General features: G+C 42.6%; 7 protein-coding genes across 8 annotated transcripts; 3 read left to right on the forward strand and 4 right to left on the reverse strand.

Annotated features, from left to right (window-relative positions):
• Positions 1–5,026: 5,026 nt before the first annotated feature.
• LOC138958853 (acyl-coenzyme A synthetase ACSM3, mitochondrial-like) lies at positions 5,027–30,980 on the reverse strand. The gene is made up of 17 exons (XM_070330156.1): positions 30,858–30,980; positions 30,106–30,392; positions 29,551–29,651; positions 28,086–28,198; positions 25,848–25,966; positions 25,533–25,594; positions 25,362–25,416; positions 24,071–24,192; positions 23,222–23,378; positions 16,582–16,710; positions 13,355–13,429; positions 12,466–12,546; positions 11,695–11,796; positions 10,271–10,398; positions 9,796–9,895; positions 8,794–8,913; positions 5,027–8,265 (listed from the first exon to the last, which is right to left on the reverse strand). Exons 2-17 carry the CDS (start codon positions 30,388–30,390, stop codon positions 8,179–8,181), a joined length of 1,836 nt encoding a protein of 611 aa, XP_070186257.1. The 5' UTR covers positions 30,391–30,392; positions 30,858–30,980; the 3' UTR covers positions 5,027–8,178.
• A 3,535-nt stretch (positions 30,981–34,515) lies between these two features.
• On the forward strand, positions 34,516–65,899 carry LOC138958845 (RING finger protein unkempt homolog). The gene is made up of 15 exons (XM_070330146.1): positions 34,516–34,649; positions 34,756–34,965; positions 36,936–37,243; positions 46,156–46,291; positions 48,621–48,738; positions 50,213–50,297; positions 51,392–51,525; positions 52,606–52,680; positions 53,120–53,254; positions 53,987–54,239; positions 55,975–56,261; positions 56,931–57,170; positions 57,636–57,731; positions 58,326–58,478; positions 59,097–65,899. Exons 1-15 carry the CDS (start codon positions 34,594–34,596, stop codon positions 59,136–59,138), a joined length of 2,328 nt encoding a protein of 775 aa, XP_070186247.1. The 5' UTR covers positions 34,516–34,593; the 3' UTR covers positions 59,139–65,899.
• A 4,004-nt stretch (positions 65,900–69,903) lies between these two features.
• Positions 69,904–72,373, reverse strand: LOC138958402 (angiopoietin-related protein 1-like). Its single transcript, XM_070329542.1, has 4 exons — positions 72,338–72,373; positions 71,746–71,842; positions 70,794–71,058; positions 69,904–70,294 (listed from the first exon to the last, which is right to left on the reverse strand). The coding sequence occupies exons 1-4, from the start codon at positions 72,371–72,373 to the stop codon at positions 69,904–69,906; spliced, it is 789 nt and encodes a 262-aa protein (XP_070185643.1).
• Positions 72,374–82,150: 9,777 nt separating this feature from the next.
• LOC138958846 (angiopoietin-1-like) lies at positions 82,151–98,381 on the reverse strand. The gene is made up of 6 exons (XM_070330147.1): positions 97,846–98,381; positions 95,155–95,341; positions 93,970–94,066; positions 93,515–93,594; positions 92,166–92,344; positions 82,151–83,991 (listed from the first exon to the last, which is right to left on the reverse strand). The coding sequence occupies exons 1-6, from the start codon at positions 97,992–97,994 to the stop codon at positions 83,589–83,591; spliced, it is 1,095 nt and encodes a 364-aa protein (XP_070186248.1). The 5' UTR covers positions 97,995–98,381; the 3' UTR covers positions 82,151–83,588.
• An 8,199-nt stretch (positions 98,382–106,580) lies between these two features.
• LOC138958847 (angiopoietin-related protein 4-like) lies at positions 106,581–114,035 on the forward strand. Of its 2 annotated transcripts, XM_070330149.1 has the most exons (4): positions 106,581–107,775; positions 108,366–108,454; positions 112,057–112,308; positions 112,656–114,035. In XM_070330149.1, the coding sequence occupies exons 3-4, from the start codon at positions 112,069–112,071 to the stop codon at positions 112,959–112,961; spliced, it is 546 nt and encodes a 181-aa protein (XP_070186250.1). In that variant the 5' UTR covers positions 106,581–107,775; positions 108,366–108,454; positions 112,057–112,068; the 3' UTR covers positions 112,962–114,035. The 2 variants fall into 2 exon arrangements, with proteins under 2 accessions (XP_070186250.1, XP_070186249.1); XM_070330148.1 differs by lacking the exons at positions 106,581–107,775; positions 108,366–108,454 and adding an exon at positions 111,726–111,800.
• Positions 114,036–116,909: 2,874 nt separating this feature from the next.
• On the reverse strand, positions 116,910–131,756 carry LOC138958486 (uncharacterized). The gene is made up of 4 exons (XM_070329658.1): positions 130,928–131,756; positions 129,957–130,096; positions 121,135–121,188; positions 116,910–120,318 (listed from the first exon to the last, which is right to left on the reverse strand). The coding sequence occupies exons 1-4, from the start codon at positions 131,754–131,756 to the stop codon at positions 119,935–119,937; spliced, it is 1,407 nt and encodes a 468-aa protein (XP_070185759.1). The 3' UTR covers positions 116,910–119,934.
• A 190-nt stretch (positions 131,757–131,946) lies between these two features.
• Positions 131,947–138,139, forward strand: LOC138958851 (coiled-coil domain-containing protein 166-like). Its single transcript, XM_070330153.1, has 7 exons — positions 131,947–132,157; positions 132,985–133,038; positions 135,299–135,353; positions 135,720–135,864; positions 136,217–136,296; positions 136,774–136,950; positions 137,378–138,139. Exons 1-7 carry the CDS (start codon positions 132,048–132,050, stop codon positions 137,654–137,656), a joined length of 900 nt encoding a protein of 299 aa, XP_070186254.1. The 5' UTR covers positions 131,947–132,047; the 3' UTR covers positions 137,657–138,139.
• The last annotated feature ends 5,522 nt before the right edge of the window (positions 138,140–143,661 follow it).

Below are 143,661 nucleotides of genomic sequence, written 5' to 3' on the forward strand. Positions count from 1 at the left end.
TGCCACGGGCGGTGGAGTGACGATGCTACGAGTATACGGTCTTGCTGCGTTGCGTTGCGTTCAGTTTCATTCTGTGAGTTCGACAGCTACTTGACTAAATATTGTATTTTCGCCTTACGCGACTTGTTTTGTTTGAGCCTCCCTACTACCTTGCATTATTTGCTTTTCTTACTGTTAGATATGATTCTATTTGTTTGTGTTCTTTACATATAAGTGCCTGTTTGTTTGTTTGTTTGTTTGTTCGTTTCCTTCTTTCTTTCCACTACACTATTCTTTCGGACCTTACTGTGGTGCCATCAGTGGAAGATAGATAGAGCAAATCCCCTGGGTTTTTTATGAGTAATTTGTTTTGGGCAGGTGGGGGGGGGGGGGGGGGGGATCGGACCCTTATTTGTCATTCTTTTTTTGTTTTTGTGTGTGCTTCTTATCTTTCTCTTCTCTTCTTATGCTTTCTTTTCTTCTCATTCTATTTATGGACACTTTTATCATTTTATCAAAATCTTCAAAATTAGTATCCAAACCTTTAGGACAATATTTACACCATTGCAACAGACAAACCGATTCTAACCAGTGCGTGTGTGTGTGTGTGTGTGTGTCAGTGTCAGTGTGTGCCAGCGTGCCTGTCTGCGTACGTCCGCTGCTCAAGCACGCATGTGCGTGTATGTTCATGTATGTATTCGCGTGTGTGCTTGTCAGTGTGTGCGTGCGTGTTTGTGTTGAACCAAAACTACTACATTATGAGGACCTTCGTACGTCAGTAGCAGGTAAAAGACATCCGCAAAGACCGATAAATATACACAAATCATAACTCAACGTCACATTATCGCAAACAAAAGAAACGACGTCGGCTCCAGTTAAAAGGCTATTGAATCTGTTAGACGGTCAACATGCTGATCAAGCAGATTTGCTTTTCGCAAGTCTGCATATATACGTGAAAATGGACGTCGTCGTGCTGGATATAATTGTAGCCTACCTATTTGCCCCCTAAGTTTAAAGCATAATGGCAGCGATCGTGGATTGCTATTTTTGCATCACCGAGTCATGTATTTAGTCTTTTGTTTCCTTGGTACAACTACAAGTAACAACCACGCCCCTCTGCCTTCCCCAGACATGCACTCAAACACCACTACCCCCTGCATACACCCACCTCCATTACTGTTTGCCCACCACCATCATCTACGTATTTTTCAAGCCAAACTCATCCCCTCTGCAAATTACTATTCAATCACCCCCCCCCCCCTGCAGACACACACACACCACACACATTAAAACACACCACACACACACACACAAACACCACACACACACACACAAACACCACACACACACACCAAACACACACCACAGCCGCTTCCTCTCTTCTGCAAATTAGGGACTACTTACAAACTACCAGCCAATCACCACCCTTCACTCCTCAATTCAACCACCACCACCCCCAAAGTACATCGACCGAAATCAATCTCCGTCCTTTTAATTTTTTTGTTTTTTAGAAAATAATCGTTTTAAAGTCGCAGCTGTACAGTACGTTATGCGCATTCAGCTCGGATAATTGTTATGGAGTACAAATTGAACAGCGTATTTGTTCAACGGAACCTGACAGGGGTAGCCTATTGTACGATGTTTTTTGTTTTGCAATTGATTTGTGAGTTTCTTTTAGCATTTCTGTTGAAAAGACAACGTTGGTAGTAATTGTCTCAGTGATAATATGTCTGTATGCATGCAAAGTCATAAGTTTTTGGATGCAAGTCCACAAACCAATGACGGGTTTCAGAACTCTTTAAGGAAAATTGCATAACATTTGATTAAATATCTCAAAGTGTAGCCTATAGATCCGACATTTTACCCGAAGTACGTCTCGTATGTAGACACGGCATGAGATCATGAAAGCTTCATAACAATCCACCTGGCCATTGCTGAAAGACAGCGCTATTTGTCAGGTTTCTCATCAAAATTGACGCAAAATCCTCTCGTTTCCGACCGCTTATGCGTGGCAAGACCCGCACTAGAACGAGGAATGACATAACACACGAAATACGCAAGATAGCTCAACAAAACAACCTGTTCTGGGTAGATACATTATGTGACTTTCTCTTCGTATGTAAAAGTTGCCAAGTTGTGCCAGCTATTCTGAATTCTCGTCGATTTTTTAATTGGTACTTTACGTATTTTTCACGGTCGATACCCTTATTTGAGCGGGGGTCACGTGACCCATGTGAAAGAAATCTTTGACCCGAAACGTGTGCCACAAAGCCAAATTGAATGTCTTTTAAATGACATAAAAAGTTTGAATAATACGAAAATATTAACGTTTATTTAGAGCAGTATGACATGTACGCATTTATGATATAGTTGTTGCTGTATATATACAAGGCAAATTAATCATATACCACTGTTACATGTTAAATCCCGTATTTTGGGCTTCTTAGATGGTAACCCCGGTTAGAATCATTTTGAGTATATTCCAAGTCTCTTTTTTCGTCGATTGGTTTTTTTCTTTTCTCAGATTGAACACGCTGGTTTTATGGGCTAAAAAAACAATGTTTAATTACCTTGGGAATATATTTATAGCTCAGGAATGATTTTATTCCTCAACTTTACCGTCATCTCTCTATCTCTTTTTCCTCTTTTGTTTTAATGTTGTTACTTGTAGTTTTTGGTGTGTTGTTTCGTGTTGGTTCTGTTTTTAGATCATCATTCCCCCTTTTTTTATTTGCTTAGTTCAGCCGAGGGAACTTAACTATTACATATTGCATTTAGAGCGCTGTTTCACAGATATTGCACAATGTCTTTATAAAACGTCAGCTTCTCAGTTAAACGGGAAGCGCAGTGCACTAGGTGGGCTAATTTTCATGGATCTTTGCAAGACGGTTTGTAATAATCTTGAAAATGTGTTAAAAGTTTTATGACACAGTCCTGAAATATTCAAATTACCAGCTGTAAAACTTAACCATGCAGTGGTTGCCGTATCTAAATCATTTCAAAATTAAACCTAAAAATTAACATCTTACAAATGACTGTAATTCCAGAAGAACAATTAATTTTGATTCACCTTATTCTGAAGATGTTACAAAGGCATACTGTGTCGTTCGATTTTCCGAATTTCCCTGCGTGTTTTTTGTGGTGAAAAAAAAGGTGGTGCAGTATTGGTAAAGCCCATTTTTGGGTCTTTGTACTTAAAATATTTTGCTTTCAACAAACGTGAGTGTAAGCCACTTACTTGAAATATGTTGCACAAAAGTAGTTTATTGTCTATGTTCCTCGTAAACACTTCAGTAAAAATGTAAAACAAATAGATAGATAAATATAAACGTTAACAAATGCATCCGATTGTTTTGTGTTGTCCTGTGTCGCCATTAAAATGTTTTTGAATATGGCACTACTTTGTACAGGTTAACTTGTCTCGTATTGGAGGATTAATCAGAAATAAATGTTGATTTGAATACATTTTTCCTTACCACAGAATTAGACGTTTGTTTAGACGGGTGGAGTGGCCTGGTGGATAAGAATTCGGCCTCCTAATCAGAAGGTTGTGAGTTCAAATCCCAGCCGCGGCCGCCTGGTGGGTTAAGGGTGGAGATTTTTCCAATCTCACAGGTCAACTTTTGTGCAGACCTGTTAGTGCCTTATCTCCCTTCGTGTGTACTGTACACGCAAGCACAAGACCAAGTGTGCATGGAAAAGATCCTGTAATCCATGTCAGAGTTCGGTGAGTTATAGAAACACAAAAATACCCTGCATGCCTCCCCCGAAAGCGGCGTATGGCTGCCTGAATGGCAGGGTAAAAACGGTCATTCACGTAAAAAGTCACTCGCGAAAAATCATGAGTGAACATGGGAGTTTCAGCCCATGAACGAAGGACAGGAGGAGTAGGAGACGTTTGTTTTTTGAGGGAGTCCATCTTGTTTGTTAAGAACAGGACAAAGAGAAAAATAAGTCATATCCTTGCATTTCTCTTTCGTTACTTTTTGCAAGCTCTCTACGTTTGTGATTTGGCAACTACTTAAAAAAAAAGTCAATCAGGTTTGTGTTGCAATTAATGTTTCAAATTGACTTAGTTACTGTTAATGTTCAAGTACTTTTTATTTTAAATATCAGGTTAAAAAAAACAGGGTTATCAAGAAGTTACATTCACAGATATCTTCACTGACTTGTTCTCCCTATATTTTGATTATAAGGCAAGACCTTTTAACAAGGAGTCACCTGTTGATAGAGGACAGCTTCTGATGTCTTTCTTTGTGTAATACATTTTGCCAACGCATCCCTGTTATAATTAAAGGGACACCTTCTATGAAATGACTGTTTTATCGGTTCCTTAGGGGATGTTCTGTCAAGACAGATACCACTATGTATTTAATGCCCATAATGTAATCTTATGCCCCCCATGTTTATATGTCTGTAATTGTATACACTGTGTATAAAGTGAATAAAATGATGTTGTGTTAAACCGTGTTAAAGATTTTTTTCATAATCTCTTCCCCCCTCCTCTCTCTCTCTCTCACCCTCTCTCTCTCTAACATACACATGTACTAGTTCTTCTTTCTTCTTCAGCGTTCCAGAATTGTTCTGGTTACGTGTGAGCTCGTTTGCCCATTTGGGTTCCCCACATAATGCTCCGAGAGCATAGTCAGCTCACTCCGCTTTCGTTGAGTAGGCATGCTGGGTATGTTCGTGTTTCCATAACCCACCGAATTCCGACATGGATTACAGGATCTTTTCCGTGCGCACTTGATCTTGTGCTTGCGTGTACACACGAAGGGGGTTAAGTCACTAAGCAGGTCTGCACATAAGTTGACCTGGAAGATCGGAAAAATCTCCACTCTTAACCCACCAGCGACCGGGATTCGAACTCACGACCTCCCGATTAGGAGGCCGACGTCTTACCACCACGCCACTGCGCCCGTCATACACATGTACACACATGGACAAATGACCTCAACTCTGGAATTTAGTGCAATACAATCGTTTTTCTACATTCAATACCTGAACATTTTACATGTACTTCATCCTCAGGAGTCCAAAATGTGCATAAAGTTTTACAATGCTGCTAGAGCAATACAGTTTATTGGCAAATACATGAAAAAAGCAGAACATATTGCAAAGAAATGGAGTAAAGATTAACAATATATCCGAGTACATCAGAATATTTGCGACATCCTTGAGAGCATTCAAAAGAGTAAATTAGAATTACTCTGGAATATCACAGAGTTTAGGAGCATATAAACTTGAAGGTAGGGGGCAGGCGGGGAATGGGGGTGGAGGATGAAAAGACTAAAAGTGTCTTATTTCTGTTGAACATTGGTCGTTGACCACTCTCTCTCTCTCTCTTCCTCTCTTTATATCTCTCTCCCTCTCTCTCTCACACACACACACAGAGAGACACACACAGACACACATGTAATCAACATGTGCATGTCAACATTCAATTCTTAAAAGAAAACACTTTGACAACACAATCAAGCAAAACCAAGAATAGCACGGGGTGGGGTTGGGTTGGCTAAACATTAATGCTGTCCTCTAAGATTGCCAGGTAAATTACCTCCAGGGAGGACCTGTCAATCATTAGAAGCCACTCCCTTGAATTAGTTGCGATCATGCCAGCATGGCTCTAAAAGCAGTCACTGACACTGTGCACTAACAGAGTTGGGTAAATGAGCTTAAGGCTGTAAGTACTCAAAGACGTCAATTTTGATAAGTGGGTGAGCAATTAATATATGGGAATCATGAAAAAGTAATTAAGCAAAGAAGTTAAAACCCTTTGGGTTTCTTCGTTGCTGTCACAGCTGCCATTAACGGCAATTAGTCTAAACACATTTTCTTTTGTGAGCAATTAACATATGGGAATCATGAAAAAGTAATTATAAGCAAAAGTTAAAACCCTTTGGGTTTCTTCGTTGCTGTCACAGCTGCCATTAACGGCAATTAGTGTAAACACATTTTCTTTTTTTTTTTTTACGAATATAATAATAAAAGCCATGATGTTTAGTCTGGCATAACTTTTGGCCTTTTGAAATAAATGCACTTAAAAAAATAAGTCACTCTAACTAATGAGAATTGTGCGCAATATATCTTCTTCTGTTGTTCGTAGAATGTCAAATTGACATTGCGATTTGCATGACAAACTGTGCTTTAATCTCAGTTGAGGTCTCACCCGAAAAGTCTTTCTTGCAGTGGGGTCTCCGTGCCCCAGAAAGTCTGATTGAGAGTCTAAAAAATGGGACACGACTGGAGAAGGAGCTCTGCTGTCTGGCTGTCACAGCCACAGGGGTTGAAATGGAATGGGGAGGGAGAGGGTGGGAGGGAGGGGGTGGGAGAGAGAGGGGGGGAGGCGGGGTATGAACCATATGACAGTCACATTTATGAGGGGAATAGGAGGAGGTGATGGGTTTGGTTACAAATACACAGATGAGGAAAATATACATAATTTGTTTGGTAAACATTCTGACACTCGGAGAACCCCTCAAGCTATGTCTTGACACAAACACACACACACAATGGCAAGAACAACACATGTGCAATAGTCTCCTGTCCGCCCAGCCGACCTTCCCCTTGACCCTGCTTGTGACCTCGATGTTTGATGCCCCCGCAAGGGGCACGGTACTCTCTAAGCACCCAAAACCTCAAAGAGAAATCGTATGGGTTCCCAGGTCTGTATAGGTATGTATGTCAATGACCTTGTGTCTTCCCTACAAGACTGCATTTCTGATATTAAAGACTCATGGATGAATAAACACAAACTTAAACTTAACGAAGAAAAAACTTAAGCAGTTCTGTTTGCCTCTTCAACCTCTTCTTCTCGTCACAGTCTTCCATCTGCCATTCAGTTAGGCTCAGCATCTGTCAAATTCTCAGGGAAGGCCAGAGATCTTGGGTTCTACATTGACTCTGACCTTTCTATGAAACATCATGTCACAAAAACATGTCAGGCAGCCTACCTTGAAATTAGGCGCATCAGCTCCATCCGCCACTTTCTCACTGAAGAAGCCACAAAAATCTTTGTCACTTCCTGCATATTGTCTCGTTTAGACTATTGTAATGCCCTGTTGATTGGATGTCCTTCGTTAGTTATCCAACCTCTCCAAACTGTTCAAAATGCTGCAGCCCGCATCATCTTTAGGTCAAAGAAAACACAGCATGTCACTCCCCTGCTATACACACTCCACTGGCTACCGGTGGAACAGCGTATCAAGTACAAAGTCGCTTGTCTGTGTTTCAAGGTCTTCTCAGGAAGTGCCCCTCAGTACCTTTCTGAACTCCTGCACATATACACCCCATCACGCACACTCAGTTCATCTGCTGACACCAGGCTACTAAAAGTTGAGCGCTTCAACAGGAAGCAGCACGGAGCAAGAACCTTCTGTTGTGCTGCACCACCACTCTGGAAGTCTCTTCCCTTCTCTGTCAGACACTGTACCTCTCTCAGCTCTTTCAAACAACAGTTGAAAACTTTCTTTTTCACACAATATTACACCAACCTGGCCTAATGTCTTTTCTATTCCGTTTCTACATGTACTCCTGTCCCTTAAAGTTGGTATGATTGTTGAAAGTGTTGTATAGCATATATGAATATTGTGTGAACAGTACATGTGGTGATTTTGTGTCCGTATGATTATTGTTTTATGTAGGTTGTACATGTACTTTTAATTGTTCTATTTTGTAAATGTTCTTTTGTAAAGGGCCTAGAGCCATAGGTTAGGCACTTAAAAATGTCCAGTTATTATTATATTATTATTATGTTTGCATATGCATCTGTTTAAAACAAAAATACAGGTTACTGCTTTAACATACAAATAGTCATGATGTTCCTTAATCTAAACAAACAAGAACATTTTCCCAACAATTGATGCTAACACAAGTGGTACTGCAACATTTTCTGATCCACCAAAGACGAGTTAGTCATCCAGTGTATGTGTACTGGGAAGATCCTGACTTAATTAATTGGTACAGATCCGAGAAACAAAGGGATGTAAGCGCTCTAAATGCATACAAAATGTGCAACAAGAGTAAGTGAGAGTTATGCGAAACCAATCTCCTGGCACCTGAGAGAATAACAAGCATTGAGATGAAGAAGCCACTTTCATCCTCTAATTCATAAGAATTAGTTGGTAAAGGTCTTCCTCAGGCTTACAAATTCAAATTTCCACTTGAGCAATCAAACAAATCTTTGAAGTTCTAGTACTTCTACTTTTTGTTCCATTCCCTCTCTCGGAGCTCCACACGCCGGATCTTGCCGCTGATGGTCTTGGGCAGTTCTTTCGTAAATTCAATCTGAAACCAAACAAGTTTTATGTTACACGCATTGTTTCTTTATTAATTGTTGTGTCTTGTCTCGAGAATCGAGGGAGGGGGAGGGGGGGGGGGGAGGATCATGCGAGACCAATTCAGCATTTATCTTATTCTGGGTTTGTTCTCAGCTTACTCTTTAAAATACACACACATGAAAGGTAGTAAAATAAACTGTAAAATATATGTACCTATTTGTTGTACTGGTTTTAGCGGCAATAAACTGAAGATCTCTTTCAGTAAATAATTTTTCGGATACAAGTCATGTACTTTCATCCACAAAACACAATATTTTTCTTTGAATGCATTTGTTTTGAGTCTCCACATCCACATCAAATTCAAAGTACAATTTTTCCCCAATGAGTGAGATGAAGTTGGTATTACAATGACAAACAAAAGTCCTCTTCTGTCACGAGAGAAAATGACCTTCTAATATCAGGTTAGGAGGCAGCTCCTCCTATTATTTCTTCAGCTTACTTCTTTAACGCTAAGAGAGAGAAACAAATTACAAACCTTTCGAGGATATTTGTATGGTGCTGTAACCTTCTTCACATGTTCTTGAAGCTCCATGATCAGTTTCTCAGCATCGCTATTCTCATATGCTGGGGTCAAGATGATGAAGGCCTTGACAACCTGGTAAAAGTAAATGAGCACTTGTTTGAGTAACTCGATCACTGTCACTTTAACGCTGACACCAGCCTGTACACTTGCACATACAGTTGAACCTGCCCTGACAACCAACTCTCGATCACCTGCCCACAAGAAGAGAGAAAATGTAAGTTTTACGCCCTCATGGCCAAGCCATTAGGGGCATTTACATGGGAAAACCCTGCTTTGTATGAAAATAAAAAAGCAGGGGGGGGGGGGGGATGTAGACAGCTGGCTGCCGGCTGCCAGAGGAGACCTGAAATGGGCTAGGGACCGGGTTGGGTGGCCTTGGGTCACTGCTGAAATGGTTACTTTATTGGCTGTTGGCCGAACGGACATTTTTGCATGCATGTATTCGTGTTTCCAAGGCCTGAGCCTTTCGCTGGGATCTTTATCGTGCGCATGCGTGCACACAGGGGTGTTCGGACAGCGAGGAGAGTCTGCACAAAGTTGACTCTGGGACACACATCCCGCGCCGAACTTGGGGGTTGAACCCACGCTGATAGTAACAACCGGTTTTAAAGCCAGCGCCTCTACCGACTGGGCAAACTCCCCACCCAATATGTTGGGGTCAAGAAGTTCCATGGAGGGCGGGGGTATGGAGTAACACATAGTGTTTTGCTCTAATAAACTTAGCCAAAATATGATTGCGACAAATTTTGCACCCAAATTAAAGCATTAATTCCCGTGTTATTTCATTCCAACTTTCTATGCCAGTTAACGCCGTTAACTTGACTATCTGAATCCCCTATCGGATTAAAGATTTCTTTGACAGGTATCACATGACCGCCGCTCAAATAAGGGTACCCTCAAAATCGACCGGACAAAAACTAAAGAGACCCATGTAACAAAGAAAGAATAACTTACCTCTCCCCTCTCAGGATCAGGACTGCTGACCACGGCTGATTCCAAGACAGCGGGGTGCTCTATTAAAGCACTCTCCACTTCAAATGGACCTATCCGGTAGCTGTGGGAATCAGACATACCATATACTGAAAGTCTTCAAAATTATGCCACATTTTCAATCAATATTTGGAAAACATGTGCACATGGTCGTGCACATTTTTAAGGGAAATATAAAAATGCCAAAGGACACTTACTGGAGAATAAACAAGAACAATGCGCATGAATATAAATATGCAGTACTTTCATCGCGCTTAAAAAGGTTCTGCTAGAATCAGCAAACCTAGGGTACAAGTGCTGTGCTACAGAAATGTCAAGTAGGGTGACAAATATGAAACAATATTCACATTTCTAAATGCCCGGCTGCACAATGCAAAAAAAAGAAAAAAAAGATCCCACAGGCATAATTAAGGTCATATTGTCAGTGTCCTCAACTTACCCGGAAGAACTGATAACATCATCATCACGGCCTACAAAGAAGATGTACCCATCCTTGTCCATATGTGCTCTGTCCCCTGTGAGGTAGAAATCACCTCGAAACACAGACTCTGTCCTCTCTGGATCACCCTGCACAGTTTTAGGCAATGGAGCATAAATGTCCTGTTCATGATCCGCGTTTTCAACAGAATGTTCCTTTGATCATAAGCATAAGTTTGAACTGAACTTAAAAACAAGTCGCGTAAGGCGAAATTACTACATTTAGTCAAGCTGTGGAACTCACAGAATGAAACTGAACGCACTGCATTTTTTTCACAATGACCGTAGTCCGCCGCTCGTACAAAAGGCAGTGAAATTGATGAGCCTGTTTAGCGCGGTAGTGGTTGAGCTGTGCTGCATAGCACGCTTTTCTGTACCTCTCTTCGCTTTAACATTTTGAGCGTGTTTTTAATCCAAACATATCATATCTATATGTTTTTGGAATCAGGGACCGCCAAGGAATAAGATGAAATTGTTTTTAAATCGATTTTGGAAATTTAATTATAATAATAATGTTTTAATTTTTAATTTTCAGAGCTTGTTTTTAATCCGAATATAACATATTTATATGTTTTTGGAATCAGAAAATGATGAAGAATAAGATGAACGTAATTTTGGATCGTTTTATAAAAAAAAATTTTAATTACAATTTTTGAATTTTTAATGACCAAAGTCATTAATTAATTTTTAAGCCTCCAAGCTGAAATGCAATACCAAAGTCCGGCCTTCGTCGAAGCTTGCTTGGCCAAAATTTCAATCAATTTTATTGAAAAATGAGGGTGTGACAGTGCCGCCTCAACTTTTACAAAAAGCCGGATATGACGTCATCAAAGACGTTTATCCAAAAAATGAAAAAAACGTCTGGGGATATCATACCCAGGAACTCTCATGTAAAATTTCATAAAGATCGGTCCAGTAGATTACTCTGAATCGCTCCACACACACACACACACATACACACACACACACACACACACACACACACACACACACACACACAGACACACACACACACACACACACAGACACCACGACCCTCGTCTCGATTCCCCCTCTATGTTAAAACATTTAGTCAAAACTTGACTAAATGTAAAAAGGGTAGCAGCCCGAATTTCCATGAGGGTTACCTCACAGGACTATATGAAATCTTATCCTTATCCAACTGAAAAGAACACCAATTTGTCGTCTACATGAGCCATGCACCTTCTAACCCACGGAGAACACTTTTAGACTGATAACCATGTGGGTGCTTGTCATTCTAATGAAGGGACTTAATATAACTACTAGCACTTGCACTGGATATCAGTACCCAACATTTCACGATCATAAAATATGATGAAAAGACAGATTTCTGAGCTGTGACAAAGCTATGACCACAATACCAACCAGATAGCGGGCGAAGAGTCCAATAGGTCTGTGTGGGCGATAGCGGACTCCCAGCATTCCTTCTGTCCCTGGTTCCACCGGCACACCATCTTCGTTCACCACCTGTATAAAACATCCTATACTGCTGATGAGAGCAATAAATCAGCATGATGTAAGATACATAATGTTTGCGCTCATACATTTTTATTACAGCAATCCCTCTCATAAACGGACACCCTTGGGACATTGCAAGCCTGTCCTCACATTGAACGTGTCTGGTCATGGGAGAGATGCGCCCCACCCCTATCACACACTGAGTGAGTCTATGATATCCATACTTGAACTAAAATAAATGAACACAATGAACATGCTACTACAAAATCAGAAACAGAACAGACCTTTTCTGGAAAAAGCTCTGACAGAGTTTTTGTTGCTACAAAAGATTTGCGCCCCTTAAATAAAAACAATCAGGCAGAACAATATCACTGATTACTTTGGCCAAGCAATTATAGGCGTACCATTGAAAAAATGTAGACCTGATGTGCTTGATACAATACCCTTTTCATTAAAAAAAAAAAGGTGCATGAATTATTGGAGCTCACGGTTTACCTTTGCCATGATTGCTTCTATGCAGCATGTTTGTTTTGCCAGCTGAGCTATGTAAAGACAATTTGAGAGGAATGAAAGGGTAAGGAACAGAGAAGGAGGATTCATGACATGCATGTTGACATATATTCACACAGAGTGCACTTTTTTTTTAAAACCCAAGACATCTGTTTCTGCACACAGTACCTGAAGATCTATACCCGGAGAAGCTTTGCCCATGGATCCCGGCCGATACTCTATGCAGGGATAGCGAGCACACAGCAGAGTCTGCAACAGCAGAAAAGATATATACATCAGCAGTTTGTCTACAATCTGTTGTGAAGCAAATAACACGCTTCCAGGGTGGTGTCACATTAATGCACAAGTGGCAATTGCAATGCTCTCCCATCATAGAAATATTTCTTTTGTCATATGTGTTTTTTACACTCATCTTCTTACATCTAGGTGATCTGCTATGACTTGCAATTATTTTGCACAAAATGTTACAGATAACCTAACGTGGATGCTACACTATCTATAGGGGGCCTGGTAGCTCAGTTGGTAGAGCACTGGACTTGTGATCCGTGGGTCACGGGTTCGAATCCAGGCTTGGCCGGACACGGGTCAACTTTATGTGCACCCTCAGAGAGGGTATCCCCGTTCCAACCTCATGTCACCACAGTGGCACGTAAAAGACTTCGGTCATCCTGCCATAAGTGCAGGTGACTGATTACACCTGAACACGCATCCACCTGGGTAGTGCGACTCTGTTGCTGCTAGCTTTCCAATGGGAGGAAGTGACCCGAATTTTCCAGCGATGGGACAATAAAGTAATGAAAAGGAAAAGGAAAAATTTAGGTATTTTTCCACAAACAATTATTTTCTGCAATTATCCAACAATTTATCAAATCAACTCCAGAAGTATCAATGAGCACATACATAGATCAACTAATCAACCAACCACATGTGACTGGATGAATGATCAAAAGAACCAAGTCTATGAATAAATGAGTAAGTTAATGAATAAATGTAATCCGTCTCTACCTTGGTCTCTACCTTCCTTTACATAAAAACAAGCACACACAAAAGCTCTTACTGTCTCGGTTTGTCCATAACCCTCATATATCTCCAGGCCTGTACCAGCCTTCCAGGCATCCATCAGCTCCGGGTTCTGCAACACATACAGACAGTGATAAAGCACATAAAGATATTGCTAAAACACATACACATGAACAGACATTGCTAAAACACAGGCATTGAGAAGACTCAAAAAGACAATGATAAAACACCTAGTCATTAATAAAACACATATATACAGACATTGACAAAACATATACAGATGCATGTATTGATAAAATACAAAAAAACATTGATAACACACATTCAGACATTGATAAAACACAGGCATTGATAAAACTCATACAAACATTGATAAAACACATACAGAGATCAACATTGATACAACACATACAGACATTGATAAAACACAACAGACATTGATAAAACACTTACAGACAGTGATAAAACACATACAGAAATTGATAAAACTCATACAGACATTGATAAAACTCATACAGACATTGATAAAACACATACAGACAGTGATAAAACACATACAGAAATTGATAAAACTCATACAGACATTGATAAAACTCATACAGACATTGATAAAACACATACAGACAGTGATAAAACACATACAGACATTGATAAAACTCATACAGACATTGATAAAACTCATACAGACATTGATAAAACTCATACAGACATTGATAAAACACATACAGAGATCAACATTGATAAAACACATACAGACATTAATAAAACACACACAGACATTGATAAAAACACATACAGACAGTGATAAAACACATACAGACAGTGATAAAACACATACAGACATTGATAAAGTGTCAGTTTAGAGGAATGATAAATTGTTTTTAAACTGAAGGTGATGCGATGGTATTTAGGACTGGACAAGGATGGAGAGGAAGGGGGAAGGAATGGAGATAGCGGATGTGGGCGGGACCTAGAAGTAAGGAGGGAGGGGGGAGGGTGTTGTAGTGGAGGTTTTGGCGCCAAACGTTCTGGCAAGTGAGTGCCAGAGGATACACGCTCTTGCATTAGCGGCAAAGCAGCAGCAGCAGCAGCAGCATTGAAGTGCGCGCGTCAGCAAGTGAACATTATTTGTGATCATGTCCGAAATAGAACAATGGTGTAAGGAGTCAAACCTTCCTTCAGCGGTGATCAGCGTCCTCGTCAAAGAGGGGTTTGATTTGTTGGCGGCCCTCAAATGTGTCGAGCCGGAGGATTTGGAATCTCTGAGTGCCAACATAAAAAGGGGGCATCTTGCCCTGCTTCGGGCAGGGATTACAACTCTGCAAGCAAAAGATGGGGGAGGCCCCATGAGCAACGACACCGCCAGAGGTGCCAGTGGTTTGGCGGAATTGCTGGGGCGACTCAACATGGACGGTTCGCCAGTGACGCCGGCAAGACCAAAAGGTGAGGGATTAAAGATCATCGACTTCGTTTCATCCTCGTTGGCTGTGGAGGAGGAGGTGTCTCTTAGCAGAGGGGTGACAATCAAATTACCCAATACAAAGCCGAAGTTAGATCGGGTGTCACCCTCCGCCTGGATTGTGGCAAATGCCAGAATCATGGCCACACTCCTGTCCCAGAGATGGTGGGGGAGTTAGGCTGCCGTTTCACTTGGCAGTCTGTGCTCATCTTCGATGACGAATATCGACAGCGTCAGGCGGCCAACAAATTGTCCTGGGGGACCGAAGTACCACACCTGGCGACAGTTGTGCTTCGGGAGCGGGCTACGCCAGCCACCAAGAAGTCTGTCGGCAACGGCGGAGCCAGTGGCGCGCACCGACAGCGACCGACAGGACCGGGGGGGCAAAGAGGTGTGCCTGCAGTACAACAAGGGGTCATGCGCCTATGGTCCACGTTGTATCTACGAGCACACGTGCAGCAGCTGCGGCAAGGACCATCCCACAACCCAGCAAACTCTGGCAGCCACCCCCTGATATAGGATCCAGCACAGCAAATTGCCTCTACGGCCAAGGTAGGCCCCAACCACTCTAGTCCTTATGCAGCACAGAACCCTGACAATCGTAACTTTCTCTGTGGTAGTTCTTGCATTAGCGCAAAACTTCATATTTGGCAAAATGAGCTTGTAGATGATAGCGATAAGACCTTTTTGTGGGATGGCATAGAACACGGTTTTTGCATTATTGAAAGAGGCAGTGTAGTAACACCAGTAGAACATAAGAACCCCAGATCAGCGATACAGCATAAAGTAGCAGTAGAGCAGGAACTCATAGATCAGATAAACAAAGGAAACTACGTTATTGCTTCAAAGAAGCCTACCATAGTTAGTGCCTTGGCAGCTATACCAAAAAACGATAAAGAAATTAGACTCATTCACAATGGCAGCAGACCTTATGGACAAGTAATGAACGATTACTCAATACCGGAAAGTGTTAAATTTCAAACATTAGGAGATGCCTGTAAATTGGCAAAGAGCGGATATTGGTGTGCTAAAGTTGATCTTCAAGCAGCATACAGATCTGTGTGTATCCACCCATTTGGAATGTGGCGAACAGCACCCATATAGAGACTCTTGGTATGTCAAAACCACCTTGAAGGGAATTGACAAATGCATGGGGTGTCCACCTACGAGAAAGACGCCGATTACTCCTGAAGTGCTACTATCTATTCGCAAAGAACTAAACTTTTTGTATGTTGAAGACTGTGTGTTTTGGGCGGCTTGTTTGGTTCTTTTCTTTGGACTGTTGAGAAAGTCAAACCTCTTTCAAGACGATGGCACTTTTGACCCGACAAAACAGCTGACTAGAGACAGCTTCCTTATGACCGAACATGACTGTGTTACAATTGTGGTGACTTGGAGTAAAACAATCCAACGCAAAGAAAAAACACTAGCTATCAGATTACCTGTGTTATTGGATCATCCTCTGTGCCCCGTTACTGCGGTAACTGCAATGTTTCGGATCTTGGGCGCGGCACCCTTGAAGTCCCAAGCCTTTCCACTCAAAGGTTCCAAATTTAATAAACGCTTGCGTCTTGTTACTGCAGCTGCTGCGGGGAATTTTAGTAGTCACAGTTTTAGAAGGGGCAGCGCACCATGGGCTATGTCCGGGGGAAATTGTTAAACTCATGGGAGACTGGGCAAGCACCTGTTACTTAAGGTACTTAGACCAAATACCAAATAATATTATAGACAAGTAAGACCTACAGTACAGAACAACACCAACGCATCAACCAAGACCAGAACAACTCTGTTGACACTTAACTTACCACTGGCTCACCAGCACAAAGGGTGCGACGCAGATGTGGAAACTTGAATTCAGACAGTCGTTCCTTCACTAGCAGCCTCGTTGCTGTGGGCGGTGTACAAAGATGGCTAATGGGGTACTTGCTCAGTACCTGTGTAGAATTAATGCAGGGGATTCTGATATCAAGTAACTCTTCTTATTACATGGTAAATGATGGTAAATATAAAATTTCAAAAGTAAATTTTCATTTAATTAATATACTTACCAACTCACATAGATAGCAATAACTTCGTTTGGTTGCTAAGACATTGAAGCACTCTTACATGGTAACATGGGGAGATAACTCTAAAACAAAAACCACCTGCCATATAAGGCATGATCCGTGGTAGTTATCTCCCCTACCGGTGCCCGCGCATGCGCAGGCCGTATACCGGTAATACTCATTCCGTTCTGAAACCCATATCCCTTTATACAAATTGCGGGGATGGCTGGGAGGGAATTCGATATGTGAGTTGGTAAGTATATTAATTAAATGAAAATTTACTTTTGAAATTTTATATTAAATTACATATTCTTACGCAACTCACATAGATAGCAGATTGCTAATCTAGGTGGTGGGTAAATTTACTCACAATTAACATCTTGCCAGTATCTGGCCTGCCGCTAAAATAGCTAGCAGACCGAAAGTTCTGTACTTCCAGGAACCAGATACGTCCCGTAGGAAAACATAAACAAAGGCATCTTCTGATGTCTAGCAGATGTGTACTAAAATAGCGGGTACTTAAAATATCCCGCAGATAGAAACTCATGACTACGTTCTTGCACGTTCAATGAGCTGCATTCAAGACTTATGTAAGTCTCTAAGCCTTGAGAACAGGTAAAGAAGAGGCTCACACTCTGACTAGAGTCCGAGCTGCCTGAAGAGGGAGGACTGACTGCCCCCCCCCCCCCTTTTCTTGCCACCACTGTAGGCATGCCTAATCAATGTGGCAGATCATCTAACTAAGGTTGACTTCACTAAGTCATTGCCTCTACAAGAGTTGATGGAAATAAACAAAAGCCTTTGTTCTGATGAACTCAACCGATCAGTGCGAGTTAGAAATATATTTAAAACTCGAAATGTTCAATAGGCTAATAAGGCTCTAACAGTGCCAAACTATTGTACGTGGATTGAATTGTATTATCAGAGCTGGTTCCTCAGGTTTCTGATTATTTGCCAGAAATTTGAATCAAACCTAAGCGCTATAGATCAGTCTTTCTCCAAAGAGATGACTATAGCAAAACCAGATAGAAAATGCACCTATACTCCCGCTTCTCTCAGAAGCTACTAGAGTAAGTATGACCGCTTCTCGTGTTTAGATTAATAAGGCTAATTTTGTCAAGGATTAAACAATCCGATCTCAAAATCTCGAAAACTAGGAGCAAATCCCAAGTCGGGACTGGAGATTTGTTTCCAGCCAACCAAAGGGAAGCTCCTTTAGTCACGATGGCTATAAGTATAACGAGCCCAAGTGAAAAAATGTTTGCGACCTAGCTGTTTCAGTACAACTGATATCGCGTAACGTCTTAAAACAGAGACGTGGGAAAATTCAGAAAGCCAGAATAAGTGGTTCGCCACCTGCAATGAACGGAGAGAAATGGAGTTCTTTCCGTTAATAATACGCCATTTGTTCCAAGCCAGTCAATGTGACATGGAAACTAAGCCGCTGAACCCTTATGGGATCTCTAGACCAAATCCAGAGTTGAGGCAGAAGCCCCTGAGCGTCTCAATGATTCCCGTACGGTAGACACCCGTGTGGATCGAGTGTAAAAAACAGCGCCCTCTTGCCAGCTTTAAGGGCCTTAAGGGTTGGCAACCAATGAAAAATGGGCCCATAATGTGCGACCGACAGGCCGCTCCGAGTAAAATCGAGAGTATATCCGGGAACGGTGAGACGAACATTTAGCAGAAGGAGATAGTACCGAGAGGCAGAAAACTTCTATCAGCGGCTTCTACAAATTCACCAGAAGGAGTAGAAGCGCGTAAAGAGATAGAGCCCAGTCCGTGTGGACATACTTGTTCGACTGACTTAGAGAGTCTGCCAAGACATAAAACCTCTCAGAAAGGTACTTCGCTGCTAATAAGATGTCGTGGTGGAAACACCACATCAAAATCTCGCATGCTCGATGTGGCAGCGATGGGAAGCGAGATGCCCCACCCCCCTTTTGCTTATTAAGATAAAAAGGCCACTGAGGTGTTGCCTGAATGAATTAACACATGTTCTCCCCTAACAAGGGGAAACAATTCCACAAGAAACAGAAGAACTGCTTCGCTGATGGAGAGAGAATCAATGGAAAAGCCTTGCATGAGCAATGGTGTGAGAATCCAATGATTGGTTGTGTCTGAGAACCAGTCGAGAAAAGACACTAACATGAACCAACTCTTTGTTTGATTGCTTAGAATCAACATAAAAAGTAGCCACTTACGATCTATTTTGTGTACCAAAGGAGGGAGTAAACATCGGCACGATCTTTGTAAGTGACCCAAGAAAGAACCTAATCCCCCTCCAGCCGCTGTGGTAGAACACAAAGGCTGAAAGCAGAGTGATGACAAGCACTAAGACTCCAGTTGACAGAACTGTCAATAGTAAGAATAACAACATGCTATTGTTTGCCCACTGAACCCGATGCTAAATTGCGGTGGGTATTTGGCAAAGCGCCATGCCGTGAAGAAGATAAACAAACCCGACCTCTGAATCGCCCCGAGGGGATAAAGTGATGGGTATTTGGCAAAACGCCATGCTGAGACCAGCCAGATAAGTGCTTTTCTAGATAAGAAAAGCCAGGCCTGCCGAGGGCTTTATTTTGCTGTGAGTTTCTCTTTGTTAGAAAAGAGTCTGCGTGCACAGAAGAGGATTCGAAGAGAAACCTCAAGAAAGGAAGAGAATAAAGTCTCACCGACAGAACAATACTGTCGGCCGAGGACCTCTTTCCGGTAAACAGCAAAGTTAAATCCTTTGTAAATGTGTCCCAACAGAACACAAAGGCATCCCGTGAGTACGTAACCGCACAAGGGAAAGAACGAATCGAAGACTAGTTCAAACTCATTTGAAAAAACTTCCACAAGTTCAAATGCCCCCGAGGGAGGATCTAAGAACTTAAAGTTCGAAAATTTCCCGAAATAAGGCTCAAATCAGCTGAATGTGACGCAAGCCACAGCAAACCTGAAGCAGAGGCCTCCCCATATGATGCCGTGAAAGGCAGAAGTGGGGCAAAACATCGTGTGAGAAAACTTTTATAAGTTGAAAAGCCACGAAAGACTCTAAAACTTAAAGTTCACAGATTGTTCCTGAGAAGGAGCAAAATCAGCCAAAGCTGATGGTGAAGTAACGCAGATGACTATGCTACTGCTAACCCCTCAGGGAAACAGTGCATATTAACCTCTGCTGCTAGTGCCAAAACGATGGCAGCTTCCTGTTCAGTAATATCCCAACGAACGTTGAAAGGATGAGAACCGGAAACCAATCCCAGCAAGGCAACATCTGCCGAAACCGGAAAGGTTGGAGAAAACAAATTTCCGGAAGCCAGAACTCCGCAAACGGATGTACCATCCACCTGCCATGTGCCAGCCACAAGGCTGGGAGAGGAAGCGGATGCAGCTCGTGGAAAGGCAGAGGAAGCCGCAAAAGCGGAACCGAAAGCCAAAGACTGATAATTGCCGACTGCCAACACCAAAGTGTTAACGGCGGAAGGCAAAACCATCCTGCTACCGGAAGCGATAGCCGCCGAAGCCATCTTGGCTAATGGCAAGGCAAAGGAAGACAACAAAGGTCTGCCAATGCTAGCTAGACGAAGCTTCCGGTTGGTGGTCACAGAATGATGAGCCGCCCGACCAGGAGCAGCAAGCCAGGACTGAGCCTCCTGCAGGAGCGTCCCCATGAGCCGATAGCAGCGGAAGAGGAACATCGCTCAGACAAACTTTAGCAAGTTGATAAGCCACATCAGGTGACTCTAAAAACTTGAAGTTCTCAGCCCGTTTCTGATAAGAAACGAAATCAGCAAAAGCTGATGGAGGAGGAGCAGCGGAAGTGGTTGCCGCAAACACCCCTTCCGTGAAGCAGTGTGCAGTAACCTCTGCTGCCAAAGCCAACAAATGATGTAGCTTAGCCGGAAGTCGGCGAGAAGCTTCCTCATCTGCATCTGATGCTTCTTCCTCCATATGCTGTTCATCCCCAACAGAAGCATCATAACGATCATCTGAGGGATGTCCAGCGGAACCGGCATCCGGTAAGGCAACTTGAGCCGAAACCGGAAACGGTTGTGGAAAAAATTTCCGGAAACCGGAAATCCGTGGATGTGACCACCATCCAAAGGCTGGGAAAGGAAGCGGATGTAGCCTGAGAAAGGCTAGCGGAAGCCGCAACAGCGGAACCGGAAGCCACAGGCTGATGAATGACTTCCGCCAACAGCGAAGCTGCTAACAGCGGAAGTCAAACCTCTCCTGCCACCGGAAGCCGCCCCGACTTTAACGGAGGGAGCGGAACCAGCAGACACAGGCTGATGAATGACTTCCGCCAACAGCGAAGCTGCTAACGGCGGAAGTCAAACCTCTCCTGCCACCGGAAGCCGCCCCGACGCCAACGGAGGGAGCGGAACCAGCAGAGGACTGAATGACTTTCGCCAACAGCGAAGCTGCTAACAGCGGAAGTCAAACCTCTCCTGCCACCGGAAGCCGCCCCGACGCCAACGGAGGGAGCGGAACCAGCGGAGGACTGTATAGCATGAGCATCGACCAGCCCCAATAAATTGGAACTGGAAGATCCTGTAACCTGTCTGCCAGCAGCCGCCCCGACTGGAATTGCGGGGGCGGAACCAGCAGACACATGCCCTTCACATCCCATGCCCAGGACCGTGAAAACGGAGCCAGGTTGGTTTGTGGAAAAACCCTTACGGTCAGTGTGCAATTCCGCCGAAACGGAAACTGACGTCAAAGGTTTGCGTACTTCGCCAAGAACACCCAAAGGTGCTGATGTCCCAGACTCAGACAAAAACTTGTCTAAAGATGAGTCCGACATATCCAACACCGTCGTTGGATCTGCGACCACGCCAGCGGACGTGACCGTCGCAGTCGGTTCGAAACGAACCCGCACAAGCGAATGAACATTTACAACACCCGAAGGAAGGGGCAGAGCAGCACGCGAGGCTATTTGCCCTTTCCGACGAGATCAAAACATGCACCTCTGTCTAAAAGACGAAAATATCGCCAGCAAATCGGCTTTAGTCAAAGCTAAAACAGCGCTAGGCGCTTGAACTTTCTTGAAAAGAAGCCGCAACAGACGAGGTAGGTTTGTCAAACGAAACCGTAACACAATTCATCATTCGCCAGGTTGAAAACGTAAACAGAAACGTTATCGCTCAGTGAAAATTTTCTGAGTACGAGACGCAGTGGTAGTAGCTACCTTAACTTTATATTGGTCGCATTGCCTGACTGAGAACTGGGAGAGCAAGCCTGACTGGTCGAACTCCGAGTTTTCACTCACTCATCTCTTTATCTTAAGGTTTGTCCGCCATTTTGTATGACAAAACTGAACCAAAATACAAGTTGCAACACGCTCCAAAAGTTAAAACAAACGCGTCTCGGTAATAAAAATGAAAGCTCTCACCCAATACTTGAAGTAGAGATGAAACAACAACAGCGTTACCAAGATTCGATGGTCAGTCACCGCCGTGAAGACCAATAGCTTCAAAACAAAGCCAGAGTACTACAGCACGTCTTGCTCCGTGCGTTGAAGAAAAAGGAATGAGTATTACCGGTATACGGCCTGCGCATGCGCGGGCACCGGTAGGGGAGATAACTACCACGGATCATGCCTTATATGGCAGGTGGTTTTTGTTTTAGAGTTATCTCCCCATGTTACCATGTAAGAGTGCTTCAATGTCTTAGCAACCAAACGAAGTTATTGCTATCTATGTGAGTTGCGTAAGAATATGTAATTTAATCTGTGATATTCACACACCCACTAACGCTGATGGGGTCTATGTCGACCAAAAGAGTGGGATTCCCTGTAGGTGGAGTTCCTGGAGGGGGATTCCCTGTATACAGGGAATCCCACAGGGTGGAGTTTTTCAATAAAACTTGCAAACCATACTCGAATTTCTAAGAAATATCAAAAAAGATTGAAAAACATCAAATTCTACCGATGTCGTCAAGTATCACGTGACTTTCAGCGATATCAGCGACACGCTACAGGAACTAAATCCTGTGGTATTCCCTGTATACAGGGAATCCCTCTCCAGGAACTCCACCTACAGGGAATCCCACTCTTTTCGTCAACATAGACCCCATCAGCCCCACTAACACACAACAAAATTGCCTTAAGGCCTGCCTCACAATTACAAATAGACATCGCGCCAAGCTTTCACAAACACCATCCTTTCACTTGTATACACATACCAAAAATCTACATCTTGACAGCTTTCTGTGCTTTCTATTTTTGATGAATTTGAGAATTGAAAGCACACTAAGAAGTGATTAATCAACCAATCAAAAAACAGTCATGCTGTTGATTGTGGGTATGTGCCCAAGTGGAGGGTGGCCTTACCCCACAGGAAAGCCTAGCCAGATGTAAGATGGGAAGGCAAAGTATCTACACTGGGTGTACTGTGCTTTTCATTTAACAGACCTTCAACATGTCCAGAGGATCGAACTTAGGAGTGTGCTGAACAAAGACACAGGCGCCGTGCATCCAGGGCGCAAACAGGGAGCTCCACGCGCTCTTGGCCCAGCCTGTGTCTGACAAGTTCCACATCACGTCTGTGGGACCAACTTGCAAGAAGTACCTGCAGAAGTCGCATGAGAAAAAAAAGATCAAGGTGTCTAATTTGCAAAAGCAATTTGAGGCCACATTGATTTGTGTTCTGACTGTGTATAAGGACATGGAGAATACAGAGTGCGCTTGAAGGGAAACCTGCACGGTCAGGGATGTTTTTAGAATTTATTGTCATCAGCAGTTCTGCCGATTCTTATTCTAAATGTTCAGGCAATTTTTCAAAGTTTAATTAAGGCATGACAATTAAGGCTTCCGCCCCACCCCCTCCCCATGAAATAAGTTCACAAGGTCAGCCAAAATGGTGACAATGCTTTCAGTGATTTGAAAGAAGTTTGAGCGTTTTGCCAACTGCTGATGCTAAATTTACATCCCTGACTGTTGGTTTAAACAATTTTATTCAGCAAAATTACATACAACAAAGCCGCATACAATCAATTAGTAAATGGAGCACAACAAGCAAAGCTTATAAACGTGCTCTGACTGTTGAGTAGTTGTAAGGTCAGCAGCCTAACTCATAGAGTGCAGTCCATAATACAGCCGTACAAAATATGGCAGTTACACATTATAAAGCAGTGCAATCTGTCTCATTGAAGTAGCGTGAACCAACCAAGAAGCAAGGAGTCTGTAAAGTATGGCTAGCAATGTGGCTCATAAATCGCAACTATCCAAATAACACTAGTGTATGGCAGGCATGCTAATCACCTGGCGGTCATGAGGTGTCCTAAACCGTAACTGGAGTGAGAGTGTTCAGTCATTTTGGGACCTCCTGTGGTCCCGCTGGTGAAAAACAGTGACATGGTTCCTGCCGCTGCTGTCTCTATGGTCTACAACAACAACAAGGCTGACTACATAAAGCAACAACAGTGACAAAACAATAGCACTGAAAAAAGACTAAAAACTACAGCAGCAACACCACTATATCTCAATCAACAGCAGCAGAAGACTACTATACCAATGATAACAATGAGTGCTGTGGATACAAACATAAACTTCAAAAACTATTTGCTTTTGAAAATTCATCATCTGAAAATACATGAATCCAACACTTGGAACATGAACTTGAAACAGCGGTAGCTCTGTTTAACTCATTCGAGGCGCAGCTAAATTTCCCCTGTGTTCCCTGCCAACGCGCGATTTAGAGCCATTTTGAAAAAAATATTAAAAATCAACAACACAAGATAACCTTACATACCTTATGTTTTTGCAAAGTTTGAAACTTACTCTTTTAGAAAATATATGAAACATTTGAAAGTACATACCTTTTGTTGTCTTCATATCCACGCAAAATATCCAATTTGAAGCAAAACAAAAAAACTTTCTACGTCATGGGTTCATCATACACAATGTCATGATCGACACTTGCATTGCCCGAATCATCACCCAAATGATCGTCCATTGGCACAAAATCGTCACCAGAATCTAAAATATCATCTCCACTATCATCATCACTGAGGTCAAGATCAGAACCGTACTGAATAACACGTTCTAGCACTCTTTTCAAGTTACTACGTCTCAGCAGAACGATCCGCCATCTTGGAAAAGTCAAAACACGTGGGTCGCACACCGTCAACAAAATTTTTATTAATCCCAACAATTTAAGGGAAGGAACTGTTTACAGTGAATGGTACCACTGTAGACAGATAGAAGTTCATTGCAGGGGTTGTTTCCCTTGGTCAGCAGGACCGTTTACACCGTTAAAAATTCGTGATATCCGTCGGAACTCAAGTGCCGGCACGCAGCCAACGCTAAACACAGATGTCGGAATTCCAGTTCCGACGCGCCTCGAATGAGTTAAAGACCTTATAAAATTGAATGTAAAGATATTAGCTTCTACATGTACTTTTCTTATTTCTTGCTTTTTTTTTTAATCTACAAAGCAAAACTACCTTTGTGAGTGTCCGTTACTCAGTGCCCTAACCTGAGCCCCCCCCCCCCACCCCTTTCACCTGGTCACATCCTCCTCCCCCCTCATCCCAGCCCAAGGAACACTGACCTGGAATGTATCTGAAGCCTTGATCAGCATGTCATTGAAATTCAGCCATCCCGGTCTGCAATGAAAATAAAAATTGTTAACATCACAAAATGTTGTTTGTTGTTATTAAAAGAAACTTGTTCGCTGTGAATATTTAGAATGTAGGTCAGAGAAATTGAATTCAATATTTACCTGGTATCAGCCGGGTCTCCAACAAATATCCTGCATCTCAGGTCTGGACAGTCTTCATATACCTGCCACAAATGAAAGGGTAATGTTGTCTTCATCGTAATCATCATCAACATATCGTCACCATCATCATCATCATCATCATAACTATAAAACCACACACACACACGCACTCATGCACGCACACACGCACACATGCACACACACACACACACACACACACACACACACACACACACACACACACACACACACACACACACACACACACACACACACACACACACTATCAAGATGAGTCAAGTCTTGCCAATGTACCTCATCAACAAACTCAACAGTACTGCCGTCAGAGATGATGCAGTTTGCACCTGATGCTGTCAAGCGATGCTGGATGTCTTTTGCTCTTAGCAGCGTTGTGCCTGGGCTCATCACAATGCCTTTACAAAAATGAAAAGTAGGAAGGTGAAAAGACAGCGGCAAAGTACACATATTATCAAGTATTGAAATACAATAAATTCAAATGTATTACCATTATTGAATTAAAGGCACAGTATTTCAAATAAAAACCATCTCAGATCTGGCCAGTCTTTTACTTGGATAAGACCACCTGTCCACGGGACACATACACAAAATCAACACTCTGACTGCTTGCATGGTGAATTGAAATTCTTGTATGAATTAATTTTACTCACAAACAAAAATTAACTCATCAAAGAATTTCCACTGTCAGTGTTGTTGCCAGCCAAAGAAGACAATAGGTCATTTGGACCTCCCTAAAAAAACACAATAGGTCCAAATGTCCTGGCTTTAAAAATAAAAAACAGGTCCACATTGTACCGCCATACCTTTGATACATGCAATGCAAAATAACTTACAGTTCGGAGTTAAATCTATTTTTTTACGCAGCGTCCTTTTGGTTGGATCGGGTCGACCTATTTACCGGAAACAGCGAAAATAGCGGAACAATTATTAGATTATATGTGTTTGCAACTTTTTTGCAAGTTTGTTTGCACCTTTGTTGCAATTGCTTTTTTACAACTTTGTTGCAACTTTTAGCAACTTTTTCAAAGTTGTTTGCAAAATGTTCAGGCTATTCCCGTTTGTCTCTATCCTTCTTACTGTGAACCTGTTTCAAGTCCTTTGGCATTGCTTTGATGTCGCTTCCTACTTGTAATTGTTCATAAACTTTGCGAGGAGAAAGAGCCTGACATTCCTGGCCTACCCTTTCCAATACAGTTCCCGGTGTGCGAATGTAGGCAAGGGCGGATCTGGGGGGGGGGGGGGGGTTACACGGGTTACGTAACCCCCCCCACCCCCCCAAAAAAGAAGTAATTTATTGGCTCAGGATGCACCAGATAGCTCTATTTTGCTTCTTTGGATAAAAAAAATTTGCGCCCCCGGACCCCCCTAGAGGCTTAGGCGCCTTTGGCGCCGTCAACTTGTATCTTCGCAGTCAATTTGTAACCCCCCCCTCCAAAGTAAATTGATCCGCCCTTGGTAGGGATCCTGCCTGATCTTCGCATTACATTATATTGATGAACTTTCCGCTGTTTGCGTCGTTTTCGGTAAATAGGTACACCGGCTGGATCAGGTATTTCCGTAAAAGCAGCCTCGAGTGTCAATGACGACAAACACGGACTCGGCACCGAATGCATTTTCACTCGTAGCGAACATGAGCTTTTCGATCGGGGTTTGTTTTAACTCCCATTCCATTCATTGCAGACCTTGTCTGCCTTGTACGAATATGTATCGGTCAGCTGACCACCAAAACGTAAAAACTATCGGTCCATCGACCGGACAAGGCTAGGTCCAACGCGTCAAATCAGAAAGGAATGCGTCAGAGACCGAAGACCGAGGCCTGGCAACAACACTGCACTGTGCATATACACTGTTGATTTTTGGTATGTAAACAAGTTGAGGGATGGTCTTATTCCATTCAAAAGCATGCTAGATCTGAGATAGTGAGCCAAATGGGCAGGAGCATGCCTTTAAGATGTATGAGCATGAAACACTTGAATTAGCTATGCAGGCAAAGCCAGTCAAACAGGAGTAAGTTTGGGCGAAAAATCTGCCATGTGAACTCAAAGGTTCCTAGGAGCATGCCGGGAGACAAAAGCAGTTAGATTTGACCACAAACAACTCTCTAAAAAAAACACAGCCATTGAATGTGTGAACTATAAATAGCTCAGTGCTCAAAGCTCAATGAGGACAAACAAATCTGCAGAGAAGCTAGCTGCTGTGACAAGAGGGACTACTCAACTGCGTGACCCTGACACATGTAGTTTAAAAAAACCACTTTTTGGCAATATCCTAACAACAACAACAACAACAACAACAACAACAACAACAACAACAACAACAACAACAACAACAACAACAACAACAACAACAACAACAACAACAACAACAAGGAAATAAAATGTATGTTTATATCTTTACAGAAAGCCAAGCTGAGCAGCTCCATCATAAATTGTGTCAGAACTTATTCTTATCTTGCTTTGTCAATCTTTTTTTTTAACTAAAAAGTTACAAAATCAATAAAAACAGACAACTGACCTGCACGAATACATGCCAGATTCAACATCCACCACTCTGGGATTCTGGGAAGGATAAGAATCAGTCGATCTCCATGGGTGAGCTGACATGGTCCCGTCAATAGGTTGGCAACCCTTGAGGAGAAGAGTACATGCATTTGACATCAACACCCTTCTTCAATGTCACCCTTCTTCAATGTACTGTACAATCTTACCCACGAATGCCATAAAGTTGTTTTGTTTTGTGTTGGTTTCTTTCATCTTGGGGAGGGGGTGGGTTGGTAGGCGTGTGCATGTGTGCGTACATCTGTGTGTGTGTGTGTGTGTGTGTGTGTGTGTGTGTGTGTGTGTGTGTGTATGTGTGTGTGTGTTTGTGTGTGTGTGTGTGTGTGTGTGTGTTTTCCTCTCTAACCGTTATTTTGTAGCTTGATTCGGTTCATCTGAAAATGACACATAAGAATTCCATTGAGCTTTTCAAATGGCGCATGGAAATTACTTGCCCCTGCGCCACCCTATGCACAGTTTACAACGTTTGGATTTAGACTGAAGAGCCTCTGGACCCCTTAACATACTTGGCCCAACGCGCCTTGGACTATGCCCCATCAGAATTTAGTTGATGAGGTCAAATGACCCATAGTCTTTTTTCTTCCAGGCTGAACCTTGGGATTGCCTTCAACATCCTGCGTATGATAACACCAAAATCTGTTTGCATCAACAACAACAAACAAACAAGTCGTGTAAGGCGAAATTACTACCAAGCTTTCGAAGTCACGGAATGAAACAGAAGACAATACAGCTTCGTCAATCCCCGCGACAAGAAAACCGCTCACTTTTCACGTGCAAAATGAAGTGAAATTGACAAACCGGTAAAGCGCGGTAGCGTCTATTGCGCTAAGCAGGAAAGCACGCTTTTCTGTATTCTTTTTAATTTTCTGAGCTTGTTTTTTTTTATTCAAACATATTATATCTATATGTTTTTGGAATCAGGAAACAATAGAAAATAAGATGAAATCATTTTTGGATCAAAGACCTAAATTTTAATTTCAATTAGCAGTTTGAGATTTTTAATGACCAAACTTTTTAATCAATTTTTAAGCTTCGAAGCTGAAATGCAATCCCATAAGTCAGGGCTTTGTCGAAGATTGCTTGGCTAAAGTTTCAATCGATTTGATCCAAAAATGAGGGTGTGACAGTGCGGCCTCAACTTTTACAAAAAGCCGGATATGACGTCATCAAAGAGATTTATCGAAAAAATGGAAAAAAACGTCTAGGGATATCATACTCAGGAACCCTCATCTAAAGTTTCATGAAGATCGGTCCAGTAGTTTTCTCTGAATCGCTCTACACATACACACAGACACACAGACACACACACACATACACCACGACCCTCGTTTCGATTCCCCATCTATGTTAAAACATTTAGTCAAAACTTGACTAAATGTAAAAAGTACATGCAACATAAAATAAGTGTAGTGAGTGTTTACTTGCATGACAACTCTGAAAGTTGTTGGAAAGAGAACTTGAGCTCTGCCCCTTTGTCGTCAATCCACCATAGAGCAGGAACACTTGTGTCTCTTTTGCCACACTGAAACCAGACAAGTACATAGAGACATGACAATGGCTACAGAGCTTGTGAAGCAAAGCGAAAATAACAATCACACAGATGAGTTACCGGCAAATTAATGTTAATTATCTCTATGCGCCAGTGATGTATGAATGCTATTTATTTTTGTTTTTATCACACAGCAAGCTGCTTTCCTCGTGTATTTTTTATGTTCATTCATGTATTGTACACTTGGCAATAAATTATCTATCTATCTATCTATCGATTAAAATGCACAATTTAACCTGTTTGCTGCCTGTAGGACGTCAGCTGACATTCTGAGTAACTTACTCTCAGAGTCTAATGGGCAACAAACCGTTCAATAAACTACAACAGAAGAAGAAGAAAAACAACAAACATAACACTGTACTTAGACCAACAAGATGAAACGAGGTAAAGATCCTAATTAGTTTGCAAACCTCATCAGTTGCCATACCTGTTCAGCAGAAGCCCAGACGTCGATGACATCTCTTGTGAAGTTATATTGCTGAGGCACTGTCAGGTTAAAAGTGCGTCGTTCCTTTTCGTAGTCTGAAAATGTCGACTGAACATCCAAAATGCTGAAGCTCCTGGCACTTAAACGTGAAGAGAACACCGAACAGAGTTGTTGTGTGTGTTTCCTCAGATGACATGATGATAGAAATGTGACAGAGGCGAGTTTCTTGGCAGCAAATAATGGATACAGCCATTTGTTGAAACGCCCTAGGCGTGGCAAAGCCATGGCTGGAGAGAGAAAAAAAAAAGACATGTCAATTAAGTATGTACATGTACTTTAAAATAATTATGTTAGGAAAAAAATACCTGAGTAACTCTAATGCAGTGGCCTAGAAGTTTAATTATCATCAACTAAAGTTGCAACTTAATTGGTACACATACACACACGACACACTGAGGTAGGTAAGGCCCGGCACTCACCTATGTAATTTCAGCAGGACAGACAGACACACTGCAGATTATCCCAACCTGCTACAGGTTGTTTGAAAAGAAAACAGGCCAAGTACTCGTCATAATCCCCATCGCAGCATCAATAATATCCAGTATTCTGCCCATTAGGTAAACAGTGCGTGTGTGTGTGTGCTTACCCGAGTAGAGATTATTACTTGTGCAGCACACACATCACAATCCACGATGGCATTAAAAGTAAGACAACTGTTTCTGCTAAAAGTGCATAAGATATTCAGGTCAAACCTTGTCTCCAAGATGAAGTGCACCTGCACTGTAACTCAATGTTAAACCCAAAGCTGCATTTCCATAATGCCAGGAACGCGTGTGTGTCCCGTGACGAGCACACTTTCAGCTGACACTTCAAAGCAGTGCACACTCCACCTAGTTTTTGACCCCGAAACGGAACAGTAGGCCTACGAACTGTGTACAATTTTAAACTTTTACGGAGCCTGGGCCACCCACAGACCTTTTTAACCAGCTTTACATAAAAACTCAAAAAGGACCCAGTTCATGATTCGGAAGAAGAAGAAGAGTGCACTGGCACTCTTATGCTGTGTTTACGATACAAGCTAGACTTGGTGCTTCTTCAGACGATTTTCATTTTGTAGCTATTGCATACGAAAGTGAGCACGGTTATAACAGAAAAACAAGGCCATTGGGCTGCAGAGTACAGCCAGAATGCAGTCCAAGGGAGAGAACTCAAACATAGACATTCTCGACAAGTCGACGAAGAGTTGTCTGTCGCTAACAGAATCCATGCAAAATAAGAGAAACTACATGATGTAACAACAGTTTTTAACATAAAACATCTCTTTTGGTCAGTCTGACAGTCATATTCAGCTGACCAGAATAAAAGCTGGTTCTTGTATATGACTGTGTACGTAGGTGTTAGTTGGAGTGCCTTAGAGAATGATGAGCATATGAGCTTGCGGTGATCATCCTTTTTTGAGGATGAAAGTCGCTTATTCATTTCAATGCTTGTTATTCTCTCAGGTGCCAGGAGAAAAGGTTCCGTACAACTCTCGCTTAGTCTATTACACATGTCGTATACATTAAGAGCGATTACTTCCCTTTGGTTATTTGATATCTTTACATCGCTCTGCCTCATTCTGTTTGAGATTCTAATGATACTTTCGAGGCGACCCTATAACAATGTGTGTGTTTGTGTGTTTGTTCTGTTTAAACCAGTCTTGATCTAAGAACTAAGTCCGGTCGAGAATGAAAGCTGATTCTTTTATATGACTGTGTACGTAGGTCAGTGTTAGTTGGAGTGCCTTAGAGAATGATGAGCATATCGTGAGCTTGCGGTGATCATCCTTTTTTGAGAATGAAAGTCGCTTGTTCATTTCAATGCTTGTTATTCCCTCAGGTGCCAGGAGAAAAGGTTCCGTACAACTCTCGCTTACTCTATTACACATGTCGTATGCATTAAGAGCGATTACTTCCCTTTGGTTATTTGATATGATCAGTTACTGCGAACGAAATGAACAAAAGAATTGTGTTGCCTGTGTTGAGCCATCAGTCATCCTTGGCAATCCGTGTTAAAGTTAGGCTACTCCACTGATGGCCGACCTGTCAACTCCAGGTGCACGGACTCAGTCAGTGGAGCCCCTAGGGCTTTCAGTGATACCTCAGGCAGCTATCCGTTTGAAAACAGGGGCGGATCAGTTCATTTTATGGGGGGGGGGGGGGGTTCCAAAAGTATATTGTGAAGATATGGGCCGAGCTGACGGCACAAAGCATGCCCCCCGGAAAATTTTGAAAAAAAGGATGCAAAATGGTGCAATCTGGTGCATTCTGAGGATGATCATTACCAGTTTCAGGCAGCAGATTTTGTCACTGATTAATACCCCAAAAATTGAAACTCAACCCCAAAAAACACACAAAAATATTTTTATTTTTGGGCTGGGGGGGGTGTGTTTCCGGAAACCCCAGAACCCCCCCCCCCCCCCCCTCGTCCGCCCCTGGAAAACATACCAAGTTTCATTGCCTTTCATGCAAGGAGTCAAAAACTGCAAATTTGTTACCGCGATTTAATTTTGGATTGCCTCCTGGCAGAGACATAGATAGAAGTATGTCTCTGCTCCTAGCAGAACTGAAATGAGTCGCCCTCGACTGACCAGGCCGCTCACATCAAGGTCCGCACGTGAACTAATCAAGTACGTCAAAAGCTGGCCTACATGGAAGTCTATTAGTCTTGGCGAAGATGACGTACGTAAGACGGGGTTGAAAATTTTAAAAGATGGTACTATGTGGGTCCATTTTGGCATACCGCACACAGCCTTGAGCCCCAGAACGTCACATGTTCACGGGAAATGTTAATCAGTACATTTTTGCGGGAGACTGATGCAAACTGGAAAACCGCATACAGTTTGGTTTGGCTCGCAACACTAAAGGTATGTGAAGGCATCTGTGAGAAACTTGTGGAAAGCTTTTGATTGTTTATTTCAAAATCTGAATCAAAAAGACAAATCGTTGCTTCAGCAATCCTGTAACCCCTGCACTGTACATTTAAACCACTGAATTAGTCATAGTCCGTCTTGGCCAGTTCTGCGGCTGCGTGTCACGTCCACTCCGGATGCCCGCATATCAGGCTTGGGATGAGGGCACCCCCCAAGCACGGTAACACTGACTGAAGAGTCGTCAGTGCCGCTGATGTGTATTCAGCAACATTATAATGGAAGGGCGCTGGTTCTGTGCGACCCTTTAGTTCTCGAGATCGGCGTGACCACATGACGTCATTTATACTTTTGTCATCAAATATCTTTTGTGTCATTTCCCAGTTCTGTGTTCTCAGAGGTCGTTTTGACTGACTTGACAAGTTGAGAAAAAGAGTGACATTTTATTTTTGCGAAGCAACTGATTATGAAAAGAAAAGAAAGCGTGGAGAAGTATGTTAATTTGGGTCCTGCAAGACTTTATGACCAACGATTTCTCCCTTGGAAGAAAATTAAGATGTCTGCTTTTCGTCCGCAGGGAGAATTTACAGCGCACACGGCAAAATGCAAGTCGTATTGGACAAGAATGTTGATATTCTTCTTTCTTCAAAGTACTGTAGATTTGTTCTTGGACACTGACTGATATTTTCGAGCTGTGCATTGTTATAATATAGGACAAACACGTTTAAACGCAAATTCGCTTCGAAATTTGGATCCTTTGCTCCGGAACTGCAACGTCGATATGGCCACACACACACACAAAATCTGGGTCAATTTGCGGACTGTTAGTGTCACATTTTTATATATATATAAAACGACATATGGGTTTGGAAGAACTGCTCATAATTTACATAGCACTCCGGTCCTGTACAGTCTTTTCGAGTAGTCACGCCCAAAACCGTTATTTCTTTTGAGCGGCTGACGCAGCATTAAAATTATGCAATTCTGGCAGATAATAGTGATCAAAGTCTTAGTTTTAGCACTCTTCACATAAACTCTGCAACCTTCAGTAATCTTTGCCGGTACTGATGCGCCCAAATGAGAATGTTCTATGTAAAAACTTGAACACACAAAAAACACAACTTGACTCATGGCCGGGCAGGTCATAGTGGTGGTGCCGTACATGAACGCTCAAATGTACCGGGTTTTTTCAAGGAGATACCCAAAATACCCCTGTCAAATCGTGCTACATTTTCAACGGGGGGGGGGGGGGGGGGGGGGGGGGGCTTTTTATACCCCGGCCTTGCCGGATTGCCGGTGGGAACTTGATCAGTGATGACGAGTCAGATCAGTCACCCTCCCCCCCCCCCTCTCCCTCACCTCCCCCCCCCCCCCAACATTTTAGAAATTACAAAATCTGCAACTTGTCAAAAAGTAATCTGTGTCAGGGACAATCGGAAATAGTTGCGTTTTGAGCGATGACGTCAACCAAAAGTTTGTTCGGGGAAGCCCCAACCATGTGACCATAGTTGACCAATCAGCGCCGGATATTTCTTCCCTGCGCGGAAAAGGTGCGCAGCTTCCAGTGATTGACAACAAAAATGCCGTCAGAAGCACCGTTACATGGAACACAAACTGAAAAACCGCAGCATTACATGTGAGTTTTGTGAGTCAGCTGTTATCAGTGTATTCTTCACATCATTACCGTTGTTTCAGGCAATGTCTACAATGCTGTCATTTGGGTGTTTTTTGTTTATTTGCAGGTATTTGAAGGAGTTTCGCACACAACAGTGTCCCTTGTTTGTGCAACACAAGTGCACTCAACACCGTCCCTTCACATGCTTTCATTGGCATTTTCTGAATCAACGTCGCCGTCGCCCCGTCAAAAAACGAGAAGGAACATTTAACTACAGCCCGGATATTTACTGTTCCAAGTATGATGAATCAAGTGGTATTTGCCCAGATGGAGACGAGTAAGTGATTTCTTGCCCATGTTGTGTATGTGGGTTCAAATTTTGGTGGGAACTATTCGATTCTAGAAAAACACTGTGTGTTGCACTTATTTTCACCAGAAAGTGTGTAACTATTCGTCTCTATTTGTTTTATATCCAGTCGTTTAGTTTTCGTCGCTTTTCGGCGTTTGAATTGATGCCAAGTCGCCGAAATATGGTGGAGAAACTGGTTGGAACTCGATGTAAACAAAACATGGCCGCCATATTGATTCATTTTCAACAGCAGCGCAGTTCGTCAGTTTCCTCTGTTCGGATTGTTTTCTAGGGTGTGCAAACGAATGTTTTGCTTCGCATCACAAAACTATGCGATAATCTGTTCTCCCCTTGCGATGTCGCTCCTCTGCGAAGCAGGTATGCGACTTAGGAGTGTGTCATCGGCACGTTTTGCCACTGGTTTGTTTTGGTTCCGGCGGATGGTCTTTTCCTTGTGTGAAACCCACAATCATCCGTTTCATTCTTGACCTGACAGATTCTTCCTTTGGTAATCAGTTCTAATTTACAGGATAAAGTGAAATTGTTAATCAATTGGTCTCTACGGGGACTGTTAGTGGCGTGAAGAGCGATAGAATCGTGTGTTTTTACGAGTCAGCTGAATCTCGTCTTTAGTTCACGGCCTTGACCTGGCTTCTAGGTCGCGCACCGTCATTTCCTAGATTAGCGCAGGCACTGTTGTACTTGTCGTGTGGTTGGCTGGCGAACTGACTCGCTCGCTGTTTTTATTAGCCTAGTCTTTTGTTCACAGCAAAGAATGTCATGCTCTTATTGTTATGTAGTTTTAACTTCATCTTTAGTTCTTAGTTTCAGCATCCAGTGCTGTTGAAGTCTCCTGTGAAATTCTGTGATTAAAAATGGGGATGATTTGTTCTTTTTGAGAACTTTGTATTTTAACTTCAGTAGAGTTTTTTTTCTGTTTGTTTCTCTTTCTTTTTTATTTATTTTTTTATTTTTGAGGATGATCCGAGGAGGACTTGATTTTTAGGAAGAATTTTTTCCTGAGGCATTTATTAATCTAGTTGATGGTAAACTTTGAACAGATTTCTTGAAACAGATTTAATATTATTCCAAGGTACATGTCTCACATGATAAGCCTTCAGGTTAGGAATGTAAAATCAGAAAATTACCCATAAGAATTTCCTTCAGCAAGTTAGACTCAAGGCAAAGGGCGTGTCAAGATTATGTTCCAGTGCGCCGCCATATGAAGAGTGATACGACATCAGCGATCACGCACACAATTTAATGCATGTAATATTATACAGTGGTCAAATCAAAGCTCAGATGACATCAGCTTTTTGGACAAAAAGAGGGGGGGGGGGGGGGCACTGGCGCTTCAAGTTCAAAGTTCTATCCTTCAACTATTTCCCATCAGATTTTGGTTGAGGAGGTCATAATTATGTCCCATGGTCTTTTCCACCCACGCTGAGCCTTGAGCCTTCTTTCCTTAAATTGTGTTCCTTTCTGCCAGATCCTCCTCATATCTTATTCTTATTCTGTACAAAAGGAAAGGTTAAAAAATAAAAAAAAGTATAAATGAAGTAGAGCAGAACATGCAGTTTACGCTTCAGTCACGTGTATTTCAGTCTTGAAGTTCGATTATATAAACAAAACAGAAAAAAATTGTCATTATTTTTAATATTTTTTCTTTGATTGAACAATTTTTGTTTTAAATACACAGGGCGTGTGACTTTTTATTTGCTGGAATTCGTGCAAGCTGTGTCCCGTGGATGTCGGAAAGAGAAACTCGGCAAAATTAAATTTTTATTTTTATTAATATTTTGTGTGTGAACAATTCAAAGGTCAGAAACATTCTACTATTTTAGGGTTGGGAGGAAAAAATAGGGTCAGCTTGGGAATCAGAAACATTTTATTTGGGGGGGGCCTTAGCAACTTACTTAAATACCGTGATGGTAAGTTTTTGAGTGCATGCTTTTCAGCTGTCCCTTTTTACATCGCACTGCTGGTGACACAGAGCGCCGCTACCATCTGAGATACTACAAGACAGGGACTTGTGTTTATGAGACTGATTCTCGGGGAAACTGTGTGAAAAATGGACCTCACTGTGCCTTTGCCCATGGGGCTAATGACATTCGCCCCCCTGTGTTTGACAAAAGTGAAGTGCAAGGAATAGAACTGCTTGAGAAAACCCACGACACTTCAATGCTGAGTACAACCCCAACATCAAGTTCAGGTTCCTCTTTGACGGAGAAGGAGAAAATGCCTGCAGAGGATCCTAAGTGGAATGGTATTAGTATGCATTTTTTCAATTTTATTATTCGTATTTTTTATGCAATTTCACTGGTGCCTGCTTCAGTTATTAAATTAAAATGTTCTGGGAAGGGAAGGGGTGAGAGATACGTGTGAGCGTCTGGTGATCTTCACTATAGTTAATGGACATAAACACAGATGGACATCAGGGTTTCATTTACTAGTGCGCCTTGCGCCATTGGCGCATAACATCCCAAAATGTCCCATTGGAATTCCCTTCAGTGCGTCAAAAGGCGCACTGAGATTACGTACCACTGCGCCACCCCATGCACACTTTTCACGAGAGTACAGTATTCAGAATGACCTAAGGCCAAAAAAAAAAAATTGTCTGTTTCTGGTAACATGGCTAAAAAAAATAGGGTTGGTAGGTCGGGATTTTTATTTTTTATTTTTTTTATTTTTTATTTTTACCCCAAATGTAGACCAATAAAACTAACTTTAAAAATCGCGCAAAGAGACTGGATTCACTATACATAGAGACAAGACACTCAACACATTTACAAATCGTCAGCGGACTTTCGTTTTCACACGTTTTTGTTGTTCATTTTCTCACCCTGTCCTTTACCACAACAAAAAATTTTGAGTTTGGAAAAAAAAAGTTTAGGGTCGGCGCCGAAATTTAGGGTCGGTTGGGTGACCAGAAACAGACAATTTTTTTTTTTTTGGCCTAAGCAAAAACGTGCGTCAAGCCAAGCAACTTGCAAGTTTGTGAAACGCGCTGTGATTGGCTTTTAAAATGTAATTCATTAGTATTCAACCAATCCTACGAACTATCTGTGCGGGACTGATCTGTGCTTGTACGTCAACACAAGCGATATCGCTCGAAACACAGACCCACGTAAATAAAAACAATGCCTCCAAAGAAAAAAGTAAAGTTACTTCCCGGTCAAAGAAAGATATCCTTTCAACTGCCTCGCCCATCAACCTCAGGTGATGTTCGCATTGAAACAACAGAAGAAGATGGCGGCGAAAGTGTTGAACAACTTGCTTCTATTTTCTCTCTCTCTCTCTCTCTCTCTCTCTCTCTCTCTCTCTCTCTCTCTCTCTCTCTCTCTCTCTCTCTCTCTCTCTCTCTCTCTCTCTCTCTCTCTCTCTCTCTCTCTCTCTCTCTCTCTCTCTCTCTCTCTCTCACACACACACATAGACACACACACACACTAACCTGATACACTGTCACATTCGCATATCATCATACTAGATGATTACCCACTTCGCCGGGTGGATCGCGAGACGGAGTATGCAGCGTGGCGCTTTGCCGGGTTAGAGCATGTGTTGATGTGATTGACGCCACACGAAGGAAGGGAGATAAACGCGCAAAACACTGGAGAAGATAAGGAAGAGTTACTGGAAATGGATCTACAGAAAAACCAAAATCGGTTCACCGCGCCGCGCTAAGAGCACATGTTGAAAATTTTCATCGACCAGATTGTGTCCGGGGTCTACCTGAATATGCCCACCAAATTTGAAGCAGATCCATCGAGAACTTTGGCCGTGCATCGCGAAGTGACAGACAGACGGACACACACAAGCCGTATATAGATCTATACAGCATGACTTCCCTTCTTTGTCTCTGTTAATCTAGGGAGAAAATATCCAGCGATATTTCTCCGTAGGCCTAAAGTTCGGCCATGACCTAGGCAAAATAACTTGCGCAGCCGCAGAAACAAGAAAATGGAAATCTTTTATCAAATGATTGGGAGCCACGCAAATTTGACCTCTTGATTCCGACCATGAACCCGCTGTTGATAATCTGGAAGGTCGTACAGGGGTCGACACTAACTTATTTGGCCTGGGGCCACACTGGCCCCAGAGATGGAAATTGCTGGGGCGGAAAAAAAAAATCTGGGGCCCACTCTCAGTATTCACGTGCGGCAATGCATTGTCTGTTTTTGAGTCACTTGAGAAAATGTGACTCTATGTAATCGGTCAGTGTTAGTCTGTCCGGCCGGCCGGCCGGCCGGCCGGCCGGCCGGCCGTAGACACCACCTTAACGTTGGACTTTTCTCGGAAACTATCAAAGCGATCGGGCTCATATTTTGTTTAGTCGTGACCTCCAATGACCTCTACACTTTAACGATGGTTTCGTTGACCTTTGACCTTTTTCAAGGTCACAGGTCAGCGTCAAAGGAAAAATTAGACATTTTATATCTTTGACAAACTTTTCTCGGAAACTATCAAAGCGATCGGGCTCATATTTTGTTTAGTCGTGACCTCCAATGACCTCTACACTTTAACGATGGTTTCGTTGACCTTTGACCTTTTTCAAGGTCACAGGTCAGCGTCAAAGGAAAAATTAGACATTTTATATCTTTGACAAAGTTCATCGGATGTGATTGAAACTTTGTAGGATTATTCTTTACATCAAAGTATTTACATCTGTAGCCTTTTACGAACGTTATCAGAAAAACAAGGGAGATAACTAGCCTTTTCTGTTCGGCAACACACAACTTAACGTTGGGCTTTTCTCGGAAACTATAAAAGTGACCGGGCTCAAATTTTATGTGAACGTGACTCATTGTGTTGTGAATAGCAATTTCTTCCTGTCCATCTGATGCCTCATATAATATTCAGAACTGCGAAAGTGACTCGATCGAGCGTTTGCTCTTCTTGTTCTTCATCGTACTGAAGCCAGGGAAATTCTTTCAACCATTTGATATTGAAATTACGACAGCGCTTCGCGCTTTTGGCTGCATCGGTTTCCTTTTTTCGTTTCTCTCCACCCTGTTCTTCATCTTCATTGCCATGTCTTTTTACACCAGGGATGTGTCGCCACATTTTGCGTTTGGCATTTGAAGGCGATACTTATCTCTCACGCTAAAGAGCGCAATCTGGGAGTTATTTCCCTTACGACATTGTCCTTCGACGATTTGAATGTGTTTTTTTCTTGACTGCGGCATTGATCGTAACGCAAATTTCAGTGACGACTTTGACTGGCGATTTTTAGTGATTGGCTCTGCTGGCATTAGAATTTTCGGTTTGTCATTGTTGGAATTTATCCTGGGGCGGAGTGGGCCCCAAGCTTCGGCAATGTTTGGGGCGGAACACAAAACTCTGGGGCGTTCCGCCCCCCGCCCCCGCTAGTGTCGAACCCTGTCGTACCAGAAATGCAGATCTATCTCTGGCCGATTCATAGATTCAACCTACAAACTGCGACCTATGATGTATCTGTGATCAGATGGCCAAGCAAGACAACACATACCTTCAAGAAAGTGTTCTGTGCAATATTGCATTTCATCATCAAATTGCAGTATGATGTACTAGCTGTACAATAAAAAACGCTCGCGCTGGACCCGAGTACTCTTCAGACTGGCTCGCTCAATAAATATAAATGTTTGGAATGTCTGTGGTGTGAATGTTGGTTTCTGACCAGAAATGCAGATCTATCTCTGGCCGATTCATAGATTCAACCTACAAACTGCGACCTATGATGTATCTGTGATCAGATGGCCAAGCAATGCGTGAAATCTTTTATTCTAAAGCCTTATGTCTCGTTTCGACAAGCATTAAACGGATGAAATTAACCACATGCAGTTTATTCTTCAGAAAAATGCACACAAAAAATGGGTTGGGTTCGGTGATTTGTACATATATACGTCTTCCTCACGATAGATTAGCTGATTTGTCTTATGAAGCCGTCATTAACACGAACACAATGATTGCAGAAGCAAACTCTGTACCTACACGACCGAGACACAAGACTGATTAGGCCAAAAAAAAATATATGTCTGTTTACGGTAACCCGACTGACCCTAGTTTTTAGGCCCGACCCTAATCTTTTTTTTTGGATCGTCTGAAAAAACAAAAAACGCATCCAAAATAGAGCTGTTTGCGCTCAAACAGCAGACGACAGAAGGGAGGTAAGCTCAAAGTACTGTTAGGAGTAAAGGGTCGTCACTCGTGTTACTTCCTTTCAAAATGGATGCACGCAGTGGTGTTCGCCACCCGCTAGCTGTAAAGCTTGATAAATGTTGTCATGAAAAGGATGGGGTGAAAATTATCAGTACCTATCCAGCAAGTTTTAGTATCATTAACGTTTTTCAACAGGCAAAAACAGGGATTGATGAGAAAAAAATGAACTGTGAAACATCATAGAGAGGGGAGAAAAAAAAAATTGACCAAAAAAAAAATTGACCAAAAAAAACCCTGACCTACCGACCCTATTTTTTCACCCTATGTTACCGTAAACAGACTCTTTTTTTTTTGGCCTTATTTCACAGCTGCAATGTGATTAGAGAACTAAGACGTTTTGGGTAAGCTTACTCACGTCAGGTCTTCACTGACAAGCTAGGAACAGACGGAAAATTCCGAACAAAAGTAAATGACATCAAAGTCTCTTTCGCTTTGTGTGTAACTTTGTCATGACGTCTTTTTGTGACGACAATATAAACGACAATTTGTTCGCTTCCGGTGTCATTTTAGACTGAAAAGCAACTCAAAAGAAGGAGCTAAGCCTGTGCCTTGAAACAGCTGAAACACTCTTTTGGATTGCCGTTTCAATGTTAACCAAAACGTTAGGCAAAAAAAAAAAAAGGTCTGTTTACGGTAACATAGGGTGAAAAAATAGGGTCGGTAGGTCGGCTTTTTATTTTATTTTATTTTTTTTAATTTTTAATTTTTTTTTTTTCCTCCCCTCTCTATGATGTTTCACAGTTCATTTCTTCTCATCAATCCCTGTTTTTGCCCAACATAACTATAAACAGTACTTTGAGCTTACCTCCCTTCTGTCGTCTGCTGTTTGAGCGCAAACAGCTCTATTTTGGATGCGTTTTTTTGTTTTTTTTTCAGACGATCCAAAAAAAAATTAGGGTCGGGCCTAAAAACTAGGGTCGGTCGGGTTACCGTAAACAGACCTTTTTTTTTTTTGGCCTTAAAGAAAAAAAACAAGGTTCAGTTGCGAACTGACAGCGGATTGAGCATTTATTCCTGTTGATGAAGGTACGATTGAAGCTTTATTCTCTCCGTCAACCAACAAGACTAGATTTGTAGCAGACGAAAAACAAAGTGTGCGTTTTTCCTGTCTTGTGAAGGCAATTATGTCGTTATAAGTTATCTGTACGTTGTGAAGACATTTCAAAACAAAATTTAGCTTTGATGCGTCACGGGATATAAGCTTGTACGTTTTCAACCATGGAATTGTTTTTTTCCTCTAGGCAGGGTGAATGAATTCATGATGTCTTTTCCGGAACTGGACAAAACTGGCCTTGCCAAGGCTGAAACAAAATATAGTTCTACAATTTCTAGGCTTGGGTTTATTTCCCATGGTGAATTTCCAATGATTTGTTTCCACATCCCATGACAAATTCTCTTTACTTTGGTCATGCCATATATACGTTGCAGCTCCGTCCATCCATGGTATCGCGTGATATTTTGTCTCGACGGGGTGAAAGAATATAATGACGTCACTCTCGGCAGAGCCTCCAGTGACGTCATCATATTCATTGACCCAGTCTCGACAAAATATCAGGTGATACCATGGATGAACGGAGCTGTAACTTATAGTTATACATATATAGACTAGAGGAATACCCGGCTTCGCCGGGGTGAATCGCGAGACAGAGACAGACAGCGTGGCGGTTCACCACAATCACCTTTGAAGGCGAAGTCCTGTCAAACGGGATTGAGAATTTTAGAGCTTATTTCTTAGCCCTATATTATCTGCTGTGGCTTCTCAAATGCCAGAACATACAGACAGACAAAAGCCGCTAGACCACATCACAAACAGAACTCTACAATACACAGGTTTTTGCCCACACACACACACACAAACACACACACACACAGAGAAGCCGTATATATATATGCATATCTGTATCTATAAATATATAGAGATAGGTGAGAATGTATTTTTCGCGTGGCTATAAATTGATTCGACCTTTTCACTTTGACAGTAAGAACAACTTACGGGTGCAAGGGAAGCGTTGTGGACAGCGCAGTGGACAGCGCAGTGACATTCTAAAAATAGTAATAGTAAGTTACAAACGGGAAAGCCACACGAAGAAAGGGAGATAAACGCCAAACACTGGAGAAGATAAGGAAGAGTTACTTATAATGGTGAAATGAACACAAAAACCAAAATCAGTTCAGCGCTGCGCGCTGAGAGCACGTGTTGAAATATCTCATCGATGATATTGTGTCCGGGGTGTAGCTGAATACGGTGTCCAAATTTGAAAAAGATCCAGCGAGAACTTTGGCGTTGTGATGTGGTGTAGCGGCTTTGGTGTGTCGGTATGGGGGCCCGGGTAGCTGAGGTGGAACCAAAATCGGTTCAGCGCTGCGCGCTGAGAGCACGTGTTGAAATATCTCATCGATGAGGTTGTGTCCGGGGTCTCTCTGAATAAGCCCACCAAATTTGAAGCAGATCCATCGAGAACTTTGGCCGTGCATCGCGAAGACACAGATACACAGACACACACACAGATACACAGACACACACACAGATACACAGACAGACACAAGTCGTATAATACATATATATGGATGGCACCAAATAGAACTATTTTGCATCTTTTGACAAAAGCATTTTCGGACCGCCTAACCTGCTTTGCGCTTGTTGCCTTCGACTATGTAATGTCCCATCAGAATTTGGCTGAGGGGGACAAATGTCCCATTGTCTTTTTCTTCCAGGTAAAACCCTGGGACGTACTAACTCATTAACTGAAGTCATTTTTGAGCTAGAAATGGTGGGTGTGTTACTTCTTGCAAGTTCTAACATCTTGGCAAAAATTGAAGGTGATTCCTTTACCTAATGGCAATGCTCTGCATTCCCAATAATGTATTACCTGTTTGGTTTCCTTATGATAGAGTATTAGTGGTGTAGATGTTGAAACCCTTTAGCTTAGTAAGTTTAGTTAGTAGAAGTGACTAGTCCTTGGACCTATTGCTATGAATCTGATGCCTGGCTTGTTGAAGTGAACTTCATATCAGATTCATAATCGGTGCTTTGTTCTGGCAATAGGATAGCCTACAAGGAAGACCATTCATTCATTGTGGCATTGCACAAGCAACACTTTCTTTTGTTAACTTACATACATTTATAGATTCTGGCTCACTGGGACGGGAGCAAGGCATGTATATTTTATCACAAAAACATGTCAGCATAAACAAAGAAAACTTGTTCTTAATGAGCAACGGCACCGGATTGCTTTTCTCTCATAGTTTCAGTTTAGGTTGTGCTTTCTTATATATATTATAATGATCTCTTTATATAATATATAAGAAAGCACAACCTGGAGTTTCTGTTGTTTTTAGGCAGTGATTACTTATGTAATTTTGGAATGGAAAGCCTGCGGGAGCTGCTACATATGTATTATTAATTCAATTGAAATAGAAAACCAAAGACTGTTCACTCTATTTTACCTGAAGACCAGTCTTACTTTTTTTTTTCCCGCACAGTTTCAGCCTCTTGAGTCTTTATAGGTCAAAAGTCCCCCTAACCCAAACACACACTAACACTCACAGTCACACCCAAGGCGCACTTATATGTCAAAGCAGCACTGCCCTGATATGGCCCTTCGTGGTCACCTGGGCGTTAAGCAAACAAACAAACAAACACCCACACCCAAGATTGTGAGGCTCAAATGATGGACTCATGGTTTCATTGCTAAACCTGCAAATAGACACACCCATCTATTCACAGCCAGTAAAATGAAATTGCCTACTGAAGCAGAAAGAAGTTTGTCAGCTTAAATTTTTTTTTATATTGATGCAAATGTCTCCGTTCTTTCCCACGCAAATATGTTGTCGTTATTAAGACTGAACATCTGGTGGGGTGTTTAATGTTGGGAACAAGTGAAAATACACACTTTTCTTTCCTCTAGATAGTAGTAGTGGACACGTTTGTACAGATCTATTCCTACCTGCTATGATCAGTTATTCTTGGGTTTTTTATGTGTGTTTTTTTCCACAGAGTATAAATTATTCAAGTCCTTTGATGTGTGCATAGATAATGTCCGTTGGTGACCTTTTTTAGGGGTTTTATTTTTTTCTTGTACAATTGTTTGTATGTGTTTTAAAACTTAAAAGTTAGACAAAGTTATAGTATCTGTCTTTGTCATGATTTTCATCACTGTTTGTGTGTGTGTTTGCATTTATGTGTACATGTTTTGTTATGTCTGTGTAAAGGGAAAGTTGTAGTAATTGTTTTTTTATTCCCAAAGATAGAAAGAGATCAATTTAATCAATCCACTAAATCAAAATTGAGTAACTTTCTTGAACTGTTCAAGGTCACAGCTGGCATATACTGTGACATAGAGCTAGTCGCATATCAATGGAAATCTGCTTCAGACTTTTTTTTTTATCATCACAGAAGTTGCTATGAAAGTTCAGTAGTGAACAAATTGGAAAATATAAAAATTCTTTTTACTTAAAATTAAGCAGGGTTTGTTTGTTTGCTTATTTGCTTTTTTTTTTCTTCTTTTTTTTTTAGACATATGGGTTTGTGTGTTAACGAGTTATTAACTACTTGTGGTTAGTATCGTCTTGACATTTTTTGTTTGTCCTGTCAATCAGTAGTTAACCAGATAATATTAATAATCAAGCAAACATTGTAATGTAAGCATGAGAAGGGCCCCATGTGTAGTGTGTGTGTGGGGAAAGAGAGGAGTGAGAGAAAGAGCTTTCTCTCTCTCTCTCTCTCTCTCTCTCTCTCTCTCTCTCTCTCTCTCTCTCTCTCTCTCTCTCTCTCTCTCTCTCTCTCTCTCTTCCTTCCTCCCCCCCTGATTACATGTAGCAGACACTAAGAATAGCAGGTTGTGTTCGCTTTGCGGTATCGGTCATAACCTGGAGAAGACTGTTAGATTGTTCTTGGCAACTGGGCTTCAAATGTGACATTACCAGTCGTATGGGCAACAGAAGAAGGAGACTTATCTGGTGTTTGATTCCTATTTTCAGACACCAATTTCGTGCTAGCCAACTACAAGACAGAGCAGTGCAAGCGACCCCCACGGTTATGCAGGCAGGGCTATGCCTGTCCACATTTTCACAATGTCAGAGACAGGCGGAGAAGCCCCAAACAATTTAAGTACAGGTAAGGCTTGTTGTGATGAAAAGCTGTCAAGCCAAACTGCTGGATAAATGTTTCCTCTATTTTATTTGCATGTTTTCTTTATGATTTTTTTTTAAAGTGTTGTGTCTGGTGACGTTGTGGTTATTGGGGGGGGGGGGGGAGGTTAAGGGGGTTGGTAGTTTGAATTTGTGTGTGTGTGGACTGATAGAAAATGTAAGTTTTACGCCCTCACGGCAAAGCCATTAGGGGCATGTTACACGGGAAAACCCGGCTTTGTATGAAAATAAAAAATAAAAATGCAGGGGGGGGGGGGGGGGGGGATGTAGACAGCTGGCTGCCGGCTGCTAGAGGAGACCTGAAATGGGCTAGGGACCGGGTTGGGTCGTCTTGGGTCAGTGCTGAAATGGTTACTTTATTGGCTGTTGGCCGAACGGACACCCGAGCTTCATATTTTTGCATGCATGTATTCGTGTTTCCAAGGCCTGAGGCTTTCGCTGTGACCCTGGGATCTTTATCGTGCGCATGCGTGCACACGGGGGTGTTCGGACACCGAGGAGAGTCTGCACAAAGTTGACTCTGGGACACACATCCCGCGCCGAACTTGGGGGTTGAACCCACGCTGATAGTAACAACCGGTTTTAAAGCCAGCGCCTCTACCGACTGGGCAAACTCCCCCCCCCCCCCCCCTCCCCCAATTGGTTGGGGTCAAGAAGTTTCATGGAGGGCGGGGGGTATGGAGTAACACATAGTGTTTTGCTCAGAACATTCCCACCCAAGCAGAGCCGCGCTAGGGGTACGCATTACCGTAAAGCTGGCAGTCAGTGCTACCAAATGTCGTCTGTGTCTACCACACGGTGGTGACTTAATGTGGGTCTATGTAAGCAGATGCCAGCGCAAGCAATCTGATGCAGAGTCAGGAGGCAGTTTGGTACAAGAGAACCTTAGAGGCCACAGCCTCGGCCGTCTAAGGGATCTGTGTGTTTGGAGGCACATTTGGTTTTTGAGGATCAAGCGGAGCTGTTGCCTCTGCTCCCAAGTTCCCGTGTCTGGAGGCGTTTTTGGTATGGAAGCAAACCTGTAGGTTGGGGCCTCTGCCTTTCAGGATCCCAGGACTACAAAATGTGTGTCTTGGGACACATTTAGCTTAAGATTCCAGAAGTGGATCTGTGCTGTGCTGGGTCTGCTGCAAGCACACTAGAACCAGCTTGCAACAGTTGAGGTGAACAGATTGGTGACCAAGACCATCATCGGTTTCTCTCCGAGTGATGGGTGTGGGCGGAGAAAGTCTCCCAGACTGAGAGCATTCTCCCTTCTGTAGCGGATGAGACTAGACATCTCTTCCTTGAGAGTGTCACAACCTTCAAACACGTGTGTGAGGTGTCCAGTCTTGCCACACTGACAGACTACCTTGTCCCAGTAGATGCGGCTGCTGACCGTGCGCAAGCGACGCAACAGGCTCATGGGTCTCGGGGGGAGTGGGAGGTGGTGCCCTTTCCTATTGTAGGGGAGGTGTATCCATCCTCTCTCTTCACATGTTTGTGACAGTGTCTGCTCTCTTTCCTCTCTTTTTAGCTTGGCTAGCAGCAGTTTGGCTTCCTGGCAGGAGAGCCGAATGTCTGTCACTGGCATGGTTGACATAGCCGCTGCTTTTGCTGCTCTGTCCGCCATTTCATTTCCCCGGATTCCTGTGTGGGATGGCAGCCACATGAGGGAAAAGTCTGTTCCTTTTGTCATAATTTGGTGGGCTAAGAAATGAATTTCAGTTTGCATCTCTCCTCTGTTCTTGGTGCCATATGCAAGTGCTTGCAACGAGGATTTTGAGTCCGTAAGGATGACCACCCCCAGAGGTGGGGTTGGCAGATCGTTTATCAGTGTGCAGGCCATGTAGATAGCAAATAACTCTGCAGAGAAGATGCTGATCCCCTTGTTTAGCTTGTATTTTCGTGTTATATCAAGTCCAGGAATCGACAAGGCACACCCAGCCTCCCCTGACTGCAGGATCGAACCATCTGTGAAGACCTGTAGGTGGCTTTTAAATCGTTGATCGATCTTTTCTTTTGCAACTGTGGCTCTAAGCAGCAATGGGTCTTCTGCCTTTTTGAGGCCGTCTGTGTGTGGACTATTTAGCGAAGTGTGCTTACGGTTCATGGGTAACACTAACGGTAGTAGGACTGTTTATTCCCCGTCCCTTTTGGGGTGGGAAGGAGGGGTTTGTGCTAGATTTTAAATGGTAAAGTTAGCAAACTTTGCTATTCATGGGTTTCTGGAATTGTTTTAAGACTAATTCATTTGGGAGAGAGGGGACTGGAAAAGGGAAGCTTTTGTATTACTGTGTTATGTTTGTGTGCAGGTCCACCCCTTGTCCTAATGTCAAGCATGGTGACGAGTGGAGTGACCCCACACAGTGTGAAAACGGAGACAGCTGCGTCTACTGTCATACACGCACAGAGCAGCAGTTTCATCCAGAGGTCTGTTATTATTACTCTTGATTGGAATACAGTGGAACCCCCCTTTTAAGACTCCCTCCTTTTTTAAGACCTTGCATTCTCAGACTTTCCGTTCATAACCTCTAAAATGACCCCCACTTCAAGATCCCCTCCTTTTTAAGACTCAATTTTCTCAGATTTGTGGAGGTCTTAAAAGGGGGGTTCCACTGTAACTCACAATTTTAGTGATTTACTGTGATTTACTACACATTAAACTAAGGGATTAGAATGAACTTTTCTGCTGGTTTAAACTCATTTTTGACTCACATGCGAAGCAAAAGTGAGTCTATGTACTCACCCGAGTCGTCCGTCCGGACGTCCGTCCGTCCGGAAAACTTTAACGTTGGATATTTCTTGGACACTATTCAGTCTATCAGTACCAAATTTGGCAAGATGGTGTATGATGACAAGGCCCCAAAAAACATACATAGCATCTTGACCTTGCTTCAAGGTCAAGGTCGCAGGGGCCATAAATGTTGCCTAAAAAACAGCTATTTTTCACATTTTTCACATTTTCTCTGAAGTTTTTGAGATTCAATACCTCACCTATATATGATATATAGGGCAAAGTAAGCCCCATCTTTTGATACCAGTTTGGTTTACCTTGCTTCAAGGTCAAGGTCACAGGAGCTCTTCAAGGTTGGATTGTATACATATTTTGAAGTGACCTTGACCCTGAACTATGGAAGATAACTGTTTCAAACTTAAAAATTATGTGGGGCACATGTTATGCTTTCATCATGAGACACATTTGGTCACATATGATCAAGGTCAAGGTCACTTTGACCCTTATGAAATGTGACCAAAATAAGGTAGTGAACCACTAAAAGTGACCATATCTCATGGTAGAAAGAGCCAATAAGCACCATTGTACTTCCTATGTCTTGAATTAACAGCTTTGTGTTGCATGACCTTGGATGACCTTGACCTTGGGTCACATGTATTTTGGTAGGAAAAATGTGTAAAGCATGTGAGTCGTATGGGCTTTGCCCTTCTTGTTTAAGGTGGTTTCCGTGATAACAGCCACAAACGCAATGCGATGCCATCCTTTGTCTGAGACACGCGCAGCACAGCCGTACAAGTGTTGAAAACTCGTTTTACTGCACGTGGTGCCGGTGTATCCTTTATAGCTTGTGCCCTTTACTTAGCGAAACCCTATCCCTCTGAGCTTAATAAACCAGCAGCACTTATTACATGACCCTGCACTCCTGTTGAGTGACCAAGTTGAAACAGCTGCATCTGTTAGTATTACCCCATCCGATTAGTGCACCAGCTTGATAAAAAAAATGCTATTTCTGGTAATATTGTAGCTTAATTGATTTTTGACAAGGAAAGCTGTGTTTTCAGGCCTGGATTTTTTTTATGAGGTTGTTTTGTATGTGCTTAAATACTGCTACAGTGTCATTTATGTGCTGCGAGTTTAAAAAAAAAGGTGTATGGCTGTTTTTGTGTGCAGATTTATAAATCAACAAAGTGCAATGACATGGTTCAAACTGGCACATGTCCAAGGGGAGCCTTTTGTGCATTTGCACATGTAGAACGTGAGTAAAACTATGTGTATAAGCATTTTTTTTAAAAAATTATAAATTTTTTTTTTATATAACACGCACACAGCGCCCTCAACGCTTGTGCTGTGAATATTTGTACTGTTTGACAAATTCACCAGTAATTTACATGTGTTTTTGTTTTTGTATTTTACTTTTTAGCTGTTTGATGAAAGAAACTGCACGTGTTGAGAGTCTTGTCTGTAAGCATGTAAAAGGCTTTTTGTCCAGGCTTTTTTGGTGGCTGTTTGGATACCTACATCATAAATGAATTACCGTATTTGACGGACTACAAGCCGCGACTTTTGTTTAAAAAAAATCGCATTGCGGCTTATAAAAAGATGCGGCTAAAACGTTACCTAAACTTGAATAGCATTCACCTAATGGAAGTCGCCGTGGATTTTCATTTCACTCGATTAGCGATTACTGGTACTTTATTAGCTCTCTACTTAGGACTCCCGCTTTTCTCTTTCTTTCGCGAATCTTCGTTTGTCAACAAGTCGTCGTGACAAGATAGCGTACAGAGAAACACCGAATGTGTCAGGATCTCGCGCGCGCGAGATTTCGGTTTTTTGTGTCTCGCGATAGTTGGAGGAGCGAGAGCCACCATGTGGTGTTTTCCTCTGCTCGAAATGTGCGCAAAATTCGTAAATCATCCAAAAAAAGCTTATTCCGGGCGAGACTACATGTGTGTGTTGGTTACAAATTGTGTGTGTGATATTTTTCTTCAAACTTTTTCACTTTTCTTCTTTGTTTTACTTGTTTATTCTCGGAGCCGATTTCGCCAAATACCGTACTTTCGTTTGCCTGGTTGTTTTGATTGATTGACACGATCTGATTATATTTTTTTCAACGGCGGCTAATATAGTGACGCGGCCTATACATGGCTCGTCCCAATTTTTTTTTAAAGTCGGGGGTGCGGCTTATAAAACGGTGCGTCTTGTAATCCGTCAAATACGGTAGATGTACTCATTGAAAGGCATCAGAGCGGCTGTATTCATACCTACATTATCAATATTTTGTGTGTGCTCATGAAATAACATTAGAGCGTCTGTTTTTATACCTACATTATGATTAATTTGGGTGTGCAGATGAAATGACCTCAGAGCGAGATGTTTTAGCAACAACAGAGAACTCTTTAGCAGCCTTCGTCACTAGTGCCCTACCTAACTCTGTCTTAACCGAGTCTGCTCACCTGCAGTCAGACACACATTCTGATAACAAGGTGAGTAATAGCATTAGTTTCATGGGATGCCCCACCTGCACCAAGCTTTGTTGTGTAGTGAAAACAGGTGGAAGTGTGCAGCTGTAATGAATATGTTAATGGGAAGACGTTATTGATCCACTGACATTGAAGATTAATATGTTGGAACAGTAGTGTTCAGTCAAAATGTTTTATACCAGTGGAAGAAGATTAATTGTCCAGTTTTCATTGTGGTTTATTATTTGCTTTGTGAAACATAAGAACCAATAGACAATGTTTCGGAAATAACTCAACATTTTCAGAGGTCTCATAAGAGTAAGCCCCTTTTACAGGGACAAGCTTTTCAAACAAGGCGGAGTGTGTGAGCTTCCGAACGGCTTTATCCTGCTATCGTCACGAAAGAAAAAGAGAGAATCATGTTAAGCAGCTTGCGTGCAGTATGCTACCCTTTTCTTTCGCAAATCAGCGTTCACAAGTTCATCGGAGTTCACGATTTGTTGCGGCAATGATCACTGGCCCGTAGTGATTGCTCCCTGACGGGCGCCGTGGCATGGTGGTAAGATGTCGGCCTCCTAATCGGGAGGTCGTGAGTTCGAATCCCAGTCGCTGTCGCCTGGTAGGTTAAGAGTGGAGATTTTTCCGATCTGCCAGGTCAACTTATGTGCAGACCTGCTAGTGACTTAACCCCCTTCGTGTGTACACGCAAGCACAAGGTCAAGTGCGCACGGAAAAGATCCTGTAATCCATGTCAGAGTTAGGTGGGTTATAGAAACACGAAAATACCCAGCATGCCTCCCCCGAAATCGGCGTATGCTGCCGGAATGGCGGGGTAAAATCGGTCATACACGTAAAAATCCACTTGTTCTAAAAACATGAGTGAACATGGGAGTTTAAGTCCATGAACAAAGAAGAAGAAGAAGATTGCTCACCAACGTGTTTTGATTTCAGTTCACATGGGTTTGGCTTGAGGTCATGTGAGTTTTGCGAACATTTCCAGTGATCAGCAAGCAATCAGGAGTTATTTTCAGAAAATGTCTATTTTCTGTTGCAGGGTGAAGGGGAGATTCATTCTTTTTTTATCTATTTTTGTTGTATTTTCAGGAACAGAATGGCAAAACACACCATGGAAAGCTACCAGATCCTATAGGAAAAGAACGCGCCAATAGTAGTAATAATGTAAGTGTGGGATTTACGCTTTTCATAGATCTTTGTCTGAATTACCTCAAAATGTGGTTTGATTACAGTAGATTGTGTCTGTGATAATGAGACAAGTGCACATAAAAAGGCATCTTGGAATGTGACAAATATGAGACAGGTAAAAAAAAATCTTCCGCTATGACATTGACAGTATCGGGCTTCAGTTGTTTAGTAACTTGTTACTATTTTGTTATGTGGCGCACGTTATATGTCAAAGCAGCACCGCCCTGATACGGCCCTTCGTGGTCGGCTGGGCGTTAAGCAAACAAAAACAAAACAAGCAAACTATTTTGTTAATGTGAAATGAAATCTTTACAACATTTAGAATAACAAATAACAAATGTCTAGCTTTGTGATTCATAGGTAAACTTTGTAAAGCAGACACTGTAGCTGAAAAATGTTGGTTTTCTCTCCACAGATGTCACTAGGCCTTGGTTCTATGGACGCCTACAACAAGGGTCGTTCTGGGAGTGTGTCCAGCAGCATCAGCTCTGACTTTGGCTCTGGCCATTCTTACCACAGAGCGCCTGGCTCAGAAAGAGAAGACTCCAATGTAAGTTGAAATTCAAGGACTCTTTAGACATTTAAAAAGTCAAGTTTCAGTGTTTAGGGGATCAGAACATAATTATGTTAGCTCCTTATTATTTAGCCATGGTGACAAAAAGCTTGCATGTAATGTATCTCTCTAGTGTCTTGGTATCAAGCTACGGACCTGGGAACCCATACGATTTTGTATGCATGATTTTCTAGAGTACTATCAGTACGGTCAGTGGGCAAAAAAATACTACGAGAACATTTCATAGACTACTTTTCTTCACAAGTGTATCCCGAAGCCGATCCAATATGTTGACATATGATTTAAGTTGTTTTGAGTAAACAATGAAAGAAGCATTAGTTTTAAATGTATTGGTAAACTTCATTAATAGTGCGACGGACGCGTGTGAAGCATGTTTGAATCACAGATGTTCAAATGCTGTGTGGAGTACGCTCATTTTTCTGAAAATACACCAAGTTTGCTTGAGAATTCTCCGAGTACAAAACAGGGGTTCCCAGGTCTGAAGCTAACAACTCATGAGGCATGCATGCTTTAAACAGACTTTTGGTAGGGTGGGGGTTGGAGGAAAGATGAGTTCACCAGGTCTTCTTTAATTCCTTAAAGTCCTTGTATGATTTTGGGTCTATAAAATTAAAAGTGTGTATTGAAGTTTTTAGTTAGATCACTTTTCAATTTGTCTTGCACCTTGTGAGTCATGGAAAGTCTTACCTGTATTCATGCCTATTGCAGGTGAAATTGAGACAACAACTTCAAGCAATAGAGAATGAACTCATGCTGGACAACGCAGAGAAAGCCAGGCGAAAGGAAGCGCTGATCCTGCAGCACACCATGGGAGCCGGGGGGTTGTTAGGTGTTGGATCTCGGCCGCTGTATTCTCCCGTCAGTCAGCATCCCCCTCAGGGCATGGGTCTTGGTGCGTCCAGCATGTCCCCGCATGCACCTGCTTTCTACCCTCCTGGGAACACTGTGGAGTCCGTTGTGGGTGAGTGTGTGTGTGCGCACTGTGGAGTTTTGTGGTACAGTGGAACCCCCCTTTTACCACCTCCCAAATGGGAGAAAGTCAGGTCTTAAAAGGGAGGGAGTCATAAAATGGGGGTACATTTACAGAAGAATGATCAGAAAATCTGAAATAATAAGGTAAAAGGGCGGAAGTCTTATATTGGGGGGTCTTAAAAGGGGGGTACTACTGTAGAATGTGTGAGCACCTGGATGCAACCACTTTCAGGATTTTCACTGTGGGACATTTTTGACTCACATGCGAAGCAAAAGTGAGTATGTACTCACCCGAGTCGTCCGTCCGTCCGGAAAACTTTAACGTTGGATATTTCTTGGACACTATTCAGTCTGTCAGTACCAAATTTGGCAAGATGGTGTATGATGACAAGGCCCCAAAAAACATACATAGCATCTTGACCTTGCTTCAAGGTCAAGGCCGCAGGGGCCATAAATGTTGCCTAAAAAACAGCTATTTTTCACATTTTTCCAATTTTCTCTGAAGTTTTTGAGATTCAATACCTCACCTATATATGATATATAGGGCAAAGTAAGCCCCATCTTTTGATACCAGTTTGGTTTACTTTGCTTCAAGGTCAAGGTCACAGGAGCTCTTCAAAGTTGGATTGTATACATATTTTGAAGTGACCTTGACCCTGAACTATGGAAGATAACTGTTTCAAACTTAAAAATTATGTGGGGCACATGTTATGCTTTCATCATGAGACACATTTGGTCACATATGATCAAGGTCAAGGTCACTTTGACCCTTATGAAATGTGACCAAAATAAGGTAGTGAACCACTAAAAGTGACCATATCTCATGGTAGAAAGAGCCAATAAGCACCATTGTACTTCCTATGTCTTGAATTAACAGCTTTGTGTTGCATGACCTTGGATGACCTTGACCTTGGGTCAAGGTCACATGTATTTTGGTAGGAAAAATGTGTAAAGCATGTGAGTCGTATGGGCTTTGCCCTTCTTGTTGTGTGTGGGGTTTTCTTGAGTCTGCTACACTTCATTTACATGTGAGGTGTTCTAGAAACAAAGAACAAAAGAATGTTAACATAGAGTTGAGTTTAAAAAGGAGATAGTTCTTTTAACATTGTTCAGAAGGGTGAATCAATCTCATTAGGCTGAGTTAGAACTAATCTCCTCTCACTGCAGAGGACATGTACAGAGTCTGCTAATTCTGCTTGAGTTCGGTTAGTGTGTTTCTGTGTGCTAGTGTAGTTGGACCACTTCAGTGACTGACAGGTAGCCTGACGGCAGTGGTAGCTCAGTGTGTTTCTGTGTGCTAGTGTAGTTGGACCATATCAGTGACTGAAAGGTAGCCTGACGGCAGTGGTAGCTCAGTGTGTTTCTGTGTGCTAGTGTAGTTGGACCACTTCAGTGACTGACAGGTAGCCTGACGGCAGTGGTAGCTCAGTGTGTTTCTGTGTGCTAGTGTAGTTGGACCACTTCAGTGACTGACAGGTAGCCTGACGGCAGTGGTAGCTCAGTGTGTTTCTTTGTGCTAGTGTAGTTGGACCATTTCAGTGACTGAAAGGTAACCTGACGGCAGTGGTAGCTCAGTGTGTTTCTGTGTGCTAGTGTAGTTGGACCACTTCAGTGACTGACGGGTAGCCTGACGGCAGTGGTAGCTCAGTGTGTTTCTGTGTGCTTGTGTAGTTGTGTTGAGTGACTAACCAGCGCTGTGACAGCATAGGTGTCTCTGTTGGCAGGTAAGGCCTTGGACGACCTGAACATGGAGGACTTCGACATCACCAGCATAGACCGTGAGCTGGACCGCGAGCGTGACAACGACACCAACTCTGTCAGCAGTTCCCTGTCTGCTGGGCTGTCCACCTCTGGTGCCTTTTCCACCTCAGGCCCCATCGGAATCCCTCCTGGAACGTTGCAGCAGCGGGGCAGTATCAGCAGTCTGTCCCAGTCCCCGCCCTCCCCCTTTGGTAGTCTGACCCACTCCAACCATATCCTTCAGCTGCACAGAGACGCTCCGCATGACCAGGTGAGTGGCTGCTGCTCATATTTTGTAGCTGCCTCTCTTTGTCTGTCTAATTGAGGGAGTTGCTGCTCATATTTTGTAGCTAGCTCTCTTTGTCCGTCTAATTGAGGGAGTTGCTGCTCATATTTTGTAGCTGCCTCTCTTTGTCCGTCTTATTGAGGGAGTTGCTGCTCATATTTTGTAGAGCTGTCTCTCTCTGTCTGTCTTATTGAGGGAGTTGCTGCTCATATTTTGTAGCTGCCTCTCCTTATCTGTCTAATTGAGGGAGTTGCTAACGATATTTTGTAGCTGCCTGCCTCTCTTTGCCCGTGTCCATTTGAAGGAGTTGAAGCTGCCTTTCCTGAATGTATGTGTCCTTTTCTGTCATCTTTTGCGTGTGTCTGGAAAAGATTCTTTCACGTTTGTGTCTGTCAGGGCATTTGGAACTTAAACAGTTTCTGTGCAACATTCTTGCTGAACTGAGTTTGTTGTACTTTAGCATCACGCACACTAATGCACACGCATCATTTAATTTTAAAACCGGAGAGGCAAGTAATGGTTTTGTACAAGCTCTTGCTGCATTTATGTTTATCTTACTTGCTGAAAGGTCGAAAAGAAATTCTTTGCGTCACAAGTGTAGCAGTAATGCATTGGGGAAAGTAGGCCTCTGAAACATTTTCTCCTTCTTTGCAGTCGTCATCACCTCTGCTAGGCCATTCAGTATTAGGCAAGTACCACGGTTACGGAGATAGCAACTTGATGTCGCCGCGCAGTGGAGGTCCACATTCACCTTCTCTCTTCCCACCATCAGGCCAGCAAGGTTTAGCGAACTCCAACGGAACGAGCAGTGAAGTGCAGAGACTACGGGATGAACTGAACTCAACAAAAAGCAAGATGGCCGAGTGGGAAGGAGTGTATAATCAAGCAAAATGTGTAAGTAGTTCTCCAGTCACTGCAAACTTTAGGTCTCTGTTAACAACGGAATGTCTCAATTGTTCTTGAGTGACTGCTAATTTGTTTAAGTCTCAATAAGTAACAAGGTGAAACTTTCTTCCGTTGTATTTGGTGACTTTTGCTTTATATGATGTAATAGTGTGAGCAAATGTACAGTTCCACCCAGAAACCTGGCATTCCCCGGGAGAAAAAAAGATGATGGATGTTTTGCTCTTTGCGTACATCACTCTAGAATTGTGCGCTCCGGGCTTGTGCCTAGGACTGTGTTGATCAGTTGAAAACAATGCAAAAAATATTGTGTGTAAGTTTATCAAAACCTGGAGTTAACTTAAAAGAGCTTGACTCTTGTGTGTCTTCCTTAGCCATACCTCAGGAAAAGTAGGAGTGCTGGGTGTGAGGAACGATGATCCATTTGAACTTTGATGAATTGACTATGCATTGCAGGCGTGTGAAGCTTGGCGCAAGGAAGCAGAGGAGTGCACAAAACGTGCCAAAGCAGCGGAGGAGGAGAAACAGCAGATCGTGAAGCAGAGGGATGAAGTTAGTATCAGACCTTGTTACTTTTCATATCATTTTTCAGCCCTGATTGCACCGATGATAGATTCAAGGCACAAAAAAAGAGCTGAAAGTTCAAACTTGTATCTGACTTCATCACAGTGGAAGTAAAGATGCCTAGTTCCATTCTATGGCTGCTTGTAGGTTAGAAATGCATGTAAGGTTTTGTACAAATTGTAGACGGTCATGTTGGGAATGTTAAGGTACTTTGTAGAATTTGACTGTACTGGTCTCCTCATTGCATTGCTGTTCTTTGGCTATGCTTTGGGCACTGTCCCGGCTTAAACTATAACCGATTTGGTGTCATTGCTTTTTCAGATTTTCTGTTCATAGCCTTGGTAAATTTACCTCCATTTGATGACTCCCTTCTTTTACGACCTGATTTTGTTCACATTTATGGATGCTTCTTATTCTTCTGCGTTCATGGGCTTAAACTCCCACGTACACTCGTGGTTTTTACGTGTATGACCGTTTTTACCCCGCCATTTAGGCAGCCATACGTTTATCTTGGGGGGTAATGGAGGTCTTGAAAGGCGATGCCCTGTAACATCTCCATTAACTATTTTGCTATGTTTGCAGGCCATGTCCCAAGCACAGCGGTTACGTCAGGATGGCAGCTTTAGCCCTTACCTGCGGTGTATCCCAGGCATGCAGGAGCTTGAGGCAATACCAGTGGAGGCCCTGCAGCAGCTGAGGCACCAGTTACAGATCGACCTTAACACTATAGACCAGGTTAGTGTCACATTCCATGTTTTTTACGTCAATTTTTGATCTTCCGTAAAATTAAAAAACCCAGCTGAAGGGGTTTTGTTAGTCAAAAGGAGCACTAAATAGTGGGTGTAAACCATTGCTTTGCTCTCTACTTGGTACTGGTGATTTGAGTAAAAATGGAGATTCAGAATCTCATGTCTGATTCTGCTGTGGGTATTTTCTCAATTGAAGATAACTTCAGCGGGATTGCCCTTGCACCCTACAGGGCTCTGGCATTTGCCCAGCACAGACAACACTTGAGAGTATCTGAGTAATGCACAGGGAATCGGCACAAAAAGGATCATTTGACCGATTAATCACATGGGTCAAGTCAGAGGGATAGTTGATCTGTTGCCATCTTGACTGTCGTGGCAAGAATAAGGTGTTTCAGTTGACCATTTCCCGGCTAGAGTGATGGCTTATTTCAAATATAAATGTGTTGATGTTTTACATGGTAACTTGATTCTTTTTCAAAACTTCTTACAAAGTCATCCACAACGCAATGCTTCAGGGCAAAGAAGAGTTAGCATGCATACCTTTTGTACTTTTGTGTTTACATGACTTGCTGTCTAAATTCACTTTTTTTTTCTCTGAATGCAGGTAATATACCGAAAACTTCAACAGCGCCAAGTCTCCTCCTAGGGAAGGGGGAACATAGGCACCATGGTTTGCTGTTGTGAGGTGGATGCTTGCTGATAAATGTGCTGTCAGGGACTTTCTGCTGACGGTGGTGAAGTGAAAGTTGTGCTCTGATGACTTTGAACATCTGTCAAATCAAATGTCAGGTGGTTGTTTCTTATCAGAACGGGCTGAGTGGGAAGACTGTACAATTACTATTGTCCTTGCAGCATATGTAAAGAAAGTTGAACAGTTTTCCTCGCCTGGATCAGGAAGGAGAATTTACGGTGTAGGGTTCCCAGTGTGACGTTTCTGTCTGATCATCAGTTTACACGTTTTGAGGAGATTTCTTGCTGCAGTTTGTGAAATTGTGTGCTGTGTCTTTTTCAGTTCAACTTCAGCAGGGAAAGTACAATTTTGCACTTGATTAGGAAAACGACTTCGGCGTTTTGGGGCCTTCTGTTTGAACTCACAATGAAAAAATGTTGTACATAACTTCCTAGGACATTCAAATGTAGTCCTTGTTTGAGTATGTGTTATGGAAAATACCAGCAGCTGTAAGGTGTACTGCCTGAATTTTCTGCAGATCAGAGTTCTGATGTTGTGAGGCAGAATGCCTGTAACCGCTAAGAACGACCATGAAGGGAGACTGCTTCTGCAGAGGGTGTGGTTCCGTTATTTTGTCACAAGGTTGGATATGGTGAAATCATTATTAGCAGCTACCTGTCCTGTGTGATTTGATTCTTTTTAAATTGATGTCATAGAGTACCTGTACTTCTTTATTACTTTTTTTTTTATCCTTTCAAGGAAAGATGTATAATAGAATGTTTTAGTGTCTGTCCGAGAAGCTTTCAGCTCGAGTTGAGTAATACAGTCTTAGTCTTTTGTATGCGACACTCATGCTCTCGCTCAGAAATGACAGTTGCAGTGATGGTTCCTTTTCCTGAAAGAGAAGATAATTGCTTCCCAACTGTAGTAATTCTGCGGAAGTCATGGAGTCATTAGAGCTTCTGATATGCCTAGAGATTGTATCCACCTTTTGCAGTATGTAATGCATATGCGGCACTACAGCTTTTTATAGTGTGTTTGTCCAAGTCTGTGTTTAATAGCTGCTTTGAGTGTGCTGTAGGATAAAGATTTTGTTTGATTGTATGTGGTAGAAAGTAAAAGAATTCAGTAACACTAACAGGGGAAGGTGTATTTTCAGTATGAAACAAACAGTCTCAAAAGATTCAAATACAGGATTCATCTGTGGCTGATTTGTATAGGGTAAGCTGTGTTTGGAAGGACACACCACAGGCTTGTTTTGCCCAGCTTTGTCTAAATTGATGAACTCCCATTACATTTCAGTCTTGAACATGCCTTTATCTGTAGGGAGTGGACTATTTCTGAAAAGGTATTCAGAGCATAGAAGTAACTTCTCACGCAGTGTTTCATTTAGACAATATGTATGTGGCATAGCATATGGAAAAATTGCACTTCAGATCAGCATACTTCTTGTTGTTTTGTTGTATTTGAAATTCCTTCATACAGTATTATGAATATGTGCATTACTTTCAACAAAAGTACAGCAAAACCTGACATGAGAGGACCCTTTGACAAGAGGACACCAAGGAGTAGATGTTTTTGACCCACACGTATTTTCTGCTCTCCCTGAATTTTGGAAAGAACCTGCCATGAAGGGACACTCAGTTGATACACTGCATGTGAACAATGACCCCTCTGATGAGAGAACATCTCATAATAAAGGACAGCAAAATGTCTCTTTGTTTCTCAGCTTTACCAAAATACATGTCATAAAGGACACCTGCAATGTAGGAACATTTTTGGCTGGTCCAAGGGGCGTCATCCCATCACATGTACCACTGGGTTTGTTTTTTTCTTCGTCTGTTTGGAACACTGTCGTGGGAAGCATTTCTGCACACTTTTCTGTCTTGTATTTTATAAACTGAATATCCTTCTTTCAAAATTATCTGAGGGAAAGACTTGCCAGGCTCTTGCTCAGTCGAATCCTGGCGTAGAAAGAACCAAGTTGCTGACCATGTTTGTGCTTGCTCGTGTTCAGAAGAGTCCACTGCTCTAAAGGCAGTACAACTACAATTCTAACTGCTTTGTTCATTTTCATGCCAACTTGAAGTACATAAATTGTTCAACGGAAATCTGGAGATGAATCAGAATGTGTGTTGAAGAGGCAGCTACTGAATTTTGAGTGGGTTTTAAAGCATTGGTGTCAGTTACAATGGTGTTTTCATGAAAGCTGCAAGGACGAGAGAAAAAAATCTGTTCAACGTTTGTTCAGAACAGTCAGTGTGTGTTTTCTTTTTTCTTCTCCAAACATCATGTGCTCTTACTTTGCAATAACTAACAAAGACCGTCATGGTGGCAGCTGTTTTGTCGCAACTTTGTGGATGAGTATTGCTGGATGATGATCGTTTAAGAGCTGTTTTGCTTGAATGCAGGGACCAGTTGATGCCATAGCTGTATGCATTTTGTAAAATTTTGTGACTTAAAAGAGTTTGATAATGAAAGGTTCTTTTGATGATTTTTTGGGATTTTGTTTTGTTTTTTGTGGCTGCCCTTTTGAAGTCTGTTTATCATCAGTTTGTATTGGACATGTGGTGGGTTTAACTTTCCTTTGAAGTGAGATTTCTCTGAACTTGAAATACATTAATCATAGGCTATACGATTCTTAATTTTCTGTTATCCTTAGGTATGAATTCAACTGCTTTTCTGTACAAACTGTAATTCACCTGTATTTCTAGTGTTTGTATTTCCACCCTCGTTTATTTTCAGGATACATACACAGACCTGTGCACATCTACGGTTTCTCCGTAATTTCTCCGATTTTTATATGCAGAATACGGTGCTACGGATTTTTAAATAAAAGTCCGAAATTCCGATGTTTTACTCCCCCAAAAAATGGTTGTACTTTTTTTCAGTTTTAAGATGTTTTGACCAATTAGTTGGCCGTTGCGCTAAAAAGACGTTTTCTGATTTTCCGATTCTGTTCTCAGCATTGAGTCTTTGTTCTTAGACTTAGTTCGTCCAGCGTCTGCGTGGCAACTCGTGATTGAAGTGAAACATGCAAAAGAAAAAAAGAGTGCGAGATTCAGATAGTGAAGAGGAGACACCAGCTCTGTCAGTCACCAAAGAAGAAGAAAACGGCACAACAGTGCTGGAAGTCCAGTTATTCTCAAGACAACCTGGAGATCGTAAAATCCAACAAAGGAGACCAATACACTTTTTGTAAGGCGTGCGAATCACACTTCAAAGACATTGTCAGAACAAATGTTGCAACAGTGTTGATGTTTCACCTTGGCTTGTTAATACCGTAAATAGTAATTCCCATTCTACTGCGTCATAGTGTTTCAGCTTGTGTGCTTTGTGAGCAGAATTATGTCTTGAACTGTCGTTACAGCTTACTACTGAAACATTGTAAAAACTACTGAAATTTGGTTTGTTTACTACTGATGAGCGTTTTGAGTGTGCACAGGTCTGCATACAGGTCTTTAATATCCATTTTTAGATCAGATATTTCTTGTGAACTATGTATGTCATATTTGATTTTCTAGGAATATGTTGCTTAAATGTTTTAAATTTGTGCTGCAATGGAAAGTTTGTACCACTGGGAAAGTGGGGTTGCCAAAGATGTTTTAAAGCTTTGAGCAACAGTTCAGTTTGTGAGTGTGTAAATCAAATGGCACATTATCATGCTTGTGCTATACAATATGGATTTATTTTCAATCTTGCCACTGGCTAGCTTGAAGAATTGTTGGAATAGATCTGGAAACCCCCCGCGGGTTAGGGTGAAGAATTTACCTGATGCTCCCCAGCATGTCGTAAGAGGCGACTTATGGATTCTGTTTCTCCTTTTATCCTTGTTAAGTGTTTCTTGTATAGAATATAGTCAATGTTTGTAAAGATTTTAGTCAAGCAGTATGTAAGAAATGTTAAGTCCTTTGTACTGGAAACTTGCATTCCCCCAGTAAGGTCATATATTGTACTACGTTGCAAGCCCCTGGAGCAATTTTTTGATTAGTGCTTTTGTGAACAAGAAACAATTAACAAGTGGCTCTATCCCATCTCCCCCCTTTCCCCGTCGCGATATAACCTTGAACAGTTGAAAACGACGTTAAACACCAAATAAATAAATAAATAAATAAATAGATCTGGAAGATTTATTTGGAGGTAATCACAATTACCCTTGAACACTCTTTACTGTGTGTACCTAATTTTACTTTTTCCTTCTGTTTTTCCCCCTTTGTCACTGTTTTTCCCCCTTTGTCACTGTTTTTCCTTTTTTCATTGTATTCTGTAAGATCTGTCTTTTTCGTTATGTGAAACTTGTCTAAAATTGTGTATTTCTTCAATCATGTTATTAAGTTTGTTGTATTTGAAAATAACATGGCTGTTTTGCTTTGAAGGGTTTTTGCATTTGATTTTGAGTTTTCTTGCATTTGATGACTGCCCTTCTTCAATGTTAATTAAGCTTGTTTTGTTTGGCTTCACTGCTGTTACTGCAGTTTTCTGCCTCTGTTTGTGTGCACATTTTGTTTTGTTTTAATTTCTCAAATAGCTGGCTGAATTAGTCATTAGTAATTTGTCTGTGATATTTGTCTTCTTGTCCTTTAGTTTATTAATGTAGTGATTGTCTTTGTTTTCTTGTTTATTTCTGCACATTTTTAAGTGCTATAGAGATTTAATTGTTGTATTTGAAAATCTGTCTAAACAGTTTTGAATCGGACATGGCTAGAACAAATTCTGGTTGTAAATACTTTATTTTGAGATTTATTTTTGTGTGTCTTTTTAATAACACAATTAACTATACAGTTGTATTTGAAGCATTAAATTGGCTTTATATGATAATATTGAAATTATGTTTACCAATTAGCCTCTGAAGATGTCTTTTTAATAATGGTACTGATAATATATGATTTTGTGAATTTTGCTTTTTCATTGCTGTTTCTGGGTTAGCTAGTACATGTATAATGATTTGACAGTTGATTTTGATGTGACATTGTAAAAATCTTCTCTCTTTTGTCTTGAAGAGAAGAATTCAATGCAGATCAAGTTTATGTGTTGAAAACGTTTTAGTTTGTACATAGAAACGGAAAGTGTTTTATTTGCTCTGTCTCTTTCTCTCTCGTTGGTTCTGTCTCTGTATGTCTGTCTTTGTCTCTCTCTCCCTCTCTCTCTCTCTCTTGTGAGAGTTTTAGTTTGGCATTTTGTAGATGGTTCACTCTTGAGCACTGTGTGAATTTTGTCAATTGCAATGGCTAAATTAAATGATAAGTGCCTTTTCTGTCACCATTTTAATGGAACTGAGTAACAGAACTCTGCAGAGATGTACGTTGTCTTTTTGTCTAAAGTGGAAGGATGTAGATGTCAGAATTGTAACGGGTATTGAAAAATAAATTTAATTCTCTGCATGGAGAGAAATGGTAGTGTCAGCCTTCCATCCAGCCCCCTCCCCCAACCCCCCCATCCTCCCCTTGAGTGTGACCTGAAATTTTCAAACTTTCACCAAAGCATTCACAGAATAATGTGAAGATTAGTATCCCATGTGTTTTTGAAATGCCCTTCATGCATTTTCACTGCTGCATTTCCCAAGGTTCCTTTGTAGTTCACAGTCCTTTTGTGAAAACACTTTGTATGATTTGTGAGGTGACTGCTGAATTAAATGGCAACAAACCGACACAGAAACAAAGGGAATTTTATTAATGTTCAAACTAATGATACAAGAAACAGGTTGCAATCTTGATCTTGTAAATAACATGGGGAAAATCGTTTTCACCTATGACTTAATTTTCATTGCAACATCAATCAATGCAAATTCAGGGTATGATTTTATTTTAATGCGGGTTACTATCTTTTTGTGTGTGAGTGTGAATCCCGCATAAGCCAGCATTGAGCTGAACTACAGAAAATACTTTGTCCAAAATATATTTTGATGTTCAGTGATCATATTTTAGAGGTGTAATCATTACCTTAACAACATTGCCGCTGAAACATCTGCCTTTAACGTTTAATTAGGTGTGGGGGTAAATAACAGGCACATGTTTTTCTCAGCTGTATTGACATGTTCATGAGAAAAGTAGCTGGATTAACTCTAAAGAATATAGAACCTTCATGTAGTCTTAAAGAAACTGTAAAAATGTAACACTAGGTATAACAACTATAGCCATGATAGTAGCAAGGATGAATCCTGACATTTGTGCACAACATATCTCTTGACACTTTCGCTAGTGTTGAGACATACAAATTTGAAATAACATGCAAGTGCACATTTTATGAAGACAGAAATATGAACGCCTTTGCAAGTTATCTTTGTTTCTCCAATTTCTTTCTGGCATTTTCTCAAAAGAGTGTGAACTTGTACAAAGTAGGAAATGTATGATCAGTGTAGATCAGATTTAGACAAGTCTTTGGTTGTTTTTGTACATTTTGGTTTATCTTTTGGTTGTTTTTTGTTTTTACTTCTTTTTATCAAATGTATGATTGGTTTCTAAAATGTGAGGTCTGTACATAGCCTTGCCTCTAATCAAAATATTAGAAATCAGTGGTTTGTTTATGTTTTGATTTTGTTTTGCCCTCTACCCCACTCTCAATTTCTCCAAAGTGTACAGTGTACCGGGAGTGAAGTGCAGTGTATTTTTGTGTTCCTTGTATTATCAGATTATAAAAGCAAAAACAACAGGTGATGCCTTTGTCTCTGACTGACAATAGGTTGTACAGCTAGGTAAACAAATTACAAATTGATATAACAATAAACCAGTCAAGAATAGCTTTTGCATTGACATTGTGCTTATTTCTTTTGTGAGAGAGAGATAATGTGTGTGTGTGTGCGCACGCTCTTGGGATCAAGGGTGAAACTCAACCAGAAAATGCAAGCAGTTGCACAGCATGTTATTACTTTGCAACACGAAACAGAGTCATAGCAATATATTCTGATCACGAGATTTGTACATAAACAAATACCAAACAAACAAATCAATCTCACAAGTGTTTTCGGAAGTTATACAACACAAAATGCTAGTGAATAAGACGGAAATGAGACATCGTTTTATGTATTGGCTCTGTAACATTACTGAGTCCTGTCAACCAAAACTCAACTTTCAAAGACCCACAATTAAAAAGACTTGGTTGCAAGAAAATAATTAGTTTAAGATTTTGCAATGATTGGCACTCAACTTCCCTTAGTTTGACTTGTATTTTTCTTGCTAAAAAATATGTCTGGTTCTTGAATATCAAGACCATATCAAACACAAAGGTTGTTTTTTTTACTCATGAGAATCAAAATCATACTATACTAATGTCACACTCTTTTTAACACAAGCACTAACCAGGAACCTTTGCCGAGGTGCACGAAAAAGTTACCAATCGGGTGGAGGTCAGCCGCGGTGTTGGGTTGGTTGAAATTGAGATTTGTTGTGATTTCAACGATTCAGACCCCGCGGTTTGTTCTCACCTGTTTGAGTTTTACCCACTTTTGCTTCGTGCACCCCAGCCCTGTACATGAGTACATTTGAGCAACGATTAGAAAACTTTAGTCGCAACTGTGCTCTGTACTCCCTTCTAAGTACAGCAGACTCAAGTCTTCATAGCAAATCGCAACTATGCTGTTTACTCCCTGGTATATCCCTTTTACCGCAGACAGAGCATTAACACGTTAGCGTTGATTCCAGAAGTGCTACAAATTCTTGTGTGCTTCTTAAAGGTGTATTCCTTCTCGTGCAATCATCACAGACCCGTTCAAGCATTTCACACAGCCGGATAATAAGACCACCCTTTAATTTAAATTACCAAAAGTCAACGGCCTGGCTATCTTCCAGTGCAAAGTGGGAATTTTTTTGGATACATTTTGTAAGTGACACGTTTGTCAATCTGCTAAATTTATTTAGCAAAAAGTGTCCACTATGCCCAGAGTGGAGCCAAGCTATTAATTTTTCGTATGTGTCTCAAGTGAATTACTACTCTTATTCCAAAAACCATGGGCAGATTAGTGGCTGTGAACATGATGTGTACGCGTGAAGAATACAGTGGAACCCCCCTTTTAAGACCACCCCCCACCCCCCATTTAAAACTGTCCATCTTTTAAGACCTTACTTTTTCAAATGTGACCCTCCACCACGGAATGAGTCGCATGTCACCTTTGCATGATTTTCATATTATTACATTTTCCTTAAAAGGTGGTCGTCTACATTTTTGCTTTTTTTTCAATAATCGTATGGTTAGATTTCGCTAAAAAGTTATATCAGATGATGAATGAACCATGGGGGAAAAAGTTATAGAAAAAAAAATATATGTAAAAAAAGATTTTATTTTTGGGTAGCGTGACTCGCGCTTCCAATATTTTGTTTTCTGTTTGCTGAGAACACGTGCTTTGCCTAAAAATACTGACCAATCAAATTCATGTCACTATGCTTATAGCCACGCCCAAACAAGTGCAGCAACAGTTTGACACTGGAGCGCTGTCCACGCTTTTTTTTAAACGCACGAAATGCAGGGGATTTGAGAGGAGTTTTGCGCTTGGCATTTTCCAAATAAGGATATCCTACTATGAGTACTACGCTGGAATACTACAATGAATTTTCAAACGGCTACACTGGCTTCGTCTTTTCTGATCGAAAGGGGGTGTATTGTTGATATTTGTAGATAATAGACTCTGCATTTTAATGGTCAAATGGCGATTTCAGTATAAAAATGTAGACAAGGACCTTTAAGAGCTTTTTATGCTCTGTCCAGTGGTGAAAACTGTTTGAGTTATAAGCCTGTGACTAAGGTGACCCTCACACTGTTACCAGACACTCCCCGGACTTGTATTAAGCCTAGCGCAGAACCGCGCGAGGTGACATGCGACTCATTTCCTGGTGGAGGGTCACAAATGTTCTCTATATAATTATAGTCTCTGTAAATTGACCTCCCCGATTTTCTCAGATTTGTGAAGGTCTTTAAATGGGGGTTCCACGGTGATACCTGTTACCTTGGAATTGCAAAATGCAAGAGTTCTGCTTCAGCGACATAACTTATGTCACCTACAGAGAGCTACTTGTGTGTTGCAGTTTCCAGCTTTTACTGGAACATTATATCTCACTGGGTGCGCTCAGTCTATGAAGTACAACGTTAGAATCTTGAGTACTTCTCTGCTCCTTTTGTTGCAGCCTTGGATGTTTCATTATTCAGTGTCCGGTACGTGTGTTCGTCTTAACAGTCTACAAAACTAACTACTGAAAAAGTCAACCTTTATATCTCAAAGACTCAGTTCACAACACTTCCTTGGACAAAATGTTTGCCACCCAACGGCAGTAATGTGCTAAATCAACCACTGATAAAGTAAACCTTCAAATCTCACAGCATTTCCTCGTTGAAAATCATTACCAGTCTCTTGCCACACACAGTAAGGTACAATACTAAACAAACTACTGATAAGACAATCTCAAATCTCAAAGACTCAGTTTACAACACTTCCTCTGGAAATCTCTCTTGTCCTCCTGGCTGCAGTAAGGTGTCCAAAAGGTTAAAGACACACTCCTTCCCGTGTCAACAGTTGCGCTCACCATCTCAAATCTGGCCAGAAGTTATTTTTTCAACAAAGGATGGGACCATCTTTGCAATAATTGGTCGCATACCTTCTTCTTCTTCTTCAGCGTTCGACGATGGCTGTGTCTAGATTCTTTGGCCCGTGATGTTGACGAAGTGGGCTGTGATCGCATACCAAAAATCAACAAATCGCGTAAGGCGAAATTACTACATTTAAGTCAAGCTGTGGAACTCACAAAAGTTATTTTTTCAACAAAGGATGGGACCATCTTTGCAATAATTGGTCGCATACCAAAAATCAACAAGTCACGTAAGGCGAAATTACTACATTTAAATCAAGCTGTGGAACTCACAGAATTTATTTTTTCAACAAAGGATGGGACCATCTTTGCAATAATTGGTCGCATACCAAAAATCATTTAGTCAAGCTGTGGGACTCACAGAATTTATTTTTTCAACAAAGGATGGGACCATCTTTGCAATAATTGGTCGCATACCAAAAATCAAAAACCTGTGTGCTCTCTGACACTGTTCACAGGGGGATTATTTTTAATGAATTAATTCTGTAAAAGCTACTATAGTGGCATTTAAAGAAATTGATTCATCAAGCATTCCAACTCACCACAGCAAGCAGTCAAGAGGTGGAGTTTTGATATGCGACCAAGTGGAGGGATGGTCTTATCCCATGTAAAAGCCTGGCCAGATCTGGGATGGTCAGCCGCATTGTTTACACTGGAAGGAGTGTGCCTTTAACGTTACAGGCACAGGCGCTTGTCACGGGGTGGATAGGGGTCTGGGGGTAATGGTTGTGTGCTCTCCTGTCTGATGCTACTACTACAGAGTTGCATAAGTAGGTAAGAGTAGAGCCCAACTCCCTACCCACACAGTGGCATGTGCATGTGGTTGCGCGGCCTTTTTCTGACGATAAAGGCAGTCCTTCATTGAGCCCGAAGTCGACTTCGCGAAGTCTGTTTACCAAAAACTCAGTGCTAAAGCTCCGTGCGGCCAGCTTCTCGAAGTATACTTCGCGTAGTTGACTTCGCCCAGTTAGGTGTTATGGTGTTGACGAGGTTGATAAATGCTGTACGCCCTCAGAGTAAAACCATGAAGGGGCATGCCTGCTCCCTCATGTCTCGATCCTACCCTACCCTCACTTTATGGTATTGACGAGGTTGCTAAATGTTGTACGCCCTCACAGTAAAACCATACACGGCATGCACGCTCCCTTTTGTCTCGATCCTACCCTCACTCATTTTATGGTGTTGACGAGGTAGGCGCTTACTTTGTAGGGAACGGTGTTGCCCAGGGACTCGGTCCAGAAGACCTCCTCGGGAATGCCTCGCCGTCTCTGGTTGTCGGGTTGCAGCAGCCTCCCCGTCGGGTTGCACAGCGTGCAGTCCTGGCCCGCGAACCAGAAGCCCGCCTGGTGACGCCTGGCGCAGTGGACGCCGATGTTGTTGTCGTTGTCGCGGTCCATGGTGCTGAAGTTGGCGCCGTTGGCCGGGGAGAGACAGTCCCCGAGGGAGCCTGGGACCACGTCCTTGCTGAAGGTGATGCGGTAGTTGTGGGCCTCGTCGTCCACGCCAATCTTGTCGTAGAACTGGAACAGGTTACTGTTGGATCGTAACCGCACTCTGAACCTGCAATCAGAGAGAGAAATTCAAGTTTTACGCCCTCCCGGCAAAGCCATTAGGGGCATGTTCCCGGGTTTTTACTTTAGGTGAGATACACAAGTTTATGCTTGTTTACTGGGTGGTATCAACCATCTGCACTCATGGCAGAATGACCGAGATCTGTTACGTGCCACTGTGGTTACAAGGGGGAGGGACATAGATACTCGTCTTTGAGTCTGCATATAAAGTTGACCCGTGTCTGTCCCAGCACGGATTCGAACCCGCGACCCTAGGTTCACAAGTTCAATGCTCTACCGCCTGAGCTAACCGGGCCCCCAACCTGCCATCAACATTTACGGTGGGTTATATAGATGATAATTAGTTTTAACGTCCTCTTGAACCATTTGGCCTATCTTGGGACAAGGGTTATATAGTCATCGATGCCCTGGCTGAATAGATCGTTTCAGTGGTGGGTGTGGGTTCCACGGTATACAGTGACTACAGAAGATTTTAGCTCAGTACCCACCTGAGCTCGTAGTCCTCGCTGTTCGTGAGGATGTGCAGCTTGTCCAAGCCGATCCAGTGGTCTCCGTCCACGTTGCCAAACCCCTGCTTGTAGTCCTTCCACATGCGGGTGAAATTGACGTCATTGTTGACGCGGTCCATGACGTAAGTGCGGGGCCTGTCCACCATACGACAATAAGCCAGAAAAGGTTCAGCGGACAGTTTGGGGAAAATCCAGTAGACACCGTTCTTCTTTATCTTTCCCTTGACTCTGCCGTCGTCACAGTCTGGATGAAATTTAAAAAAAATTGTTTACAACCTCGTACGAGCAACCCGTTTAGTGTGTGTGTGTGTGTGTGTGTGTGTGTGTGTGTGTGTGTGTGTGTGTGTGTGTGTGTGTGTGTGTGTGTGTGTGTGTGTGAGTGTGTATGTATATGTGTGCGAGTGTGTATGTATATGTGTGCGAGTGTGTGTGTTTCTATTTGCGTCTGTCTGTGTTCCGGTTCTCTTTCTCTCTCTCTCTCTCTCTCTCTCTCTCTCTCTCTCTCTCTCTCTCTCTCTCTCTCTCTCTCTCTTTCTCTCTCTCTCTCTCTCTCCACCCTCTCTCTCTCTTTTCTCTCTCTCTCCACCCTCTCTCTCTCTCTCTCTCGCTCTCTCTCTCTCTCAGTCTCTCTCAGTCTCTCTCTCTCTCTCTCTCTCTCTCTCTCTCTTTCATTCAGTCGTCATTTTTTCAGGGCTGACCAAAGCACGTAAAAACAGAGTTGGCCTGTGCTGGCTTATATCAGAACATGTTTTAGGTTAATATTCTGGATTTCGGAACGGTGGCAGTCTGTGTTTTTGGATTTCTAAAAATAATTCTTTTGCGACTAGAAACGCCGAGGGAGTTATGGCTTTCGTTGCCGGATTTTAAACATTGATGATGCGAAAATGTCAAAACTTCAAAGTGAAAGTGCTGCATGCAAGCCATATCTCACCTCTCATGAGGATGTCACAGTTCTCTCCAATGTATCCACGGGGACAGACACAGGTCCCCCCCGTCATCAGTATCCCCCCGTTACTACAGGCAGTTTTCTGAAACAACAGCCCAGGCGTAAAGGAATTATCATTCAGCTGCAACTGAGCAAAAAAAGTGGTTAACGTTGTGGGGAGGGGGGGGGGGGGGGGGGGCGGGGGGAGTAAACAAACTCATATCTCATGTGCAGAACTCATCCATGGGAAGCAATCAAACTCACAAAAATATAACCATTGTTGAAAACCAGCTATACTCGAGCATCAAATATAAAGATAAACTATCAATTATTAAAAACGCACGTCTCTCGAATCACCCGGCAACTAAATAACAATCCCAGTAGTTATTGAACGCATCGAGACATTATCATACTGCACATTCAATTGGGTGTTGTTGTTGTTTGGTTTTTTTTGGGGGGGTGGGGTGGGGTGGGGGGGGGGCGGTCGCTTGTATATTAATCATTACTCAGTACTTTCCCATGCAAAATTACCATCAAGCAAATCTTAATCATAACAATGGTCCACATAAAAAATAAAATACCGAACAATATTTCTTACCATATCATAATGTTGCATACCCGCAGACGGCACCATGTTGGAACACTTCGGATCAGAGGGTTCTGATCCGAAATAACAATGCTTCTTCTCAGGGTCAAACAAAAACGAGAGGCAGGTTAAGTTCGGCATACACATTGCAGCACACTCCACTTTGCTTCTCACCGTGCAATTGTCCCTGGTCAAATTGGCGGCCAGGACTTGATTCGGACACTGGCTTGCTTTTTGATAGAACACGATGCTCGGGCTCGACGTGACGCCATTGGGGCGTAACGCTAGTTGCAACGTCATCCACAGCGTCACGTTTTTGTGCAGAAATTGCGTCACGGAGGGTCCCGGTGAAACGTGTGTTGTAACCGTCATGGTGGCAAATCGTGAAACGTGTTATTGACTGCTACTCGTCCGTTTTATTTTGAAGTACGGAATAATTCACCTCGAGTCGTGGAACGTGTTATTGACTGCTACTCGTCCAATTTATTTTGAATGACGGAATAATTCAATGCGAACCGTGAAACGTGTTACTGACTGCTACTCGTCCATTTTATTTTGAATGATAAACTATTTCAGAATGTTTTTGAAAGGAGTATCGAAAGCGCCATGATTGAAAACCGCGAAACATGTAACTTGTTCATTTCGTTTTCAAATGACGATACACTTAAACTTAAAATTGTTACTTCCCTCCATTAGCTGAAACACACACTGTATTTCTTATTTCACAGGCAAGTGTTGATCACTCTCAGTCACGTCGTGGAAAGTTCAGATCAGTTTGATATAATTATAATTCTGCAAATACAGACACGCACTACACTCAGTTTATTTACTTGTCTTAAACGATCACTGTTTTTCTGTCCTGCTTGCGTAATATTGCTCCACTTCGAGTTCTCAGCAGATCTTGACAACGACACCTGGGTTAAGATGACGGATTTGCATTGAAAGGCGTTTAGAGCAGAGTAAATAATATCATGCTTGATAGTCAACCAAGTATGCACAGAGACATACGCACCAACATTGCTTGTCCGAATTTGTCTAGCATTGTTCACCTCTGCTTGGAAAGTCTGCAGTGACAGAAGTAAGCAAAAAACTTGGATTTTTACCACAAACTTGGATTTTCCAAATGGCTAGTCAGGAAAAAAGAAAAGAAATGAAAAAAGAAAAGTCCTCAAGTCGAATAAATTACGAGCTCCAGCTTCTTATCGGACTTCACCGCTATCAGCGGAGGGGTTTTAAACGTCAAACTGTTATTTCTTGCTACTGATTACTCTCAGTGTGAAATAAAGCCCGAGATTTTTTAAAGTAATGGTCACCGATAAGTTCTTCTCTCGCTCTGAAAATCGAATGTCAAATCACTACACACACACATACACACACACACACACACACACACACACACACGCACGCACGCACGCACACACACAGGCAGGCACGCACGCACGCACGCACGCAAGCACGCACGCACGCACGCATGCACGCACGCACGCACACACACATACACACACACACACACACACACACACACACACACACACACACACACGAATGTACATTTCATAAAAAGTTAGCATACCACTGACACACGAATAAGCGTAGGTTAACTCCTTTCAACAAATCATAGATTCTGGAGTTCATTTTTCTGACAGCGGATGATTCGGTATGGTGTTGAAGGAGTGTTTGTTGGTTTGTTTGTTTGGTTTGTTGGTTGGTTGATTGATTGATTGGCTTGATGTTTATCTGCGGAAAATAAATGCAAAAAAAAGAGTTTAATGTAAAAGAGTCTACAGATTACAATCTAATCCGAGGATTGCTTTCGGTGACGCATGATTTAAGGAATCGGCCCAAAACAACAGCACCTTCACTCAAGAGAAACCTTGGACCGATGTAGCCTTAAGTGGATCATAACGACAGGCAAGCGTTGTTCTCCAGATGCATTTCCATCCTGTAGGTTGTTCAAAAAGTGCAATATATGGTAATCTATGCTAACACGGGTTCTCCGCCCTTGCAACTCTCCACAAAAGAAAACAAGTGTTGGTTGATGGTGACGTGGAGATGGATGACATCGACATAAAGGCGTGAAATAATTGAACAGTTAATCGGTCCCTGCGCGCGCATTAAGGTTAATTAATCACTCGCGAAAGACGTTTTTTATTACCCAGAAAAAGGTCAGAATTGCACCGAATTCATCATAGGGTTATAGGGGACAGCGGGGCAGGTCAGGTTAAATCTATTAAGACAAAATTCAAAGCATTTGATATTCACACAGATTTCAGTAGTGGAAGCTGTGGGTGCAAACTGAAAATGAAAATATAAACAATAGATTTATCGGCATCGACGAGCTAGTTAAACACTTCGTAACTGATCCCAACCACTGCGAGAGGTGTAGCCTTTACAAACAGAAAAGAGTCACACTGTCAACCATTCGCTAGAGGCAGTTAGTGATTGATTTTGTTTTCAAACGTGACGCTTACGCATGGCCAAGCAGTTGTTTTCGGCACACTTCGACGCCTGTGTGCTTTAGAAAGAAGCATAGAAAAAAAATCACATAGATGGTGCCAAGTCAATTCGAACACGCGCTCAAGTGCCTTTTTAAGCGAATTGTGTTATAAACAAATTTTTCAAACAGTTGAAAAGTTCGTACAGTGGTAAGGTATCCTTGGTGGATGATGACATTATTCAGTTGCAGTAAAACTGAATAATGTCATCATCCGCCCCAACTGTCGGTTTTACTGCAGTAAAACTAAAAAGAAGATTGCTGCAGTAAAACGCGAACCCAGTTTTACTGCAGTAAAACTTAAATGAGTTTTACTGCAGTAAAAAGTTTTACTGCAGTAAAATCAGCTGCCCGGGCGGATGATGACAATATTAAGTTTTACTGCAGTAATAAACTGAATAATATCATCATCCGCCCAAGCAGCCGTTTTTACTGTATTCTTCATATAAGTTTTACTGCAGTAAAACGTTTTGCTTGTTGTACGATTGAAGTGCGTGTGTTCCCCCTCTTTTAGTCACAATGGTTTTACTGCAGTAAAACTCATTTAAGTTTTACTGCAGTAAAACCGAATCATGTCATCGTTCGCCGCCCAAGCAGACGTTTTTACTGCAGTAAAACTCATTTCAGTTTTACTGCAGTAAAACTGGCTTCGTGTTTTACTGCAGTAATCTTCATTTAAGTTTTACTGCAGTAAAACTGAATAATGTCATCATCCGCCAAGAATAGTAAGGCTACATGGGATGCGAGGCTCCTCCGACAAGAGGACACTTCCTGGTAAAGCCAAGGACACCTTCTGTTGTCCGTTTATCATGACTAAAAACAGACCCACCACGAGAGGCCACATGCAATGTATTAACACTTTTGGCTGGAATTGTTCTTAGAGTGTTCTTTTTTTTATCGCAGTTATTAGTATAAAAGACTGGTTAACACAGAGAGGTTTAGATAATGGATTGTATTTGAACAATAATTACTGAGGCATAATCCTCCTTGCGTGTTCTGCAATCCGACCAGCTCCGCTCTCCCCTACACCATTCGAACATGGATTAAAAAGAGTATATTACTGGGAATGAACGCACTCGACCCCGAAGGCCTCGTGAATGTAAACCAAGCTCATGAAATGCAGACCATTATTTTATTTCGATGTAGTTGTCTTGAGACACGGAGAAACGGCCCGACATTTGAACGCAAGCAGGAGATCGGTCTTTCCAGTACTGAATATCTGTACTAGCATCCACAATGTTTCCATTGTCTCTTAAAAACAGCTTTTACGACTTTTTTGTGTGCTTTCTTTGTAAGCTCAGGGGGATAAATGTTTAAAATTAGGCCAAACGATGTTGTGTTTAATCAAATAAACAAAAACACTATAAAAAAAAGTTTAAACCTAGGTAAACCACCAAAAAAAAGTATTTTTCTCTTTTAATTTTTTTTAATTCTGTTTGTTTATTTGTTGTTTTGTTTCCCAATCAGCGTCACATTGTGTCTGTGTGTGTGTTACGCGGGTGTGCTTTAAAGGGCGGGGTGATGAAAGCGGCAGTGGTACAATATCTGCATTGATCTTTTTTGTTAGTGAAAGAGGTAAAATGGCAAACATCAGTGAGCTCTTTCTTTCAATCGGCGTTGCCTATCTTCTGAGATGCGACCCGAACAGTTCAGTATCTTTTAATATATATTTTTTCATGGGGAAAAAGTCTGTTCTTTTGTTTTTTATTTGCTTGTGGTTGTGTTCCTTAAACATCAACTTTGTTCTGTCATATCTTTTTTTTTTAAAGAAACCGTCATTGACACAAGATGCTTAGTTTACACCTTCGTTGCTCGACCCCCCCCCCCCCCCCCCCCTCCCCCCCTCCCCCCCGCCCCCCCCCCCCCCCTTCCTCCCGGGACTCCCCGTTTTATTCCATCCACCCACCTTGTCTGGCTTGGGTATGAATCACAAATCACAGATATTATCACTTCCAGTGTTAGACATAATACTGAAGTTAAAACTATATTACTTACGTTTGAGGTTAACTCTTCTTTATTTGTTCAATGATGTTCTTATTACTTACTTACTTTCTCAATAGTTCCTATGCACACATACTATAATAATAATAATAATAATAATAAATGAGCATTTATACAGCGCAACATCATAACTTTACAATTATGCTCTTTGCGCTTGACACATTTAAAATTAAAACACAGTTATACAAGAACTCTCTCTCTCTCTCTCTCTCTCTCTCTCTCTCTCTCTCTCTCTCTCTCTCTCTCTCTGTCTCTCTCTCTCTCTCTGTGTATCTGTCTGTCTCGCTGTCTGTCTGTCTGTCTGTCTGTCTCTCTCTGTCTCTCTCTCTCTCTCTCTCTCTCTCTCTCTCTCTCTCTCTCTCTCTCTCTCTCTCTCTCTCTCTCTCTCTCTTACTCTTCTGTAAACATGCATTAACTTTTTTTTTGAGTGCCTGTTTAGCTCATGGAAGCTGAAAACTGAAGTATGAATTCATAACATGCAGAAAAAAGAAACAAGAAATGAGACACGCAAGATCACTGCCTTTTGGTTTCCTTGCTGTGTGTATGTGTGTGTGTGGGCGGGTGGGTGGTGTGTGTTGTGTGTATGTGTGTGTGTGTGTGTGTGTGTGTATTGGACATGGAAATACTATTCAAAGGGGCACTGTCCGAGGAGTGTGAAATGGCAGAAGATACTGAGACATATTTTGAGATTTGACACAAACCCTCGTGTCATCTGTTGAGATTAAGAACGGTGTTCCATGACTTTTGGAAGCAAATGATAAAACTGGTAAAAATAACAGCTCAAAATTAATGGTTGCCTGTAGAACTCTCTAATGTCAATGGCACACGCAAAAACAAGCGAAAAATATGTCATGCACACTCTCTGAAACCAACAGACGTCAAAATACCCGGCATGGTCATTTGACTTGCCTCATTATTTTGAAGTAGACTCACTAGTGTTTTGGACAACTGTAACGTCTTTATTAGTATACGCCCATATTAGCCATTTTTAAGTTACAAAACTGACCACAGCAACCTCCACTTGTGCAGTGCCTGTAAAAAAAAAAACAAGTCGCGTAAGGCGAAAATACAACATTTAGTGAAGCTGTCGAACTCACATAATGAAACTGAACGCACTGCATTTTGTTTTTACCAAGACCGTATACTCGTAGTTTCGTCAGACCACCGCTCGTGGCAAAGGCAGTGAATTTGACATGCCAGAATAGCGCGGTAGTGGTTGCACTCAGCAGGATAGCACGCTTTTCTGTATCTCTATTCTTTTTAACTTTCTGAGTTTGTTTTTAATCCAAACATATCATATCTATATGTTTTTGGAATCAGGAACCGACAGGGAATAAGATAATAATGTTTTTAAATCGATTTTCGGAAATTTCATTTTAAATTTAATCATAATTTTCATATTTTTAATTATCAGAGCTTGTTTTTAATTTGAATGAAATATATGTATATGTTTTTGGAATCAGAAAATGACGAAGAATAAGATTAAATTGTTTTTGGATCGTTTTATACAAAAATTAACATGTTTATTACAATTTTCTGATTTTTAATGACCAAACTCATTAATTAATTTTTAAGCCTCCAAGCTGAAATGCAATACCAAAGTCCGGCCTTCGTCGAAGAGTGCTTGGCCAAAATTTCAATCAATTTCATTGAAAAATGAGGGTGTGACAGTGCCGCCTCAACTTTTACAAAAAGCTGGATATGACGTCATCAAAGACATTTCATCGAAAAAATAAAAATAAAACGTCTGGGGATACCATGCATTCTCAGGAATTCTCATGTAAAGTTTCATGAAGATCGGTCCAGTAGTTTACTCTGAATCGCTCTACACACACACACACACACACACACACACACACACACACACACACACACACCACGACCCTCGTCTTGATTCCCCCCCCTCTATGTTTAAACATTTAGTCAAATCTTGACTAAATGTAAACAGAGGCTTTTTGGAGTCTGTCTATGCTATTTGTAAAACGGCTCTATCGTTTTACATAACAAACATAGTCTTGGCAAGCACCAGCCTTTTTCTCATACAATTCAAAGATTATTTGATCTAATTTTGAATCATTTACCTGACCATCATAATAAACAGATGACATTTTTCAATATTGCTATTTCATATGTTACGTGTATTTCCATTGGTCAATTGGGCAAAACTGAGCTCAGTGCAAAAGTGATATCGACGACATTTCCGTCGATATCAGTTTTGATATCGACGACCTCTTTATTGCTTCCTCACTTCAAAAACAAAAACACCTAAATTTAAAAACAAACAAATATATATGAAAATGTAATTATTCCAGAATTTAGTTGAGCAAGTGACTAAAGACTTTTTCATAGGAAAGACATTTTAAAATACTGAAAAGTACAAGAAAAGAGTGAACAAAAAGAAATAATAATCAGAGGGAGGGATATGGAACAGCCAAAACTGAGATAAATACTTTGGTATTAAATGTCTTTACAGTAAATACAAAATGTCCAGAGAATTAGCAATATATCTAACATTGACTGACTGTGTGATGATTATCTTCTGCTATTGGTCTGTTGAGACAGTGATATCAAAATCGAGACCGGAGGTCGAGATTTTGATATCACTGTCTCAACAGACCATAGCAGAAGATATCATCACACAGTCCGTCAATATTGGGTAATATCTTTCATCCAAGCAGCCAGAAGAATCAAGTTGGAAATGAACAAATGACGTCAAAGGAAACGGCAACAAAAAGACGACGCCGGAAAAAGTCTGTTCATTTCACAGCAAAGATAGTGACATCCCGCTGAACATTTTGATTCTCTCTGTACTTCATTACCGCAGGCACTCGTCACGAGCGGGGGAGGGGGAGGGGGGGGGGTGTCAAAGTTGGTGGGGCCTGACGCGCTCTCTGTGGGAAAGGTTGTACTCAATCACCCTAACCACGTGACATCCAAGACATAAGCCCCACCCACCTCGTGATTGCCAAAAGTAGGGTAGTGCACACCGCGGCAGTGCATTTTAAATGAATCATACGTTTTCATATTTTCCCCTCCGGACTGGCCGCGGCTCTTCATAATTCATACCTCTCCTTTTTGCGTTGGTGGCCCACCTGCAGCTTCTGTGGTGATTTGTTGACATGGTGTAGATTTTGTGTGTACGTCTGCAAATCGCTGCGGTACTTTTTTTTCCCAGAGAAGCACCGTTGCCTTTTACTTGTGTAGTCAATATCAACCAGGTCATTTCCCGTATAAGGTACGTTCAAATGTTTGTGTCACAGTGTGTGTGTGTGTGTGTGTGTGTGTGTGTGTGTGTGTGCGCCGTGCGCGCGCGCGCGTGTGGTGTGTGTGTGTGTGTGCGTACGTGCGTGCGTGCGTGTATGTGTGTGTGTGTGCCAGTAAACTGAGGTTTAATGGCAGCCTAAATATAAATCACCATGACCACAAACAGCCGGGTGTGATGATGTTCACACACGAAAACACCATGACGGGAGCAAAGCGGCAAGCATACACAGATACAGACACAGACAGACAGACTGACAGACATACAGACAGGTACACACACACCGTCACACACACTGCACACACACACACACACACACACACACACACACACCGTCTTCTCAAATGTCACTATGATATATGTCGGACAGTATTCTCATCATTCTTTTTATTGCCGCTAATCAGTCTGGTGAGCATGGCGGTATCAAAGGGTCGAAACACAACCGATGATAAAACGAAGCACCAACAGACTCATTCTATTTCATAGAGTCACTAATTACTGCTCCAGCAGGTCCATACTTATGGTGGTCACAGACAACAGGTTGTACATGATGATGTTCCAGACCAACTCCATTCTGATAATCATCGGTCCACGCTATCGCTCATGTCTCTCTGACAAGATGGACTAATTGCTACGCTAAGAAGCGGAGCTAAAAGCCGAAATCTATCAAAACAAGAATACAGAGTTATCTCCCATATGTTTTTCGCTATCATTTTGACAACTCTTCGACAAGCGCTCAGAACTGTACCCACGGAATACGCGCTATATAAGCTTCATATTGATTGATTGATTTTGTTTCTGATAAAAGACGTAGCCCTGACGAACTGACGTGATTGTAAAATGGCCGACTTCGATAGTGATCTCCTCCGTTCTGTTCTTCACAGTTATGATAAAGGTCAAAACAAGTCGAAATTTTGAGACTGCTGTGGGAAGGAGACCGTGATATTGTTGCATCACTCCCAACTGGTTACGAAAAAAGTATCTTCTGCTCCGTAGCCATTTTGTTATGATCACGTGACAAAGTTGATTATCACGTGACACTTTTGCCATATTTAGAGTTGTTTGCACAGTAAATACATCCGCGAAAGATAGCTCGCTTGAAACTGTCTTACATAACAATTCCTTTGTAATTTAGAAATTACACAACACAGGGCCGGACTACCGGGGGGTTATGGGGGTTGCGCAACCCCCCCCCCCCCTAGCCTAAACATGTACCTTACTTATTTAATTTTTTTTATTATTGCTTATTTTATGCCGTTTCATGCAAGGAGCGACCATTTTCCTATCTCAGAATATGACCTACCCATCAGCTTCAGGGGGCTTCGCCCCCTGACCCCCACAACGAGGGGGGGGGGGGGGGGTTCTAGGGTTTCCGGACCCCCCCCCCCCAGCCAAAAAATAAAAATATTGAATGAGGTATGCATTTCTTTATTTTACATTGAGTTTCAATTTTTGGGGTATTAATCAGTGACAAAATCTGCTGCCTGAAACTGGTAATGATCATCCTCAGAATGCACCAGATTGCACCATTTTTTCAAAATTTTCCGGGGGGGCATGCCCCCGGACCCCCCTAGCAAGCTCGGCGCTTCGCGCCGTCGGCTCGGCGCTTCGCGCCTTCACACCCATATCTTCACAATATACTTTTGAAAAAAAACACCCATAAAATGAACTGATCCGCCCCTGCCGCCAGGTGGGACATCCCCCTGGGCCACCACTGGCAACCCCCCCCCTCCTCTTCGCCTAGTCCGGCCCTGAACACCATGGAAAATCATTATCGACGATCGCGAATCTGCTTATATCAACAACACATTACGAAAAGCTCTAAATATGTAAAAAAAAAAAAATAAATAAATAAATAAATAAAGTAAAAAAAATCGACTTCCTCTCCAGAGAAGGAAAACAAAAAGGCATCCTGTCAGGGATAAATGAGACGCGAAGGGAAGTAACTCATTTTGACCTGAGTTCAGGATGGACCAACTCGTAAACCGCGGAAATGGCGTCTGGAAGATCAGGCGTCTGGCAGATCAACCCCTCGGAATAGGTTTTTTGATGATCTACAGACCCGACAAGCGTGAAGGCAATATTCTCCAAACTTCCTTTTCTTTTAGGGGCGGGGGAAAAGCGTAGTTTGCTTTGCATGCTTTGTTTGTTTATGTCTTTGTTTTTGTTTTTATAAATTTTATCTTATGCGTTTTTAGATTTATTCAAGTTTTGACTAAACGTTTTAACATAGAGGGGGAATCGAGATGAGGGTCTTGGTGTGTGTGTGTGTGTGTGTGTGTGTGTGAGTGTGTGTGTGTGTGTGTGTGTGTGTGTGTGTGTGTGTGTGTGTGTGTGTGAACAGCGATTCAGAGAAAACCGGACTTTGGTATAGTATTTCAGCTTAGAGGCTTAACAATTTATTAATGAGTTTGCTCATTAAAGTTGTCATTAAAATCGATTTTTCGCAACAGATTTAAAATTGATTGCGTTGTATTCCTCATCTTCCCCTGAATTTAAAAATATATAGATATGTCATGTTTACTCTAAAAAATATGCTCAGAATGAAAGGAAATAGGTTCAGTAAGTACTACGGACGCGTGCTTCGCGGAGGCGAGCGTGACCCGTCTCGGTCTTCGGTATGGTTAGCCGAGACTATCTGAATGTAGTCTCGGCGATGACTGGTTTGTGGTGTTGATCTTGACTAAATGTCTTTATATCGCTTCACGCGACTTGTTGGCTCACGTAAGTGTAGCCTATGCGATGATAAACTTTGTCTGTCTGTGCGTGTGTGTGTGTGTGTGTGTGTGTGTGATAGAAACTTTAACATTTCCGAGTCTATGGATTACGTCAGTCTCGGTCAAAAGTGTTCGACGTGTGTGATAGAAACTATTTGAAGACGTCACATTATGACGTAAGAGGGTTAGACGTCACGCAAAGGAATTACTGAAAGTCTCGGTCATTGTTATTGTGAGCGGGCCGAGACTACTTGGCAGATCCAGGGTCTCGCTTTCTTGCACAGTTTCACCTATGCTTACTGTGTGTGTGTGTGTGTGTGTGTGTGTGTGTGTGTGTGTGTGTGTGTGTGTGTGTGTGTGTGTGTGTGTGTGTGTGTGTGTGTGTGTGTGTGTGTGTGTGTGTGAGTGTGTGCTTGTGTGTGTGAGTGTGTGTGTGAGTGTGTGTGTGTGTGTATGTGTGACGGAGTGATTGAGTTTGTGTTACTGTTTGTCGATTTCTTACGTGAGCCTTGAAGGCTTCGCCTCTTGTTTTTATTTTGCAATGTCTTTGGGTTGGCTTGTTTGTTGTCTGTGCTCTAATCTGCTAGATTTGAAGAAGAAATAATAATATAAAACCCCATAGAAAGCGTACCTGTAGGCAAATAAGGTTGCAATTTGGTCAACACTTTTTGTTGTTTGAACTCAGACCTTGTTAAGCTCCGTTACCACAAGAAAAATTAATCCAGCATGACGCCCCCCCCCCCTCCCTTCCTATTCCCTTGCCGCTTTTGAAGGGCCAAAGACTCCGAACTAATAAGGCAGCAGGTACATCAAGATGGTCACAGAAGCCAAGTTGTCCACAGTGTTGTTCCAGTGCAGTTCGTCAACATCCCCATTGCGAACTCCAAGGGACGGGAAAGGCATCCGCCCAGTAGGGTTGCACGCGGCACAGCCGGCTGTTCCGTTGAACCACCACCCTCCCCCGAACTCGTTGGAGCAGTCGATGGTGTCGTCACCGTCGTTGTCCACGTCGCGGGTGCTGAAGGGGATGCCGACCAGGTCCGGGAAGATGCAATCGACCACAGGACCCCCGACGTTCTTGGAGGCTCCCGTGTACAGAGTGTAGTGGGAGCTCTCGTTGGTGATGATGGCGTGGTTATGGGTCATGTATATGGCGTCGCGGTCCGACTCGTTGCCCAGTTTCATGCTGAACCTGTACAGTGGTGAGCAAATGCGGTGATTGCAATATGAAGGCCATGGTCTGCTCTAAGATCAAAACGTGAAGCTCCTATTTGCCGGATTAACTAGTGTCCATTTAGGAACGCCGTGTCCATTTTTTTTTCAATAACGAACAGATACGACTGAAATCGTCAAAGACATTTATCCACAGTACGCAAAAAAGGATCTAGGGAGATAGTCTGAAAACATTCATGCGTAAAGTTTCATTAACATCTGATCAGTAGTTTTCTGTGGATTGCTCCACACACACACACACACACACACTCACCTACACACATACACACTGGCACACAAACACACACACACACACACACACACTGTTAGGAAACGCTACCGTTGCTGAGCTTTGGTTCAGTTTTGTGTGTTGCATGTAGTTGATTTATTTGTACTTTGTGGGAAAGTACCGATATTATATTTTGTAAACACAATATTTATGCTTGGACGAGAATGCAGGTGAACTTTCTAGTCCTGTCAAAACAAGTTGTTTACCATGCTGTTTTAGTCGTGAGTTCGTGGCGTTCGTTCGGATTAAGTGTGTCGGCGCTTTTGATGTACGTCAGAGAGAATGTCGCTAGTTTAGTCCATGCACGGCTCGTATAATGTAGTTGTATCGTGTTCGGTCTGGAATATTCTCGAGATTGAGTATTTACTATATATGCCAGCGCGATTTGAATGTTAAAAAAGCTTCTATTTGAGTTCTGCTACGTTGTGCAGTTGTATGTATTGAATGCTGAATAAATCCTCGAACTCAATTTGACGAGTTGTTTTCTGCTGCTGCGAAGACGGGCGACGTAGAATAAAAGAACACAACTATACGACATTTGAGAACTTGTGGCAATCTCAAGTGTCGTGTAACAATTGGGGGCCAAGCCAAGGATCTACGTTTAACGCCAAGGGTTTTCCAGCAACAAGGACCAGTGTCAAGACAGTCACAGGAGGTAGCCATCAATCGGGTGTATCCTGAGGGATCAGTATTGAGACTACGGAACCGTGGATTCGGTGTGACTGGTGAAGAGTTTGGTAATCGCCGCAGCTCGGTACGGTGAGCGACGCCGGAGTGTATCGGGATTACAGAGGTTAGCTGCCGTTTGGACGAGACGGACTTCGTCGCGGAGCTAGTGCATTAATACTACGAAATACGACTGAGGTACGTCGTGTACGTATCGTGAGCAGAGTGCGCCGTCACGTTAGACGAGGAGGGTGGCAGCCTGCGTCTACGAAGGTGAACAGCGACGAGAGAAGCATCGGAGGTGCAGTAGAGACTGTGTTCTTTTAGAAGACTACATTCGTCTACGTTCGTGGCTGTGAAATAATACAGACGAACGCACCGGAAAAGACCAGAATGGCTGAGTTCTGGGCAAAAGGAGTTGAACTGGGACTGAAAGGCAAGCAGCTGACGGAGTTCGTCGAGTCCCAGACACGACTGCAAGCGCAGCGTGAAGAAAGACAAGCGCAGCGTGAAGAAAGACAAGCGCAGCGTGAGCGTGAAGAAAGACAAGCGCAGCGTGAGCGAGAAGAAAAAGAAAGACAAGCGCAGCGTGAGCGTGAAGAAAGACAAGCGCAGCGTGAGCGTGAAGAAAGAGAAGCACAGCGTGAAGAAAGGCAAATGGAGCTGAAACGTGTAGAGCTCCAGATAGAAATGGAGACGAAGCGCTTAGAGCTTCAGACAGAAATGGTGCGTGTTCAAAATGAGCACGCGGCACCACGCCAAAGAGATAACCAGCAGCAAATGCTACACAGGGCACCGAAACTTCCAGCATTCGCTGACGGGAAGGACCAGATCGACTGCTACCTTGCAAGATTCGAGAGGTTCGCTGAGAGTGCTAGATGGCAGCGCGACGACTGGGCGATTCAACTCAGCGCACATTTGACTGGGGCAGCACTTGAGGTCTACACTAGACTCTCAAACGATGACGCCAGAGACTATGATGTACTGAAGGAAGCTCTGTTGCGTTGCTACAACTTCACTGAAAGGGGCTACCGTCAACGCTTCCGCGAATGCCAGCCATTGTCTGGAGAGACACCGAGCCAGTTTGTGGAGCGCCTGTCGTCATACCTGCAGAAGTGGGTGGAGTTATCAGGTGAAGAGCAGTCATACGAGAGTCTGCGGGACTTGATCGTGAAGGAGCAGTTCCTTAATGCCTGCCCGAAGGACCTGGCGACCCGCTTGGAAGAGCAAAAACTGCGGGGTTTGAAGGACATTACTGATGCTGCTGAGCGTTATCTCATTGCTCATGGAAGGACCCTGGGGACGTCAAAGTCATCGAAACCTTTCCAGAAGAGCGGGAACCAGGGAAACCAACCTGCCAAGGGACAAACTGAGTCCGCACCATCATCCAATGAAGGGCAGAACATAACGTGTTTCCATTGCAATGCCAAGGGTCACCGAGTCGCCAACTGTCCCCAAAAGAAAAATAACGGACATGTCAATGACAAAGCGCAAGAACATCGACGGAGATATTACGACAACAAGAGGCAAACGAGTGGCTCGAACCAACAAGTATGTGCGAGCAGCGTCATACTTCCAAGGGCTGCCGAGCAAGTGGATACACCATCGGACGTGGAAGAATGTATATCTGATGGCCAGCTTCTACTCGCCAATGGCAGGTCAATCTCTGTCGTCGCCAGCGCAGCTGTGTCAGTGTCGAACATGCCCGTGTCGAAGGGATTTGTTGAGAAGCAGGAAGTGACTGTTCTCAGAGATTCGGGCTGCAATGGAGTCATTGTCAAAGAGGATCTGGTGCCAACAGAGAAGTTCACTGGTGACTTCAAGTGGACGCTCATGGCTGACAGCAAATGCGTGAAGGCACCAGTGGTAAAAATCCAGATCGATACTCCATACTTCACCGGAGAAGTTGAGGCCGTCTGCCTGAAGAAGCCCTTGTACGATCTATTAATTGGGAACATTGGGGGTGCGAGACGTCCTGATGACCCTGATTTCGAATGGAGAATGGGCTCAGCTCAGCCTGCTGCTGAGGAGGAAGACCCACTGCCATTCGCGAATGAAGATATCAGCGAACTGTTACGAGATGACAGAGCAACTGTGCATCGCCGCGACCAGCCGCAGGTTGTAAGCGCTGTGACGACCAGAGCCCAGGCGAAGAAGGACAAAACAACTACGCCACTCAGGGTCACCAACAGTTCTGCAACTGCTGTCGTGGACAGGGATCGGCTGATTCAGCTACAGGAAGCTGATTTGACCTTGACAAAGTACAGGAGTCGTCCTGTCAAGGAGATGACTAAGGGCGAAGGCACTGTGCACTTTGAAGTAAAGGCCAAGATCCTGTACAGAGTGTTCCAGCACCCGAGAGTCAACGGTGGGAAGCCATTACGTCAAGTTCTGGTGCCTCAACCACTTAGGCGCCAGGTGATGGAGGTGGCCCACGACTCTATTATGGGAGGTCACCTGGGTGTCAAGAAGACATCGGACAGAATCCAGGCTGCGTTTTACTGGCCAGGACTGCATGCAGATGTGACTCGATTCTGCCGATCGTGCGATATTTGCCAGAAAACCATACCTCGAGGAAGGGTCCCGAAAGTGCCGTTGCAGAAGATGCCTTTGATCGACCGACCTTTCAAGAGGGTGGCCATTGACCTCATCGGCGAGATAAAACCGCCAAGTGAAGCGGGTCATCGTTGGGTACTGACCCTGGTAGACTATGCAACCAGGTACCCAGAAGCCGTGCCTCTGAAGAAAATTGACACCGAGACTGTTGCCGAGGCACTTGTGGACATTTTCAGCAGAATTGGGGTTCCTGAAGAGATCCTCACAGACCTGGGGACACAGTTTGTCTCTGAATGCATGGAAGAGGTCAACAGGCTGCTGAGCATTCGTCACTTGACTACGACACCCTATCACCCGATGTGCAATGGGCTGGTCGAAAAATTCAATGCGACGCTGAAGTCCACGCTGAAGAAACTATGCAGTGAGCAGCCAAGGCAGTGGCATCGCTACATCAATGCCTTGCTGTTTGCATACAGGGAGGTGCCACAAGAGTCCACTGGATTCTCCCCGTTCGAGCTGATGTACGGGCGGACCGTGAGAGGCCCGATGCAGATACTAAAGGAATTGTGGACGAAAGATGTGGACACACCTGAAGTGAAGAACAGTTACCAGTACGTGTTCGAGTTGCGAGAGAAACTGGAGGAGACTCTCGAGATTGCGAGAGAAAACTTGAGAAAGTCTCAGGATAGCGGAAAGCACTACTACGACCGCAAAGCCGTAAACAGGAAGTTTACACCAGGTAACAAAGTGCTGATACTGCTTCCCACTGATCACAACAAACTACTGATGCAGTGGAAAGGCCCATACGAGGTTGAGGCCGTGGTAGGGATCAACGACTACAAGGTGAATGTCGGCAAGAAGTCCAAGATCTACCACGCTAACCTCCTGAAACTGTATGTGGAGAGACCTCCGGAAGCAGTACAGGTCGCAGCAAGTGTGGAAGAACCAGCCGAACTAGACGAGTTCGACGGTGAGGAACTACTGGAGTTGGGAGACCTCCACAAGAAAGAGGGAGTGGATGACGTCAAGTTAGGACCTGACCTGACAGAAGACCAGCAGAAGGAGCTGCATGATTTTATGGGCGACTTCACCCATAGGTTCTCTGATGTTCCAGGCTCTACGTCCTTGGTCGAACATGAAGTCCACCTCACATCTGACGTTCCTGTTCGCTCAAAACCATACCCTATCCCGTTTCAGGCTCGGGAATCCTTGAAGAAGGACATCGACAACATGTTGAAGATGGGGGTCATCCGTGAGTCATCATCCCCTTACTCATCTCCCGTTGTTGTTGTCAAGAAGAAAGACGGTACAAACAGGGTATGCATTGACTTCAGGAAAGTCAATAAGATCACCGTGTTTGACCCTGAACCAATGCCGACGGCAACTGATCTATTCCGACAGTTAACCGGCAGTAAGATCTTCTCAAAGATCGATCTCAGCAAGGGATATTGGCAAATTCCTGTGCGCGAAGAGGACATACCAAAGACCGCCTTTGCAACTCCAGACGGAACGTATGAGTGCCTGCGGATGCCTTTTGGCATGGTGAACAGTGGTGCTACCCTGAAGAGGGGAATGCGAAAAATGCTCAAAGGAATGAAGAATGTTGTGTACTACTGGGATGATCTGCTAGTCCACACGGAGACCTTTGCGGAGCATCTGGAGACTTTGAGGGAACTGTTTTCCCGCCTGACAAAAGCCAATCTGACCGTGAGACCCAGCAAGTGCATTTTGGGGACCGACAACGTTGACTTCATAGGTCATTCACTGAAGGAAGGTCAAAAGGGGCTTTTGTTGGAAAACGTTACCAAGATCCTCAATGCGCCACGTCCTGAAACCAAGAAGCAGGTGCGATCCTTCCTTGGATTGGCTGGGTACTACAGAGAGTTCATTCCAAACTTCGCCGCCATAACGGCGCCTTTGTCGGACATGACCCGAAAAGGATGCCCCAACCGAATACTCTGGGGACCAGCTCAGGAGAAGGCATACCAGACCGTGCGCGACCTGATGTCACGAGACCCGGTGCTACGCCTTCCTGATACTGCCAAAGAGTTCATCTTGCGTACAGACGCATCGGACGAAGGGATCGGCGCCATGCTGATGCAAGAGCATGGAGGTAAACCGTTTCCGGTCAGCTATGCCAGCAAGAAGCTGTCAGGAGCCGAGAAGAACTACTCGACCATGGAGAAAGAGTGTTTAGCCATCGTGTGGGGAATCAAGAAATTTGAACTCTACCTCCAAGGGGTGAAATTCGTGCTTCAGACTGATCACAAACCCCTCACCTACCTGAACTCTGCGAAGTTTGTGAATAATCGTATCATGAGGTGGGTGATGTACTTGCAGAACTTTGATATGCGAGTGGAATCGATCAAAGGTTCAGACAATGTTGGAGCAGATTTTCTCAGCCGAGTATGTGAGTAAAACTGTGTTCATTCTCCAACAGACTAATGTACATACCTGGATTTCAATCTGTTATGTATACATAATATGTGTACAGGTAGCGTTTCAATGATTGAAAGAAATTAGGTAAATTTCTTCTGGTGTTGGGGGTAATGTTAGGAAACGCTACCGTTGCTGAGCTTTGGTTCAGTTTTGTGTGTTGCATGTAGTTGACTTATTTGTACTTTGTGGGAAAGTACCGATATTATATTTTGTAAACACAATATTTATGCTTGGACGAGAATGCAGGTGAACTTTCTAGTCCTGTCAAAACAAGTTGTTTACCATGCTGTTTTAGTCGTGAGTTCGTGGCGTTCGTTCGGATTAAGTGTGTCGGCGCTTTTGATGTACGTCAGAGAGAATGTCGCTAGTTTAGTCCATGCACGGCTCGTATAATGTAGTTGTATCGTGTTCGGTCTGGAATATTCTCGAGATTGAGTATTTACTATATATGCCAGCGCGATTTGAATGTTAAAAAAAGCTTCTATTTGAGTTCTGCTACGTTGTGCAGTTGTATGTATTGAATGCTGAATAAATCCTCGAACTCAATTTGACGAGTTGTTTTCTGTTGCTGCGAAGACGGGCGACGTAGAATAAAAGAACACAACTATACGACATTTGAGAACTTGTGGCAATCTCAAGTGTCGTGTAACACACACACAAACACACAGACAGACACACAGACCAGCGTGCACAGACACACACACACACACACACACACACACACACACACAAACACACACACACACACACACACACACAAACACACACACACCCCTTTGCCTCCGTCTCTCGACCCCCAGTCCCCACTGTGACAAAACATTTAATCAATACTGGCTTAAAGGCACAGTAAGCCTCTCGTAAACCATCACAGAAACTGTCAGGCTTTTACACACAGTACAAACACCCTTCCATTTGAACGCTCACCAAATGGGAACATCCTAGGTGCCCTCCGTAAAGAGCGAGCAATTTTCAAAGAATTTATTTTTGCGTGGTTTATCTTACCTCTGAGCCATCGTGAACCCGTGTGATCAAGTTTCCCTTTTTGGCTCACGTAAGTGTAGCCTATGCGATCGTAACTTTGTCTGTCTGTGCGTGCGTGCGTGCGTGCGTGCGTGCGTCTGTGCGTGTGTATGTCTGTGGTAGAAACTCTAACATTTGAAGACGTCACATTACATTGACGTCACATTATGACGTAAGAGGGTTAGACGTCACGCGAAGGAAGTACTGACAGTCTCGGTCATTATTATTTTGAGCGCGCCGAGACTAGTTGGCAGTCGTGTCCTTGTAAGTAGGCTACATGCAGACAGACAGATCTAGATCTAGTGTCTCGCTTTCTTGCACAGTTTCACCTATGCTCTTTCTGTGTGTGTGTGTGTGTGTGTGTGTGTGTGTGTGTGTGTGTGTGTGTGTGTGTGTGTGTGTATGTGTGACGGAGTGATTGAGTTTGTGTTACTGTTTGTCGATTTCTTACGTGAGCCTTGATGGCTTCGCCTCTTGTTCACAATGCAGTCGTCAGTTAGTAATTTGAATGGGACTCGCTGTGAGCTTATCTGCAATAGCACGTTATTAAGTACCTCTGACTATGCACGAAACAAACGGCTGTGTTTCACAAGAACTCCAGCGATGGTTTTTGACTGTTCAGAGGAACTGGCGATAGGTTAACCGTCGTCTGCTACGAGAACCACGACCTTGCGTGACCCTGCTTCCGGGCTTTTCTTTTTTCAAACTTTCAAAACTTCGAATTGTACTGATCTTGTCTTGATGAAAAAAGAATTATTTTATGATTTAAGAATGTTTGTGTAACAAGCTGTCAATTTATTATTTAGATTTTAAAAGTTAGGTCTAGCGCCAAAATGCACCACGGTCTGACACAATCTGCAAAATTAATTCTTTGAAAATTGCTCGCTCTTTACGTAGAGCACCTAGGATGTTCCCGTTTGGTGAGCGTTCAAATGGAAGGGTGTTTGTACTGTGTGTAAAAGCCTGACAGTATCTGTGATGGTTTACGGGAGGCTTACTGTGCCTTTAATGTAAAATGAAAATGAAAAGAGTGTAGCGTGAAGCGATATCAAAACATGGGGGTAAATTTACAAAAAGTCTGAGGAAACCTGGTATAAGTATTAAAACGAAGGGAATCTTAAATGGGGGGGGGGGGGGGAAGAGCATGGGGGGGGGAGTGTCTTAAAAATGGGGGTTGCTTTTACCTGAGTTTGTAGCGCTTGTTGTCAGTGAGGAGGTGCATGTAGTGTAGGCCCAGCCAGTGATCGCCCGTCGGGTTGCCAAAGCCGTCTCTGTACTGCTGCCAGTCTCTCTGGAAGTCCACATCTCCCACCTCGCGATTCATCAACACAGTTCGCACGTTGCTCAGCTTCGTGCAGAAAACCTGAAAAGCGTAAAGCACATACTTATAATTAGACGTATATATATATATATATGCCAACAGAAGCTACCATTCAGAGAATGGTTTGCTTCTTAGTTGGATACCATGGGTTGACAACTCTCGCCATCAGTACCACCTGACCACTGATGAGACACAATAGTGTCGAAACACGTGTCTGGTCTAGGTACAAATACAATGGTCCTCCTCAGGACTAGATTACCTTGCGATACGTCCCCCACAAAGGGACTTTGCTCTGTAAATCTCGGTCCCCCTTGAGGAGGGTCTGATGCTCCCAATAGGCTGTCTGTGAAGGGATACTTATTCCTCTCTCTTTCTCTGCTAAGAAATTTTAACAAATCTCGGAAGAAAGTGACTTTCAATTGTTTCTTTCACAATTTCTGATGTTTTATATATATATACACGACATAAGAAATACGAATGTTTTATAACCGTGTACAAAAGAACTTCACCCCACCCCAAATGTACCGCAACACGGTGGCCTAGTGGTAAGGCGTCCGCCCAGTGAGCAGGAGGTCGTGGGTTCGAACCCCGGCCGGGTCATACCTAAGACTTTAAAATTGGCAATCTAGTGGCTGCTCCGCCTGGCGTCTGGCATTATGGGGTTAGTGCTAGGACTGGTTGGTCCGGTGTCAGAATAATGTGACTGGGTGAGACATGAAGCCTGTGCTGCGACTTCTGTCTTGTGTGTGGCGCACGTTAAATGTCAAAGTAGCACCGCCCTGATATGGCCCTTCGTGGTCGGCTGGGCGTTAAGCAAACAAACAAACAAACCCCAAATGTGGTTGTTGTTGTTGTTGTTGTTGTTGTTGTTGTTGTTGTTGTTGTTGTTGTTGTTGTTGTTGCCTTGCCTTGCCTTGCCTTGCCTTGCCTTGCCTTGCTTTGCCTTGCTTTACATCTCCTTGCCTTGCCTTGCCTTGCCTCGCCTTGCCTTGCCTTGACTTGTCTTGTCTTTTTGTACCTTGCCTTGCCTTGTCTTGTAATTTATTTTCTTGTCTTTTCTTGTCTCTTGTCTTGTCTTGTCTTGTTTTTTCTTGTCTTGTCTTGTACAACATGGATTATGTCTTGTCTTTTCTTGTCTTGTATTGTCTTATCTTTTCTTGTCTTGTAATATCTTGTTTTGTCTTTGTCTATTCGTATTGAATAAAAACTTACCCGGAAAGGTCGTTCTGTGTTGTTTGGCCATATCCACATCACCACAGGGTCCTCGAAATAGTCGGTCCAGTCCGAGCAGTCTGGGCATACCCAAAACAGTTTTAATTCATAAAAGGTCTCTTGAAAGAATGCAGAGACAAACAGACTGACAGACAAACAGATAGACAGACACACAGACACAGACACACACACACACACACACACACACACACACCCATGTACACACGCTCTCTCTCCCTCCCTCTCTCTCTCTCGCTCTCTATTTGCTTTTCTGTTAATGTGAGTGAGTGTTCGCGTGCGTGTATGCATGCGAGTACGCTTGCTGTCTTTTTCTGTTTGTCTCTGTGTCTTTAATTGTCTTTTCGAATTTTCCATAAGGAATAACCACGGTTTTAAAGGCAGACACATCACCGCTCACCAGACACAAACCAAGATGGATCACATACGGCTTATACCTTCCATTCTTGTGTGGCACCCAGGTCCACCGTATGCAGTGGGACACCTGCACGTTTTGTCAGACTGCGGCTCCTTCCCATCAATACACTGAGGACCCTGCAAACAAGACATACCTATGCTAATGACAAACAGCACGTTTTTGTCTTGCGGGGGTGTGTGTGTGTGTGTGTGTGTGTGTGTGTGTGTGTGTGTGTGTGTGCATGCGTGCGTTCGTGCGTGCCTCCGTGCGTGTTTCTTGATCAATGCCTATCGCCCGCGCCGTTGACAATCTGAGGCAAGAAAAGGCAGATCGAAGGTAAGTGCTCGCACAAAATGTGCTAGAATGCGTGACTGCTTTTCGTATATTGGCAATTTTTAAGTGCCATTTGCAGAAACCTTCTTCCTATCAAAGACTTTCCGTGAAGTTTGGACTCTTGACTTACTTTTTTCCATTCTTTTGTTAAAACCCCCTGGAGTATGGGAAGATTTTACTTTGTTATGATGTTTCAAGCCCTACTGACACGTAGCAGTTCGAATAAGTTGTACACTATGTCTGCGGCGTATTGTGCCATGAGTTTTGCCTGTGGGGACTTTTTTTTATTTGGTTTTAATCTTGACTTCTAAGACAGCAAGTGTGAAAAAATAGGTGTACGGTGCCAACCCATGGTGGTGTACGCCTCCTGTTCCCTTTTCCGATCTGCAGGTGTATGGTGCTGTTCAGTTCTAAAGATGAATAAGTTCATACGGGACGATTTGCCCACGATGTGCCCGGTCGCACAGCCGATTTGATCGAAAGAGCGAGTTGCGATAGAGTTACGAGTCCCTCGCCCCTAATAGGGGTATTGGGGATAGTAGATTAACTATAACAAAAATAGTGATGAAGCCAGAGAAGAAATTACTACCAGGTCAATGTGGAAGCAACGATTTGAAATTCTCAATTTCCTCAGTTTCTTTCCTTTCATTTAATTTGTTTAACGAGTTTTCATCCTTCTTCTTCTTCTTCTTCTTCTTCTTCTTCTTCTTCTTCTTCTTCTGCGGCGTTCATGGGCTGAAACTCCTACGAACACTCGTGTGTTTTTGCACGAGTGAGTTTTTACGTGCATGACCGTTTTTACCCGTTTTTACCCCGCCATTTAGGCAGCCATACGTCGTTTTCGGGGGAAGTTTATCATCCAATTGCTCAGGAAACCTGGTTGCTTCCCTACCTCCGCATAGTGTTGAACTCCGCCATCCGTGTCGTCGATGAGGTGTTCGCAGTCATTGCGGCCCACCTTCTTGGATCCCAGGTAACATCTGCCCTTAGTCTCGTCATAATCAAATGACTTGCAGTCACGGTCCGACCCACACAGCATCCCACAGTACAGTGACGTAAAGGCGTTCAGCTCTTTGTACCTGAAATTTGGTTTAAACAATGTTCTTCAAAGAATTACAACTAAAAATGCTTCATACATTCAGTAGAATCAATGTAGCACAAGCTAAGCTGATAACCGTGCTGTGATTTGAGTACAGAACACGTACGTATTAGTTACAATTACGTTCATTATGGTATCGCGCGGTATTGTCGAGACAGGGGGGTGGGGGAGTGTTTATGATTTGACATACCTGCAGAAAATAGTCATCAAGGAAGGCACCTGGTCAAAATTGTAAGTGTTCAACACCAACGGGTAAACAGCCTCGAGGGACGTCGTCATATTCATTCACCCCTGCCATGACGAGGTACCACGCGATACCATACGGATTGCCCAGAGAAATCAAAAATGTTCTTCATGGTAGCATATCAAGAAAATATGTCCCTAGTTTGCCGCTGCTGTCATTGAGTACGTTAACTGTGAATCAGTTTTGTTATCATAATTTTGCATTGATTTTGCGATAAAATGTCAAAAAAAGATTTCACTCATGTACAATGAAACAGAGACAAGCTTAACAAAGAGTCAACGCGCGTTAACGGGATAAATGAAAAGATGTAAAGATGAATGCTAAAAATGTAAGTTATAGCAGGCACAAGATCTAAGAAACAAAGACGCGTAAGCCGGCGTAACACGAGAAAATTACTCCCACGAGATTTTTACTCCGGAGTAAACATTTCGTACGAAAAAGTTACTCCCTTTACGAAAAAAGCACTCCCCCATTGCACGAGAAAATTACTCCCCAAGACAGGTGAGTTCCGAGTAAACATTTCGTACACAAATGTTACTCCCCTGACGAATAGATAACGAATAAATTACTTCACCCCAACACGAGCAATTTAACCTCCCAAGCCAGGTGTAGGAAATGTTTACTCCCTTGTCCCCTGTTAGTCTTGGTGGTGGAAGGAGGGTAGCACGACATTCGTGTGCGCGAGATCACTTATTGGCATTATCCCTTCGCCCGCATCCCATTTTTGCGTACGATATTTTTACTGGAAGTAAAAAAAAAACGGGGAGTAAAAATTTCGTGGAGGGAGTAATTTTTTCGTGCCTTGGGGAGTTCGTTTCTCGTACGAAAAAGTGTACTCGGAGTAAGAATTTCGTACGAAATATTTACTCCGGAGTAAATTTTTCGTGGAGTAAAAATTTCGTGTTACACCGGCGCTCATAATACAAACAGCAACTTCTTCTTCGTTCATGGGCTGGAAATCTCACGGCTTTTACCTGCATGACCGTTTTTACCCCTCCATTTTTAGTGATTTAGGCAGTCATTTAGGCAGTCATACGCCGCTTTCGGGGGATGCATGCTTAGTATATTCGTGTTTCTTTAACCCGCCGAACTCAGACATAGATAACACGATCTTTTTTGTGCGCATGCACTTGGTCTTTATCTTGCGTGTGCACACGAAGGAGGATAAGGCACTAGCAGGTCCGTTTGCTCCACCCTTAACCTACCAGGCACGGCTGGGATTCGAACCCACAAACTTCCGCTTGGGAGACCGACGTTTTATTCACTCGGCCACTGCGCTTGTCGTCACTAAATAAATATGATAATAATAATAATATAACATAAAATAAAACAAATAAATTAGATTAAATTTTTGAGGTAAAAATACCAGTTTTTCTTTGAACGCTTCTCCCTCAGTCTAACACCCGGTGAAGAGACAGACGCTTCAGACCACAGGGCTAGATATCAAAGTACGAGTTGCTTTGCTACTGTTTATCAAATCAACTTGCACTTTGATTTTCAGACCTGTGGATATAGAGTAGATGCAACCGTAGACTGGAGGGGCTGTCGGTAGGGTACACCCACCATGTACCAAAACAGCTTCCCGTAATCAATTAAAGTATAAGTTACAACAATTGACACAAAGCTCTGATATGGTACAATGCACGTACTGTCTATGGTAAAATAAATAAAAAAATCATGTCTCAATTGAACATGGATTGCCCTTCTTTGAGTCATGTGACGTCAATGTCCGATTAACTCATTTTTAGGCGGCTTGCTGAGATTACAAAAGAGTGCATGCTTGAATGCGTTCAATCGTAACAAATATAATGACTGATACATAAATGTTTGTATTTTTGACCAAAATATACCATCACATTTTACGGCACAGACGTCTAGACAGTCATTGTTCACCTCGACCACTGGCGTGGACTCGGAGGAACACTGTTTCGACTGATCTGTGTAAAATGTCATATTTTGGTTTAAAATGCAAATAAATAATAAATTTGGTCGAGTATTATTTAGAGGTAATAACAACAGACACGAGCTCAAACACAGTCTAATGCACAAGGGTAAAATAAGTAAATAAAATAAGAACAGTGTGGTCCAGAGTTCGAACCAATATTTTCATACTGTCAAAAACATATTCATACCTGTGTTCTGACTTGAAAGCAATCGAGAGAAAAAAATGTTAAACAAAATTTGATCCAGTGTTCAACCTATTTCAACACACACACAAATACACAGTCATATAGGCCTACCTGTGTTCTGGTTTCAACACTTTGCCCAATCCACATACGCTAAAATGATAATACTCTTTCCCAAGCTTCGTCGCATAAGTCCCGACTAACAGAAACATTGCGATTGGGATAGCTTGGAAAAATACTCCTGCTAGAGCGAAAAGTATCATATTGCTTTTCCCTGGCTCTTGTCTGCCTAAAGTGAAAGTAATTTAAAAGGAGAGAAGACCTTTTATTGCATACGGCCGACAGTGACACCTAAATCCTAAATCCTTTCTTTACTCTGTGTATAGTATAAGCAAACATTACACGCCCGAATTGACTGCTGGAGCAAACTGAACTGGGAAATTATATCTTTTCACTGATCTGTTTCTGTTGAAACAATTGATCTCTACAAGATGAAGAAAAATGTCTTTGAACAATTAAAGTATTTTGTCTATTTTCACGGCAAAAGACGCTTTCACTTCCGTTCTTTCTGAGCATTTTCTCTCGGCGTGGGATATTAGTTTTTACGCTTCTTTGAAAGCATTGTTGTAATAATCACGCTTGACTTGGCTGAAGGGGTAAAGTTGTGATTCACTGAGGAGGTCTTTAAGTGGTGTGTGTGTGTGTAAGTGTGTGTGTGTGTGTGTGTGTGTGTGTGTGTGTGTGTGTGTGTGTGTGTGTGCATAACGGCTCATTCGTGATGCAGACTCGCGTAAACGCATACACTTTCATGCTGACATAATATACCAGCACATCCACCTCACACACACACACACACACTAATGAAAAGTTGGGGTCACTCTGAGTCTGTCCGGGTGCAAAAACCGTCCGGTGCCATTACTCATCAGCGCCGACCCCAACGAACGGATTTTCCTGGATGCTGTGAGTTCAAAATAAAACGCATCAACAGGAAGTGAAGCTACAAAAGAACTGTTGGAGAGAAAAATCCAATTCATGTCCAGTGTCTTGGACACGTCGATTTCTTTCTTAAGTGAAATTGTGTGTTTGATTAGCTGCTCAACCTTTTTGACGAAGACCTGAAACTAAAAAGGCTTTGTTTCTGGGAGGGCATGTGTGTGTTTGTGTGTGTGTGTGTGTGTGTGTTTGTGTGCGGTGGAGGGGCATGTGTGTGTGTGGGTGTGTGAGCCGTGTGTGGGAGTCTGTGTGGGTGTGTGAGTGTGTGTGGGTGTCGGTGCAATATCATTGTGTGTGTGTGCCGTGTGTGTGTGCGTGTGTACTGGGGGAGGGCGTGTGTGTGTGTGTGTGTGTGTCGGGGGAGGGTGTGTGTGTGTGTCGGGGGAGGGGTGTGTGTGTGTGTGCACTACGTTGGGGTGTGCACGTTAAAGATCCCACGATTGACAAAAGGCTCTTTCCTGGCAAAATGATTGTATAGGCATAGATAAAAATGTCCACCAAAATACCCGTGTGACTTGGAATAATAGGCCGTGAAAAGTAGGATATGCGCCGAAATGGCTGCGATCTGCTGGCCGCTGTGAATGCGTGATGTATTGTGTACAAAAATTCCATCTCACACGGCATAAATAAATCCCTGCGCCTTGAATATGTGCGCGATATAAACTGCATAAAATAAAAATAAAAAAATGAAAAAATAAATCCCTGCGCTTAGAACTGTACCCACGGAATACGCGCGATATAAGCCTCATATTGTTTGATTGATTGATTGTGTGTGTGTGTGTGTGTTTACTGGGGGAGGGCGCGCGCGTGTGTGTGTGTGTGTGTGTGTGTGTGTGTGTCGGGGGAGGGGTGTGTGTGTGTGTGTGTGTGTACTGGGGGAGGGCGCGTGTGTGTGTGTGTCAGTCAGTGTGTGTGTCGGGGGAGGGGCCCTGTGTGTGTGCACGGCGTGTGTGTGTGTGTGTGTGTGTGTGTGTTGTGTGTGTGTGTGTGTGTGTGTGTGTGTGTGTGCGTGTGCAGTGTATGTGCAGTGTGTGTGTGCAGTGTGTTTTGTCTGTATGTCTATACGTGTATGTAGGCCTACCTATATGCGTGTGAGTGAGTCAGTGCCTGCCCGGGGCGATGTTCTCAGTGTAAAAATCGTAACATTTTTCAACTAATTCACCCAGTCTTCAAGTTCAATCGCTGAGCCCCTTGACTTGATCCCCAGCTCTTTGATCAGTAAATGATCTTTAAAAGTATCCTTTGGTCTTTCTCCAAACGAGAAAGCGTGGCACGGAAGTGCGCATCAAGTTCCACCAATTTAACAACAAAGAACTGAACTCTGAGAAAAGGCAAGCTAAAAGATCAAAATGATTATATTAAACTAGTCACAGATAAAGCAAAGAACTTGCAGCAACATTTTCAGATACATTCCATTCTATCGGCAGTCATGAACGCCTCGACTCTGCATCTCCGATTTCTTCCTCTAATGTCTCTCTTACTATTCCCCCTGTTCCCACAAGTCGTACAAGCAGTAAGATCAGTAGACTATCGCATAAGCAAGAGCTGCGGCGAGAACAGCAAACTGCACCCAGTCCACATTATCAAAGCCTTCGGGGGTCGCAGTGACCTACACTGCGCCGTGCAGTGCGAGTTGCACGAGCACTGTACGTCTTTCGACTTTGACAGGGACTCCAAAGAATGCACGCTGGGCCTGCAGCCGTTCTATACTGACTGCAGCAACAGTATCGTCAACGGTACTAACTACACCACTGAGGAGATCAAGCACTTTGATGAGGTGACGCGTTATTGTTGTTGTTGTTGTTGTTGTTGTCTAAATTCCAATTTCCATGAAGATCGATCCAGTCGTTTTCTCACACACACACACAGACACACACACACACATATATATATATATATATATATACCATCACCCTCGTCTCGATTCCCAGTCTATGTGAAAACATTTAGTCAAAAACTTGACTAAATGTAAACAAGTCGCGTAAGGCGAAATTACTACATTTAGTCAAGCTGTGGAACTCACAGAATGAAACTGAACGTAGTCCGCCGCCAGTGCAAAAGGCAGTGAACGTGACGAGCCTGTTTGGCGCGGTAGCGATTGCGCTGTGCTTTACTGTACCTCTCTTCGTTTTAACATTATGAGCGTGTTTTTAATCCAAACATATCATATTTATATGTTTTTGGAATCAGGAACCGACAAGGAATAAGATGAAATAGTTTTTAAAACGATTTCGGAAATTTAATTTTGATCATCATTTTTATATTTTTAATTTTCAGAGCTTGTATATGTTTTTGGAATCAGAAAATGACGAAGAATAAGATTAAATTGTTTTTGGATCGTTTAATAAAAAAAATAATTTTAATTAGAAGTTTCCGATTTTTAATGACCAAACTCACTCATTAGTTTTTAAGCCACCAAGCTGAAATGCAATACCAAACCCCGGCCTTTGTCGAACTGCTTTGCCAAAATTTCAATCAATTTAATTGAAAAATGAGGGTGTGACAGTGCCGTCTCAACTTTTACAAAAAGCCGGATATGACGTCATCAAAGGTATTTATCGAAAAAAAGAAAAAAACGTCCGGGGATATCATACCCAGGAACTCTCATGTCAAATTTCATAAAGATCGGTCTAGTAGTTTAGTCTGAATCGCTCTACACACACACACAGACAGACAGACACACACACACACACACATACACCACGACCCTCGTCTCGATTTCCCCCTCTATGTTAAAACATATAGTCAAAATTTGACTAAATGTAAAAAGCAGCCCAAGAAGGCTTAGCAGATCAAAAAGTACCAGCACCACCATACAAAAAGCCGCCGTGACGACAGCTACGACAAACATAGTGAGCTCGTCAGTATAGTCTGGCTGAGGGTCAGACCTGGTGGACCTTTTTTTATTTAAACAAATCTCCAAGCGCAATATTTAATATACGAGTATATTGCGTAATGTAACAGGGTAACACAGTAATCTCCCTTGACAGCAGACACTGCAGAGTTGTCTGCCGGCGAAGAGCGCGGGCTATTTATAGTAGCTCGACGTTTTTTCTACGTTGCTGGCTAGACACTTGTCAATTGTATAGTTCTTTATCCTACATACGTGAGAGAGACACTCGTGAGATAATAATCGTTCAAATCACACGTGTGTATATCATGTAAATAAGGTCATGTCAAGCAAGTCTGGCAGGGACCTGTTTTTCCACTGCTTATGATACTTGAAAGTCACCGAGACAAACGTCATTTATAGAAGACTAGATGATTACCCGCTTCGCCGGGTACCGGCTTCGCCGGGAAGAAGTAGAGCCGAACCAGGCTGCGCCTGGGACCCGGCTTTGCACGAAGGAAAGGAGATAAACGCGCAAAACACTGGAGACCTTCTAAAAATAGTAACGTGCAGTGACCTTCTAAAAATAGTAACGTAGTAACGGGAATATGGATTGACGCCACACGGAGGAAGGGAGATAATCGCGGCTGAAAACACTGGAGAAGATAAGGAAGAGTTACTGGTAGTGGATCCCGACAAAAAACAAAAAAAATCGGTTCAGCGCGCACAGCGCTGCGCGCTGAGAGCACGTGTTGAAATATCTCATCGATGAGGTTGTGTCCGGGGTGTAGCTGAATACGGTGTCCAAATTTGAAAAAAGATCCACCGAGAACTTTTGCCGTGCATCGCGAACAGACAGACAGACAGACAGACAGACAGACACTAGTCGTATATATATATATAGAAGAAAAAATTGCGCTCGCTAATTGCCCTCGATGTATTTTTAGAACTAACACGTCACGCCACACTTTCAGAGTGACGTTTCTTTACTTTGACGTAATATATTGCACGAGGCTTTAGAAGAGATCGAGGTTCCAAAACAAGCGTCTTCAAGTTAGCTGCCTCGACTGCAGGACATTTTCAGTAAAATACACGTAAGTACAGTAGCCTATGTAGGATAAACAGAATACTACATGCTGTGTCGTACACGATTTACACTCGTTGCTTTTTCAAATAGTGAACAGCTCGCTTTCGCTCGCAGTTCAATATTTAAAACAAGTCGCGTAAGGTGAAATTACTACATTTAGTCAAGCTGTGGAACTCACAGAATGAAACTGAACGTAGTCCGGCCGCCGCTAGTGCAAAAGGCAGTGAAAGTGACGAGCCTGTTTGGCGCGGTAGCGGTTGCGCTGTGCTTCATAGCACGCTTTACTGTACCTCTCTTCGTTTTAACTTTATGAGCGTGTTTTTAATCCAAACATATCATATCTATATGTTTTTGGAATCAGGAACCGACAAGGAATAAGATGAAATAGTTTTTGAAACGATTTCGGAAATTTAATTTTGATCATAATTTTTATATTTTTAATTTTCAGAGCTTGTTTTTAATCCAAATATAACATATTTATATGTTTTTGGAATCAAAAAATGATGAAGAATAAGATGAACGTAATTTTGGATCGTTTTATCAAAAAAAAATTTTTTTACAATTTTCAGATTTTTAATGACCAAAGTCATTAATTAATTTTTAAGCCACCAAACTGAAATGCAATACCGAAGTCCGGCCTTCGTTGAAGATTGCTTGGCCAAATTTTCAATCAATTTGATTGAAAATTGAGGGTGTGACAGTGCCGCCTCAACTTTTACAAAAAGCCGGATATGACGTCATCAAAGACATTTATCCCAAAAAAAGAAAAAAACGTCCGGGGATATCATTCCCAGGAACTCTCATGTCAAATTTCATAAAGATCGGTCCAGTAGTTTTGTCTGAATCGCTCTACACACACACACACAGAGCCAGACAGACACACACACACACACACACACACACACATACACCACGACCCTCGTCTAATCTGGTACGACACAGCAAGCCATGTAGTATTCTCTATGTTTTTGACGGGGTCTGGCTGCTGCTGTCTCTGTATATGCTCTTGGGATTCTTTTCGTACCCATGGCAGATAATATTAGGCTATTAATTTAGCTCTAAAATCTCAAACCTGTTTCACTGGCTTTGCCTCCAAAGGTGATTGTTGGGCTTCGTGCACTCGGTTACAGTAAAGAAGAAATGTTGTTCAGGACGATTAGTATTATCTTCTGTTAAAAGGACTTATTTGAAACTGTCACACGCTCAAAGGACAGGACATGACCGAGGAATGCAGTGAAAAATAACTTGACAGGTGTGAAAAACGTGCTCCCGAGAAATGACTGACTAGAAAGGTACGTCATTGTGGTGCATCACTGAGGTTTCTGTGGGGTTGAAATTTACCTAGTTTTGATCGTCTCACTCAAATATTTACCAGGGCAGAGCAAACATGAATAAGAATAGCACTCTATTACCCCTTTAACACAAGATAGTACTAATTAATCGTCCTGAACAACTTTTGTTCTTCAGCACTATTCAAATGTTGTTTTTCTTCTTCTTCTTTTTTATATTTAGTCAAGTTTTGACTAAATATTTTAACGTAGAGGGGGGAATCGAGACAAGGGTCGTGGTGTATGTGTGTGTGTGTGTGTGTGTCTGTGTGTGTGTGTAGAGCGATTCAGACCAAACTACTGGACCGATCTTTATGAAATTTGACATGAGAGTTCCTGGGTATGAAATCCCCGAACGTTTTTTTCATTTTTTTGATAAATGTCTTTGATGACGTCATATCCGGCTTTTCGTGAAAGTTGAGGCGGCACTGTCACGCCCTCATTTTTCAACCAAATTGGTTGAAATTTTGGTCAAGTAATCTTCGACGAAGCCCGGGGTTCGGTATTGCATTTCAGCTTGGTGGCTTAAAAATTAATTAATGACTTTGGTCATTAAAAATCGGAAAATTGTAAAAAAAAATAACAATTTATAAAACGATCCAAATTTACGTTTATCTTATTCTCCATCATTTGCTGATTCCAAAAACATATAAATATGTTATATTCGGATTAAAAACAAGCTCTGAAAATTAAATATATAAAAATTATTATCAAAATTAAATTGTCCAAATCAATTTAAAAACACTTTCATCTTATTCCTTGTCGGTTCCTGATTCCAAAAACATATAGATATGATATGTATGGATTAAAAACACGCTCAGAAAGTTAAAACAAAGAGAGGTACAGAAAAGCGTGCTATCCTTCTTAGCGCAACTACTACCCCGCTCTTCTTGTCAATTTCACTGCCTTTGCCGTGAGCGGTGGACTGACGATGCTACGAGTATACGGTCTTGCTGAAAAATGGCAGCTACTTGACTAAATATTGTATTTTCGCCTTACGCGACTTGTTTAATGATAAAAAAAACGTCCATCGCTGGCCCCTCAGCCGGACTATACCACAGATTTTAGAGTACACAGCTCTGTGCACTCTACAGTCTCTGACTATGCTTAAATACAAGTACAAAGAAACCCAGCGTTTAAAACCCCGAGTTTTTAGAAAATCAGGTCTCAAAATTGAGTTAATAATTTATATACAGGCAATCTAAACAGAAAATCTGTAAAACAAGTGTTTTGAATTGGGGTAGGTCTTCATACGAGGAGTTTTACGAGAGGGTTACAGTGTATGCAGAGGTATGTGTGTTTTTTACATTTAGTCAAGTTATGACTAAATGTTTTAACATCGAGGGGGGAATCGAGACGAGGGTCGTGGTGTATGTGTATGTGTGTGTGTGTGTGTGTGTGTGTGCGTGCGTGTAGAGCGATTCAGACCAAACTACTGGACCGATCTTTATGAAATTTGACATGAAAGTTCCTGGGTATGATATCCCCATACGTTTTTTTCATTTTTTTGATAAATGTCTTTGATGACGTCATATCCGGCTTTTCGTGAAAGTTGAGGCGGCACTGTCACGCCCTCATTTTTCAACCAAATTGGTTGAAATTTTGGTCAAGTATTGTTCGACGAAGCCCGGACTTCGGTATTGCATTTCAGCGTGGTGGCTTAAAAATTAATTAATGACTTTGGTCATTAAAAATCTGAAAATTGTAAAAAAATATTTCTTTTATAAAACGATCCAAATTTACGTTCATCTTATTCTCCATCATTTGCTGATTCCAAAAACATATAAATATGTTATATTTGGATTAAAAACAAGCTCTGAAAATTAAATATATAAAAATTATTATCAAATTTAAATTGTCGAAATCAATTTAAAAACACTTTCATCTTATTCCTTGTCGGTTCCTGATTCCAAAAACATATAGATATGATATGTTTGGATTAAAAACACGCTCAGAAAGTTAAAACGAAGAGAGGTACAGAAAAGCGTGCTATCGTTCTCAGCGCAACTACTACCCCGCTCTTCTTGTCAATTTCACTGCCTTTGCCGTGAGCGGTGGACTGACGATGTTACGAGTATACGGTCTTGCTGTGTTTAATTGCGTTTAGTTTCATTCTGTGAGTTCGACAGCTACTTGACTAAATGTTGTATTTTCGCCTTACGCGACTTGTTTTCTTCTCACTTTTCTTTCCGAAGTCTCGTCGATTTCTTGTCGATATCGGCGTGCGATCGTTCTTGCAAGAATGTAAGGTGTGCCGCTGACTTTTTGACACAAGATCAATACTTTTGTCAAGTGTATTGCGTTTCGGTCTGTGCTCAGTTGTATGACCGTGTACGTGGATGCGTGCGTGCATGCGTGTGTGTCTGTTTGTCTTTCTGGCTGCGAATGTGTGTGTGGGTGGGTGTGCGTGCGTGCGCCAGTGCGTGCGGCGTGTGACTGTGTGTATGTGTGACGGTGTGTGTGTGTGTGTATGTATTAGCTTATGTGTGGATGCGTGCGTGCAGTGTATGCAGAGGTATGTGGGTTTTGTTTTTTCACTTTTCTTTCCAAAGTCTGGTCTGTCTGTTTGTCTGTCTGTCTGTCTCTGTCAATTGATTCTGTTCTCTGCTGTTTTTATATTTAGTCAAGTTTTGACTAAATATTTTAACATCGAGGGGGAATCGAAACGAGGGTCGTGGTGTATGTGCGTGTGTGCGTGTGTGTGTGTGTCTGTGTGTGTGTCTGTGTGTGTGTGTGTGTGTGTAGAGCGATTCAGACTAAACTACTGGACCGATCTTTATGAAATTTGACATGAGAGTTCCTGGGTATGAAATCCCCGAACGTTTTTTTCATTTTTTTGATAAATGTCTTTGATGACGTCATATCCGGCTTTTCGTGAAAGTTGAGGCGGCACTGTCACGCCCTCATTTTTCAACCAAATTGGTTGAAATTTTGGTCAAGTACTCTTCGACGAAGCCCGGGGTTCGGTATTGCATTTCAGCTTGGTGGCTTAAAAATTAATTAATGACTTTGGTCATTAAAAATCGGAAAATTGTAAAAAAAAATAAAAATTTATAAAACGATCCAAATTTACGTTTACCGTATTCTCCACCATTTGCTGATTCCAAAAACATATAAATATGTTATATTCGGATTAAAAACAAGCTCTGAAAATTAAATATATAAAAATTATTATCAAATTTTTTTTTTCGAAATCAATTTAAAAACACTTTCATCTTATTCCTTGTCGGTTCCTGATTCCAAAAATATATAGATATGATATGTTTGGATTAAAAACACGCTCAGAAAGTTAAAACGAAGAGAGGTACAGAAAAGCGTGCTATGCAGCATAGCGTAACCACTACCCCGCTCTTCTTGTCAATTTCACTGCCAATGCCGTGAGCGGTGGACCACGAGTATACGGTCTTGCTGCGTTGCATTGCGTTCAGTTTCATTCTGTGAGTTCGACAGCTACTTGACTAAATATTGTATTTTCGCCTTACGCGACTTGTTTCTTTCTTTTTTTCGTTCTGTCATTTATTTGTTTCTTTATTTATTCATTTTCCGCACATAGCTTCATAAGCACGACCTAGCAACAAAACATCTATCAAGTCAATAATATTTCTTCAAGAACGAAAAAAAGAAAGAAGAAGAGCTCTGTGTCATTGCAATTAGTCAGCCAAGTCTACATGCCGTATATAGTCAAATTGAAATTTTTCAGGTTTATCCACTGCCGGCCTGTCTGAACGGTGGTAAATCTCCCAATGGCGTCGCTTGTGATTGTCCGAACGGTGCTATTGGTGACCGCTGTGAGCGCTTCGTCTCAGGTTGTTCTTCTTTTTTTGTTGGCATTTTAACCTCTTTTGGGGGTTGAGGGGGATGATGTGTGTGGGTGGGTGTGGGTGGAGTTCATGCAGGTTTTTTATTAATTTATGGTAGGCTATTTATGTATTTTATGGGAGCGAGGCTTGGGCCGAAAGTTATTTTTTCGTAATAATATGCTGAGCTGTTTAATGCAACAATGAGTGACTGCGACATTATTCACTGGTTTCCTTGTGTTTTAGCTAACCACGCTGGGCTTCGCGTGATGAGTAGCCTATCTAAATGCTCCTCGTATCAAAACGCAGAGTGCTTTAAAAAGGTTCTTGTGGCAGTTATCCGGCGTCAGTGAAGGGGGGTTGAGGGGGGAATTGCCCCGGCAAGCAATCGTCCTACAAGGGCAGGGGCAGTTGTCCGGGGGGCAATTGTCCAGGGGGCGTGCCTCTGTGTGCGCGCTTGGGTGTGTATGTGTGTGTATATGTGTGTGTATGTGTGTGTGTGTGTGTGTGTCTGTGTCTGTGTGTGTTTCTGCTTCGTGTTTGGTCTGAGTTTTATTTAGGACTCGTGTATCTGGTTGACATGTATTTCTATTTTGCAGACTGCGAGGACTGGCAGAGTATAAATCCAACCGAATCGGGCCACAAAGTAAAATGGATCAAACCCCCTGCATCACCAACACCTTTCCAGGTACTTTTCCATTCACCAGGGGCGGACCCAGTGGGGTTTCCGGGGTTTCCGGAAACCCCACCCCCCTAGCCTAAAAAAAAAAAGAAAAAAAGTATAGACAAATAAATACATTTGAAAATATAGAAAAACTGAAGGCTCAGAGTGCACCAGATTGCTCCATTTTCCTTGATTGTTATCGAATTTTTTCGGGGGCATGCCCCCGGACCCCCCTGGGAGCTGGCCTTTGTCTTCTAATGACGGGTTTGGAAGGTAGTTGGGTCATTTGCTGGCTCAGGTTGCGCCAGATCGGTCACTGAATTTTCCTTTTTTTATTAATCCAAATTTGTCTCCTTAAATTTACTTTTTTGAAGGTGTATAAGGGGAAGGTTTCTTGGCTCAGATTGCGCCAGATTGCTCCATTTTCGCGCCCTCAACTAAACGCTTCGCGTCGTCGAATTGGAAACCCCCCCTTAACAAGAGGCGAAGCCATCAAGGCTCACGTAAGGAATCGACAAACAGTAACACAAACTCAATCACACACACACACACACACACACACACACACACACACACACACACACACACACACACACACACACACACACACACACACAGAAAGAGCATAGGTGAAACTGTGCAAGAAAGCGAGACACTAGATCTAGATCTGTCTGTCTGCATGTAGCCTACTTACAAGGACACGACTGCCAACTAGTCTCGGCGTGCTCAAAATAATAATGACCGAGACTGTCAATACTTCCTTCGCGTGACGTCTAACCCTCTTACGTCATAATGTGACGTCAATGTAATGTGACGTCTTCAAATGTTAGAGTTTCTACCACAGACATACACACGCACAGACGCACGCACGCACGCACGCACGCACAGACAGACAAAGTTACGATCGCATAGGCTACACTTACGTGAGCCAAAAATGATGTGATCCGCCCCTGTTCACCATACTTTACCATTCACCATACTTTTCAACTCACCGTTTATTTTGTTTGGAAGTGTACGATACCATTAACAGGTGGTGAGATAAAGGGAGTGTGGTGGGGTCTTTGTCAGTATGTGACAAAGTTCAGTGATGGTCTTATCCCGTGTAAAAGTTGCAGATCTGAGACGGTGAGCTGATCTGGTTACGCTAGCAGGGGTGTGCCTTTAAAGGTGGACACTCTTAAAAAAAGGTCCGGTGGTGAACAATGGGCAGTACACGATGGCAGTACGAGTGAAGGGTAATGGTCACGTGCTATATATAGATGTCAGTTTGGCATTACAGCTAATCTTTTGGTCATGATTTTGTGAAAAGACAGGCGATGTGGCACAATGTTCTGAGCTGTATTAAAGCCAGTATGACATTGCGACTAATCGTTTGGTCATTATTATGGAACAAGATAGGCAGAAGGTATAGGCGGCACTGTGGCACATTGTCCTGTTGCATATAGATGCCAGAATAGCGGCTGTACGACTAATGTAGTTGTCATGATTACGGGGAACAAGACAGGCGCTGTGTCTCAAGGTCTTGTGGTGGTCACTGAGAAGCCAGCAGTATCATCATCAACACCTAATGTCATGGGTATGGTTATGGGACAAGATATGGGCACTCAGACTCAACAGCTTGCAGTTTATAGAGCTGATTAATATCCCATGAGCTGCTTCTTGTCTCTGTATTATAATGTGGAAAATATGTATTGTATTTGCACATTAATTAAATGCATCAAAACTAGGTAATTAGGTCTCTGCATGGTTTTTATATTTAGTCAAGTTTTGACTAAATATTTTAACATCGAGGGGGAATCGAAACGAGGGTCGTGGTGTATGTGCGTGTGTGTGTGTGTGTGTGTGTCTGTGTGTGTGTGTGTGTGTGTAGAGCGATTCAGACTAAACTACTGGACCGATCTTTATGAAATTTGACATGAGAGTTCCTGGGTATGAAATCCCCGAACGTTTTTTTCATTTTTTTGATAAATGTCTTTGATGACGTCATATCCGGCTTTTCGTGAAAGTTGAGGCGGCACTGTCACGCCCTCATTTTTCAACCAAATTGGTTGAAATTTTGGTCAAGTAATCTTCAACGAAGCCCGGACTTCGGTATTGCATTTCAGCTTGGTGGCTTAAAAATTAATTAATGACTTTGGTCATTAAAAATCTGAAAATTGTAAAAAAAAAAAAAAAATTTATAAAACGATCCAAATGTACGTTTATCTTATTCTCCATCATTTGCTGATTCCAAAAACATATAAATATGTTATATTCGGATTAAAAACAAGCTCTGAAAATTAAATATATAAAAATTATTATCAAAATTAAATTGTCCAAATCAATATAAAAACACGTTCATCTTATTCCGTGTCGGTTCCTGATTCCCAAAACATATAGATATGATATGTTTGGATTAAAAACACGCTCAGAAAGTTAAAACAAAGAGAGGTACAGAAAAGCGTGCTATCCTTCTTAGCGCAACTACTACCCCGCTCTTCTTGTCAATTTCACTGCCTTTGCCATGAGCGGTGGACTGACGATGCTACGAGTATACGGTCTTGCTGAAAAATGGCATTGCGTTCAGTTTCATTCTGTGAGTTCGACAGCTACTTGACTAAATATTGTATTTTCGCCTTACGCGACTTGTTTTTTCTAGACTGGGGAAAGTCTTTTACTGTGTGCATGTTAACTGTGTCCTGTTGAAATTTAATATACATGTACATATACATCATTGTTTGATAATAAATTTTACCTGGAAATTCAAGTTCAGTAGTTCACTGCAGAAAACACTCGTGTAGGATTAAATCCATGTCTTGACAGTTTATAAGAATATGAATCAATCAATATGAGGCTTATATCGCGCGTATTCCGTGGGTACAGTTCTAAGCGCAGGGATTTTTTTAACATTTTTTTTAATGCAATTTATATCGCGCACATATTCAAGGCGCAGGGATTTATTTATGCCGTGTGAGATGGAATTTTTGTACACAATACATCACGCATTCACAGCGGCCAGCAGATCGCAGCCATTTCGGTGCATATCCTACTTTTCACGGCCTATTATTCCAAGTCACACGGGTATTTTGGTGGACATTTTTATCTATGCCTATACAATTTTGCCAGGAAAGACCCTTTTGTCAATCGTGGGATCTTTAACGTGCACACCCCAATGTAGTGTACACGAAGGGAGCTCGGTTTTTCGTCTCATCCGAAAGACTAACCGTCTTTAGCCTACATATTATTATGTAACCAACTGCCGCGACATGGATAATTATATATATAATGCCTACGAGGCCATCAGTGTGTAGACTGATGTAGCCCACACTAATATGGCATCGCTGAGATCATGGTTTTAACGGGTCGACCACGTGTTTCCTGTTTGTACAAGGTAAGCGGCAGGGCGCAACTCTTCCACAACGCTTGTAATTCTACAATACAATACAATACAATACAATAACTTTATTAATCTCTAAAAGAGAAATTGCATTGCTGAGCGTTTGTGTCCGTAATAATAACATACATAAAACATTCAAAATAAACATTTGTTCTTTGTCCTGAGAAAATATAGCACATTATTTCCGGAACTCTGTCACAAGGTCCTGTCAGTGCCAGCATGATGATATGTAATCTGTTACGGACTTCAGGTGTACTGCAGAATGGATAGCGACGGCACCCGTCTCTATGTGATGACAAGGACCACCGACACCACAACCTTCAACCGTGACTGGGCAGCCTACCGCGACGGCTTCGGCGACCTTGACGGCGACAACTGGCTTGGACTGGAGAAACTGCACGTGCTGACTGCTGGTGATCAACGTTACCGCTTGAGAGTGAAGGTCGACGTGCTGAATGACGACAACTACGAAACATACGGGGAATTTCGAGTCGGTGATGAGGTGAGGTGACACAGACTCATAAGTATGTCTAGTGGTGAGGTGATAGGGTTGAGGTTTTGTTAGGGTGTTGTGTGTACGTAAATGAGCGTGTGTGTGTGTGTGTGACTGAGTCGGTGTGTGTGTACGGCGGTGTGTGTCAGTGCGTGCGCATGCGTATGCGTGCATGCCACAAGTCAGTGTGTGTGTGTGTGTGCATATGGTGTGCGCTTGCGCATGTAGAATCTGCCTGCGCCTATACCGTGACAGGTCAGAGCATTTAAGAGAAAAATGTTAGCACCGACATTCTCGGAAGAAGAAAAAAAAAACTTTGTTCATCGCATGTCCTTGTCTTCCCCTCCCCAAATCAGTCCGAGAACTACAAGCTGTCTGTGAACCTCAACCAGAGTGACCCGTGCTTCGCCATCCGTAACGGTCTCCCCTTCACCACCACCGACCGGGACAACGACGAGGTGGCGGGCATCAATTGTGCACGCCGCTTTGGGGGAGGCTGGTGGTTTTTCACCAACAACACGTGCTCCTTGTACTGCAACCCGACTGGAGAGCTGGTGTTCAACACTGCGGGTGGCAACTACACTGGCGATCGCACACACGCTTTCTGGCAACACTGGGCACCTGTTGCCATCAGCATGTACTTGATGCACCCTGAGGTGTGATACGGCATCGCGGCATTGTGTACTGATGAAAGGGGCGTACAGTGGAACCCCCCTTTTAAGACCCCTCAATTTAAGACTCCCTCCCTTTTAAGACCTTGTTTTCTCAGACTTTCTGTTCATAACCTCTGTAATGTTACCCCCATTTTAAGACTCCCTCCTTTTTAAGACCTGATTTTCTCAGATTTCTGGAGGTCTTAAAAGGGGGGTTCCACTGTACTTGATGCACCCTGGGGATTGAAAGGAAAGGCAACAATCACCGCCTGTGCTGTTGACATGGTTGCATGTTAGCATGTTCCTTATGCACCCATGACTTTAAGTTTAGATAGGCGGAAAGGCAACAAGTGCTTGGAGCTATTTGTAGGACTTGCACTATGCAAAAGCTGTTATGTTATTATCTGTATTGTTATTAGATTTTGTGCTGACACGAGCGCATGTCCGTTGCCACCAGCATGCATTTCATGTCACAATGATCGATTTAAAATAACATGATTGCTTGCCATAGTGAGTTTGCTCATGCCTGAATTTTTGTCTAGCTTCCTGTAACTCAGTTGCAGCACTCAAGAAAGTATACATACATGCATGCACCCTGTTTGCTTGCATACAGTCGAGTATTGTCTCTGCCGCCAACATTCTACAATACAATGGCAAACTAACCTTTTCTGCTTGCATGCTCACATTTTCATGTAACTTTAAAAAAAAAAATTTTTTATTGCAGGTGCACGAGCACTATGATTTGACACTTTTTTGCCATTGGTATATGTGCCTGCACTTAATTTTAAGATTCCCTTTCATCTAACGTGGTTTGGTGTTCTCACAAGTGAAAGTGTATGGGTCTGATGTTTTGTGAGTAATTTATAATTCACTGGCACACTGATATCAACCCGATTCCTTCTTAAGCGTATAACCAGAAGCCGTTGGCTATTAATTTTTAAGTGTTGGTCACCAAGTATGTAGCAATGATCGTGATGTTCATAAATGTTGAGCCTCGTGTATGCATGAGTCTGCATTTTTAACATGTTTTTGAATTTCTTTGAACGGCAGAAAGTGGTTCAACCACAGGCCACTTTTTATATTTAGTCAAGTTTTGACTAAATATTTTAACATCGAGGGGGAATTCCAAAAACATATAAATATGTTATATTCGGATTAAAAACAAGCTCTGAAAATTAAATATATAAAAATTATTATCAAATTTTTTTTTTCGAAATCAATTTAAAAACACTTTCATCTTATTCCTTGTCGGTTCCTGATTCCAAAAATATATAGATATGATATGTTTGGATTAAAAACACGCTCAGAAAGTTAAAACAAAGAGAGGTACAGAAAAGCGTGCTATCCTTCTCAGCGCAACGAATACCCCGCTCTTCTTGTCAATTCCACGTGCACTGCCTTTGCCACGGGCGGTGGAGTGACGATGCTACGAGTATACGGTCTTGCTGCGTTGCGTTGCGTTCAGTTTCATTCTGTGAGTTCGACAGCTACTTGACTAAATATTGTATTTTCGCCTTACGCGACTTGTTTTTTCTTCAGTGTGTCCTAGATGTTAGAGTCTAAGAGAAACGTTGAACAGCAGGTGTCCTTCATTGTTAGTTGTCCTCTAATGTGAGGGACACCCAATTGCAACAGCTCTTGCGTCACTCCAAGCTGCCTCGGGAAGCAGTTTTCAGACATTTAAAACAGTGTTCCACATTACGTAAAATCAGAGGTATAATACCTCCTGATGCCAAAAATCATGTAAAACTAGTTGAATAAAAAGGAAAACAAATGTTTAAAAAAAATATATCAACGAGATAAAAGGATATAGGCTAGTACCTCATGATGCCAAAAATCATGTAAAACTAATGGAGTAAAAAGGAATAAAACAAACACCTTTTTATCCAGAAAGTATGAACACTGAGTATGTTTGCCTGTTATTGATTCCAGTCTCACTGGAAGGTCACTGTAAACCAAAATAATGCAAGTACAAACACTATATGTCCTTTCAGAAGCAATGAATAACTCAAAAAAACAAATGAACCAAGTCTTTTTTTCCTATAATACACGGCAGATTAGTTATTTGACTATACTGATAATTTAAAAAGTTATCAATATGAGGCTTATATCGCGCGTATTCCGTGGGTACAGTTCTAAGCGCAGGGATTTATTTATTTATTTTTATCTTTATTTTATGCAATTTATATTGCGCACATATTCAAGGCGCAGGGATTTATTTATGCCGTGTGAGATGGAATTTTTTTTACACAATACATCACGCAATACATCACGCATTCACATCGGCCAGCAGATCGCAGCCATTTTGGCCCATATCCTACTTTTCACAGCCTATTATTCCAAGTCACACGGGTATTTTGGTGGCCATGTCTATACAATTTTGCCAGGAAAGACCCTTTTGTCAATCGTGGGATCTTTAACGTAGATCCCAATGTAGTGTACACGAAGGGACCTCGGTTTTTCGTCTCATCCGAAAGACTAGCACTTGAACCCACCACCTAGGTTAGGAAAGGGGGGAGAAAATTGCTAACGCCCTGACCCAGGGTCGAACTCGCAACCTCTCGCTTCCGAGCGCAAGTGCGTTGCCACTCGGCCACCAGTTATCAACTATAAGAGTCAGTCGCTAATAGACGATTTCGGAAATAACTCCATCGGGTTTGTATGGGTTGTGAAAAAGTGATTGCCCTTGTTTGTCTCCGACAAATAAATGTCCACGTGCTCCTGTCCATGTGTTTCCAACATGCCCCTCGCTATTGATTGGCCCCTCCGATATTTGTCCGAGTAAAAGCAGGGATATTCACTCTTTCACAACCCATACAAACCCGAAGGAGTTATTTTTGGAATTCGTCTATTGTAAAGTTGGTACCCCTTGATCTTTTGGCAAGAAGTGTGAACTTCATGTTACCCCTTACTTTTCTTGTCAAGAGGTATACGATATCTCTGAATGGTACAAACATGTGGAACACAGTACAAGTTTGTGCCTTGTTTTTGCAATTGGCTGTTTTGAACTCTTCTTTCAAGACTATGAACGGAAGACTCCTTTATCAACTGCTTTATGTGCACCACACTCAAAATGATTTGGAATAAAAAATATAAAAATCTGAGCTGCAACTCTTCTCGTGGAATATATGTTTTTAAAAAAAAGGCACAGGGGAAGATGAGGGTGATCAGAAGAGGAAGAACGACAGAACGAAAGAATCTGTGACAGTGTGTGTGTGTGTGTGTGTGTGTGTGTGTGTGTGTGTGTGTGCATGAAGGCATCTGTGTGCGTGTGCTTACATGAACACATCTGTCTGCCTATCTGTGTTTGGGCTGTCTCTAAATAAAAAGCAAAGGAAAAGCTAATCACAAATTTTCAGTCAGATTCAAAGCTGTGTTAACATTTTGTCTGGCACAATTTTCCCTCAAGATGATATCAAATTCATTATAAACTAATAATTCTTCATTAAATAAGCCATGACTTCTCAAATTCATAGCTCACTCAAATTAACCTGAGAAAAGTGGACATTAACCCTATTAAAGTGTGTTGTCCAAAAATCAATCAAACAATACTTTTACAAGATACTACGTGTATTTTGCAAGAAAGAAAGACGGGATGAAGAAGATAAATGTGCATCTCTTTCACTTCGGTACATGTGGGACATTTTGTAAATTGTCACTTTTTCAACAAAAATGGACATTATTCCAGACAGGGGAAATAGCTATGGTAAGTTCAACTCCTTTTATATACACAAGGTAAAAACACTGGTGAAACCTTGGTTTGATTACCTGGGTACTTACAGCCCCCCCCCACTCCCCCCTCCCCCCAACCACAAAAAAAAAGTAATTCCGGTAAGAAAACTCTGTCAGCGAGTAGTGTGACAAACTTGACAGATTCAGAAGCTGAAACCCTATTGCTATCATTCTTTGTTAACACATTTTCTCAAACTCAAACAACAGTATGCTTTAAGAATGCAATAATACTGCAAAAGAGGCAATTTATTCTTTATGAAACACCTTGGTATCATACACAAATGTAAAATGTACTCAACAAGAACACACAAGTATCCTAGATTTCATAACTTACAGCCACACCACACCGTCTCAGAATGAAATCGCTGTCACATTCACAGACATAAATGCACATGGGTCGTTCTGCAGAGCTGGGTATCATTTTGTGTCATGCATTTTCAGTCCTATAAATGATTGTAATGTATTTTAAAAAGCAACTAGAAGGTATTCTGCTAACTTTTGTCATTATTACTTCAGTTAGATAATGATACAGACATGCAACAAAAACATGTATACATTTTTTGTTTTTAATTTCTGTATTTAATTTTTAAATCCATGTCACATCCTCTGGTTTCCACGTTACGGGAGTGATGTATTTTGAAATGCTTGTAATGGACTAATCGTAGACAATCAAAATGTGCAAGTATTTAAAAAAAAAATTCTGCAGCCAAAGGATAAAAATATTTGGAAACCGTTTTTATTAATCAAATCAATAATTTTATGGCTAAAATGTCTTAGTTACATAAAGAAATATCACTCACATAACATGGTTTGCACTGGTATCCAGGTCTGAAGAATAACCTACATACACTTGTGCTTACACTACCAAACAACATAAACACTTAAATGCACACACTGGTATGTCTTAGAATGTACCTCAAGCTGGGGTACAGTGATACCTGAGATCAAGGAAACGCTTGGGCCCAGCCAAATGTGTCCTTATATTACGGGTGGTCTGTCATGACAGGTACACTTCAGTAATGTAAGCTACAATGCAATAGAAAAAGGGACAACAGAAGTTGTCCTTTATTGGGAGGTGGTCTCTCATGGGAGGGGCCCCAACATCTCAGGTAGCACTGTATATATAGCAGCAAGATTATCATCTCCAAGTAGCATTGCTGTGCAATGCTTGGGCATAAAATCATACAGAATCACAGAGCACCAGGCCCACAAAATTTCATTCAACTTACTTGTTATCACCTCTTTTTTCACTGACACACAAAGCATAACCTCATGGACATAAAATAGGACTCACAGAGCTCTCTGCTGATAAAATTTCATCCTTGGCACAAAGGGTCAAAAATGCCAAAAATAAGGCCTTAAAAAAGATTATACGTTATTTGCGTGTTTGACCAAAATATGACATTTTACACAGATCGAGACAGTCACTGTTCTCCGAGACCGCGCTAGCGGTCGAGGTGAACAATGACTGTCGAGATCTGTGTAAAATGTCATATTTTGGTCAAACACGCAAATAACATTTATGTATCGATCGAATTCCTTTCAGGTACTATGACTTTGTTGTTGTTTTGACGATTGAACGAGCACACACACACACAAGCAATCAAACACATAAGCTTCATATTTGGGCGTTTCAGGTTGACCGAAACTTCAAAGGAACTACAAAACACACGTCATGTACTGACTTTGTTGTTGTTTTGACATTGAACAGCACACACACATGCAATCAAACACATGACGTGTGTTTTGTAGTTCCTTTAAAGTTTCGGTCAACCTGAAACGCCCAATTATAAAGTTTTGTGGGCCTCTGACGTCACATGACTCAAAGAAGGGAAATCCAATCTCCAATCGATACATAAGCCCTTATTTTCAAAATAAGGCCTTATTTTTGAACATAGTAAGCCCTTATTTTCAAAATAAGGCCTCAAATCTCTATAGTCATAAAAAAATGAGGGCGTAAAGAAATAAGGCCTTATTTATTTTAAGACCTTAATAAAATAAGGCCTTATTTTTGATAAGGCCTCAGGAAAATAAGCCCTTAAAAGAACAAGCCCTTAAAAAAATAAGGCCTTACAAAATTAAGGCCTTATTTTTTCTGCGCATCACTATTGATCACCCTAATAGCAACACACAATAACTTAATGACACATAAAGACGACAACACACACACACACATACGCACGCGCACACTCACGAACGCACATATGCGCGTGAGCACGAAAAAAGAGATAATAAATGGAACATTATAACACTGGTTGAAATCGGTTGTCGCACCTGGACTCTCCTGTACACCTGTACCTACCCTAACACATTTGCAAACACACACACACACACACACACATACACGTACTCACACACACAAACATAGACACAAAGATACATAAAGACATTACAACACACAAACACACACACGCACGCAAATACACACACACACACTCTCTCCCTCTTTCTCTCTCTGTCCGTCAGTTCGTCAGTTCGTTTGTCAGTCCGTATGTCTGTCTGTCAGTCCGTCTGTGTCTCTCCTCTCTCTCTTTCTAACGCCGCTCTCTCTGTGTACCAGCATACAACTGAGAGGCGCAAAAAAATAAGGCCTTAAAAAAATAAGGCCTTCTTTTTGTAAGGCCTTATTTTTGTAAGGCCTTATTTCCAATATGACCTCACAAAAATAAGGCCTTATTTCTGGTAAGGCCTTATTCTGAAATAAGGCCTTAAAAAAATAAGCCCATAAAAAAATAAGCCCATAAAAAAATAAGCCCTTATTTTAGAAATAAGGCCTTATTTCTTGAAAATAAGCCCTTATTTCCTGAAATAAGGCCTTATTCATTTAAGGCCTTATTTTTGGGATTTTTGACCCTTTGTGCCAAGGATACAATTTCATTCAGCTTTCTTGTGAGCCTCTCTTTTTTCACAGACACATAAAGTATATCTGCAATGGACAAAGACGGCTTAACCCTTATCTACAGACATACTATTCATTTTTCAAGAGAAACACTTCCTTTCAATGCCTTGCCGGAACATACAATATAGCAATAACATCAGGTTCAACAACACTTTGCACACCAACACACATTCTCTCTCTCTATGCACCAGTTGTCCCCCTCCCCCAACCCCCTTCCTTTCTCTCAATCTGTCTGTCTCTCTCTCAGAATGAAGGCACATGGCAAAGCTGCAGCAGTGAAGTCCCATAAGCAATACCACAGTAACAGTTCTAACACAATACATCCACACGCACAGACATCACACACAACCATCATTCAACAAGAGATATTGCCACAATGTGATCTCCCCTTAACAAAACCTGGTTCAAATGTCTCGCCAACACTCTTCGTGTCTTCGCTCCCATTAAGCGAGTTGTTTCGCTTTCGTCAAACACATGCATGCCTTTAAAAGCCGACGGGAGGTCGCCAATGCCGTCAGGTGGACCTGAAAACTTTGAACGTCCGTTAGTTTGGTCATCGCTGTCTATGTCATGGGGATTTGGGGGATCAGTCGCAAGGGATGAAGGGTTGTCACCTGAACCATCTTTGCCAACAGGTTGCCATGGTGTTTTGGGATAAATTGGTTCCGTGTCTTCAGCAGTGGGGGGAACTTCCTGGACATCGGTAGGGGCTTTGTTTTGGGGCTTTGTCACTTTCTGTTGATGAAAAGCACAACACTTGGTCAGTGAAACAGGAACGGAAACTAATACAGTAGTACCTGAAATGAAAGAACACCCTAATGGGACAAGCCAAAAGCGTTATTCATAGCAGTCTACCTGTCATGAAAGATACATTTCCTAAAGATAATAGACAAAGGGACAATAGAAGGTGTCCTTACATGAGAAGTGTTTTCTCATCAGAGGGGCCTTACATAGCAAGTACCACTGAAATGTAGACATAAAACCAGGTCTTTAACTACAGTTCAGTCATCCAAGTTATAACTGTAGTTACCTGTAATAAACATTGCCCGTCATACACATACCTTGGCTGAATCCAAAAAAACTAACATTAACATTTTCTAGGAACAGTGGAGATGTGGCAGAAAAAAAGGAAAGGCCAGAAAAAGACCAGATACTCAATACATTGTATTTGACTTAAACTGTTCCTGTAAAAGTTATGATAGGGGGGGAAATTGGCAGTGTTGTTACCAGACTCAGAGGACAAGGGGTCAGTTGGACCTAGATTGAAATGAAAGCATGTGTAGGTCCAAAGTCCTGGCTATAAAAACATTGTTTTTCAGAACACAGCTTTACACTACAGTTTCTCTTTGTGAAGTTACGAGTCTATTATAACCTCTATTACAGTGGAACCCCCCTTTTGAGACTTCAAAAAATCTGAGAAAATCAGGAGGGAGTTTTAAAATGGGGGTAAATGTACAGAGGTAATGAACAAAACGTCTTCAAAAGAAAGGGAGTCTTAAATTGAGGGGTCTTAAAAGGGGCGTTTCACTAGCCATTCCAGAAAATGTATACCTTTTGGTGTTTTCCAACTGGCTTGCGGTACATTTCATCCACATCAATCATAGCCTGTTAAAACATAATCGAAAATTTCTTATCAAATTTTCATTTAATTAATATACTTACCAACTCACATAAATAGCATTAACTTCAGTTTGATGCGTTAGACATTGAAGCACTGACCCTGGTAACAGGGGGAGATAACTCCCAAAACAAAACAAACCCTTGACAACGGGTCCCGGGAGTTACCTCCCCCCACCGGCTGCCCGCGCATGCGCTGGACATACTGCCGGTATAGTCATTCCCACTGAAACACCACCTTAAACCACACAAAGCGGGGTAGGTAGGGAGGGCATTAACTATGTGAGTTGGTAAGTATATTAATTAAATGAAAATTTGATAAGAAATTTTCGATTAAATAACATATTCTTACTACAACTCACATAAATAGCAGATTGCTACACAAGGAGGCGGGAAACTCACCTAAACCTTCGGTAGAACCTGGCCAGCTGCCACCATGGCAGGCAAACAGCTCGAGCCATCTTGCCTAGTGCTGGCAATATCACGTAGATAAAAGTTTATGAAAACGTCTTCAGACTTCCAGTATGCTGCTCTGAGCACTTCAGTCATCCTGCCTGAGCGCAAGACCGCTAGAGAGGCGGCCCAGGCTCTCGCCTCATGCGTACGAGGCGACCGTAATGGGAGAACGGAGCGTCCCCCCCCCATGTGTCTGCCACCACTCATATGCTTGCCTTATAAGCCCGGCAGACCATCTCGCCAAAGTCGTTTTAACGATATCCTTATCCCTGGCTACGTTTAACGAGATGAAAAGCAATTTCTGAGATGAAGCTCTTAACGGAGCCGTGCGAGACAGGTAAGCCCGCAGAGCCCGGACCGGGCAGTTCAAGAGGTCAGGGTCACCGCGCGGTAAAATAGAACGCAGCGACTGTATGTTCACAACAGGAGACGGCTGGTTAGGTTTTTGATTCTTTGCTAAAAAAACAGGCGAAAAACGCAAGATAACCGAGCCATCTTTTTCGAAGGAAATATCCTGATTAAGTCCAGAAAGAGCGTGAACCTCGCTTCCCCGACGCGCTGACGCAAGCAAAATAAGTAGGAGAGTCTTCTTAGTAAGGTTAGACAGACTAGCCTCTTTCAAAGGTTCGAAAACCGAGGAGCGCAAAAATTCCAGTACCAGTAAGAGATCCCAGGCTGGGACAGACGTTCTGCGTGAAGCAGAGCTAAGAGCGGAACCTTTAATGACACTTGCGATCACCCCGTCCAGGGCAATAGAGCGTCCCAACTGCTTGAGGGTAGTGGAAATGGCAGAACGACGTACCCTGAGGGTAGACGCCGTCCGACCTTGGGAGGACAGCCAAGCCAAATGATTTGCAACCTGCATAGTACGTGGAGACAACGGGTTAACGCCGTTAAGACGACACCACTGGGCCCAAGCAGCCCAATGGGACGAATAAACAGCAGAAGTAGATCTTCTATGCGCCTTCTGCACCAATGTCAGAGTGAGGTCTGACGCCCCAGCGCGCTTCAACGCTCTCCTGACAGAACCCAAGCGTGTAGAGCCAGGAGATGAGGGTCCCTGTGAGGGATCCCCGACCTCGGTTGCAGAAGCTCCCCTTCTCGAAGATCGAGAGGAATGGGTGGACCGTCGGCTAGACGAAGAAGGTCCGGAAACCACGCCTGGCTCGGCCACAACGGCGCTATGAGAACCAGCCTTGGCTTCTCCAAGTCCGCCTTTCTCAGTACCTTGCTCAGCAACGGAATGGGAGGGAAGGCATAAGCTACCAGATCCTTCCAGTCTATTTCCATGGCGTTGACCTCCCAAGCCTCCGGGTCGGGCACTGGAGACACGAAGACTGGGAGACGCCGAGAGAACCGGGTGGCAAACAGATCCACGAGGGGTTTGTCCACCTGCGTCCACAGACGCCGCAGTGCTTGGTGTGCGATAGTCCACTCCGAGTGCAGAATCTGCGAAGTGCGACTGAGTGAATCTGCCAAGATGTTCAGGCACCCCGGAAGGTACTTCGCTGAAATCACAATTCCCTGAAGGAACGCCCAAGCGAGAATCTCGCAAGCTCTGTTGGACAGAACCAGCGAGCGCGTACCCCCCTGCTTGTTCAGGTACGCGGCCACAGTGGTGTTGTCCGTGTGGATCAACACATGCTTGCCCCGCAACGAGGCGACAAACTCCCGAAGCCCGAGGCGCACTGCTTCCAACTCCAGAATGTTGATATGCAACGATTTCTGATCCTGGTCCCAAAGACCGGAAGCTGTGTTCCCCTCCAGATGAGCTCCCCAACCCTGAAGGGACGCATCGGTAAAAAGATGCAACTCTGGGGGGGGGCAAGGAAATCGGAACGCCCTGAGCCAGCCAGGCCGAATCCAACCACTGCCTTGTTGACTCCAGGAACCATCCCTGAAGGGGAAGAGACAGATTCCAACCTTGCGAGGCTGGATCCCAGGCAGAGTTCAGAAACGCCTGAAACGGGCGTTTGTGAACTCTGCCCAGAGGAATCAGGGTAGACATCGACTCCATCTGGCCCTGGAGTGACGCCAACACCCTGACAGGCGCGTGGCGGAGGCTTGACAGAGACCTGACCAGATCCTGCAGCTTGTCTATCCTCCGCTGGGCGGGACGCACAGTCCAAGCTAGGGTGTCGAACACCATGCCCAGATAAGTGAACTCCTGAGAGGGAACCAAGTCGGACTTCCCTTGGTTCACGAAGAAACCTAAGTCTCTCGCAGTCTGCAAGACTATCTGGGTGTGCTGCCCGCACAGGGACTCTTGTTGACTCAGAATCAACCAGTCGTCCAGATAAACTCTGAGACGAATCCCTTTCTGGCGCACTAACGCGCAAAGCTGGCGCACTATCATGGTGAAAATCCAGGGTGCTAAAGAAAGCCCGAACGGCAGCGCCCTGAACTGGAACACCCTGTCGCCCCACAGGAACCGCAGCCACTTTCGATCTGACCTGTGTATCAGAATGTGGAAGTACGCGTCTGTCAGATCGATGGAAGTGACCCAGTCCGACGGACGAAGGGCCTCCCTGACAGACGCTGGAGTCTCCATCTTGAACGGAACTTTCCGGAGGAAGCCGTTCAAGGGAGACAGATCCAACACCGGTCGCCAACCCCCTGACGCTTTCGGGACGACAAACAGTCTCCCGTAAAAGCCAGGGGACCGACGATCGATGACCTCTTCTACCGCTTGCTTGCGCAAGAGCAGTAGAACTTCCGCCTGAATAACGGCACAAGCCTCTGGATCGGCGGGAACTTGAACCTGGGTGTTGTCCTGGTTAGAGGGGCCTTGTCCTCCAACCAGAGCAACCGGAACCCCGATCGAACCACTCCCGTAACCCAAGAGTTGCTCGTAAGAGCCAACCAAGCTGGAACGGCCCTTGAGAGGCCGCCCGCTACCAAAGGGGTAGGGGCTAGGGGAGTGGCTGGATCGGGGAGCCTTCATTGGGGGTTAGGCTTGCCACCTGACCCCTTCTTCCCGAAGGAAGGTCTCTTATTGTAGGGGCGAGAACGGCTGCCGCCCCTGTGCGACCTCGTCTTCTGTCCAGAGCCGCGAGAAGATGAAGGCGGCGCCGAACCACCTTTTTTCTGACCCTGCTTAAGGGCAAGCTCAGACAGCTTAACAAAATGCAAATCCTTCGCATCTTGAGACTCTCGCCTGAGAGCCTCAAGAGACTCAGGACCCAGTAGGCTCTGACTCGCGAAGGAGAAACTTTCAAAGCCTCAACAGTGGCTTTATCCGACAGTCTCGAGTCCTTCAACAGAGCTTCGCGACGCCACATCACGGCCTGCGTGTACAACTTGGCCGAAGTTGCGGTCTGCTCAGCTACGATCTTAGCAAGAGCTGCTAACAAAGTTACAACATCTTCTTCCACCGCGTCGTCCCGGAACTTAAAGGGCTCCAGCGACACAGAGATGGATCTGGACAACGCTCTAATAAGAGTGTCAGACACAGAAGACAATTCGAGAGAAACTCTCCCAGCTTCCTCAATCGCGATCACGCCGGCTTCGGTACAGACTGAAGGCCTCTCCTTCTTGTACCCATCCTTCCGTAAGTTCGCCAGCTCCGGAGTGACCTGAAGCGGGGAACTCGGAAGCGCGAAAGAATCGATCAAATGAACAGGCTTCCCGTACAGCCTAGGTTTACGGTTCAAATCCGCCGGCATGCGAGAACAATCACTCGGCGATGCCAACCAATTTTGAACAGACTCCGGCGCATCCCCATGTGCAGTTAAAAGAGGAACGATGCTATCGGAATTGGCACCCAGGACCCTAGCCATCTGATAGGCTATAGAGGGAGACTCCCGAAACCGGAAGCGGACACCAGCCTCACTGTCCCCCCGGAAATCGCCAAACGCGGAAGGAGGTGCTGCTAGCCGTGAAGACGAAGTTGACACCCCTTCCGCAAAATATCTAGAGGTAACCTCAGCGGCGGCACTCAGCGCGCGTGAGAAACTCCTCTCAACCCGAAAGTTGTGTTCCGCCTCAGAAGAGTCGCCACAATCTTCGTCAACATCCCCATCATCAACAAAGATGTCCGATGAAGACCGATCATGACCGGAACCATCATTGTCCCTAAACGGAACTGATGAACTCGTCGTACCGGAACCCTGTGTAACCACACCAAGGGGAACCGGTATAGCCGAGCTGCTACCACTGGTAGCTGGCAATCCGGAAGGAAAGGCGACCGGAAACACACCTGTGCTTTGACCGGAAGCCGACCCGACCTGTCCCCCGCCGACCACAGCCGCCTGAGCGGAAGTGAAGGCAGGAAACGGATTGCCGTTACCACCAACGACCGGAACCCCCGTAGGCTGTGAACCGGAAGTCGATGGTAACGAAATGAAAGTGCCACGATCTCTCGGAAGAGATCCTGTGGCCGGAAATCCCTTTGCCGAAGCAGTTGAACCCGAGTACGAGGGACCGGACGTACCGGCCCCAGCGTCAAGGGTGGAATAACCGTCGAGATGAGCAGCACGCATTTGCGCCGAACACCCCGAACTTCCACTAACACGTACCTGATCGGCCGAAGCCGAAAGCTGAGGATCAGCAACGTCCGCCGACGTAATCGTAGCAGAAGGAAGAATCCTCGACAAAGAGGCAGCGTTGCCAACCCCTGGAGGCAAAGCTGGAATGGTGGAGTAAGACACACCCCTGTCAGCAGCCAGCATTTCCCTCATTTGATCCTTGAAAGTAGAAAAAAGAGCAAACAATTCATCGCGCGAGACCGCCTGAGTCTCTTTCTCCTGCGGCGACAACACAGGCATGCTAGCAGGAGGATCAATCGAAACACGCAACGACTCCTTGCTCACCGGATCAAACACACTGACCAGAGGTCGTTTCGCCGGCGAAACTTTATCTTTATCTTTCGAACGCGACTTCTTAGATTTACTTTTAGACGAAGACGCAGACCCAGAACTGCCCAGCGGCGACCCCACCGGTACCTGCTTGGCAGAGCTCCTCCCCTTGTCCGCCATCGAAATGACAAGTCACAACGAGAAAATTTCGCAAAAATAATCAAAATTCTAAAATGCAAATGGCGGCATGCACCCGTAACACCGGGCACTGCCCACACTAGGTTGAAGTAACAAAAAACTCCAGAAATCGGAGTCAAAAGTTCCGCAACCGGCAGACAAAACAAAAATGCAAATGGCGGCATGCGCTTGTAACACAGCGCTCTGCCTACAGTAGGTTGAGACAACAAAAGACCCCAGAAATCGGACCAAAAAGTTTCACAACCCAAAAATAATCAAGCAAAAGAAGGCAGGCACCTAAACAACGGTGCTCCTACCTGAAAGCGCCAAGTTGACGAACAGAAAAACTTCGTAAGACGAAGTGCAAAATTTCAACAACAATTACAAAATGCAAAAGGCGGCCGGCACCAGCTAATAGTGCCCTGACCGTTATAAGCCAAGTTGAGAAGAACAAGAAACTCCGACAAGTTAGAGTCAAGTTCCCCAACAAAATACACTTTGCAAATGGCGGCAAGGCAAAACAAGATAAACAAGAAAGATCTCACCGTAGTAGAGGCAAGAAGCGTTCAGACTTCAAAGGGTCAACGGCCTACCGTGGCAGGCCAGCGGCTGAAGAAAACAGCCAGAGTGCAAACACGTCTATTCGCTAGCGTGTTGAAGAAGGGAATGACTATACCGGCAGTATGTCCAGCGCATGCGCGGGCAGCCGGTGGGGGGAGGTAACTCCCGGGACCCGTTGTCAAGGGTTTGTTTTGTTTTGGGAGTTATCTCCCCCTGTTACCAGGGTCAGTGCTTCAATGTCTAACGCATCAAACTGAAGTTAATGCTATTTATGTGAGTTGTAGTAAGAATATGTTATTTAATCAAAACAAATCATGAGTATCTATCTATATCTATATACAACGACTTGTGTGTGTGTGTGTATGTGTGTGTGTGTGTGTTCGCGATGCACGGCCAAAGTTCTTGATGGATCTACTTCAAATTTGGTGGGCATATTCAGGTAGACCCCGGACACAACCTGGTCGATGAGAATTTTTAACACGTGCTCTCAGCGCGCAGCGCTGAACCGATTTTGGTTTTTCTGTTCATCTTCCCAGATCCATTCCCAGTAACTCTTCCTTATCTTCTCCAGTGTTTTGCGTTTATCTCCCTTCCTTCGTGTGGCGTCAATCCATATTCCCGTTACTATTTTTAGAAGGTAACGCTCAATCCATATTCCCGTTACTATTTTTAGAAGGTCACTGTCCACAACGCTTTCATCCCGGCGAAGCCGGGTATTACTCTTCCTTATCTTCTCCAGTGTTTTGCGCGTTTATCTCCCTTTCTTCGTACGGTGCGCCGGCGAAGCCGGGAATTCGGCTCTACTTTTTCCCGGCGAAGCCGTACCCGGCGAAGCGGGTATTCATCTAGTATATCAAAATATATCACACGCTTTCCTTCTTTGCCACTACTAAAGCAAACGTGTGCAAGATTGTATGTTACACGCTTTGGAGCATGTGCAAGAACGGATTCAAACTCGAAATCGTCCCTCCAAAAGCCCCAAAATGACAACACGACTTTTATTTCTCCTGCTGTTATCGTTCCTTCTCTTTGAAAATTCTTCAACGCTGAGAATACTGAAAACGGCATCCCAGACGACAGCACTGTTTCCATACACGAATTTAGCTGCCCTTGGAAGTGGCTCGATCGCTCAGGAGTTTTCTTCCACACTCGATTAGCTGATGTCTAACTCAGCCTGACGGCTTCGTTAGACAATCAATGTAATCTCGTGTGGAAGAAAACGTCTGTCACACGACCAAGTCTGAATAGCAGGTAATATACGGCTTGTGTGTGTCTGTGTGTTCACGATGCACGGCCAAAGTTCTCGATGGATCTGCTTCAAATTTGGTGGGCATATTCAGGTAGACCCCGGACACAATCTGGTCAATGAAAATTTTGAACACGTGCTCTAAGCGCGGCGCGGTGAACCGATTTTGGTTTTTCTGTACATCCATTCCCAGTAACTCTTCCTTATCTTCTCCAGTGTTTTACGTGTTTATCTCCCTTCCTTTATGTGGCGTCAATCCCGTACGGTATTTGCAAGAATACTGAATGAGAAAGAGCTTCTTCAAAATCTGAAGTTTGATCTTCCGATCACAGCTACGGTATCATCCTGAACTCAGGTCAAAATGAGTACGGCTCATTCTCTGAGATAACTGGCGATAGCCGTTGAACGATGACTGATCAGAATGCTACGGTATGACAAGCAGCTTCAGATATTCCCGTCACTATTTTTAGAAGGTCACTGTCCAGAACGCTTTCCTTGCACCCGTTGTCCTCACTGTAAAAGTGCAAAGGTCGAATCTATTTATAGCCACACGAAAAATCCACTGTCATCTATCTCTATATATCTATAGATGTATATATATACGGCTTCTCTCTGTGTGTGTGTGTGTGTGTGTGTGTGTGTGTGTGTGGTGTGGTGTGGTGTGTGGTGTGTGTGTGTGTGTGTGTGTGTGTTTGCGTTGCGGTGAACCGCGGTGAATCTTTCTTTCTTTATTTGGTGTTTAACGTCGTTTTCAACCACGAAGGTTATATCGCGACGGGGAAGATGGAATAGAGCCACTTGTCAATTGTTTCTTGTTCACAAAACCACTAATCACTGCGGTGAATAAATACTCTGTTTCGCGATACAAATTACGAAAATAAACACTTTTTTGTTCGGCTCTACTTCTTCACTTCTTTCACTTCCGCCACACAACGACCAGCGCTTTTCTGCACAGCACTTTTCTGCACAGGTAGTACATCTAAGTATTGCAATTCGTGTACAAAATCCCTCCCATCTTCAAAATATTGCCACTAATATATACTACCCCTCCCATCGTAAATATTCTGCATCAAATTTGGTGGGCATATTCAGGTGGACCCCGGGCACAAACTAGTGGATGAAAATTTTCAACACGTGCTCTAAGCCGGCGAACCGCCACGCTGCATACTTTGTCTAGCGATTCACCCGGCAAAGCCGGGTATTCCTCTAGTATATATATATATACACAGACCAAACAGACAGGCAAAGAAGTAAACACACGCTTCTTATTGGTGGAATAACTACAGCACTACTGTTTGGTAGTCTATGTTTAGTTTTGAGTAATTTGTTTGGTCTCAAATCAACACAAGAAAAGAATTTCAGGATACCCAAAAGAAAAAACCACACTTGAACTTGCCATTAAATAACTAAAATAAAAGAAGAAGAAACTTCTCTGGAAATTCTGTAAACTCTTAGTGTCACTATTGAATAAGATTGTAATTGAGAGTTTGATACACTCAAGTTTGAAAAAGTCAACTGACCACGTTCATATGTTTGTCAAAAGCAATGACATATCCTGTGCTGATTCCACGAATGTTGCGTATGCCACGAGTCACCACTCTCACTTTCAGCCGTTCTTCAACGCTCCGCTTCAGTATGCTCAGGGGACCGTGGTCAAAAGCTGCAAAATATTAATATGGATCATCATTGCTATATGCAAGGACGGGCGCAGTGACGTGGTGGTAAGAAATTGGCCTCCTAATTGGGAGGTCATGAATTCGAATCCCGGTCGCTGCCGCCTGGTGGGTTAAGAGTGGAGATTTTTCCGATCTCCCAGGTCAACTTATATGTGCAGACCTGCTAGTGACTTAACCCCCTTTGTGTGTACACGCAAGCACAAGACCAAGTGCGTACGGAAAAGATCCTGTAATCCATGTCAGAGTTAGGTGGGTTATAGAAACACGAAAATACCCAGCATGCCTCCCCCGAAATCGGCATATGCTGCCTGGATGGCGGAGTAAAAACGGTCATACAAGTAAAAATCCACTCGTGCTAAAAAAACTATGAGTGAACGTGGGAGTCTAAGCCCATGAACGAAGAAGAAGAAGAATTGCTATGTGCATGGTCAAGCATAACAGATAACACGCATTTTGTTTACAATTATTATTTTCTTTTTTCTCTTGTCTTGTATGCTTAATAGTGTATGCATACATTGCGTGTGTGTGTGTGCGTGCACACTCGCAACTGGTATTAACATAATGATAGTGTAATATAGTTGGCTAATGCTGCTGTTAGTGAAACTGATACCAGACCCTTTGCTGTTTTACCAGTATTGAACTTCTATGAGGGTTCTTTTCTGCGACAGATGACAAAGGTATAAAACCTGCAGTATTATGTTCCAAAATGCATAAAAACAGGCAAACTGCGTGAGCATAACTATGCTGTACTGTAATGCTTTGTAAAATGGAAAATCGTGACACAACACAAGCCTAGAATATACTCTTGGTCTCACATGTTTTCATTTCAGTCAGTATTGTTCTCCTTATCATGTTCCTTCGACGAGGTTGTGTGCTCTTTTCTTCAGCTTCTGCTGTGCCAGCATCTTTGTCCCCAGCACCAGAGATCGCCTTGCTTGACTCAAATCCCATCTTAAGTGGAACTGACTGAGTCAGTAAACTGGTCTCCCCTGACTCTGCTCTGCCTCTGTCCTCACACACTATGTCAACATCCTTCTTTGTCCATTCTTCGTCTGTGTTCACACCAGGGACTGGTTCATATTGTAAGCCATCATTTGCATAATCTGTATTAATATTTTCTATGGAGTCATTTCTAGTCTGCTCGGGACCAGATGCCAGTGGTTCTGTTTCCAAGGCAGCAACCCTTGCAGCTAAATAATGGTCCATCATCTCAATGTCATCCTCATTGGTAGTGGTACTGGTAGTGTTACTCCTTAGATCTCTTTCTACATTCAAAGTGAGTACCCTATTCGTTTTACGCGCCGCTCCATATTCCAACTCATCGCTCGAATCCCTATGCATAACCTCTACATGATCTCTGTAGGCCTGTTCACGACCAAAAATCAGTGGTTCCGTTTCGAAGTCAGCACGACTTGGAGAACTGTTTCCAGAAGCAGACGACACGGTTGGATGTGATTCCACACCCACAATTCTTTCGAACTGTGCAACACTGCTGAAGATTTCCGCATTTTCGTCAGCAAGATCTATATTTTGAGTGTACAGCGCACGTACGGGATCAAAGGACTCAGATGTAAAGTCCAAAGAACGTTCTATGGAGTCTTCTGATGGGTTTGAAGGGCCCGCCTCGTTGCCTTTGTCAGCCATGACACTTTCAGATTGATGCGATTTTATTTGGTTTCGTACCACTCAACCTCAAAAATATTTGTACATCCAAGATTTTATTAATACAAACGGATGTGATTTTGTATATATATGACATAATGTAAAGTAAACCCAATCTGAAAAGGCTTAAAGGGGAATAATGTATTCGAAACTATACTCTTGCCTAGTTGGTATGGTGATTGGACGCTAATGGCTGCCTCCTCTTCAACTCGGAAAGACTGTGAAGACTGACACATTTCATTTACTTCTCGCCTTGGAAGATAACCCGTTAGAATGCCACCAAAAGGAAAAAAGGGCAAAAAGAAGGGCAAAGACAAACCAGCTCCGGAAGAAAAGCCCAAAACACCGGAACCAACAGAAAAAGAGGTTTTACTTCAAGACGAGTAAGTCAGAGCAGTGAATCTTCATTTTACATTTTGAGATAACTTTCGTCTTCATGTATGATTTCATTTTCAGCATGGCAGTCAAGGTTTCTTTACGTCAGTTATTTCACATGAAAATGTTGACGCTGTATATATACCCATCTTTAGGGCTGTATATTGCACAACTTTTGGCAGAACAACACTGCGCATAAGATGGTTTAATTTCAGATACTTTTTACTCTGTGTGTCTGTGTGTGCGTGCGGGTGTGCAAGAGTGTGTGTATGCGTGCATGCGTGCGTGTGTGTGAATGAGCGTCTATGCATGTGCATTATGTGTGTGTGCACTGTGTGTGTGTGTGTGTGTGGTGGTCTGTGTGTGTGTGTGTGTGTGTGTGTGTGTGTGTGTGTGTGTGGTCATTGTGTGTGTGTGTGTGTGGTCATTATGTGTGTGTGTGTGTATTCATTGTGTGTGTGTGTGTGTGTGTGTGTGTGTGTGTGTGTGTGTGTATTCATTGTGTGTGTGTGTGTATTCATTGTGTGTGTGTGTGTAAGTGGGTTCATTATGTGTGTGTGTGTGTGTTCATTCTGTGTGTGTGTGTGTGTGTGTGTGTGTGTTGTCATTTGTGTGTGTGTGGTGGTGAGGGGTTGAATCAAAGAGAGAGCACATACAGTGTGTGGGTGTGTGTCTGTTTGTGCAAGAGAAATAAGGAGATGTTTGTAGTTTTAACTCCTTGACTATATGTTTGTGTGTGGGTGTACCACAGTTAATGTATTACAGACACTCGCTCCTTGAAAATTAATGCAGTGTTACTGTTATGTAATAAATATATTTGTATTTCTGTGTGCAGGTTAAATAAAGTAACACAAGACCTTGAGGATGCAAAGACCAAAGTTGGAGACTTGTATCCTTGTGATTTGTTTGTTGACAAATACATTTTTCATTTCATTACCTTATTGCCCTATTTCTGTAAAAATTGGGTGGCTTCCTGCCAGTGAAAAGCTATATTAAGCAACAAGTGGCGCTACCCAGGGGTGTGTGAGATAAGTTGTGATTACCCCTCTGTGTTTCTGGCAGAATTACCAAAGTCTTATTTGTGCCACAGAGGTGGGACATAGATATCATCTCTGTCTACAAATAGAATTGTCCTATGTGCATCCTAGGATATTGTGTGCTAGGTGCTCTACCTACTAAGCTACCAGGCCCCCATTTAATAATTTAATTGTGCTGAGAAAAAAACAGGGGGGGGGGGGGGTATAGGGGGTTGTGATGTGTGTGTGTTTTTATAAGTTTCCATGAGTATTCAAGTTCTCCATTACTTTTACATTGTCATTCACTATTTTTGACTCACATGCGAAGCAAAAGTGAGTCTATGTACTCACCCGAGTCGTCCGTCCGTCCGTCCGGACGTCCGGACGTCCGTCCGTCCGTCCGTCCGTCCGTCCGGAAAACTTTAACGTTGGATATTTCTTGGACACTATTCAGTCTATCAGTACCAAATTTGGCAAGATGGTGTATGATGACAAGGCCCCAAAAAACATACATAGCATCTTGACCTTGCTTCAAGGTCAAGGTCGCAGGGGCCATAAATGTTGCCTAAAAAACAGCTATTTTTCACATTTTTCCCATTTTCTCTGAAGTTTTTGAGATTGAATACCTCACCTATATATGATATATAGGGCAAAGTAAGCCCCATCTTTTGATACCAGTTTGGTTTACCTTGCTTCAAGGTCAAGGTCACAGGAGCTCTTCAAAGTTGGATTGTATACATATTTTGAAGTGACCTTGACCCTGAACTATGGAAGATAACTGTTTCAAACTTAAAAATTATGTGGGGCACATGTTATGCTTTCATCATGAGACACATTTGGTCCCATATGATCAAGGTCAAGGTCACTTTGACCCTTATGAAATGTGACCAAAATAAGGTAGTGAACCACTAAAAGTGACCATATCTCATGGTAGAAAGAGCCAATAAGCACCATTGTACTTCTTATGTCTTGAATTAACAGCTTTGTGTTGCATGATCTTGGATGACCTTGACCTTGGGTCAAGGTCACATGTATTTTGGTAGGAAAATGTGTAAAGCAGTTCTTAGTGTATGATGTCATTGCTAGGTTTAGTTATTTGACCTTGACCCTGAAGGTCAAGGTTATGTAAAGGTCAAGGTCAAGCATGTGAGTCGTATGGGCTTTGCCCTTCTTGTTTTCTGTTTCAAGCACAATTTCGACTGGTTTTTTTTAATTCAACTTTTTCTTCAGTTTTTGTCTTTTTACATTTAGTCAAGTTTTGACTAAATGTTTTAACATAGAGGGGGAATCGAGACGAGGGTCGTGGTGTGTGTGTGTGTGTGTGTGTGTGTGTGTGTGTGTGTGTGTGTGTGTGTGTGTAGAGCGATTCAGAGTAAACTACTGGACCGATATAACATTTTTACATGAGAGTTCCTGGGTATGATATCCCCAGATGTTTTTTTCTTTTTTTCGATAAATACCTTTGATGACATCATATCCGGCTTTTTGTAAAAGTTGAGGCGGCACTGTCACACCCTCATTTTCAATCAAATTGATTGAAATTTTTATAAAGTAATCTTCGACAAAGGCCGGACTTTGGTATTGCATTTCAGCTTGGTGGCTTAAAAATTAGTTAATGACTTTGGTCATTAAAAATCTGAAAATTGTAATTAAAATTATTTTTTTATAAAACGATCCAAATTTACGTTCATCTTATTCTTCATCATTTTCTGATTCCAAAAACATATAAATATGTTATATTCGGATTAAAAACAAGCTCTGAAAATTTAAAAAATTAAAATTATGATTAAAATTAAATTTCCGAAATCGATTTAAAAACAATTTCATCTTATTCCTTGTCGGTTCCTGATTCCAAAAACATATAGATATGATATGTTTGGATTAAAAACACGCTCAGAAAGTTAAAACGAAGAGAGGTACAGAAAGGCGTGCTATGCAGCACAGCGAAACCACTTCCGCGCTATACAGGCTCATCAGTTTCACTGCGTTTTGCACGAGCGGCGGACTACGGTCATTGTGAAAAAATGCAGTGCGTTCAGTTTCATTCTGTGAGTTCCACAGCTTGACTAAATGTAGAAATTTCGCCTTACGCGACTTGTTTGTTCTTCTTGAGGCTCCTTGACAATGATTTAGACGAAATGAAAATGAATGGCTTCTGCAGGAAGCTCAAAAAGTCCGCATTGAAAGTGTAAGTATTTATGTATATGTGGGGATGTTTATTTTATTATCATTCTGGTATTATTTGTATCTTAATTTTTTTATCAAGACCATGAAGACTGTTTTTTATGTTTAAAAATGTCAGTTTCTTTATTGTGAAGCTTTATTGCTTTAATTTTCTCAGACTTCAAAGCTCATCTAAATTGACTTGTCTGATGCTTTTGTAAAGTAAGAGATGTCATCTTCAGCGTCATTCTACAGATTTCAGATGAAGAAGCAGTGTTATCTTGTCATTGTTGAGAAGTCCGTTTCAACGCAGTGTTCTAATGCTCTTCATATTTTGTATCATTCAGCATTTATTTCAATAAAGTCTTATGTCTTGCTTCTAATTAAACAGCATGAGTATATGAGCTACATGGAAAAGAAGACAAGCAAGCGCCAGACAACAATCGTCACCCTTAGCGACCACAACAAGCAAGAAATCAGAAACATCCAGCTTCAGCGCCAAGTCATGGAAGAGGAGTTTGATGAGAAAAGGAGAGGTGAGGTGGACAGAGTGAAATTAATGAGTAGTTTTCAAAAGTTGATTTTTTTTGTGTGTTATACAATTTCAAAACTCTCTGATAGAGTGCATGAACGAGGAACCACCAAAACCAAGACTTTCAATTTATTAATACTTTTATGCTTAGAGTTTTGTTCATGATTGCCTTGGCTTTTACCACCCATGGTTTGTCCCCAGCTTAAAAGAATAATTGTTCATGATTGTGTATCGTCCTTTTTCTCCTGAGAGTCAATAACTCCTAGCTCCTAGAATAAGGACCAGAAAGAAGTTAAAACCAAGGTAATTTTTTCACAGAGAATTAAAGAATGAAACATCACCAAAATCTGTTGCAGCACTCGAGGCCTTTTTGTTGGAAAAGCAACATCTCCTGGAGAAAACCAAGCAGGAACTTAATGACCTTCAAGAGTACAAGGTAATTAATCATGCAGAATTGATTAATGATCCTCGTTCAAAAATCCTTGCAACACACATTTTTGTTTGTACCTACAATCAAACTATAAAGTTGTATTGCATTGCATTGCATTGAATTGCATTGTATAAACAACCAGTGTCAAGTTCTCCCGTCAGAAAGTATATTTCATCACTTTGAGTAGATATTCTATAAAATGATTATGATAACATCCAGCTTTGTCCGGTGTTACATCATAAGGTCCAGCTGTAACTGAAAGTGTCACATTTCTAAACCCAACTCCTCTTCTTCTAAAGACAATGTCACTGAGTTGTGTAATCCCCACGAAAGCGGCGTATGGCTGCCTGAATGGCAGGGTAAAAACGGTCATATGCGTTAAAACCCACTCGTGCAAAAAGCATGAGTGAACGTGGGAGTTTCAGCCCATGAACGAAGAACGAAGAAGAAGAAGAAGTTGTGTAACTAGAATGTATTTTGCAGAATCTTCAAATAGATCAGCTGACGAAAATCAAGGACCTTGAACGACAAGTCCATGAAATGCGAGCACACCATACCCAAACCATTCAACACCTCAAGTCTGACTTCTTGAAGCAGAAAAGAGAATACCAAGTTGACTCCGATACACGCATCCAGTCTTTAGAGCAGAAAGCAAACAAGGTAAATAAAAGTTGGCTTTTAACAGTTTAACATGAAAAAGTCTCACTGAAAAAAATCAACATTTGCATGTACTTTAGAATCGCCATTACTCCCTTTGTTTCCCAGATCTTATTATAGCTTGTGTGTTGGTTCTAAAATGTTAAAGTTTGTATCGTACGATTATTGAATAAAACATTGTTTAAACCAAACAAGGTAAGTGGACTCTTGCATGGCGTTTGCACGATTTTACAAGTGACTTGGATGTTTACAATTTTGTTAAAATACTGTTTCTATAGCTCTGCTTGTATGAATACTCTGTAGTGATAGTTATAAACAGAAAGAGAGAGAGAAGTAGAGAGTATATATATGTGTGTGTGTGTGTGTGTACATTCATGTGTGCGTGTGTTATTTTGCATGTAAACTTTTGCTCCAAAATTTGCTTCTACAGGAAGCCATGCAGTGTCTGACTGACCATACCAGCAGCATCAAACTGGAGAACCGAGCCTTACGGCAGGAGTTACTGTCCCTTATTCAAACAACGCGAGCACTGAACGAGCATCAGAAGGAGCTGGAAGATCAGAGGAGACAACTCCTGAGAGAACAAAACTATGCCACTGACTTAAAGAAACTGAGAGAAATGCGTCAGCAAAAGTCCTTCAAAGGTGTTACCATTGGCGATGATGCCTCAACAGCGAGAGATGAAGTTGCAAGCAATGCTGAGTTGTAAAACTATTGTTTTCTTTTCATAACTTTCTCTCTGGTGTGCAATTATAAAGACTTTGTGTGTTTGTGCTCCATATGTAAATAATTTAGTTATATGCATGATCAGCGATGTCTTAAAAATAAAAATGCACATGGTTCTTCTAGTATAGTTATGCTTTGGTAAAGGGGTTTTAAAGGAAATGCAAGATTTTTTAAATAAGGCAAAGCCCAATGCATGGCTGTAACAATTTTGAATGCCTAAAAAGGCAAGACTATATTTGTACTGTATTTTGCTTTAGTTTAGTTCTTTTACACTATGTTTTAGTATTTTGACATGTTCTTTGTCCTCAGATTTTTATAATTATTTGTAAGGTAGGAGAGCAACAGGAGAGAAGAGGCATCTTGATTGATGAGAAAGGGATACACAATATATGTTTAACAGTTTTATTTTACAAATGTGTTTTATGCATTGTTTATGAAAAAAGGAAAGAGAATACCATAAATTAGACTGTTTTTCTGTGTCAATCAACTGTGGAAAAATAAGGACAGTTAAACAAGTTGCTGGCATGTCACACACACACACACACACACACTGTGACACACACACACACACTGTGACACACACACACACACACACACACACACACACACACACACACACACATCAGCAACAACAAAAATCATTCAGTTCAACTTTTTTATCTAAAATTTTAGTACCTTCTTTTGTTGGACAAGTTTACACAAATTACACTACACATTAGAGGCAATATTTAACAGACATATCACAGACATTACTGAGATCAAAGAAAATACATTTATGATTGAAATTAGGACAGGCAGTTATATGTGTCCAGCAAAAAATTCAGATCTACATGAAAAATAATATCTCTCATTCCAGTTGTGAGTGTGATCAGGGCTTAAGTAATAATAGGCAGTAGATGTCCACACTTTGATTCCTGATACACAGAGACTTCATTTTCAGCTCTACATGATAAACTACAAATTTCCTAAAAATTAGGTTAGATGCACAGGTCAACCCCATTTTAAGGCCCCCCCCCCCTTTTTTTGTAATACCTTATTTTTATGATTTTTTCAAAAACGTAAATGGGGGATTCCACTCTACATAGAGACTTAATTTTTAGCTCTTCTTTATAAACTACAGATGTCTTAAACAATAGACTAGATGCACAGGTCTCAGGATCTATAAAGCCCCGGGCTGTAATTTCAGTTCAAGATGGTGCTGTGGGTTTGCAGCAAGAAAACAAAGGCTAGATAAATCATTCAGAACAACAATTAGCATTGTCTGCATGAGTTTGCCTTAAGTAGTAAACATGCACATAAACTACCAAGAAATTAAGCTGATCATGGTTGTATTATCTTGGACTATATCTTAATAACGTTTTCTGAATTAACTGAAAGGATGTGATAAAGCTTTAATTTCTACCTCAAATCTCCATCATTCTCATGTACGTAAAAAAAGTTGACGAAATTAGTTTTACAATTCGAAAAAACAAGAATGCAGGAAGTTTTGAAGCACAGCTGAGAATGGCTGGTTTGCAGCAAGAAAGTTTTGTTTGAGCTGATCAGATGTTTCACTGAATCATAATATGATACAAACATTTCAAAAAGAGAGAATACATGCATGAATGTTGTAACACTCTTGTCTATGGTTGATCAACTGTTGACTTCTTCAACACAGCTTTATTTTTCCGTCTGTATTGCAGCCTTGTCAAAAAATCATCATTCTTTTCATGCTGGTTAGTTTGGAACATACTGGATGGTAAAACCTGATACAGTATTTGGTCTACCAGTTACACAACTTCTACCCTTAATATCAGAGAAGAAAAAGAAACATGCGCATTTGATTTTAACCGATTTGATGGACATGGAACAGCCTCAAATAAGCTTCATGCTAGTGTTGTAACAGAATGATTGCACTTGTTTAGCATCTGTGCTGTGATTAAAAAGTAGCTGAAAGAGATGGTGTGATCTGTTGTATTCAAGACATTACAGATGTCTTCATCTCATAGCAGAAAACTGATCCATATGGTCTGTATCTGTTATTGTAACAGGACCAAATGAGACAACTTGAGTGTGTAGATGTAACATTTCTAACCTTTAAAAAACAAACATGAAGAAACAAAACAATCATGTTAAATGACAATCACCACTGCTGCACAAGTAACCCCACCAGGAAAACAAATCATCACAAAACACATTGAGACACATCCCCTTTTCCAACTTTCAAAACGTACGATCTCAGAAAACTTGAAACGCATTCACACATGTACATCTTCCATCAAAATCATAAAACAGCATTCAAATCAAATCAAACCCTGGCCCATCAAATTCAACCCATTCCATTTGAAAACAACACCACTGCCCATGTGAAAGTAGAAAAAATATCAACTCACAATCTTTAAACTCAACAAAGCTTTATCTTAAACCATTCCGACACACAAGCAAGTCTCTGGAGTACCGGTAACTTACACTGCAATGTCAACCTCAAACTCACACGCCTCAATCAACCATGGACAATCAAAGTGAAAATTACTGACATGACCACAACCATAAGTAAACGAATAAGTATAAATACATGTTAACCAAATAAATAAATAAGTATATAAATAACTAAATACAAAATAAACACACAAAAAAGGAAAGAAAGTAAATAACTGAATAATTAGATACATAAATGTACAGGTAAGTAAATTTAAATACATATGACAGGGATGTTTCTTGGGCTTACTTTCGTCAGCAAAATGGCCATAACATTTTTGCAAATGTTCAGAAGTTGAAGGCAGTCCTTGGTATGCCCTTACTTCCAGCGTGAAAACAAGTTTGACAAGTGCCAAAATGAGGCAAAGAATTCGGCAATTTGAAAGAAATGTCAGCATTTTGCCAACATGAAACAACATCTACATATGGAAAAGTCTACAATATACATGTTATGTATAGGAAAGTACATGTAACCAATTAGACAATCATCATCATGAATGCACAAACTGTACAAAGACTGATATTCTTCACATAGAATTGAACATAAAAACAATTCATTCGATTTATTTAACAACATGACAGCTGAAGAAAAAGTCTGTATCACAAAGACCTCAAAATAAAAACGAGATAAGTTACATCTTAAGATGTATTGAGCATATTCGTCTAAATACAGGTAACATGTCTGGGGAAAAGAAAACAGATGGAATGTCCATGTAACAAAAATACAGTCTCTAAAGAGACAGGGTCTTAAATCGAAAATTTTATTGTAAATTTTCATTTAATAAATATACCTACCCGAATCACATGTAGCATTGACACAATCGGAGATGCTAGGTTCTGAAAAGGCTAACCGTCTAAGGGAAGCAACCCCAACCACAAAAAGTGTAAACGTAGCCATGGTAATGACCATACACCCGGGGAGTTACCTCCCATCGTGCATGCCATGTCACTACTGCTACTGAACACGTGGCTCATATCATTCGACCTAAAGAATAAATTCTCCAAATCAAAAGCGGGGTTGGCGGGAGGGAATATACTATGTGATTCGGGTAGGTATATTTATTAAATGAAAATTTACAATAAAATTTTCGATTAAATTACATATTCCTACTCCGAATCACATGTAGCAGATTGCAACAACAAGGCGGTGGGAAAGAAAAATCTAACTCACTCAAAAAACCTTGCCAAAAACCTGGACCGCTGCCAAAGAATCAGGGCGGTCCCAGTGGGAAAGAAAATCTAACCCACTCAAAAGCCCTTGCCAGGGCTGGCCCACTGCCAACAGGCAGTGAGGGAACCAAGGAAAGTCCTGATTGACAGCCGAGAAGTATCTCAGGCAAAGCGAAAGAGACAACCTCAGAGATCCAGAAAGCTGTGCTCAGCACTTCTTCCAATCTCCTAGCCGTAAAAAACAGCACAGGAATAGACCCAAGCCTTGGATTAAAAACCCTGGCGAGCCAAGGGAAAGACAAGCTTCCCCCCCCCCCTTTTATTGGAAGGAAATGCTAATGTCCTGAGAAGATCCGTGCGTAAGGTTGTCCCCTCAACTGAGAAGGACGAACCCCCGCGGTGACCTTAAGACAACCATGCCAAAGTCTGCAAACCTTGGGATGTAGTAAAGCCCAAAAGGCTTGTGAGAAAGAAGTCAGCTCAAAATAAGAGTGACCAATCCCCACGAAAGAGCGAGAGAGAGACATCCAAGCACTAAGTACCAGAGTCCACCTCGAAGAGAAAACTCACAAATAGAAGGTCGCCAGTCATCCCCTACCAGTCCCTGCGAACGCAGGGAGAGAGGTAGCACCCGACAGCAGCCACTTACGACTGTGCGTAAGCTACCGGAAGTGAGGACCCACGGTGGTCAAAAACCGATGTGACTGGCAACCATAAACAAAATGGCTAAAAACCAGAATGTTCCCAAAACAGTCTGCTTGAAGGTAATCGAGAGTGAATCAAAAACCGAAAGCAGAAAACCAAGACTGGTAAACGTAAACCGTGAAGCCAGCCAGCCATAAGACCCCCGAAACCAGAGTTCTCAGGGAAAAAACAGGCAGTTAACTTCCTAGCCAAATCAAGAGCCTACCTGAGTTTGGCCAGAAACCCAGAGCGCGTCTGTCCCTGTCTGAAGACAGAGTCCAACGCGGAGAAAAACGGACAACCGCCCTAGACAAAGTTGCCTTTTGTAGCCGGGCGACTGTAAGGAAACCCGACCCAACGGACGTCATCCGGACTCGCCTCATACTAAGATGAGGAAGAAGAGAGGAAAGGCCCAAGACTGAAGTCACAGGAACCAAACCTTAACTAAACCTCTGCCCGAAGGAGAAGAGTAGCCAAAACCTGAGAGAGAGGAGGAAAGCCACAAAGAACTACTCCTCAAACATCCATTGTCCAAGACAATGCCCCCTCAGGAAAACCTGAATGTTACTTCCGAGGCCAACTCAAGTGAACCTTAAGTTTGGACGAAACACCAGAACGCGTCTGATCACTAGAGAAAGACAGAGTCCGACTCGATGAAAGACAACAAGGACCAAAGTCCGAACGTTTGTGGCCAAACAGGGGTAACCTGAAGCCAGAGAACCCCACAAGCCACAAGAAACAGGAAGGCAACAACCACCATCGCCGCAACGTGGAATGGCTGTTGCCCGGCCAAGGCTGCCTATTGGCTGCCAGCTTAGCTTGACCAGAGGAATGAGCATGCTTCTGCTAAGCATGTTTCTGAGTATGCTAGCCCTACCTTCCTTAAACCTTTGTAAAGCAGTCAGAGACCTGGTGATCTCTACTCGACTGAATCTCTACTGCAGGCAAAGTTTAAGCGACTCTCTTTGACTGTTCAGGGACTGAGAACGCGAAAGAAACGAGTCCCTCCGACACCCGCCGTACGAGCGTAGAGAAGGAAGGGCAGCCTCATCTGCTCCATGCTCACCCTAGCAAGGGCTGGCCAACAGAGTAGAGAAAGGAGGCAAGTTCCAAAGGCTGAATAAGCAAGAAGGAACAAAAGGTGAAGCCCGTGTAGCCGAAGCCAGCCAAGGCTGAGCATGTTCCGGAACTGAACCATAGTAGAAACAGCGGCAGAACCAAAACACTAGAGATACCACCTTCGGGAGGAGATGGCCTAGCCAAAACCTGCAACCCGTGGTACCTACAAAAGGTGACTAAGGAACCGGAAGTAGAAAAAACATCCTATCTTCACGGAACGGAAGTCCGACATCGACAACAAAGTCAACCAACAAGGAAGCCACCAATGTCGATGCACCCAAGGGAAATCCTGAGCCGAAGCTTGAGCTGCGACGGAAATCCAGAACGTGTTCGATTGCTGACTAAAGACTGAGAACCAGAATAGCTCAGCTACGAACGCAAACCGAAGTCACAGTTGCTGGTGGTAAACTGATGAATGAGATGACCGGAAACCGGAAAACCATCCAACCGGAAAAAGACCTGACTTATCCCCCTACTGACGGTCGTGAATAGGGGAAACGTCCAGGGCCACCCGAACTGACTAGGCAGTAAACGCAACACCCAACAGGTAAAGTGAAG

Source organism: Littorina saxatilis, linkage group LG2 (genome assembly GCF_037325665.1).
Source record: "Littorina saxatilis isolate snail1 linkage group LG2, US_GU_Lsax_2.0, whole genome shotgun sequence".
NCBI classification, from domain to species: Eukaryota; Metazoa; Mollusca; class Gastropoda; order Littorinimorpha; family Littorinidae; genus Littorina; species Littorina saxatilis.

Coding starts and splice junctions, on each gene's coding strand:
- LOC138958853 (XM_070330156.1), bottom strand. CDS start 30,390: ATGGCTTTGCCACGCCTAGGGCGTTTCAACAAATGGCTGTATCCATTA. Junction 9,896..10,270: donor GATGTTATCAGTTCTTCCGG/GTAAGTTGAGGA, acceptor TGATTCCCACAG/CTACCGGATAGGTCCATTTG. Junction 8,914..9,795: donor CTGATCCTGAGAGGGGAGAG/GTAAGTTATTCT, acceptor TACTTTTACCAG/GTTGTCAAGGCCTTCATCAT.
- LOC138958845 (XM_070330146.1), top strand. CDS start 34,594: ATGCCGTCAGAAGCACCGTTACATGGAACACAAACTGAAAAACCGCAG. Junction 51,526..52,605: donor ACACACATTCTGATAACAAG/GTGAGTAATAGC, acceptor TTGTATTTTCAG/GAACAGAATGGCAAAACACA. Junction 56,262..56,930: donor GAGACGCTCCGCATGACCAG/GTGAGTGGCTGC, acceptor CCTTCTTTGCAG/TCGTCATCACCTCTGCTAGG.
- LOC138958402 (XM_070329542.1), bottom strand. CDS start 72,373: ATGGTGCCGTCTGCGGGTATGCAACATTATGATATG. Junction 71,059..71,745: donor CTGTGACATCCTCATGAGAG/GTGAGATATGGC, acceptor AATTTCATCCAG/ACTGTGACGACGGCAGAGTC. Junction 70,295..70,793: donor AGCGAGGACTACGAGCTCAG/GTGGGTACTGAG, acceptor CTCTGATTGCAG/GTTCAGAGTGCGGTTACGAT.
- LOC138958846 (XM_070330147.1), bottom strand. CDS start 97,994: ATGATACTTTTCGCTCTAGCAGGAGTATTTTTCCAAGCTATCCCAATC. Junction 95,342..97,845: donor GTGTTGAAACCAGAACACAG/GTAGGCCTATAT, acceptor ACCAAATTTCAG/GTACAAAGAGCTGAACGCCT. Junction 83,992..92,165: donor AACAAGCGCTACAAACTCAG/GTAAAAGCAACC, acceptor ACCACTGTACAG/GTTCAGCATGAAACTGGGCA.
- LOC138958847 (XM_070330148.1), top strand. CDS start 111,759: ATGGTTTTAACGGGTCGACCACGTGTTTCCTGTTTGTACAAG. Junction 111,801..112,056: donor GTGTTTCCTGTTTGTACAAG/GTAAGCGGCAGG, acceptor TACGGACTTCAG/GTGTACTGCAGAATGGATAG. Junction 112,309..112,655: donor AATTTCGAGTCGGTGATGAG/GTGAGGTGACAC, acceptor TCCCCAAATCAG/TCCGAGAACTACAAGCTGTC.
- LOC138958486 (XM_070329658.1), bottom strand. CDS start 131,756: ATGGCTGACAAAGGCAACGAGGCGGGCCCTTCAAACCCATCAGAAGAC. Junction 121,189..129,956: donor TTGACAAACATATGAACGTG/GTCAGTTGACTT, acceptor ATGTTTTAACAG/GCTATGATTGATGTGGATGA. Junction 120,319..121,134: donor CAGTTGGAAAACACCAAAAG/GTATACATTTTC, acceptor TTTCATCAACAG/AAAGTGACAAAGCCCCAAAA.
- LOC138958851 (XM_070330153.1), top strand. CDS start 132,048: ATGCCACCAAAAGGAAAAAAGGGCAAAAAGAAGGGCAAAGACAAACCA. Junction 133,039..135,298: donor AAGACCAAAGTTGGAGACTT/GTATCCTTGTGA, acceptor ACAATGATTTAG/ACGAAATGAAAATGAATGGC. Junction 136,297..136,773: donor ATGACCTTCAAGAGTACAAG/GTAATTAATCAT, acceptor TGTATTTTGCAG/AATCTTCAAATAGATCAGCT.